The 142,706-nt window shown below is 40.6% G+C and overlaps 9 protein-coding genes across 15 annotated transcripts in view; 7 read left to right on the top strand and 2 right to left on the bottom strand.

Moving 5' to 3' along the window:
• The window catches only part of znf362a (zinc finger protein 362a), a 17,359-nt gene extending 3,229 nt beyond the window's left edge, over positions 1-14,130 (top strand). Inside the window, exons 1-9 of one of the 4 annotated variants that reach the window (XM_044024391.1) lie at positions 2,025-2,283; positions 6,747-6,810; positions 7,444-7,645; positions 8,729-8,854; positions 11,054-11,378; positions 11,467-11,691; positions 12,958-13,036; positions 13,165-13,323; positions 13,408-14,130. In XM_044024391.1, the coding sequence (XP_043880326.1) occupies positions 6,748-6,810; positions 7,444-7,645; positions 8,729-8,854; positions 11,054-11,378; positions 11,467-11,691; positions 12,958-13,036; positions 13,165-13,323; positions 13,408-13,527 (1,299 nt within the window). In that variant the 5' untranslated portion in view covers positions 2,025-2,283; position 6,747 and the 3' untranslated portion in view covers positions 13,528-14,130. Of the gene's footprint in view, positions 1-2,024; positions 2,284-6,746; positions 6,811-7,404; positions 7,646-8,728; positions 8,855-11,053; positions 11,379-11,466; positions 11,692-12,957; positions 13,037-13,164; positions 13,324-13,407 lie in introns of those variants that run through there. The other 3 variants (XM_044024390.1, XM_044024389.1, XM_044024392.1) reach the window with 3 other exon arrangements.
• A 5,664-nt stretch (positions 14,131-19,794) lies between these two features.
• LOC122768615 (alpha-1,3-galactosyltransferase 2-like) lies at positions 19,795-24,166 on the top strand. The gene is made up of 5 exons (XM_044024719.1): positions 19,795-20,186; positions 21,683-21,775; positions 21,892-21,987; positions 23,111-23,248; positions 23,332-24,166. Exons 2-5 carry the CDS (start codon positions 21,699-21,701, stop codon positions 24,014-24,016), a joined length of 996 nt encoding a protein of 331 aa, XP_043880654.1. The 5' UTR covers positions 19,795-20,186; positions 21,683-21,698; the 3' UTR covers positions 24,017-24,166.
• Positions 24,167-26,062: 1,896 nt separating this feature from the next.
• si:dkey-264d12.5 (serine/threonine-protein kinase MRCK beta) lies at positions 26,063-34,728 on the bottom strand. Of its 3 annotated transcripts, none has more exons than XM_044022922.1 (18): positions 34,367-34,728; positions 32,961-33,137; positions 32,705-32,825; positions 32,029-32,267; positions 31,676-31,762; positions 31,273-31,438; positions 30,978-31,028; positions 30,571-30,686; positions 29,505-29,630; positions 29,266-29,364; positions 29,091-29,131; positions 28,915-29,005; positions 28,737-28,840; positions 28,219-28,360; positions 26,830-26,951; positions 26,627-26,744; positions 26,412-26,470; positions 26,063-26,324 (listed from the first exon to the last, which is right to left on the bottom strand). In XM_044022922.1, the coding sequence occupies exons 1-18, from the start codon at positions 34,379-34,381 to the stop codon at positions 26,153-26,155; spliced, it is 2,046 nt and encodes a 681-aa protein (XP_043878857.1). In that variant the 5' UTR covers positions 34,382-34,728; the 3' UTR covers positions 26,063-26,152. The 3 variants fall into 3 exon arrangements, with proteins under 3 accessions (XP_043878857.1, XP_043878858.1, XP_043878860.1); XM_044022923.1 differs by having other exon boundaries at positions 28,737-28,810; XM_044022925.1 differs by having other exon boundaries at positions 26,200-26,293.
• Positions 34,729-35,682: 954 nt separating this feature from the next.
• On the top strand, positions 35,683-39,640 carry emp3a (epithelial membrane protein 3a). 2 transcript variants are annotated; one of them, XM_044025103.1, is made up of 5 exons: positions 35,683-35,789; positions 37,293-37,372; positions 37,717-37,819; positions 37,931-38,071; positions 39,092-39,640. In XM_044025103.1, exons 2-5 carry the CDS (start codon positions 37,295-37,297, stop codon positions 39,265-39,267), a joined length of 498 nt encoding a protein of 165 aa, XP_043881038.1. In that variant the 5' UTR covers positions 35,683-35,789; positions 37,293-37,294; the 3' UTR covers positions 39,268-39,640. The 2 variants fall into 2 exon arrangements, with proteins under 2 accessions (XP_043881038.1, XP_043881037.1); XM_044025102.1 differs by having other exon boundaries at positions 37,270-37,372.
• Positions 39,641-39,863: 223 nt separating this feature from the next.
• fam83e (family with sequence similarity 83 member E) lies at positions 39,864-45,906 on the top strand. The gene is made up of 10 exons (XM_044025101.1): positions 39,864-40,342; positions 40,414-41,198; positions 41,514-41,660; positions 42,986-43,110; positions 43,210-43,623; positions 43,993-44,049; positions 44,143-44,193; positions 44,280-44,502; positions 44,585-44,800; positions 44,957-45,906. Exons 2-10 carry the CDS (start codon positions 40,731-40,733, stop codon positions 45,140-45,142), a joined length of 1,887 nt encoding a protein of 628 aa, XP_043881036.1. The 5' UTR covers positions 39,864-40,342; positions 40,414-40,730; the 3' UTR covers positions 45,143-45,906.
• A 155-nt stretch (positions 45,907-46,061) lies between these two features.
• utp3 (UTP3 small subunit processome component) lies at positions 46,062-51,231 on the top strand. Its single transcript, XM_044023163.1, has 16 exons — positions 46,062-46,288; positions 47,032-47,119; positions 47,560-47,616; positions 47,700-47,756; positions 47,839-47,944; positions 48,021-48,089; positions 48,181-48,302; positions 48,393-48,551; positions 48,653-48,724; positions 48,832-48,872; positions 48,946-49,042; positions 49,253-49,381; positions 49,732-49,868; positions 49,949-50,018; positions 50,735-50,842; positions 50,958-51,231. Exons 1-16 carry the CDS (start codon positions 46,272-46,274, stop codon positions 51,045-51,047), a joined length of 1,419 nt encoding a protein of 472 aa, XP_043879098.1. The 5' UTR covers positions 46,062-46,271; the 3' UTR covers positions 51,048-51,231.
• An 87-nt stretch (positions 51,232-51,318) lies between these two features.
• Positions 51,319-53,155, bottom strand: ppcs (phosphopantothenoylcysteine synthetase). Its single transcript, XM_044024410.1, has 4 exons — positions 53,099-53,155; positions 52,122-52,659; positions 51,934-52,037; positions 51,319-51,767 (listed from the first exon to the last, which is right to left on the bottom strand). The coding sequence occupies exons 2-4, from the start codon at positions 52,654-52,656 to the stop codon at positions 51,441-51,443; spliced, it is 966 nt and encodes a 321-aa protein (XP_043880345.1). The 5' UTR covers positions 52,657-52,659; positions 53,099-53,155; the 3' UTR covers positions 51,319-51,440.
• Positions 53,156-55,625: 2,470 nt separating this feature from the next.
• foxj3 (forkhead box J3) lies at positions 55,626-133,345 on the top strand. The gene is made up of 12 exons (XM_044024492.1): positions 55,626-55,884; positions 90,191-90,703; positions 114,469-114,543; positions 117,461-117,544; positions 119,832-119,933; positions 123,378-123,506; positions 125,692-125,860; positions 128,515-128,997; positions 129,570-129,671; positions 130,277-130,468; positions 130,723-130,821; positions 132,016-133,345. The coding sequence occupies exons 2-12, from the start codon at positions 90,383-90,385 to the stop codon at positions 132,126-132,128; spliced, it is 1,869 nt and encodes a 622-aa protein (XP_043880427.1). The 5' UTR covers positions 55,626-55,884; positions 90,191-90,382; the 3' UTR covers positions 132,129-133,345.
• Positions 133,346-141,239: 7,894 nt separating this feature from the next.
• Positions 141,240-142,706, top strand: part of prdm2b (PR domain containing 2, with ZNF domain b) — an 18,906-nt gene continuing 17,439 nt past the window's right edge. The window contains exon 1 of the mRNA XM_044024175.1: positions 141,240-141,324. The gene's annotated coding sequence lies outside the window, so the exon portion shown is untranslated. The remainder of the gene's footprint in view (positions 141,325-142,706) is intronic.

The following is a 142,706-nucleotide window of genomic DNA, read 5'->3' as shown; positions in this document are numbered from 1 at the left end:
ATCTGTTTCAAAGTTCACAGTGTTTTGCATTCAGAGCTGGTCTTTTGCATTGCATGCCTTGTTTGTAACAAGTGGTTATTTGAGTGACTGTACGTTCTGGACATTGTCCTGTATACTAAAGTACTTAACACATTTATGATACATGATATGATATGAAAATCTCCTGTCACTATTACTCTGACCAAAAATTTGCCATTCATGACATTATTGTGGTTAGATGCACTGATACTGAGTACAGTGTCACTCCTGACCACACCAGAGATCGGTATGGGGTCATGGTGCTACCCTCCGGCACTATGACCCCTATATTTGTAAAAGTACTCCGATACTACTGCACCCGATAACTCACCTCTAAGTATAAGTAAGTGGATGAGTCGCGATGTCAGCAGTTTTAACACTTTTAAGATAAGCCATGATAAGTAGACCAGAGATTCTTTAATTAAATTAGATCATTATACATCTCGAGGGCCGGCGATGACTGGAAGAATGCAGGCTCCCCCTTGTGGTACCTCAGCTGGATAACAAGATGTGAAATATCCTGGATTCATGACTGTATAACCATAACAGAAATTCCCATGATCAACTATTTATTGCACTGCACAACATATACAACAATGTTGTATATTGTCCCATCCCTTGTGTCCACTGTGTTGACATTTTTTAAACACAATGCACTTCCGGTTGTCTGGTTTTACAGTGAGGGCTTGCAGTCGGGTTTAAAGGCCCAGTCCACCGTGTTTTCAGCTGTGGCAGCAGCAGTGCCATCTGCTGCTGAGCTCAGCACACAACACACGAGCGCCTACTGAGAGGATTATTACACCTCATATTTACTGTACACGCCTGTATGTATGTATGTAGACAGACAGACAGACAGTCAGACAGACAGACAGACAGACAGATAGATAGATAGATAATGTATGTAGATAGATAGATAGATAGATAGATAGATAGATAGATAGATAGATAGATAGATATTTTCTCGATTAAACAATTACTTGTTTAGTCCATAAGGCCAGTGAACTTCTAGGCCGGTCAGGACGGGGGTCAAAGTAAAAAAAAAAAATTCAACAGTTTGGACAAAATTAACTAAACTGAATTTAAAATTATATCCTGATAATCTATCATCATGATACTGTAAATTTAAAATATCCAGGATGATGTTGCTCACCCTTTCAAAGTAAAAGTGTTTGTTTTGATATATAGTTCACGCAAAAAAAACCCAGACAGAAATACAATAGAATTGTTGATAATAACATGTAGACAATTGTATTCAAAACACTAGACAAGGTTATATACAATTAAATGTTGAGTTTAACTCATTAAAAAATGTCATTAATGTAACCTCACACACTTTAAAGTAAATGCAGGGCCACAGAAAAGCTTGATAAACTACTAATTATCAAAATAGTGGACGATTAATCGGATAATCATTGCAGTTCTGGCCCCAATGAGCAGCTTGATCATTCCTCGTGATGTATTATGATTTTATTAAATGAAATGTGTGTCCTGTGTGCGATGTTTCTGACCGCCGTTGTGCAGAGAGACATTCTTTTCAGTCATTGCAATGGATCGGAATAATCGTGGCGGGAAATTGTTTACTGTACTAAAAACTTGACTTTGGCAAGAAACACACACACACCAATTAGTGAGAGTGAATTTAAACCTCTGCATTGAACCTATTCAGCAGTAGTGAACACACACACAACGTGGGCACAGGAGCCGTGGGTGTTTGGGTGCCTTGGGATTGACCCCGTGACCTTTCCGACCTATGATCCCAATTCCTATCCTCTTGGCCGTGGGTTGCAATTTTTGCAGTATTAAATGCTTATCGCAGAAAAACTGTTAGTGTCTTTTAAGACAAAAGAGCTGGGGTCAACTTATCACTGATGATCTGTTAATATGTCAGTGTGTAGTGAGCGATGACAGAACGTGAAAGAGCAGCTGTGAGACGCTGCACCCTGAAACACTCCATGTGTGTAACTTCCCTGCAACATTTACAGTCTCCTCTCAGTCGTGTTCGCTTCCGCTCTGCAGCGCACAGACGAACGCGGCGTTGGTTCAAATTAAAAGCCATGAAAAATGGGGTTTTAAGAGGGAAAAAAAAAATCGGCTCGGTCTCGGTGTTGTTGTGCTGAACAATTCCTCGCCTGCAGCACCCAGAAGTGAACAGCAGGCGACCCGGAAGGCTTGAAGTCCGACAGGGAGCAAGGCAGAAAGAGGAGACTAATCCTAAATAAAATATCCCCGCTGCTGCTTCTCTTTCTCTCTCTCCCACTGGCTCAGGTACGTGTTTTCCTCCACACGCCTCTTCTTTATCTGCTCTTTCCCTCGCGCTCGCTCGGCTGCTGTTCGGCTTCTGTCGCGTCCGCGGCGTTCGTGTTTAAGTCGTGCAAAAGTTGCAATTAAAAAAAGAAAAAAGAAAAAAAGAGCCCGGACCGTTTGTGGCGCAGAGATGATGAAGACACGTCCGTGTGTGTTTCTCGCTCGTGTCGATCGAATAAAAGCGTCCATTACGCGTCCGCGTTATTAACGCGGCGGCGGCGGCTGCAACAGCGATCGGCAAAGGCATGGTGATTGTTGTAGGAAGTGTCAGGCTTTTTTTTTTCTCTCCCCTCTCCTCCTCCTCTAGCCGGGCTATTCAAACCTGCAAATCAAAGTAAACAATCATCCGTGGGCTTAATGCAAACATGTCACATCTACGCGCTTCGCGAACGCGTCAACGGGTCCCGTCCTCTTTCCCCCCCCGACTTATCTGCTTCTAATATTCGGATCTGCAGAATATGGCGCCCCACTGCTTATAAAAATAAGACAGGGCTGCCATTTTTGTTTCCCTTTTGTCTGAAAATTTTTTAATAAACTGTCTGAGAATGTGGGAGAGGCGGCGGACGTGCAGGCGCGAGGCAGGCGCTGCATGCGCACGAGATCCATCTCATTTACAGCTGCTGTGAAACATCTGCTGCTTTTAAACAATGAGGGATAATTCAGGAACAACCGTGGAGTGGAAAGTTAATGCCAACTTTTGTTTTAAAGATGGAGTACAGGAGGCCTGTTTCACAATTACAACATTTTACACTGATGCCATTTGAATGCTGATATTGTAAATTAGTAGGGATGGGAATCTGATTCTGGTCCAAATCACTGGATCGGATATTGGACTGATAATAATGTAGAATCCAAAAATGGTCCATATATCGACTGTGAAAATGTAAATGACAATCAGCAAAAGCATTTTAGCCGAGTCATGTTTGGGCAGTTTGCTTCTCCTTTTTGGGAGAACCATATTTGTCACACAGTTGGAGAAATATGTTGTTAGCAGCTTCATATGTTCATAAATGGTCTAAAATGACTGATATCGGTATCGGTAGATACTCGAGTTTTTGATATCGGTATCGTACACAAACTGTGTGGTATCGTCTCATCCGCATGAAAAGTCGCTCCCGTCTGACTGCAAACATGTATTAATAATAATTGTTATTGATGAATGAACAGCACAGAATGAAATTAGTCATAGTAGTATAGTTTATTTATTTATTATATATTTTTAAAAAATACCCAATTTTCATCAGATTTCCTGAGACACGGTGCGGTTATTTTGCTTTTCCATTAGCGATGGTACCAGATTTTTTTTAGTACCCGCTCTGGCGAGGTTCTAGTTCGAGCTGAGCCGACACTATGCGTGACGTTGACGTCACAGGAAGAGACGTCCGACACAAGAATCGCGCCGAACTGTAGAGCAGTTCAAAAGACTTAACAATCCTGACGACGTGGGTTCATCTGCAACAGTTAGCAAAGGAAATTCAGTTCAGTGTCAGACGGAGTCTCTGCTCCGGTCGTGGAGGAGAACAAATATTTTTAATCAACTGACTCCAGTGATTCAGTTACATCGAAAACAACTGCTTTATAAGTCACTCGTTTGTGTGTGTCGCGTGTAAAATGAACTCATGGTTATAATCCAGAATTAATCCACTGGTAACACTCCAGAGCACATGTGTCAAACTGGTGGCCCTCCAATCGATTGCATGCGGCCCGCCCACCACTGTGCGAGGTGATAGAATAGAGACAGAATATAAGACTACATCTATTTGCCGGCAATATTTTTATAATAGTAATAAGACATTCAGTTGTAATCATTGCTTTATTAAATGTATAACACTCGACATGACATTACATACATTGAGGCTGTTTTAATCACAATTATCCTTGTCATTGTTTGCTAAATTTTCAATTTAATTCTCCGTTTTTGTGCGTCATAAATATGTTTTCAATGTGAATCATTTTATATCAAAACAAGCACTTTTACTTTGCAATTCTTATCTTATATTGCCCACAGGCTACTAAATAGTTGTTTTTTCCACTTTTTTTTCCTCTATGTCGGCCCCCGCTTGACCAAACTAGATGCTCATTGGCCCCCAGGTCATTTGAGTTTGACACCCCTGCTCCAGAGGATTCCATCAAGTTATCAAGTCTCTGGTTTTAAATGTGAAGTGATTTTTTTGTCCAATGAAGTTGTCAAACACAGTTTTTAAGCTTTAAGTGACAGATTACAAGTCATTTCCTTCAGTGTCGCTACTGTATAATCAGTGAAATTAAGCCCTTTTTTGGATTATTGATGAATGATTCATTATGTATTCCTTCAGGTACAAAAACCACCAGACATTCTGTGGCTCCTGCCCCTTTTATTTACCAGTAATTTACATATGCATGGATTCTACGAATCGACCAGTGCACTGTCATCAGCTTATACATTATGACAGTTCTTCTATTTATATAAACAGATAAGCAGGTGATAAACAAATATGGAAGTGTCTTTTTTTTTACTCTCTCTCTCTCTCAGTCCGCAGTAAATGATTACAACACAGAAGTTTAGCACACGTGCCGACAAAAATCAGATAAGACGTCGATAAATTAACATTCATGCGCACACACAATCATGGCATTGATGATAGTCATAAAACTGCAACATGAAAGGAAACAGACGCGAGGGTAGATTTGAAAATACTGAGTCACTGTGTGTGTGTGTGTGTGTGTGTGTGTGTGTGTATTGATCTGAGTCATTTTTCTGAACGCAGAAAATGTGATGAATATTTTTCTGGTTTCTTTGCTCCGTGTAACAAAGAAATCATTAAAACCAAATCCTTTTTTTGGCTTGTGAATATGAGAACATGATCTTTTCCACGTTTGAAAAGCATCGATCAACATTTTCTGACATTTTGTGGACCGGCCCTCGTGGAATGGCCCTCGAGGAGTGTTTCATTATGCTCTGGAAAAAGGTAGTGGGTGTGGCTTCCAGACAACCGATTTGATGAAATATTTAAGCTCATGTGAAAAACGAAAACCTCTGGTACAAGAGGTTTAAACGTTTTGTCAGTAAAGTGCGACATATCGGCATGTGACACCGCAATGTCCCAGCAGCAGTCGGACCCCTGACCTCGGCTCCCAGGAGGCACAAAACCTTCAGGAAGTGAAACCGATCCCCCCCCACTGGCATCATTAGAGAACTATTTTGTGGGGTTTACTGTACGCTCGTACCCCTGGACGTATCACTTTTGTTTTTCTTGGCGTGGAGATGTGGAGTGTGTTATGCCTCCGCTAAGCCAAACAGACCTCGGAATGGCGGAGTATGCCAAAGCATGCAATGTTCAAAAAGAGACTTCATACAGAGTCAAAGTGGGAAGCTATGGAAAGAAAGGCCTTCAGATCCCAACAGCAAGCGAGCAGTTCAGCCTTAAAAATGTAATGGCCTCTCTCTCTCTCTCTCTCTCTCTCTCTCTCTCTGCGGGCATAGTCTTCTGACTTGAAATGTGGTTTTTTTTCAACTCTATTTTAATATAGATTCTATGGGTGATGTATACACGGCAAAATATTTTAAAACCAGTTAAGTTACAGTGGAAAATAAGCCTTTATTAGAACGGCTAACGCGTGGGGAAATCTTAAAACTATGCGGCGTCAAGGTTTCATTTTCAAACGGCACGGCACGGCACGGTTTAGGTCGGCTTTCCGCTACAAAAAAAGTGCCTACTCAACGTGGGCGGAGTCATCACTGCACGGCTGCGTGAAACTGCGGTGACTTTGTTTTACATGCGACACACAAACGAGTGACTAGTGACTTGTAAAGCAAAGACTATTCTGTTTGATTGTATTCTGTTTGATTCTATTCTATTCTATTATATTCTATTCTGTTCTATTTATGACACATCCTGTATATTTGAGTTCTTTACAATTCCTGATCTTAGTTTTTGAGACTGACCAAGCCATTCAGGTCACACTGGACTCTGAAAGGAGACTGTAAAGTTGCTTCTGTTTGCCCATAAACTCTCTTCTTGCTCTCTAGCCCTCGTGTCAAGGAGGCGAGACGGACAGAGGATCATTTTTCAAGCCCTTTAAATAAGCTGTCAGACTCTCACTTAAACATCCTAAAATAAAAAAAGGAATCCATACTGACATCATTCACGGTGTCACCTCAGAAAACATCGTCTCCGTTATCTCTGACGTTTTGTTTTGTGAAAGTAGGACACAAGGTTTCCTTTTGCAGGACAAGAATTAATAAGGGACGGCGTAGAAAACACTCGATCACAAGACTGGGACAAGTTATCTCAAGTCATTGCAAAACAGTCAGCTGCTGCTTTGACACTATTTTTCAACCGATGCCAGGAAAATGAGTTTTCTCTTCTTTTTTTTGTTGTTGTTTTTTTTTACACACAAGATTATCTACAGTAACTACCATTACATTTTTGTCTGTATTCTAGGATGGCTGAACCTCGCTTTAATAATCCCTACTTTTGGCCTCCACCTCCTGCGATGACTGGTCAGGTGAGTGAATCAAAGTATCCACACTTTCTAAATACAAATAAATGTATTGTGTATATATATATATGTATATATGTATATGTATATGTATATATATATATATATATATATACATATATATATATATATATATATATATACATATACATATACATATATATATATACATATAATCATTGTAGGACTAGTTTTCCATTTTTTGCTCATCATCTCTCTGTGAGCTAAATTGAAATATTACATGTTATATTTCATCAGTACATCAAGATTATTGAAGTAGATTTTTTTGGTAGTCAGTCAGGTTTTGGTGATGATCTGGATCGCTGGTCACCTCTTCAGTGTATTTGAGTGGAAGTGAGGGGCCTTGACGGAGGTTTTTTAATCAAATATTCATCACATCTTAATACTTTTTCAAGCTTCAGGTACAAAAAAATCCCTTAAACAGATAGAAAGGGCCAGTAGCAGTGAACGATTGGGAACCGCTGGTGTGGAGTGTCATTTGTCGGCCATTAGAGGGAACCATGGTGTCACACTAACCTGACACTGACTGAACTGACCGTGGCTGTTCTCTTGTCACAAATGTTGTTTCCTGGCTGTCAGCTGGATAACCTAGTCTTGATCAATAAAATCAAGGAGCAGCTGATGGCGGAGAAGATCCGACCGCCGCATCTCTCCGCTGCCTCCGCCCCCTCCCAACAGCCCTTACTGGCTCCTCCCAGTCAGGTAGAGAGTGGCCAGCAGGGAATGACCAAAGCCCAGCAGATGCAGGTTCTGCACAGCCACAGCTCGTCTCAGCCTGATATCGCCCTGCACGCCCGGCCCACCTCCAGCTCAGTCACAGGTAAACTCACCATTTTCTATTCAACAGAGTCAACACGAGTCATGTTTGTTATTATTACTGCAGTATTAGGTTGTCAGTATCCATGATTTGCAGCTCCAAAGTTCACAGAAGTCACCTGCAACCGGGTCCTACTGGTCCCATTGGTCTTATTTCTTCTGTAAATAGGAACATAATTTAAAAAAAGTTGACATCACGTCCTAAATTGGACACTTTAAATTGACCATAGGTGTGAGAGCGAGAGTGGATGGTTGTTGAAATTGGTGCAGCTCCCCCTGTGAGCCTCATGTGGAGGAGAAAGTGGTAGAAGATGGATGGATGCATCATGTTCTGTTGAAGAAGACCTTAAACTTGCTATTGAGACCATAAACTCCTCAGGACAATGTTTACTGACATTAAAGTGTAAGGAAGTAGGTTCATTGTCCATTGATTTTCATTCAAACTGACAAACGAACAGCAGAGGCGCACCCTAGTGGCTATTCAGGATATTGTTGACCTCATCTGGCAAACCAGAAGACTGTAATACACCTAATACATAACTGAAATGCACTTCTAACTAACCTCTGTATCTAAGTACATGTCAACACACTTGTCGATGACGACTTCCTGTCTTGTTTACATATTTCCTCATGCACTATTCTGTTAAGACAGAAAGACATAGAATAAATCAATAAAACATAGCTAAACTATATAAATAAAGACAGAACGGGAATTTAATTCTTCACGTGTCTCACCTCTGTTGTTCCATTTTAGTGGTGGATCATATTTAAAAGCGAGTTTAGCAGCGTCTGTGCCGCAGTGTCAGATAGTCTGCTGATGTGACAGGAGACGTAATTTGCCGTGAAATGTTTTGTTTATGAATATTCAATAATTAATAACACTGAAAAAGCTCTTGTCTCTGATGCTTTGTTCGTGTCTGTGTGAGAAAAACAAAGGGAAATCTCAGCGATGCTCACGTTGTCTTACGCACTGGATATGATTTCTGAGTCTTTTTTGCATGAGATAGTGGTGTACTCTATTTATATACATGTTGAAGTATCTTAATATCGTCTTCTTTTTCTTTCCTTTGTGTTATATCTTTGTCAGGTCGCATTTTTGGGGACGTAAACTTGAATCTTGATGATAAGGCCGCTGTAAAGGCCAGAGGATTATGGGAAGACTGGCATCTGCGCCAACTCATTGATCATCCTTCGCGGACAAACCACGTCTCAGGTAACCATGGAGATCATGTCTTTTTTAACCGTTAGTGCTGCACCTCGGTAAATGAATGTGGGAATAATACACAACTCCTTATATGGACATCCTGGGGGGGTGTGTTTATAGGTCACATATTTAGGCTTTAAAAAAGAATGCATTTTTTCTGTCTTCTTATGTTATCTTGAGTCAAAGTTATGATTCATTTCATAAATAACATTTTTAGTAGTGACATAAAGTCTTTTTGTTCATAAAAACAAGCCAAGTGAACTTTGAACTATGACACATTATCAAATTTCACAAATTTAATTTGAAAAGTGCATTCTTATAGCCTCTGTATATACTTAATAATTACCATATCATTTCCGGTGGCTTCTTAATATTGTGTCAAACCGGTTGTTTATATTAACGCACCTACAATGTTTGCAAGGAGAACATGAGGTTTATGATTAAAAATATTTAATACAGTATTAAAGTTTGGTTTTGCATCCTGGTTCCTGAATGCTGCTTTGTTGAGGCTTTTTTTCACAAAATAGTAAATTACACTTTGACACGTTTAAAGTCGTCATCCTGCAGTCAAACGTGGAGCAGCTTTCATTTTTATTTTATGCAGCTTCATTCATTTGAACGCAACACACACTCTCACACACACACACGCACACACGCACACACACACACTCTCACACACACACACACACGTCAGAAGGAGCTCCATCTCCATCTGGTCATAACTTCCTGGAAGCCTTGAGACGACCAATCGCGGGCACAGTTACATCTCAGTCACGCAGCATGCTGCATGCTCATTGGCTCACTGACGCAGATAAGATTAACCCCTTAGGTGCTGAAATGTGATATTAAATGATAACACTTTGGATAGATGAGGATGTTTGATACCCAGGCGGTGCCACAAAACACAGCTGGAGTTTCATACCCAGTCTGATTTTTTTAATCAGGTTTATATTGTTCGTTTCAGTGTAAACTAATAGCTCAGATACATTTACTCGCCACTCTGCAGTGACAGTGTTTTACTGAAAGGTTTAGATCATTCAGGTCCAGGTAAACACTCAGCTACTCAAACTGCTGCAGATTGGAACTGATTGTCTTTGTTTTAAGGATTTCTTATAAATATTATAATAATAATAATAATTATTATTATTATTATTATTACTATTACTATTATTATTATTATTATTATTATTATTATCATTATTATTATTATAATAAAAAAATCCTTTAAAATATTCCTTGCTTTTGCAGTTTTTATGCCTTTGTGCCAGTGACAAAGTGACTAGACATGTTATGATTTAGGGTTGTCATATTAGCTACTATTAGCTATGATAAAAAAAAAATGCAGTCTACACTGACTGAATGAATTTAATTGTTTTATTTTCTTTGACTGTTCTATGCTTATTTAAAAGTGTAATACATGTACAGTATTATAGAAACAATTTATATCATTCTCAACCTTGTATCACATTCCAAACGGTTTTGATTTTGATGGTTTGTTGTGAGTTAATGCTTCATCTGAGTTTTTAATCCAAAACAATGCAATTTTGAAATGAAGATTGACTTGATTGATTGAAAAAATACACCACAAATAAAAAAATGTTCAGTCGTTGTCTTACACTACATGTATATTTAATAAGTGGACACATGTGGATGTAAAGGGCAACTCGCTGCAGTTTGCATTGTTTTGACAGTTGAAGTCTTTCATTAGATATTTACTTAATCTTGAGTAATGTACAACTTCCTCTAATAGTAATAATAATAATAATAATAATAATAAAATTAATGATAAACTTTATTTGTATAGCACCTTTCATACAACGATTGTTGCGCAACGTGCTTCACAATAAAAGGAAAAGAAAATTCAAAAGAAATGAGATGCAAATAAAACAGTATAAAAAAACACATGGTGGAATAAAATAGGAAAAGGCTTGAGTCAAGAGGTTAGAACCCTGTTTTAACTTTAAAATAAAACAGTGAAATACAACGCAGGGTAAAAAAGGTGCTAGCTGAAGGCTAGAGTTTTATCTTCTCGTGACCTTTTTTCAGCCTCTAAACAATCATCATATTTGAATTAAATATTAATGTATATCCTCTGTTATTGTATGACCTTTATTCATTATTTTTATTTACCTGCTGATTTTGAACATAAAACCTTAGTGGTCATTTATGTCACACAAGATTACTTCTCTCCTCTTTTGCTCCAAACAGGTGTGGCACTGGCATCCAGAACAGGCAACCTCAACACCTCAGAGATCATCACCCCCAGCACGCCCAACTCGAGCTGCCACAGTCGGCTGGGCGGAGCTCCGACCCCTCACCTCATCTCAGGGTTAGCCAGTGGCCACGGGATGGAGCTGGGGAAAAACTGCGAGGGGCTTGTGGGACTCCTCGGGCCCCCTCCGAAGGAGGAACGGGGCCGTAAGAAGATCAAAGCAGAGAACGGCTCGTCGCTGTTGGTGGTGCCATATCCAATCCTAGCCTCAGGCAATGACCAGTCCTGTGTTATCACTGCCAAAGAGGGAAAGACCTACAGGTGAATAAGGTTAACGTGGCGTCTGTCTGCGGTGTCACTTCTCTCCTTGCGTAACGGCGGCGTTAACTCTTCTTGTCTCTCGACGCAGGTGTAAAATGTGTCCCCTGACGTTCTTCTCCAAGTCGGACATGCAGATTCATTCGAAAACACACACAGAGGCCAAGGCTCACAAGTGCCCTCACTGCACCAAGTCGTTTGCAAATGCGTCCTACCTGGCCCAGCACCTGCGCATACACCTGGGCATCAAACCTTATCGCTGCTCCTACTGTGAGAAATGTTTTCGCCAGCTCTCCCACCTGCAGCAGCACACGAGGTGTGACCTTTGAACTCACTGCATCGTGTTTCTGACAGTGGAGTTTGTGGTTTTAGGGGCATTGTTATGTTTTTCATGAAGTTTATTCTGTTGGTAAAAATGAAGTGATATGAGGTTATGTTATATTCCATCCACGTGTAATATCCAAGCTTCAAATACACATGAAAATATTCTTGTAGGTGAGGATTTATAACTTTAACAGTTACATAACGGTAAAAAAAAACAACTTTCTAACACACATGGAATTACATGATCACTGCAAACTTACTAGTTTACAGTATATCCAACTATCCACTGTTAACATCAACACATTAAGAGCGTCCGGGTAACTGTTGTACACTGCAACATATAATCCTGCATTAATCATTTAAGCGAACTCCAAACTAAAGTAAGTCGATATTGGTTGCATGCACTATTTTTCCTGATAACCACCGATGAAGTCCAGATGATTGATGGCGCGGTGTAGTTACAGCGTAAAGAGTGAATGTTCTACTTAAGAGAATTCAGATGACAATCACGTTGTCGTGTCTTGTCTGATTCGTCCCCGAAATACTGACCACAAAACATGTTCAACTCGGGCTGAAAGATGTGCGTTGAAAAGTGTGTTTAGGAGTTAAAACAAGAATCCGAATATCAACTAATGCAACGATATGAACGTAAAGATATGTGAAATTTATTAGAGCTGCAACTAACGATTATTTTCATAATCGATTATTCTGTCGATTATTTTCTCAATTAATCGATTAATCGTTTGGTGTTCAGAATATCAGAAAACCTGATTGTACTCAATTCCATTGTAAGTCGCTTTGGATAAAAGCGTCTGCTAAATGACATGTAATGTTGATCGGTGTTCGTCAAACCTGGAAATGATGATGTTCTCAAATGTCTTGATTTGTCCACAGACCAAAATGATGGACTTTTAATGATTTCGTTGTTACCCAGAGCAAAGAAATTAAGAAAATATTCACATTTAAGAAGCTTAAACAATCGGAAAACTTGTTTTAATCATGTAAAAAGCTTCAAAATAGTTAATTTAGTAATCGATTCATAATGGATTCATCGTTTCAGCTGTAAAATGTATTACTGCATTTTTATGAAACGGCACAGAACATGTAACAGTCGGAGTTCTGAACAATAGAGCAGATGCATTTCAATCTCCTGTTATGTTTCGCCAACTGTACGTTTAGGGAAGACTTTGGTGCAGAAAATACATTTGACAGTTTTGTTTTAAATCTCCAGTGGGATATTGTTTGTCTCACATTTCAGAATCCACACGGGGGACCGACCGTACAAATGCGCCCATCCAGGATGTGAAAAAGCATTTAGTCAGCTCTCTAATCTGCAGGTAAAACATGAACTGTCTCCTCCTCCAACCATGTTTTACCACCATAGTCAGATTGTGAAGCGGTGTCTTTCATAAGCTGCAGAAAGCAGAACCTCACTTTGTTGTCTCTCTCTCTCGTTTTTCCCAAGTCTCACCAGAGGCAGCACAACAAAGACAAACAATTCAAATGCTCCAACTGTTACCGTGCCTATTCAGACTCTGCCTCACTGCAAATCCACCTGTCCGTTCACGCCATCAAAAACGCCAAGGCGTACTGTTGCAGCATGTGTGGCAGGGCATACACCTCAGTGAGTTGGACAATCTGAGCTCTGGATTCACTGCAGCAGTGTGGCCTCAAATAATACTTTCCCTCTGGTTTTCCTTCCCACCAGGAGACGTACCTTATCAAGCACCTGGCGAAGCACGCAGTGGTGGAACACGTGATGTCGCACCACTCGCCCCAGCACAGGACAGAGTCCCCGTCCCTCCCTATACGGATCTCCCTCATCTGATCTCCTCACTCGTCTCTCGTCAGAGACGCGATATCTCAGCATTCCTTCAGAAGGACTTCAACCCGTAAATAGGTTCCAAAAATGTGCCAGATCGTTGTGAAGAGGAGCGCGTCCTCCTTTCTTCTCTTGCTGACCAGATAGTATTAACGGAGACATCCAAAGATGATTTCTCAGCACTTTCAGGCCTAAAAATGACAGGCCAAAAAAAAAAAACGTCTTTTTCTATGTGACAAAAAAAAAAGAAAGAAAAGAAAAGGTTTTGCCCTAGGCAGCTACATGGAAAATCTTTTTTAACTTTGTGTGTGACATAAGTCTTTTTTATATGGTCCTTTATTTTCTTTACTCAAGCCTTTTTGAAAAACCAATAAGTATTCGCATCAGACAAAGTCTTCCTTTAGCCACGTGGCCAACTGAACATAAAGGTGAATGCTTAGATGATGTGTATTCTCGTACTGTATGCAGTATTATGTCAATGTTTGCAATATTTCACCGTTTACTGTATGTGGCCATAATGAACACATAGACCACCAGTTAACAATTTCACTCTAGTCATGCAACTTATATATATACATATACATATATATAAGTTGAATGACTATCTATATATATATATATACATATACATATGTATACATACATATATATACTTATATATATATATATTGCAGTGTTATGAAAATATAAAAAAAAGAATTGAAAACACGGCCGAGTTAACGATACTCAAAATCATAGGCACCGTTAAAAAAAATATCTTTGATTTAAAAAACCGCACTACAAATATGTGATTTTCAGATTTTGCTTTCACAAATTGACGGAGGTTAAAGAAAACCTTTTAGTCGAAAGTCTTTTATGCCCGGTACACCGCCACAGCATTTTTGTCACGTTCACAGATAAATAAATGGAAAAAGTGAAAAGTTACACGACCACATGTTAGAAAAATGATCCCTCTGTTTGGTTTTCAGTCAGGTGAAATGGAAGCTTCGCCTTCCGTTTGCATATTTTTTCTTTTTCTGTTGTTTTCCGGACGAACACTTTTGCCATTTTATATGCGTTTAAGCCTTAACTTTGTTCAAACTCTAGGATCCGCGTAGTCGTTTTGCCATCGTTATCATCGCATGATTGACACTGTAAATAATCTATATTAACTGTCAGCCCGTTTATAATAAATATTTCTGTAATTACAGATGTCGGTGTAAGATGTTTGTGTGATAAGTTCAAAGATGTCGTCCTTTTCACGCCTGAGGACTCAAAGTGAAGGCAACGGTCGTGAGAGAATGACATCTGCAAAAAGAAGCAGCTTATTGATAGTGATGACAGTCGTTGCACTGATACCTCATCACAGGGGGGTCACACTCAATTACAGAGGGGGGCCGAAATTAAAAACTGTCCAAGTCGAGGGCCAGATGAGGTCAAATAACAACAAAAAGTTCACAACAGATGATTTTCCATCGTCCATTTCCCTCCGTCTTGCCTGATTTCCTCTGCTGTATTTCAGTAGCAACAACACGTATCTTCGCTTCTTAATAATTGGCTGTACTTGATCATTTTTACTAGAATCTATAAAGCTAAAAGAGAGGAAACCAAATACATAGAGGGGCCGAGCCCCCTTGTGGTTACGGCTCTGTGTTTTCAAAGTCATCATTTAATATATAGTTGCATGGTGGGCTGGATGTGGCCCACGGGCCTTGAGTTTGACACCTGTGCCTTATCATGTTGCCAGAAGGGTTGGGTTTCTTTTTAACAAAAGTGTAAATGTCCACTGGTGTGTGTTTACAGGGAAATGCTATTCAAATCTGTGGACTCAGGCAACAGCTCATCCACTTATAGTCAGTTGCTGTCAATGTTTAACCCTTAGTGCTAAAGCAGGTGCACCCTTGGTAAATTGCCATGGGAATAATACACAACTCCTTATATGGACATCCGGTCACATTATAGGTCACATTCTTATGTGTTGTTGAGTCAAAATTATGATTCATTTTTAGCAGTGATATAAAGGAGCAATCATTGTGCAGAAGCCCAAACTAGAGAGTTTTTCTTCCCTTTTTGTTGATAAAAACGATAAAAAATGTCACCCTTTGATAGAGTAAACTCTGTACGGTAACAGTAACATTCCCCTGTGGTTTCATATCGCTATGTGATGCAGTGTCCATGGCCTCTTTTATCTGTAGTGGAATAATGTTTTCCATGCAAATCACATGTAAAGCCAATCACTGTCTGGTAACATGCACAAAGTATAACCCTGTTATGACCACGGTGACACATGAGTAGGGTTTGTGTGGCTGCAGAAGAGGAACACGAACAGCAAATGCAGAAACTACAAGTGTTCCACCTCTGCCAACTTCCCGACGTTCGTTACAGTCAAAACAAAAACAGAGGGGTTCTTTCAGTTCATCCTCGGTTGTTAGGAACAAGGCTTTGAAGGCCAAGTATTGTAATAATTAGTGGTTTAGAAACGACCAAAGCTGTAATTCTAGAGGGAAGGTCTGAGCCCTTTTCAGAGACGTGCCAAAACCTGTGGATGTTGACAAGTTGACAGAAGAAAGACATTCAGCCCATGAAAGACAGCTCAAATCATAAAAATGCTATTGTTCTTGCTGCGTCCGATCCCTCTGACAGTCATACGTCGTACCACTTGCCCACACTCAAAGGTCAGTAAAGCTACAGTGCGTAACTTTTACTCTTGCCTTTGCAGCAAGAAGACCGGGGTTCGCGACCCGGTCGGAACAAGGGCCTTTCTGCATGGAGTTTGCACGTTCTCCCCGTGTGTGTGTGGGTTTTCTCCGGGTTCAAAAACGTGCAATATGGGGATTAGGTAAATTGGACACTCTAAACTGACCATAGAGTGGCACCGCTCCCCGCGACCCCTCATTCCTGTGCATTACATGCATTCCTGTGATGCACACAGGAATTGAATTGAATTCAAAAGAACCGAAGAATTCTGCCGCTCAAAAACCCAGACGTTTGACGGGGATAAATGCCTCCCGCGCTGCATGTGCATACACACAAAAGCTCCCTGTCGAGTCTCATAGTTTCGTGGTCCACAGAGACCAAACAGAGGCCGAATAATGACATCAGCAACGATGTTGGACGTCTCTTATCAAATATGCATTCAATTTGTTATTTATCTAATAACTTTGAGTAAATATGTCTGCAGAGCAAATCAAACTGCTTATCAGACGCAGAATCATTATGTTAACAGATTCAGGTTGTTCGGTTTCACAGTTTGCTCGACGGGAAGCTTCAGTTCATTGTTTTGTGGATGCAACAGGTTGCACAAAAACCTCCTCTGTGTCCATGCAAAGCACCAAGCTACACATGACCTGCTTTGTAAAAATAGCAAAACATAGCTTCAGGGTTTGGTTACAAGAGACATAAGAAAAAATGTGTGAGTCAATGATTGACTGGTATTCACCAGTTGAATAAAAGCACACGATCAAAATAACACATTTCTTTATACATGCTGGGTGTGCGCATAAGCAAATATTTGCTACCAGGCTTATATGGAAGGCTGTTTGTAGAATCATCTCAGCACTCTAAATAAGCCTAGGAGGAGGAGAGCTCTGGGTCTCGACAGCCATGGCCTGCAGAAGAGTGCGGGCGCGAGCATGTACGGCATTCCTGTCTGAGTGTGACGACATTCTCACCTGGTTCAATTCTGGCCAGAGGAATGTTGCGATCTTGTGGAGCTCCTGCATTATACCGAACCCGTCGGGTCCCGTCGAGGAAGCCCGGAGAAGCAGGAGAAAACACACACACGGGGGAGTACGTGGCCCGTGTTCCGACCGGGTCGAGAACCCGGGGTCTTCTTGCTGCAGAGGCAAGAGTGCTAACTGCCGCTCATGTGATATTGCTTAAGTAAAAGTTACGCCCTGCAGCTTTATTGACTTTAGAGCGTTGGCAAGTGGTACAACTTATGACTGTCAGAGGGATCGGACCCAGCAAGAACAACAGCATTTTTATGAGTTGAGCTGTCTGTTGCTGGTCAAACATAAGCTTCATTATCACACAATTGTGTGTTGTTCCTGTTCCCAAAGTCCTCTATTTAGACAGTGTTTTTGTGTTGTGTGACTACAACAACAGCTTTGTTGTGTTGCATCAGGTATTGACCAACATGTGTTCCACAGGACACGGGAGCAGGTTCAGACCACACTGAAAACTGCATATTCTCACACAACAGCAACAGAAATCTCCATGGTCTCAATCTTAGACTGAAAATAAAGTTTAGTCTCTGTTTATTGTGAACTGAGGTGCGAGATCATCGACTCTGTCGTGAATCATTTAACCCGCTGACTTGGATCATGCAGGAAGAGACGCTGATCTGCGGCGTAAAGGTTAACTCTTCCAGCAACAACCTTACTGACAATGGGTGGTCTGACTTCACTAAATTCAATACAGTTGAAATCAAAACCACCCACGGTCAATGAGATCGTCGCTGGAAAGGTTTTGTTCTACACTTTACTTGCGTCTGTCAAACTTGCTTGCGTGCGTAAAATCGTCCGACTCGTTTTTAAATGGCTTTATTTGATATTGATGTTCAATATTTATTTATTTATTTCGTTTCATTTTCTGAACAGGCCAATAATGTGTGTACGTAGACAAAATAGCATCTAAATCTCAGGGGGTAAACGGAAAGACGCTGAGTTACACTTTTACGCCCCTCTCACCTTAAAAGTTCACAATTGAACACAAACTAATGTGTTAAATCCATGATTACATTGACTCTCCTTCATTTAAACAGTCAGGAGAGGAATTGAACTTGTGACCACGATGTCTTTTGCAAACAAGGTACCGGTCTTAACCACTGAGCCACTGCACCCCCTCGTTTATATTGTATTGTACCCAGGGGTGGACTGGGACAAAAACTTGGCCCTGGACATTTTGGTCCAGACTGGCCCAGTATAATCCGCGCGTAGATACTTTACCTTTATATTCTGGAGCCTTGAATAAATAAATGATAAATATACAGTGTGTAGCTTACTGTACTTGCTCTTTAGAAGGATACTGGATAAAAGGTTTAAGATTCCAGTGTTTATTTATCACTCATATTCACACAGCTGGACATGAGGAGTCGTGTGGAATAGGTTAAGTTTGAACAAAATTACATGCAAAAAATGAGTCTGCATGCAATCAGAACTTTGGCTAGCTGACTAAAGTATGGAAAACAATAGTATAATGATCTGAAAAGTGGACAAATACTTTTGAGCTGTACACAAACAGTACAGCTCAACATAATGTACCTATTCAAATATATCTGCATATTATGTGATGTTTTATTGTGACAGTAGTTCATTTTAACTATTGTTTATAATGTGAAACTGTTGAAAGGACAATAAACCATAAAAACTGACTGGAGTTGTTAGATCAATGTCCTTCATGAACAAAATCTACCAAATCCGTCCATTTAAGCAGTTTATAAATTTGTATTTTTGATATTTTTGTCTGTTGAATGAAATGAACTGAAGTAAATAGAGTTGTATCATAGCATGATAAAACATTTTATTTATTTATTTTAATGTATTTTTGTTCATTCATTTCATAAATGTGTCTTTCCTGAAACCACAATTGGCGTACGTAGAAAACACATTCTGCTTTGTTATCGGCTAAAACCACGCACGGCCCACGTCAATTTCACCTGTAGAAATCACAATCAGCGCGTAATTTGGCGCAGCTTTTGCAGGTTTCAGGTAACGCCCATGTTTGCCCATAAATAGTCAGGAAAAACGCCCCAGATTAAGATGAAGTCCCGCTCCTCTGCGCACTGAGGGTTTTGGATAAATAGTGAGCAACCACTGTGGGTGTTATCACTGTCACCTGCAAGGTCAGTGAATGGTTAGTCAACCTGTTTCTGTGCGCACTGGATCCGAGCGTGGCACAGACATCCAACACTACAGCGCGTGGAAGTTGGAACTACTGGCTCCTCCTCCTCTAGGGACAAATCAACTATTTTGCGTAAATGTCAAAAATAATCAAAAACAACAATCGATATTTAAACACTATTGCAACTTTCCTTCACAATTTAAGTCTTTTATAACGCAGCGATGAAATAAAACTCAAAACGCGAAAGTGTTATTAGAAGCACAGTATAATTATTTATTGATTCTCTTTTGAACCACGTGACTCTGGAGCTGCGTCTCATGCATGGACTTATTTAAAATGGTATCTTCCAATAACACACCGTTCATCTTGTGTATTTGTTGATTTGAGGGAGGCGTTTAAGGGCGTATCAGTACATTTGTTTATTCATTTAAACATGCAAACGCAGACTTATTGTGTGACAGTTTCTGGATGCTCATCCTTCCGCCATCAGTGTCTTCAGTTTACGCATGGCTCAGTGTTTCCGTGAAGAACTATAATACGTGTATATTCATTTATTTACCAAACCTTTGCGTGGAACGCTTGCGTACGTCTTCTTTCTTTTGTGCGTACGCAAGCTTGACTTGAGTGCAAGTGAGGCCTGCAGGAACTAAGCTGCAGGAGCTTCAGACATTCAACCACTCCCTCCGCTCCGCGTGTTTGAGTCGAAGACAGACCGAAGACGATTCGTTAACAACCGACTGTCCTCGGTGTGGCTCGACCTCTGTGCGTCTCCAGGAAGATTTTAATTCATCTGTGGGAAAACATTTGAGAGGAGCGACTTTTGTCTCCAGCAGATCACGCAGGTAAGTTCATCATCATCATCATCATCAGCTTCTTTTTCTGCGTTTAAAACAGAGCAGAGTTGAGTCCAGTTTTTAGGGGAATGATTCTGTCAATTTCTGCTTCTTCTGAGTGTGTTTTGAGTGCGATGCCACAGATGAATGGTTAAAAAAAAGTCGATTTTTAATTGATTTGATGGTTTTATTTGCAGTCAACACTGGTTACAGTGACATATGGAAACAAAATGGGAACTTTTGAGGTTTTAAACTTTAAAAACCTCTCTGTTATTTCTGAAAAAATAAGACTTGACACCTTTTCTAACACACAGAACCAAATTTAATCCGCCAACATGGGACAGGTTTGTGCAGCTGTTCCTGTGTGGACACAGACTTGAGCTTTTATTTGTACAAACTATTAACCATCACCGGAGAAAACCTAAATTGAACCTAAGTTAAAGTTCAATCCTGACCTCAAACAACGCCTCAGTAAGTAGGTTGTGACTTCCGGCAACTCAAGGTAGTGTGAGGACAACATAGACGACACTCTATACCATTGTAGCTTCAGTTTATAGTTTTAGAAAACTACTACATAATATGATAACATGTCAATACTCATAAATTATCATAAGTGGTTTAAAAATCCTGAAGTCCAAAATGTGCAACCAAAAACTAACGTTAGGGCAACACTAGAAAAACTTTCCATGGCAACCACTGGAGAACCTCCAGGGAACCAAAATTGCAAAATGATTCTCTTCAGTATAACAAAGGTTCAGTTGACAAATGTATTCCACAGCTGCTCTAAATGAACTGCATTTAATTGATTATCAGATTGTTCATGTTTCTGTAATGGTTAATACACCAATATGTGGAAAGTCTTTAACTGAAATGATATTTGTAATGCTTGAATTACAAATTTGTATTTGTGTTATCCATGAATTTTTCAAATTCACTGTTTTATCAAAAAAAAACAGAAAAAATATTATTATTATATTATTATTTCCTGATTAAGATGTCAAATCATAGTGATTTACTTGCATTACTGAACAGAAAAATTGGTTTTAGTGGTTGAATGTTGTGCTTTATTCATGTCTGACTCATCAGAGAAGAAGCCCAGTGAGCCGCCTCAAATTTGGGCATAAATAGTTGAATTCAGTTTTGTTATTTGCCAATTAAATAACAATAACATTCTCAGTTTTAAACACGTTTTTGAAAGATTTCTAAATAAAACATACATTTCTTATGGCAGGTGGTCTAATACATTTGTTAAACACTATATATCTTCATCATATTAATAGAACACTGTGCAAACGCACTGTAACACATAGTAGTATATATATTTTAATAATCTAAGTGGGGTTTTTTCAGTTGCCTTCACTTTACCTCACAAGAGGAATCAGTCGACTGACGTTGGATGCCTGTGTTTTTCGCTCGCTTTGAGAAGCGTTTTAGTCCCAAATAAGTTCCTTATTCATGATCTAATTATTATGATCTGACTTGTTCTTGCTTTTTTTTGTTTTCAGCAGATTTGTTCAGAGGATGAAGGTTGTTTGGAAGTGTGTGCGTTTCCTTCCAGTTGTGCTGTGTGTTCTTTACTTTGTTTCCCCGTCTTTGAGGTGAGCACCAGAACTTATCAGTCATTTCTCTCTTGTACAATAAAAAATAAAAAAGTACATCTATTGCATTCTGCAAAGATATAACATGGCTGTATGTTGTTGTTTTTTCACACCAGATACTTTGTGAAGTATATTCATATGGAGAGATGCTCTCTGAAGAGTGCAAAGGAGCTGATTCTGGACAACAGCGTTGATGCCAGTCTTGACCTTGTGTAAGAACATAAAGATGTTAAATTAAAGTATACCGGAAGAAATACACTATACTTATTTATTTATTTTTTGTTTGTTTTTTTTACTGATTTCCAGAGATAGATGTGTCATGTGATCATTAGACAGTGGATCTGATATACACGCCTCATTGCTGAAGCAACAGTTGGGATTGGGGGGAAAAAAAGGAAATGAATTTGACTAATCTAATTCACTTCCTTCTTTCAAAGAAAATTAAAGCCCCACAATGCTCTTCACTGTGTTTCTGTCAATTATAACAAAACAAGATCTACAAAAAAAAGAAAATTCATTTAAAGAAAACTGGTCAAATTTAATCCAACTCTGTAATAAAATGAAATAGTTTATTCTTCACTTGACCAAGTGGGGAAAAAAATGGGCGAAACGGCCCTTTAAGCTTTCACTCCAACCTTTTTTTCCCCCTTTCCCTTCTGATACTTCCAAAGTGAGGATTTTATGGCTGTAGAATTAAAAAGTTCAACGAGTTAGTGCTTCAGCCCCATTTTTTTTTTCCCGTTCCATAGCTGGCATTTATTCAATATTACTGTGTGTTTTCACTGCAATGACAGTTTAAAAGGAATAAAAGACAAATTTTTATATATATATATATATATATATATATATATATATATATATATATATATATATACATATATATATATAAAAAAAATAAAAATTTCACATTAATAATGCACATTTCCATTTTCAGCACACCCAAGTCGGTGTAGACTTTATTATGGGTTGCCCTTCACTGCTTTGACAGTGAATGACCACGTTTCAAATGTTATGTATTGTTAGCTCAGTGTTGCCCACTCACCTTCCCAACAGAATAAACCTGTATGTGTGTGTGTTATGTCTGAGGTGGTGTGTGTGAAATTTCAGATCGATACAAAAACCTGGTTATGAGTTTTACCTGCACAGCTCAGAGACGGGATTTTGTTGAGGCGCAGGTCGAGGGAAAAGTTTGCAGAAACAGCAGAAAAGTTCTTGAAAGGCAGTTCTACTGACTCTGAATAGGAATGAGATTTTGAGATGAAAATCATTCATATTTCATGCGAGTGATTCCCGTTCCCCATGTCTGATCTCATCTCGGGACAACCTCTGTTTCAGGAGCAGGAATGATGTGCAAACGTGCACATACTGGAGAGCTCCGATCATCTGGGAGGGAATGTTTGATCCTGAGATTTACGACGAGACGCACAAGAAGAAAGGCTCCTCTGTGGCTCTGGTGGTGTTTGCTGTAGGCAGGTTTGTTTGTTTGTGTCACTGCTGTGATTTATTTTTGTGAAATCCATCCTACAATCTGAAAAATGTCTCCTCTTCCATCACAGGTACCTGGAGGCTTACCTCGACACCTTCCTGAACTCGTCGGAGCGTTACTTCATGTTGGACTTGCCGGTGACGTACTACGTGTTCACAGACCGGCCGGCGAAGGTGCCACCACTGAAGCTTCCTCCTCACCGAAGCATGAAGGTGATGAGAGTGGAGAAGCATGCCAGGTGGCAGGATGTCTCCATGATGCGGATGAAGACCATTTCAGACGCCATCAAGACGGACATTAAGCATCGCTGCACGTATGTCTTCTGCTTCGATGTGGACCAGGAGTTTACTGGGAGGTTTGGTTCGGAGGCGCTGGGAGACTCCGTGGCTCTGCTCCATACTTACTACTTCGACCTGCCAAAGATGTTGTACACCTATGACCACAACCCAGAGTCCAAAGCTTACATGGAAACTGGGGATCTCTACTACCACGCTGCTGTCTTTGGAGGCACGTGGGAAAGTGTCAAAGCGCTGGTGGACGCCTGCCACCAGGGCATCATGGAGGACAAGCGCAACCGCGTGGAGGCTCTGTGGCACGACGAGAGTCACCTGAACAAGTACCTGTGGATCCACAAACCGAGCCGAGTGCTCTCCCCCGAGTACTGCTGGGACCCGCTGAGCGGCAAAAACGGCGTAGTTCGAGTCCAGCGACTGGTGTGGGCGCCCAAACAGTATAAGAAACTACGCGCACCTTAGACTGATTTGGTTGGCAGTGTTGCCTGACATCAAGAAGGTCACCGGTTCGAATCCCAGTTCTCCACACCAGGACATTGGGCACTCTAAATCAGTGGTGTCAAAGTGGCGGCCCCCAGGGGGACCACATGTGGCCCACCAAACAATATCAAGTTATTTCTGTATGTTTTTTTTTTTTTTGTAATTAATAGATTAAATGGATGAATTTTCTTTTTATTGTGAATATTGTTGCATATTAAAGCAAGCACTTTTATTTTGACGCACTTTAAAACAAACACAGTGGATAAAAGACAGAATAAGTAAAATACAGAAAAGCTCACACCAGGCAAAAGAGTTTATATATATAAAAAAGGAATCAATATGGAATATTGATATAATGATATATATTGTCATTGTCCACCACAACTGTTGCTTTTTTTTTTCTTTTTTTGTTTTACTTTTACTTGACTGACCAGACAAATGGCCCTCAGGTCATTTGAGTTTGAGACCCCTGCTCTAAATTGACTGCAGGTGTGAGAGTGATTGGTGCGTTTGCCCTGCGGTGTATCCCACCTTTCGCCCTATGTCAGCTGGAATTGACTCCAACCGCCGCCACGACTCTCGCGTGGAGGAGAAAGTTGTAGATGATGAGTGAGTAAATGCACTGTGTGGCTCATTTTTGTTTTCCTCTGTCATTTGATCGTCTTTCTCAGATGATTATTGTTTGGGTCAAATCTTATAACACACACACACACACACGTGCCGAAACCCTTGAAACGCAGTATATTTGATGACTAAATATATTAAAAGTGTGTTGTAACGTGGCAACTTGCAGAGTTTTGCTCTTCAAGGTGTGCTCGAGGAGAAATTATCTTAAGAATGTATGCTATAATTAAATACGTACACACACACACACTTCCCCTTACTGATAATTGAGATCAGGCGTCATTAAATGCACCTTTGCAGCTGTTAATTTCCTTGCCCGCCTTTCAAAGAATGCAAACGTGCTGGAGCATTTTCGAGATGCTTGTCAGTTTGTCTTTGTTGCGCGAGTGTGTTTGTGTGATACATTGAAATGAAAGAATTGTGTGTAAATAGGTCACTGATTTACCTGCACAAAGAATAAAAGGACTCTATAACAATTGCAGTGACCCCCTGAATGTGTGCTGTCGTCCCCTAATGGACCCCTGAGGTACTGAAGGTGATGCCTTTTTTTTTTTTTAAAAACGAGAGGAGCGATCATTGTGCACAAAATAGACCCGTTTTTTATTTAATTTTTGTTCCTAATAACGAGCCAAGCTAACTATTTCCAATTTTACTTTATTTTTTTAGTTCTTTTTGCTCAGTTGTGTTTATACAGTTAGTGAAAATGACAAAAAAAAAATCATCAGATTGCCTAAAGTTTGTACTGGGGAAAAAAAAGCATATTAGACACTCTATATTGCACATTTTTTTTACATAGAAATGGAAAAAAAAGCAGCCTAAATGCTCTGTATTCTAAGGGTTTAAACGACATGCTGTTAGTCTTTTATCTGATCTTTTCATAGGTGTCACTGGATTTGTCGATCGCCTCATTCGTTCCATTCCCGGTGGAACCAAAGTTTGGGAACAGCAACAACCACACTGGGAGAGAGCTACACCACTTTAAATGACTGGTCAGTATATACATGCATCAATATTGTAGTGAACTGTTTCTCAGATGCAGGACCAAACAAAGTGAAGCAGTATTCCGTTATTCTTCTCTTCCTGCACCTGTGGAACAAACTTCAGTATTTACTGTAGCCTTTTTCTGAAATTCTTAAATAATCATCTTATTCATCAGTTCATTCGTGTCTTTTAAATGCACTTTGCATAGATAAATCACACTTTAATCTTGTGATTTAAATGACTAGGCCCTTTGTAGTTGCCCCGTGTGTAACTAGTGCTATGCACATAAACTTAAACCCACAGGATTGTGCCAATCGTGGTAGCAATACAACTTAGTGTGCAAAAAGTTAAACTCATTTAACTATACTCTGTTAAAAGTCTGGGATTGTAGCCCTGAGAGAAAACTTAAAACAGACACTCAAAAATGGCTCATTCTGTTCTTTATTAATCTCATTTACTGATAAATAAAATAGCATATATACAATAATATCCATGTTTTTTGAAAGATAAAACTTAAGTGCTGAGTGCAGGTGGTGGTGGAGCAGATTGGTGTGTGCATCTCTGGGCAGAGGTCAGATACAGGTAACCCATCTCTGTAGATGGCATCGAAGGACGCGGTGATGATGAGGTCACGTCCGTGTGATCCAGCAAGATCTGGAATTTAGAAGGCGTCGGTGTCGTCACGCTACAGGGACACAGTCAGCGTTAACAGACCTTTATTATATATGTACTGTATGTGTGCATTTATGTTCTGTCATGCAATCACACCTACCTTGAAGTCTGCACAGAGAGAGGTGTAGCAATATCAGGGTTGTATTTTTTCTTCCGCTCCTAAAGATTTGTTAGACGATTACAAAATAAAAACTGTGAGTATCTCGCTATCAGAGACGCATCTCGAGTAAAAAATGACGATACAGAATGATTTCAACTGGGTTTGAACCCCCCCCCACCCCCCCCCAAGGTTTAGTTGTGCCCAAAATACTGCACCTCAGCAGCATGCTGTGGCTGCATGTTCTGCCTGCTTCGCTCCAGGACGGCAAGCTGGCTGCACAAGTGGATTATTTGGTTTCCCAGTTTCTTGTTTTCCACCTCCAGAAAGTCCACCCTTAACATCACAACAAACGCCTGTGATCGTTGTCACCAACAAGCTACATTCCTAAACGACTTTGCTTTAAAAGGAGTTTAAATACCTGCGTTTGGACGAAGCCGCAGTGAGGTCACCGTCCTTCTCGTTGAGCTCTCGTAACAAGCCCGTCCTCTCGCTGAGCAGCTTCTCATTTTCCACAGTTACGCTCGCCACGAGCTCCTTCACCTGGAAAGTTCAAATGAATATATTATTATTATATATAAACACGCATTAGGTAAGATTAGGGGACAAGAAGCGTGGTTTAACGTTCTAGTGAATATTAAGTAATGAAATGTAAATTCAACAGTGCATATTAGAGCATTCAGTGCTTCCCTTGCTGTCTTGCCTCTGGTGGAGACATGATTTCCACATGTATTGTCTATTTTGATCTCATTTGGAAGAGTTGTTCATTTCTTTCTTTCTTTCTTTAAGTGTTGATGGGTGTCTAATGGCGACCTGTCCAGGGTCTTCCCCACCTTTCGCCCTGTGTCAGCTGGGATCGGCTCCAGTGACCCACGACCCTTTTGGAGGATAAAACGGTAGATGACGGTTGGTTATCTAATGAACCCTTTGCACAGAAGCTTTTTTAACACAGCAGGAAAAGCACAGGTGTAAATAAGCAAATTAACCCTTTAACAACCGAGCGTATTGCAGTCGATCACGTTACTTAAAATATGGTTTATAGTGTTCAAATTTCAAATGTAACACGCAAAATCTGGTGTTCGTGTACAACCACGGTGTTTTTTCTCAATAAAACGTTTTGTTTTCCTTCATTTTAAATCGTTAATACTTGCAATACTATTTTAACATGCAGACAATTATAAATAACTGCCAGATATTGAAAGTTATTCTGGAAAAATGGGCAAAAGCACTTGGTTACAGGACATTTTCTGGACCTTTTACGGTTAAAATAAGCCAAAAAAGGCTTAAGTGTTAAACGGTTAATGATGTCTGAGTTCCATTTAGCTTACTCAGTTTCAGCAAGCATGCAGCTTTACTGCCACACTGTCCTGACCAGAGCCATCATTATTAAAATCATCAGTATCACCTGTGATTTTGCTACTAAAACATGTCAAAGTGGCTGCTATGGAAACGAAATGATTTATTTATGTGTGATCCATTTTTGAATTTTTGTAGTTTGGAACGGGAAAAGTTTGGATTCATCACAATAACTCAAGCCCGTTTTTAATGAATCATTAATAACCAAACTTTGCACAAGTGAATTGTTCAAATCAAATGTTATATAAGTTCACACAGTCAATGACAAGGTAACTATTTGCATTTCTTGATATTTGGATGAATGCCCTCCGGTGCCTTTGTTTTGCTTTCAAGGCAGAGAAGCTTGAAAGAAGCTGCAGATAAAATAAAGGAGAAGCCTTTGTTGCAGTTCTCCCTGAATCTGGGACATACATTGATGTGAATAACGCAGTTCCTAGCGCTGCAGATTTATCACCTTTGTTAACGAATGGGAACACAAGGACAATTCCCGCTCGAGACCTTTAATCCTCTCATCCCGCCACGTGGTTTCATCGTCGAGCTTCTGCTTGGCACAACACATTCTGGCTTTGTGTTTTTCCTTCATCGCGTGGTATTTACTGTAAACATGTGATTAAACACAAAACATAATGAATATAGAATCATATATATACTACATTCATATTTTGTCATTTTTGAATACATGTCTTATTCAGGGCCCACACGGTCGTAGTAGTGGTTGGTGTAGTTGCCTTTGCAGGAAGAAAACTCAGGTTTGAGACCTGGTCAGAACAAGGGTCTTTTTGCATGGAGTTTGCATGTTCTCCCCGTGTGTGTGTGTGTGTGTGGGGGGGGTTCTCCGGTTTCCTCCCACAGGACACTATAAATTGACCGTAGGTGTGCGAGTGCATGGTTGTTTGTCTCTGTGATGGACTGGCGATTCGTCCAGGGTATAACCGCGACCCTCGTGTGGCAGTAACATCACAGACATATCACCTGCGCTCTTTGTCGAGGCATTTGAGGGTTTCACAGATCTCCGCTTTGAGCGTCTCGCACTCTTCCCGGGTGGACTGGGAATCAGAAACGCCAACGTCAGCCGTCTGATGGTTTCACAATTCACAGTTATTAACACGAGCAACCATAACCCAACATAGCTCTGGTCATATGATATTACCTGATGTGGTTCGCTTTCCTCATTCAACTGTGTTTGTTGCTCACTGTCATCTAATATCAGTGTTGTCTCCTTCTTCTCCAGCTGCCGGACGCTAGTGTTTTCAAAACGATTTAACACACACACAATTACATCGACAAGGATGTTATATTTGGAAGATATGAGGTCAAATATCATACTTATGCAGGTAATTATCCAGATGCTGCTTCAAGTAACATATCTGAAAGCATACAAACACATTTTGATATTATGTAAGGAGAAAGACGCAAAAATGTGCCACTGCAGTCTATTTCTATTATAAACGTATTTAAAATAGTAATAGTAAATGGTATTTAAATATGCTGAATCACTCACTTCTGTGTCCTTGTCCAAAAGACACGTCTCCTGAGTGCTGAGCTTATTCTGTAAGTCTCTGCGTACCCGATAGCTCTGATTCAGTTCAGTTTCCCGAGACTAAAAAGTGCGACAAGAGCGACACTCAGGCACGTATTCACAAAAACTTTCATCTCCGTGTCTGACAATAACGTTCTACTATACGCAGTCTCATGTGAACGGAACACGGAGCCGGTGACGGGGGGGGAAATCTGTCTTACTTCAGCCAGCTCATTAGTCTGGTCAAGCTGGACCTGCACAGCGTGGAGCTGCCGCTCAGACTGCTGCTGCTGTTGTTCCTGTAGCTCTGTCTCTAACCGAACCACCTCCTTCTGCAAAGTTAAAACCTGAGGGGGGAAAAAAAACATACAAAACACAGTGGATATTGTGTACTGAACCGAAACTGCATCTGGATTCAGAGCATCCTTCGAGTGATGCAGTAGAGCTGTGCTGGGATTAGGTTTTAGTTTGTTTGTTTTTTAATTCAATTTAACCCTTAGAACACAGTGCATTTGGGCTGCTTTTTCCCACATTACTATATTTAAACATACAGTATATACAGACGGTAAGAATGTGCAATGTAAAGTGTCTTATATCAGCACAACCTAGGCAATCTGGTGAAAAACTATTATAACACGCCTGAGTACTCAAAGTGTTTAAAATCAGATTGAATTTGTAACTAAAAATGCAAATAAAAAACTTAATCATAACTTTGACTCAACAACACATAATAAGACATATTTTTAAAGCCTGAATATGTGACATATAAACACACACACCCAGGATGTCCATATAAGGAGTTGTGTATTATTCCCACCGCAATTTCCCATGGGTGCTCCTGAGCATTAAGGGTTAAGCAGCCAATCCTCGGGTTTAGTTGGCATCATTTTCTCAGTTTTCACCTGGCACTGTCACCATCATGTGGCACCGATGTTAGAAATACGCTCAAGTGCAATATCTGCACTCTATTGCTTTGTTTACTCAGCCTCTTATATAATTAGGTTGTGTTTCTTTAGGCACATTTGTCTGTCTGTGAGCAGCAAAACTCAAAAAGCATCATTATATTTGGCTGAATTGTTGGGTGGATGTAGGTTATGGTAGGTTAAAATCCTCCAGACTCAGGATTTGTTTAAAACAGTTGTTAATATGTTAACCTAGTGAGATTTGAGCTCTCCGAGTGCCTTCTCTACTTAATCATTTGTCATTCATTATCATCAAAAAGTGTCATTATTTGCTGCAAAGATAAATCTTGAATATAATGGCGTTGTTATGTTCGTTGTATCCTACCTTCTGCTGCAGACAGCTTTTCTCAGCATCCAGGGCACGGACTCTGACCCTCAAGGCTCTGATCTCCAGGTCCAGACGATCATTCAGCTCTTTTTCCTTTCGCACTTCGACCATTTCTTTTGGAAACCAGGTCAGATCATGTGATCGTCAGGCGACATGAATGAATTATAACACATCTCACTGTATCTGTAATCGGACGCTTTTTGCTTGCTGTCATCCTTGTGTTCACATTGGCGTTTAAAGAACAACAACTCTAAAAAATGATGCCAATGACAAAAATCAACAGCCCATTCTTGTGATTCACTGGGGTAATGAAGTAAACAGTATAGATTTATCTATGTTCAGTAAACTCAGTAACGTAGAGCAATTATTTGGGAAAACACATAAAAATGTTTTAAAAAAATCACCACACTTCTCCAGTTTTTCTACTTCCTGCTGCGCTGCCTGAAGCTCAGACTCTGAAAAACAAAAACAAAAAAAAAAGTTACTGTCAGAGTTTGGAAACTTCACATTTTCTCCCCGGGGTATTGTGTGGTGATAAAAAAAGAACTTGTGAAAATGCAGTAACATACAAATATTTATAGGAAAACTGGGTGTTTTCTTTTCTTAAGAACCAGTGGCAAACTTGATTTAATGGTAAGTTAAAGACTAAGATTATCACTATGAGAAATCTCTGTGAGAATGATGCAGGCAACTTTTCACCATAAGCCCTTTGGGTCAAGTGTGCAGACTCCAGCTCATCGGTCAAACGTCGGATCTCAGTATGGGCCATGGCCAGTCGGCGGGATCCCTCCTCCAGATCCCGCTCCAGACGAGAGCACTTCCTGTCCATACTGTTTGACTGCTCGGTCGAATGTCTGGCCTCGGCCTGAAGAGATGAATACTTCTGTTTGAAATAGCCATATTGCAAGAAGTCTCTTTATAAACGACTCTACTTTTTGATTGTTAGATTGTTCTCAGATTTGTGTATCTTCTATCACATTTCATAGACATTTATTTTATAAGAATGGAACAAAAAAAGGGCGGAGCAGTAAGTTAATGAGCTGCGGAGCACAGTGTTTGTCAATGTTTGTTTAAAAAGATGCAAAAACGGTGAGGTGCATACAGGAGTAAGACCATGTTTTCTGTGCGAAGCTTTGTGGAGTCCCAGGAGTCTCCTCCATGAGCTGTGGCCATGATGTGGTAGCGCCCCCTTGTGGGAAGAAGTACATGATCAGAGAATCACAGAATGGAGAAAACACTAAAAAAAACAAAAAGAAAGTTTACAAACTGCTGAAATACTGATGGAAAACTTTTTGTGGGAGCTTCTTTGTGTCACACTCTCGCTTTACTGCTGCCTCAGCTGTCATGGCATAAAACTAATCACTTCCTGTGTGCAGTGCAAGATTTAAACACATCTATTACTGAGAAACAGACTCTCTTTTGTTTGTTAATTGTCAAACTTCTTCCTCCTCTCACCTGTCGTGCGTTGCCGTGTGCTTGTATCTCCGACCCCCGCCGCCCGCCTGTGTTTCCGGCACCAGCCGAGTTGCCCTTGCCGCTGTTGTCGTTGTTGTTGTTGATGGGACCCCCGCTCGTCTCGAGTATGGAGGCCCTCTCCACCAGGAGGTATGCCACCTGCTCACTGGGGCTGCTGTGAATCAGCTCAGTGAGACCCTGCTGGTACAGCATTTTAGCCACCTCGCTTATCTGGGCGTCTGTCAGAGGAGGGAGAAGGATGTTTTTATTAGACTGCAGCTAAAAATGCAGCTTAGTGTTCTACAGTTTCCATCTTATGCAAATGAACCCCATCAATGGCTTTTATTATACAGTACTCTGATTTACACATCCCTTTGACTAAATCTAAAAAGAAGTCAATTTACTCAAAGGAATGATTAAAAATTAATAATGAAACATTTTTTATTAGTTACATGCACAGAGTAAAACATGCAATGAATTAAGGAGGATGCTCCACCTGCTCTGCTAAAAAATATTTACAATTTGAATAAAAGTGACATATGGATACTGTGGAACTTTTAAAGCAACAAGTTTCTGATTGTGAATTCATGTTTGTCATTTTGCGAGTCACGAGAGTAAAAACACTTATATCATACATGGGTTACAAATAGTATTTTGATTATTAAACATTCCCAACCTTGAAGGGAGATCAGCTGCTGAAGCTGGTCCTTGAGCCGATCGTTCTCCTCTTGTATCTCTTGAGCCAAAACGTCTTTGTGCCCCGTAAAGATGCGGATCTGCTCCAAGGACTTGTGTACCTCACAGACAGACGGGCAGACAGACAGACAGTCAGACAGACAGCACACAGGCATCAGATGTCTCCCTCACAGGCCCAGACTTGTACACATTGTCACTCGAGCAGACAAACGCGGGTGTCAGCAGTGAGAACTCACCTCTGTCATCTCTGCGAGGTGTTGCGAGCGCTGCATGTCCTGGTCTCTTGTCACGATGCTCAGACGGCTTCTTGTACGCTGAAGGACACGCCACACAAAACACAGCTGAGCCTCCTGAGAGGAGTCAGGAGCAAATCCCTGCTCAGTCAGCCATGAGGAAATGTGCTCCAGCTCTTCCTGTGGACGACAACGATGACATGTGAACTCACTGAGCAAACTTATTAGTACTGAACTGACTGTGTGTTACTTACTCTGCATTATTGGAGGGAAATATAGGTATTTTACTGATAAAGAAGAGTTGAATAGAGGAAATTAAAGTGATAGTTTGTGTTTTTTGAGGTTGGAATGATGTAGTACCCCTTAAACCTCACCTGCATTGACTGGTTTTGAACTTGACCCAAACTGCAAACACACCAAAAATCTAAATGTAATTAAATGTAATTAAATTAAATTAAATTAAATTAAATTAAATTAAATTAAAAAATAAATAAAATAAAATAAAATAAAATAAAATAAAATAAAATAACATTAAATTAAATTAAATTAAATTAAATTAAATTTAATTTAATTTAATTTAATTTAATTTAATTTAATTTAATTTAATTTAATTTCACTGTACACCCCAAAGTGCTTCACACCTTGACATTTGGCTTCCTCTGCAAGTTTGGAAATGTCACAGAAACCCAGAAACTATTAGTCATAGGACAACCAAAAATCTTCATAGAGACAGAGCCACAAATAGAGCAAGAAAAGATTATTGTGAGTGATGACAAGCATCCCCTCTCCTCCTCGTTCAAAATGTCATCTGGTAAACAACGTTGTCCACTTATATGTAACTCAAATCAGATCTAAAATCTGACAAATTAAGTGTCCATTGCTCAACAGTGTTCTTTCACATTCATCGCCTCAAAAAGAATCACATCTGTTACTGAGTGAAAAAGGCCTGAATTTAAATACATAAACAAATACATAAAGAAATAAAATGTATAGTTTACATATTTTATTTTGTCAGCACTTTCATTTGTAAAGGTTTGCCTTTATTTAAAAACAATTAACGTGCGATGTGTGTCCTCTTGATCTTTTTGCACGACACAAGAAAGAACCCCAACCTGGTTAAAAAGGTAACTAAGTAACTTTTACTCTGAGTACAATTTAAACAAGATACTTTTTTTACTTGAGTAAATTTTTAGACCAGTACTTTTACTTATACTTTAGTAAAAATAAATCACAATAGTGTTCCTTTTACTTAAGTAGAATATTTCAGTACTCTTTCAGTACCACCTCCCTCTCTCTCTCTCTCTGTGTATATGTATATGTATATATATATGTATATGTGTATATATATGTATATATATATATATACATACATACATATATATATATACATATATAAATGCGTCCTTTACCTCTGTCTTGTCCATTTGTCTACAAGAAGACTCCAACTTCCGGCTGCAAGTCACTTTTATTTCTTCTCAAAACCGAACCACGAAAAGTAAAAGTCAAACTGTCACTGTCGTGAAAAAAAAACAAAAACAAAAACGTAGCGTTGCCTTCCAGAACACACGAGCGACGTAAACAGAGCAGACCGTGAAATAAAACGCAAATAAAAACCCAGCAAATCCAGCAAATCTTCCTTCTATGTTACCATCACAGTCACAGAAGTGAGTTACATAGTGTGTAGTTCTGATGCTGGAGGAGTAAAGTCCTGGAAAAATACCGTTTTCTCTGCACTCTGACGCTTACAGTTGCTGCTGCTGCTGCTACTGCTGCTCACTGTGATTGCCCATTGTCCCTGAGTCCCTGAAGGCATCTTCACGGGGACACATTCAAATGGGTGAACAGTTAAAAGCCAGTGGTAAACAACAGTTTAAAAACGAGGACAACAAACTTACTCTTCATCTGAGTTAAAAAAAACAAACAAAAAAACACTAAAATGTAAAGATCTGCTTCATTATCTGCTCAAATTATTCACAAAATCAAACAGCTGATGATTTGATTCAATTAGATTAAACTTGATTGATCCAAACTTGAGAAATTCAAGTAAAACATGTGAATATAATATTAAAAAAACGTTAATAATATGAAAACTACAAAACACAAATATTATAAATACAGCACTTTCAAACCAGAGAGAGAGAGAGAGAGAACCACCTTTATTAATTCATAAATAATTCCCCACAATGGGAGATTTGACTTTTATATATTGTTTCTAGTTTCTAGTTCTGTAGAAACGTCCCACATTATTTGAAGTCGTCTCTGGTGATTTGATTGTTGTGTCTTGGGTGGTCATAGATTAGATTTCCTGCATGTTTTCAGACAAGAGTGGGCCGCAATCATCCCAAATTCCCTCCCATGTAATCACATCCCTGAAGGATTTGTGTGGTGCCCTTCATGCCGTCGGAGTCATTCAGTGAGTGAGTGCATGCGTGTGCAGCACTGGCACAAACAAAAACACTGGCAACCTGTGCATCTAACACCGAGTGTGTTCTTCTCTGAATCGTAGATTTAAGCACATTATTCCACCCTTAACTTGTTGTTCTATGCAGATCACACATGTGCAGTTAAATTGTTCTGTTTTTGCGTCGACCCGGAGGAGTTTCTGTTTTGTTTTGGGTTATTTTCTTTGCTGCTGAGTAGGTCCAGCATGCACACATTTGAGGGGGAGGGCAGGAAAAGTTGAGAGGAAATGGGTGTTGAGGACTCCTCCTATATCTGACTCCACATTCCTTCTCCCCTCTACCCTTCTCTCCAAGTTTTGGAGCTAAAACGTCTGTGGGGAGGAGGAAAGAGCTCAAAGGGAGGATAGGGTAAAGACTCAGACGCTGAAGGGTAAGAACTCTATCATCAAAAATAACTGTATAGATTAAACAGGTTTAAGTTGTTTTAATTGCTGTGTGGCACAGCTTATTATATACATGTCTCGCCTAATGAGATGCGGGTCACACCCAAGTGTGGTCAAGATTGAATGTCTCTGTCTGGGATGCCTTTCTGGTTCTTCCACCGCGATGAACTCGGTCTGTGCCAGACACCGCAAGCTGTCACATAAACCAGATGTAGAAGAGTAGATGTAATCAAACACATGCCTCCCTGGAACCATGTGCACAGTCTAATAGCAACAGTGATTATTTCCCCCCTGTATGGGCAGAGCTGGGTGGGAAAGACAAACATGTGCATGGCACAGAAAACTGGCTTCTTGGTGATGGAACGAGCTTTTTATATTCTTGCAGCAGCTACGACAAACTATTTTTACGGCAAAGCATCACATATCAATACACGATTGTGGGATTCTTTTTTTATTCATAGCCATACTATCTTAAAAAAAAAAAACCTGATAAAAATCCTGATATTCTAATTATAGGCCACTTCTTTATTTTGCTTATTTCAACAACTGTATCTGGGAGAAATGAAACCAAACAGAGCAATTCTTACTCAATATTGCAACTTCCTCTTGTCCTCCAAAACGTTTCTGATTAAATTGTCATACGTGATACTGTACTGAGCATTAAATATACAAAATGTGCCTCTTTTTCCTCCAGTATTGTCTTTTTTAATATGTATCAGATAAAGTTTCATGGTACATGCTTGTTCACAGTGTTGTAATGTAACAAAGCACAAACACTTGTACTTAAATACTTTGTTATTTGTAATTCTAGTTACTTTTACTCCACTACATTTCCCCTAACTATCCCCGTTACTTGTTACTACCAAATAAAATCAGAAAGTTGGTGAATGGTCTGTATTTAAAAAGCTCTTTTCACTCACACACTGTCATACAGCACATTTACTGTATGTGCAGAGCAATTTCTATCACTCATCTTTCATGCCCATTCACACGCTGCCATCACAGTAGTCACGAGCGACGTGGGGTTGGCATGTAGACTATAGCGGAGCCGGGAATCTAACCCACAACCTTCCAGCTGAAAGATGAATTGCTCTACCTCTGAGCTATACTGTTGCTCAATTCTGACTCCTCCTCCTTTTACTTCTAAAACATTCTAACTCTATTTTATTTCAGAAAATAACTTGATACTTAAGTTACATTAAATGCCACGTACTTTACAGCTTGTTCACGGAGGTCAGGGTCATGATCTGATGTGTTCTTCAGAGACTGGACAGCGTCTAACAAGCAGAGATAGTGAGTGTAGATGCTGAGACGCATGATGACAGTGTTTCCCCCCAGAGAGACTTCACTGTTTCAGGCCATTGCTTCACGTAGCAGTGCTCATTTGCCTTTGCTTCTGGATGAATACATGCTTACGATCTGTAATCATAATAATATCACAGGTTTGTTTGTTTTTTACACCATCAGACTCTCTCCATATGTACACACAGTCATGGGTTTCCTCCTCGTGCCCATCACCGTGCTGCACCTGGTCACATTGGCCATGCTCTTCATTTCCACCCTGGAGAAGGTGAGCTCCATTACACTCTTCGGACAGTAGATGTCACTGTAACTTTGTGCCCTCATATTTATTCCATATTTGTTTCATTAAATCTATTGTGACACTTTGGATCTCAACGTGCCGTCAAACACAAAACAGACACACACACACACACACACACGTTGTAACAGCAGATCTCAGTCGGCACGTCTGTCTGTCGGCTCATTGTCGCTGATGACACTAACTGTCTGGTATTGAGATCTGATTTTGAATGACAACACGTTTTGTGATATTTGACACCACAGTAGAGTAAACATGCTGCACATCAACATAACTCTTTCTTTCTTTCTTTCTTTCTTTCTTTCTTCCGACAGTCCTGGTGGATCTGGACAGATTCAGAGATCACAGACCTCTGGTACAACTGCTTCCACGACAACGCCTCAGACACCTGGCTGTGTGCTTCTACAAATGAAAGCGGTACATTTTCTGTCATTTACATTTGGAGGTCAACGTAAACCATCTGTGTGACTGAACAGTCCATCGCTGTGCGGAGATTTTGGATTCACTCGTTTGTTCTCGTTCTCTCAGACTGGCTGCAGTCCATGCAGGCCCTCATGGTCCTCTCCGTGGTCTTCTCCTCCATCTCCTTCTTGGTTTTCATGGGCCAGCTCTTCACCATGTCCAAAGGAGGACTCTTCTACTTCACAGGCCTCTGCCAGGCCTTTGCAGGTGTCTTGACAGCAAAGCTAACACCCATTATGCACAATCAAGTTTAAATGTTTAGGCTGGCATTGTCATTATTCATATTTCACCCTCAGGATATGACGGAGGTTCAGTGTGTAAGAATGAGTGTGAATTAGTGACATCTATTGGTGAGACTGCAGAATGGACTCCACTCACCCCTCCCTCTCTCAAACGTGCCAATGAACTACAATGGAAACACTTTTCCTCAATTATCTCCACTCTTCCATTTTCTCTTCCAGTTGTATCACAAATCCAGGTTCATCCAGGCTGCAGAAAACATGTCGGCTCAAGATAGTAGCCTCCATAAAGCAAGCCTATTATCTTAATTATTAATTATTATCTTAATCTCCCTAAATGTTATACACTGGACCTTTTAACTGAGAACACAGCGCATTTCCACTGCTTTTTTCCATTACTATAACTATATACTATCCATTACTTTAAACATACTGTATATACAGAGGGTATAAGAATGTGTTTTCAGCACAACCTAGGCAATCTGATGGAAAAAAGTTTTCATTTTCACCAACTATATAAACACATCTGAGCAAAGTACTCAAAATGTTTCAAATCAGATTGAATTTGTGAAATTTGGAAAAACACAGTTCAAAGTTCACTTGGCTCATTTTTATGAACAAAAAGAAAAGAAAAAAAACGCCTATTTTTATGACTGTTTTATGACAATTATTGCTACTACTAAAAATGCGACGTAAAATGAGTCATAACTTTGACTCAACAAAGTTCTTTTAAAGCATCTTTTAAAGCCTGAATATGTGACCTGTAAACACACACCCCCAGGATGTCCATATAAGGAGTTGTGTATTATTCCCACGGCAATTTACCAAGGAAGCACCTGCTGCACAGATCCGTGCCGTGTGAGCAAGAGTTAATAAACAAACACAGTAATAAAGTGAGCACTGAGTGTATATTCCATGTATAAATGTATAAATGCGGTGAAATACAAAGAAGTGGAACAAACTTCTCCTCTTTCCCCCCCCCCCGCAGGTTTCACAGACTTTGCTGCCTGCCTCATCTTCACCTTCCACAGGAAGGAGATCCTCGATGGCTCCAGAGATCTGAGCAGAGGGCGCTTCGGCTACTGCTTCATCCTGGCGTGGCTGTGTGTCCCGATGCTCCTGGTCAGTGCAGTCCTGTACGTCCATCTGCGGAAGAAGCAGTGAGCTACGAAACCATGCAGCGGGGTCACGGAGGGAAAAGGTTCTCGGCGCCCTTCACTCGCTTGGATCACTTCCCAGTTCACGTTGACCACACGAAGGTGCCCGAGAGGTGCCCGAGAATGAAAATACCTCTTTATAAAATACAATTGTGTTGTTGTGCTGCATAGTTTGTGACATTTGTGTCATCAAAGGGGGAATATCACTGTCATTAAAGAACAGCTCAGCTGAGTCATGGTGTAATAAACGATGCTTTTATTAATGTGTAACAATGAAGGTGTTAGATAATAGATAATTAACAACAAATGCATAACCCGTCGCGCTCATATGATTGTGTTGTTATATATATTTTTTACTTTTTATTAAAAAACTAAGTTCATGACTTGTGTCAGAGCTGGACTTGTGTGTGTTGCTCTGTTTCAAGTGGTTTATTTGTAACCAAGTAACAGTATGATAGTATGATGGGGCGTGTCCCCTTTATCATTTATTCTTTCATTGTTTTGTGGAATCTGCTGTTTGCTCTGCGGTGAGGAATGCTGATGCGGTATAATAAGAGAGGAATGTTTCATAACTTGCCTGCTGTTGCAGACACTTTCATGGTGTCAAGGTCCAGCGTGTTGGTGCTAAAACGAAAGAATGACCTGTTGTTGGAGTCAGACACGGCGTACGCGGTGTTTCACTCTGCTGCAAACCTACCTGTCTGGCCGGACCGGTCGAAAAAAGAGGTAAATAGTAGAATGTGTACAGAGTGTAGCATACATTTGAATATTTAGTGGAACCAGCACGGACCTCACAGCCCATCCAGGTCGTGTATGTTGCACAACTAGACTTTCAGAGTTGATTTCTTTTAATACTGCATCTCTAATGTGAGGGGAGGTACAAGTGTGATTGTGATCATGCATCTGAGCAGCTCACCAGTCTGTCAGCTGCACAGAATTTCTGGCATCTGAGAACAATGTCTGTAACAAGGAGTGGAAGGGTTAAGAGGAAGGAGATGACATACAGGGGAGGGACACACGACGAAGAGCCATAGCCTCTTGACAGCTCCTGATCCCGGGAGATAAGCTGCACTGCTCTTGAGGTGAGTTTTACAACTTATTTTTCTGTGTGTCTTTTTCCCTGAAACTGGCCGACACACTGATCGCTCTCCAGTGTCAACATCAGCTTATGGGCCGAGGCTGCTGCAGAACACGAAATGTACTCACGGCTGAACTTGTGAACCCTGTACGGGCTTTATCAGTAAGACTCGACGTGATACTGACGAGGCAGCGACATCAAGACACCTGAGGACTGGGCGGCTCTTGCCACTGTGCAGAATGGTGTGACTTCTTTGCCGGAAGGATGAATGAAGTGATGGGTCTATCTAGATTTATGGAGGACATGAGCTGGCCGGGAATGGCCTTATTGTCACACACCTGTCGCCAGTAGTGAAGACTTTGATATCAGCAATCCCACCCCGAAGTGCAGTAATGTCAAACTCTCAAGAGCAGAGCCTCGACGAGAGAGCTGTTTTCCTGGAGGTGACTGAGTCTTCTCCAGAGTTCCTCTACTGTGAGAAGGAGCGACAAGCACTGGAGAGACTTCTGAGTGCAGGACCGGAGGCGTTCTACAGCTCCATCGACACAGAGCTCTCCGGCTGCTTCTTGTCACCTGAAGAGGTCAGCCAGGTCAGCGGCTGGGCCCAGGACTTTCACACCAGCCAGCTGCAGGTGCAGTGGGACGACGATGGAGTGGAGGGCAGCACAAGGACGGAGGATTTATGTTCCACTTACTTCCCCTGTCCCTCAGACGCTCCAGCCCCAGACCTGGACCTGGGCTGGCCCGAAAGGGGGCCCTTGGTGACAGCAGGAAGCACGACAGTCTACACCAGTCCACCTGCTGAAGGAGAGCCTCACATCAGAGAGATAATCCGACGACACTTGCAGAAGGCCACCCAAGTATGCAAATATGATAAATTGTATGAATGCTGAATGAATGAATGAATGAATGAAGTTTTTTTCTGCTTCACTTAACTTACATTTTACACTAAAAAGTCTTGAATCCTGAATCCAACATAAAAATACACCTACAACTTGTACTTAAACTAAAAAATAGTCATATTTTTTACTCTTACTTTTTCCTCCGCCGCATCTCACATGATAATCATTATAGTAGCAACAAGAGAGGTAAAGAGGTGCTTTGGTTTGTGCGTGAGTCTCAACTCTTTGTAAGTTGTCATTTTCAGGGTAAGTGACATTCTGTGCGTTGTGCAGGTAATAGCCATTGTGACAGACAGATTGACAGATGGTGCAATAATTGGAGATTTACACAATGCTGCCTCTCGGGCTGTCCCCGTCTACATCATCCTCAACCAAAGATCCATCCAGGAGAATTTCACGCTCAACAGGCTCAGGCATCCGGTGAGTCACCGCCTACAAATCAGCACACACCTAGTAGCCACCTGTTTGTTTGACCTAGCAATAGAGATTTTATCAGCCACAACCAACATCTTGTCACCCATGGGTCTTTATGTGATGGGGTAAACTTACTAACCCGTGATGCCACCTGCAACTGTGCACGATTACTCACTTGAGTCTTGTGCATCTGGTATCTGAAAGTGTGTCTTTTACTTTGGCTCGTTAGGAATGTGACATGTTCTCTTAACAGCGCTCAGCTAAACTGGTTGTGCTGCATTCAGTGGTTTCACATAAGCTGTGAAAACTCGTCCTGGCGCTAAGAACAGGAAAAAACACAATCGTGGAAAGTATCAAATTTGCCGTTGTTGGACTCTCGAACTAAACATGAAATGAATGAATTCCTCTCATGATAATTCAAATTTATATTCCAGTGTAATGCGACAATTCAGAGTTATTCAGTGCTTCCATTTATACTGGTGTGGTATGTCTGTTATAATTAGTTCCAGACTGAAACATTATAATAACCGTCAACCACAGAACACTCTTACACAGTATCTTAAAGAACACAGGCTTATTTTATAGTCGGTCTCCTTTAACAGTTGTAATCGACACTTTCCTGTGTTTTTCCTTTTATCATTTGATCACAAGCGTAAAGATCAGAGAACTAACACAGATCTTTACTCCTCTCTCATACACTGTAGATTGTGTGGTGAGATCGTGTTTGATTTTCATAAAATTCGTAGTGAATTCCACAATGAAATCATGAGTATGTGGAGAGGGAAAACACAAGCGAGGAATCTATTGATCTCTGCTGCCTCAGGTCTTTCAAGTCAATACTGTTCCACCTAAGACAAACTCTGTGAATCATCACAATATGTTGAGACACAGTTCGTACTAAATGCTAAATATACTCAAAGCCACTTTATTAGGTACGCAGGACACCTAATAAAGTGGCTGGAGTTGCACCCAGTTTGTTTCTCTGAGGTTATTTGAGTTACAATTGCCTTTTTGTTATTTCAAACCAGTCTGTTTGTTCATTTCCAACCTCTGACCTCTGACCTCAGACCTCTGGCATCAGCAAAAAAAACAAACTGCTCACTGGATATTTTCTCTTTTTTCGATTTTTAGATGTTGCGTGTGAAAATGATAGTAAATCAGCAACAATCATGTCACTTAAATCACCCTCCTTCCCAAATCTGATGCTTCATTTGAACTTCAGCACATCGTCCTACATGCAGTTTTGATTGGCCGACGGTGTATTGTGGATTTCTTTTTTGTGACACAAGCTTCTGGGAAATATCACATCTAACATAGTCTGTGATCTGCAGAACATGCGAGTCCGCACTCTTGGAGGGAAGTCCTTCTGTTCGAAGACAGGCAGGATGGTGACCGGAGAAATGAAAGACAAGTTCCTTCTGGTGGATTTGGAGACGGTGATTCATGGCAGCTACAGGTATAGTTAAGAAGTGTGCTTTAAACCTTAATGGGTTACACACACACACACATGAAAGGGATGTAACAAGCTGTGTGTGTGTGTGTGTTTTCATTGCAGCCTCACGTGGACAGACGCTCACCTGCACCGGCAGCTGATCACTGTTCTGAGAGGCCCGGTTGCTGACTCATTTGATAGAGAGTTCAGGATCCTTTTTGCCGCTTCGCACCCAGTTGCAGACACCTTAAGGGTCGCAGGGAGCCGCGTCGATATGACTCAGAGTCTGAGAGACCTCTCAAATCTTCGGCACTATAAACAACTCTCCCTGGAGTCTGAGATCAACAACCCTCCATCTCCTCCTCCTGACTCCCTCCTGGACTGGGAAGCCATGGGTGTTGTGTACAGGGACAGTCCTTTTGAGCAACACGACGGTATCATGGACAGGGGAACACCGCCGAAGACCAACTTTGTGTTTGATAAAAATGAACCCGACATTTTTACCAACAACGTGCACCATTTTGCGGATAGAAAAAGGTATGGGAATCATCTTGACTTAAAGGTCCAGTCTGTAACATTTAGGTTTTACTGGCAGAAATGATTGTATACGTGTGTAATTGCTTTAAAGGTGTCGTGCATGACTTTTAAATATAAACACATCGCTGGACAATCTGGACAAGAACATGATTGTCCATTATTGAAAATGTAAATCAAGTGACGTCAAAAGACTGATATACAACACGAGATGTACTGAAGTAGAACGTGAAAGTGAGAGAACGCAAAAGAACACTCACATCAGACAAGGAGTTTCACCTTGAAATGTCCACACGTCTTGTTTTTAAACTTGTTTTTTGTGTACTCAAGATTGTTTAGTGGACATTATTCAACCCTCTTTGTATTCGACAGGTTACACGAAACCACCTTTCCAGTGACTAACCACATGCCCGATAAATCAATATTCAAGTGAGTCTTGTGCAACCTACCGACTTTATAGCTCTTCTTGTTTTTATGTTGTACTCAAACATGACTTTGGTTTTCTTTTGATTGTCTCCGTAGCAACACTCAGCCCTCGCCATCAACAGATCTAACTCCGGAGAGAATGAGACGGTAATGAGCAAAAGATAAAGACGCTGTGAAGACGTTGGTTAAGAAATGTCACATCCCAATGAAAATGTTGTTGTTTTCATCTGAAGGGTGGACCGCATATTGGATAAAAACATTTCCAGGCAACTGTCCGCAGAGATGAGAGGCAACATAGATGACAGCACAGCGACAAGATTTGGTGATCAAACAGCAGAACCGATTCACAACATACCCATGCTTTTTTCTACAAAGAGAAGAGAGCCCTCGTGGAGGGAGGGGGAGAGAATTCTGGAGGAAAGTACCTCCAAACTGGAGAACACACCATCTTCTAGAGTGAGTCACTGCCTTTCTGTTGACTAAACACTGATGCAAATGTATCCACTGAGGAAGCTGAGATGCCTTTCTCTGCTCACAGAAACCCATCATCCTGATGATGCCACAGCCGGAGAGTTCCAACTCTCTGAGTGACATTATGAAGAGGGTCCAGCCTCAGCTCAGCACGTCGCGAATGGTCAAGAGGGGATCGAACGCTGCCGCGTCAGAAATGAGCCAATCCATGATGGACCTGAGTGTACACAAAGCAGACGCAAATTATGAGAGAGGAGTCCCAGTGCCACGGTTCAAGAGCGGTGTAAGTGTGAACATTTGTCTTCATTCCCTGGAGGAGGAGAAATACTTATAAAGAAAAGAGTTGTGTTTTTCTTCACATAAAATGTAGTTACTTTTTACACTGCTAAATAACGTGTCACTAAATCAACATGATACAAGATGTCTGTTATGTCAACAGTTCTTTGACCCAGGTCACATGACACCTGCTATTGCTCTGATGAAGAAGAGGAACGACGAGCTGAAATCGGCATTGTACAGAACTCCGTTAGGCTTTCTGCCCAGAGAGAGGCCTCGCAACTCCAACTACGGCCTCAACATGGAGTGGAGGAGGTCGCTGGCAGAGAGGGAACTGGAACAAGAATGAGGAGCGAAGACAACAATAATACACGAGCAGTGTTACAGTGTTCGTAACAGTGTGCTCTGTGCTTCTTTTTTTTTTTACGACAGGCAGCAGTCAGTGGATAGTTATGACCCTTTTCAGTGTTAATAACCTAAAATAAGCCAAAAAAAGAAACATGTATTATTACAGTAATATTTTTTGATGTGACGTCCCACTGAATCTGATGATTACATGTATCTGACTTGTATACGGCGCGCCCGGTGCTGTACTTTAGTATATGTAATGTTTAAATAAATAAAGTCTTCTGTTCTTGATACTCACAATGAATTGTTTCTCTAACCATTGAAAAGAGCAATTTTCTTCAGTATATGGATATAGTTTTATGTTAGATTTGGATTCAACATGTATGCTTTTGTCTGCTTATTGTCGCTGTGAATTGCTTATTGTACATAAGACGGGATGATACGAGGTTGCTGATGAAGTGATTAAAAAAGAAAGTCATTTGTTGAGTAACTGATAAATTATAATGGTTTTGAAGAAAGATTTTGTCATAAAGTGTAGAGATTATCATAGAATATAGGTCTGAATTCTGTATGTTTTTGGAGGGAGAATTTTTTATCATTATTGAATTAACCAGTTGATTATTATACTATAATAGATTTGTTGTTTGCTCCATAAAATGTCTGAAGATGGTGTAAAATGTCCATGTCCATGTTTCCCAAATCTAAAAATGGCCTCAAATATTATTTGTTTTTATTTAAATAAGCAAATAAATACAATCAAATACACACAGACCAATTAATCAATCATTAAAAAAATAAGTTTGTGAATAATTTAGTAATCAGTAACTGATTAAAATCAACAAATAAAAATATTTTGTCCCGCAATTAGTCTCCAGTACCATAGGTGGCGCTGTGCGTCCTTTAACACTGACACGTGAAGAAGTAATCCCGGAAGCACATGGACGCCACCGGTGGAGAGTTGGACATGTAACTTCTCAGCACAACTAAATATTTTCACCTTTTTTTGTGCTGTATTCTGTAGAAATTAGAAGTGGCGTTGAAACGTGTGGTTTAGTTTTAATTTTTACGTCGTTTATACGCGTACGTTTGTTTTGTACGCGCGAAGCAGCCGCGTGTAATTTATTTCCATCATGGTTCGAGCTTTAAGGTGAGTTTGACTAAAGTTAGCCTCCTCGTTCGTATGTTTTAAATCGGATTTGAATGGTCGGATTAAACAAGTTTTAATCTGCAATTAACCGGTTTGTGATAATGACTGAAATCAGACTATTTTTCTTATTATGATTATGTTACAGTCCAAGTACATGCACGCCACGACTTGCACATATTAGGGATGGGATGATACCACTTTTTTGTGTCTGATACCGATATATTAGTCCCATCCAGTCATTTTAGACCATGTATGAACTATAAAGCTGTTAACAACACATTTGGGCATAGTAAAGCATGTGATATGTATGATTTGTTTATTGTACTGAATTTTATATTTGTATCTGTCCAATATCTGATCCAGTGGTTTTATGAAATGCTTAGTTCCAGTACCAAATACAACATAGAAATAAACCGTAACCACCACATTGTACATAATCTCTTGAGTTTAATTTCAGTAGATGAGTTCAGGACACAAGGGTGTAATGAGGATGCAATGAAATTCGACTTTGATTTTTTTTTTCTCTTTGTTTATACAATATTAGTTTTTGAAAATGAATTTTAAAAAGGTCATATAATTTAAAATGTAGATAGAAATAACCTGACAATAATATGAATGGGTAAATTGTGAGGGAGATGTGCAGTGATCAGCCATAATATTATAACAAGTAATTGTTGCTGGTCACTGTACATCCAATGCTGCAGAGCAGAGGTTAAAGCATATCTGCGATGTGTGTCCTTTAGGAGTAGAAAACCACAGAGGACACATAAGAGAGAGCAATATGATGAAGATGACCCTGAAGCCTACAAGAACATGCCTGTGCCCGATAAGGTAGGATCTCTCAGATTATAAATGTCTTAAAAATGTACAATTACATTGTTGTTGCTCTAGACCAGAACATTTACATGTTGACTCTCGATGAATAAAGGTCATGTTTTTATTGTAATAATTTCTTTATCCATCCACACTCTACTGCTTATAAAAACTATACTATACTATTACTATACTAATAATAATAATTTAACTAATCTAATCTCTTAACTTTTGAATATTTGTGGAGGAAAATAAATCATAAGTGTCTCTTACTTGGGAGTATGTGACAAATATTTGTTTTTTTAATCTGTGCTGACACCATGCTTTCTCTATGTGAAAACATTATTGTGGTTATGACTGCAGGTGGTTGTGTCACATCATTACTGAACGAGACTCTGTAAAACTAGTAATACAGACATGAACTTAGTTCTATGATCCGTCTTCTCTCGTACTTTCAGAAATCGACACAGTACACAAAGGACAAGGTTGATGAATTTCACGATGAGAAGATTGAAGTAAGTTTACCTACTTTTGTACTGAAGTGTGTGTTGCAGTTTTTATATTATTTTTTTCACATTTCTGTTTTGCTCTGTTGTAGAAACTTCTGGCCCGTGGTGTAAACATGGAGGCTGATTCTGACGAAATTGACGACGAGGTGCCTTTTTGTTTGGTTTGGATTTGTTGTCAGAAAACAGACTTGGTCTGGGAGCAATTTCAAACTCATTTGGATTTTGCAGGAGGAAGTGATGGCCCTGGATGATTCTGAGGAGGACGAGGAAGAAGAAGGGGATGAGGAAGAAGGGACAGACATGGAGAGTGATTTAGAGGGGAAAAAAGATGAGGGTAAACACAAAGTCTTCTGTTGGTTTTACGATCTGGTAAAGGTATTTCAGGGTTTAATTGTATTTTTTCCCCTCAGACCTTCCAAATGAAATGGCATGGGGCAAAAAGAAGAAAATGTTCTACGACTCAGACTATGCGAAATCAAGTATGCGTCTCTTATCTCCAGCAACATTGTTGAGGCCATTTTTTTAATGATCTAGTCATTTGCTAATGCAATTTCAATTATTTTATTACAGAAGGTAAAGCTCAAGATGTGTTGGAAACTGAGGAACAAGAGGAAGAAGAAGAAGCTAAAAACATCCAAAACCGTTTGGCTGCTAATCTAAGCGAGGAGGATTATGATTTAAGCTTTTTTCAGGTATTTCTTTTAGCAGTAAACTTCCCCTGCTTGTCTGCACTAAATATCAGGTGTGATGGTGATGTCTTTTTTTGTTGACTCTGCCTTCAGGAATTCACTGCTGTTGGGGAGGAGGATGAAAATAAGGCCACAGAACAAGAGGAGAGGATTGTGAAAGACCTGCAGCAGATGTCTCGGAAGGAAAAAATGAAACTTTTGAAGAAGGAATCACCAGAGCTGCTTGAACTGATTCAGGACTTCAAAGCAAAGGTAAATGCTCCCAAAGTGTGCCTAAAGATTAGTTGTTAAATCGACACAGACTGACATGTAAACCGGGGTCATTTATTTCTGCCTCTGCTTCATGTTTGCAGCTTTCTGAGCTGAAGGCTGAACTGCAGCCTCTCATGCAGATGGTGAAGGATGGAACAATCCCACCAGGAAAGGTAAATGGATCAAGCTTTTTTCCTATATGTGGCTTTTTATTACTATTATTACCATATCTGTATATTAAGTATGGTAATAAAACATTTGATCCTCTTCTTTTGTAAAGGGTGCCGACTACCTCAAAACAAAACAACAGCTGTATCTCAAGTAAGTTGCTTTTAAATCGTAAATTTTTCCTCATTGTTTAATGAATTATGACTCATGTTTGTTCTTTTGTCAGTTACTGCACAAACATAAGTTTCTACTTGGTGCTAAAAGCAAAGCGAATCCCTGCTCATAACCACCCTGTGATTGAGAGGCTGCTTACCTACAGAAATGTAAGTATCAGCAAATGCATGGCAATTATATATAACTGAGCCACTACAGCTGTTTCTTTCAACATTAACTCTAGAAAATATCTAGGATATTGGGTGTGGATATTTTCCAGTTTTCTGTTCACATGTCCATGAACACAGCTTTCTAGTGTCAGGAGACACATGAGACAGCATTGAGCGTTTTGTTATTGACTCTTGAATGTTTGCCCACAGCTCATCAACGATCTAGGAGCAGTGGACGCACGACTTGCGCCAGAGTTTCGAAAGCTACTGTCTGGTGAGGAGGAAGGCAAGCCGGCAGAGGGCAAGAAAGTCTCCAGAGTCTCCAGTAAGAAGGAAAAGGTAGGTTCCTTGTACTTGTGTTTTTATTACCATAAATGTATACATCATTCTTGTAAATGATACTACTTTTATATCTTTAAACTTCACACAGTATTTGCATTTATTGGACTTGCACCTTCTGTAACATCTCAGGAATAAGTGTTTTTATCACTGGGAACATGTGTTATTAAGTTTGTCTCGTTTTGTCTGGTAATGTTGGATCCCAAGGGAAATACTCTCTCTTATGGTCTGCACTATAGTACAGCAAAATAATATATCTGAATTGATGCTTTCACTTACTCAAATCTTACTTAAAATCTGTTGTTGTTGTTTAATATAAGCTATTTCTTCTGAATGCTTGCTGGATGCAGGATTCTGGAGAAACTATGCCTGAGGTTAAGACGGACTCCGACTCTGACCTGGATGAGGAATCAGCTTTGCGCTTCTACAGAGACGCAGAGGAGCGGTTAACACTGAAAAGAAAGAAGAAGAGCCCAGCAGATAATGAGTAAGTATGATTTGATATGCAAAGGCCTGTTTGGACCAAATCATCAGGGGCTGCTGAAAAAAATTGTCAATTTGTGACAGGGTGGAGGAAAATAACGACAACGACGTGGAGGAGCAGGATCCAGGTGCTAAGAGAGGAATCACTTACCAGGTACTGAGGTCAAACACAGTATTTACAGTTGTGACAGTTCTCTGAGAAACGTTAAAAACTGTTTATTAGAGGTTGGAGAACATCTTCAGATTTGGTCAATAAATATACCATTTCCAGCATGCCAGACCAACACCCTTTAAACTTCATTGTTTTGGTTGTTGGGCATTTTAATTTGTGACCTGCTGGTCTGGTGTTGAGCAACATCATGTCTAGCAATATAGTACTTAGATCGTGGATATTTAGTTGGTTTAACTCTCAGATATTTCTTGACATGAAATACTAGAACAAAAGCAGTTTTCTACCAATAACATTGATAAGCTTTCACCCCAGATTTGAGAGAAACCGGGTCCTGCTGTTGTATTGTAAGGGTAGATCACAATACTTGACATTTTGACCTGTTGAAAACATTTTTTGTCTTATTAACTTATATTAACTTCATAAATGTTTCACACATTGGGTGTGTTCTAATAAAGTAATTGGCAGATGACTAAGTTCATTATAACATTGCTTAAACAACAAATCTAATGGCTAATCTGAGACTTTTCCATAGGACTTCTTATGTGTGTGTGAGAACATGAAAGTCTTCTACCCTTTTGCATTTAGGATTTAGGAGGGGGGGGGTCAGTAGATTTCAATGACTAGTCCTGCACCTAATGCGTTCACTTCATGTTATTAAACAGCTACTCTAATTCTGTGTTTGCCCCAACTCAACACAGATGGCGAAGAACAAGGGGCTCACACCAAAGAGGAAGAAAATTGACCGTAATCCCAGAGTCAAGCACAGAGAGAAGTTCAGACGTGCCAAAATCCGCAGAAAGGGACAGGTTTGTATCCAGTTACAGTCCATTTTTATTAGACTTATCTATCAATCAACTAAGCATTATCCCTATGAATCTATACAGTATGTGAAATATGTCAAATTTGTTGTTTGTTTGCCAGGTCCGCGAGGTTCGTCGGGAGGAGACGCGATACAGCGGGGAGTTGTCTGGTATTCGCGCTGGTGTCAAGAAGAGCACCAAACTTAAGTAACCTGAACAAAATCCAAAATGTGTGTTTAACTGTAGCTATGGGATTAGAAAAATGTCAGCATGTACTTCAATGTTTATTTCAAGTTACCCTTCTACCCTCCACTTAACTAGCTATCAGTATCGTGGAAAATGAAAAATGAGCTGGATTACTATGGAGTGTGATTAAACATTTTATACAATTTCAATTTGTTTTCTTATTATCCCAGTCTACATAATGTTATAACTCTTTTATAACCATATTAGCACAGGTTAAAAAAAAAAAGGGAGCGTCATGTTTTGATTTGTTTTTTTTATTGTCATTTCTGTTGCACAAGAATACATACGTATACAGCAGGACAGGCATAAAGAAATGAAAGCAGGGAAGATGTCACTCCGATGTACTGACGATGACATGTCAACTCCCATCTGGGCTTATGAAGTTGTTGTGTGCTGATGTCAGGTTGCTCACTATCCTCTCCTCTATGTCAACCCCATTCTGCACATCTTCCTCTGTGAGGATAAGCTCAGCCTGAGACGAAGGGGTCACCACCACCACGTAACCCCGTCTAGAGTCCAGTATGTTGGCAACCACCACCTGGTGCCTGTATGTGTCCAGAGCCCGTCGAGCCTTTTCCAACAGGATGGCTGGATCAGTCTCCAGTTTAAAAGATATGACAAATGCCTGAGGCGCCCAGTCCTTCACCAGTGGGGACAGTATCTTGGGGACCATGTTCAAACTGAGCTGAGGGAGGGAAAAAATAATTTTATTAACAAGTACCATACAACTCGTAATTAGTATGCTAATAATTATTTTGTACGCATAATTTAACCAAACCCACTCCACCAGGCCACTTGTGAGGGCTTAAACAATTAACAGATCTTGCCTGTAGAATATCATTCTCACTTACTTGAAGAGGACCATTGGAAGACTGGATTTTGTGTTCAGGCATCTCAGATGCTGGAATATAGAAATCAGACACAGCGGCAGCCAAATAAAACATGGCCTTTGATCCTGCAGAATAAACAATGGCACATTAGGAATAATGTGAGAGAAACGAGTCATGACTTCAACATGCACATCCTAGTTAATCTGTACCGATTGTGCTGAGTGCCTGTGCCGCTGCTTTGAGAAGATGCAGATACTCGGACAAAGTGTTGAACTCTACAGGCAGGATAAGTTGGCTTTCTTTCACTTCCTGGTACCTCTTCAGCATTTTCACAACGTTTGGAAGCACCTTTTGGTCCACAACCACTTCACCAGAGTGGCCCGATGCTGCTTCCCCACTTCTAAACTGCAGGGCATCCAACATGTTAATGGTGGAGAAAGTATGCGCGTAAGGGTAGAGGGAGCGATGCCTGTGCAGGAAGATAACAGCGTAGCCGGCGTCTATGAAATACTCTGCTGAAGAGGCTCCACGTCTGCCACTGCTGAAGTTGTCTAGAAAGCGAACGGTGCGAGACTCCAGGGGAACTTTCGTGCCTCCTGATGTGATGAGAACCACCCTGCGACCCGCTGCTACATGGTGTGTGGCAAAAGCAGCCATCTTCTCTTTTTCCTCCTCAACATGAGAGGGAACAGCAAATTCTTTAGCCAACTTCCCATCAATCGAAGAAATTCTGGGTTCAGCCATTACCTGAAGAGAAGAGGGCAGAAGATTTGTCAACATAGTAGCTATGACACTTAGCTCTAAATGTCTTAACTGTGTTTGAAGTCAGGTAAAACCACTTATATAATCTTTTGTGGGTTTAGTTAGTGCAAAGTAAATATTTGGGGACGCATTAAGGAGACAGCACATGCTGAACAGACACAATTTATTTTAAAAAAATATATAGAGAGAGAGAGAGAGCAGTGTTTTACATAACTACATAACATCGAAATTCCGAAGTAAAATGTCTTATGTTTCTGTTATTCACGTATACATATCATGTATGCACACACAATAAGTGCAGAGCACAGATGTACCTAATGAAATTGCCGCTGTTTGAGAAACGCTGTGCCGCGGTGACAACAAGCAAAGCACGGCGCGTGTTTTGTAATGACACTGTGAGACAAAAGAACTTTAAATATCTTACGTTGCGCGATGTCGCTGTCAGATAGCTTCACAACTTTGGCACTTCCTGAAACCAGTGAGTTTCTTTTGTCTTTACAACGAGAGAAGAAAACCATCAGCGCCCCCAGTGGCCGTAATTGGCACTACCATTAAAATACATACAATACAAATTTCCCTGTGATTCTTCAGAAGAATTACTTCTCCTTCAGAAGTAATGGGATTTGAATCATCAGTCTTAGAACAGAACTTGATATAACAACAATAATAATATTTTTGTTGTATACTATGTATAAAATACAATCTGGTATTCTGCTTCTGAATTCACATTGCACCTTTTATAATCTGCACCAGCGGTGGAAAGAGAACAGAAATATTCTACTCGCGTAAAAGTACCACTATTTTGATAAAGTTTGACTTAAGTACAAGTGAAAGTACTAGTCTAATTGTCTAAAATGTACTCAATTTTAAGGAAGAAACTTTAATTTACAAATTAAAGTGCTAACTTAATGACTTAATTCTCAGTAACGGTACAGTACTTACGAAAAACATACTTAAGTGAAATGAAAATTACACATTTAAAAAAATACTTTCAAAAGAACAAAACACAAGAAACATACAATAACGCAATGGCTGATTATTAATTATTAATTGGCCAATTATTACAAATTATGCACTTTTTATGATGATGTTATTGTATATAATTGTGGACATAATATGAAGATTGGAGAGATGGACCATTATTGTTGTTACTGATGTTAAGCTATTGCATTGTTGTATTATTTGTTATCATTTAACTATATATTTTCATATATACTGTATCATCAGATGCACTGTTTCTATAAAAAAATCCATATTGCTTTTACTTATGTTAACTAATGTTTATACCAGTATGTTGGGCTGTGAGAAATGAGATTTCATTTCCATGTAGTTTCTATAGCCATCCATCCATTTTTAATAATTAAAAAAAAACAAAAAACAAACAGTCAGTCACTGCGACCAACCTGCAAGAGGCGCTGTTGCACCGCTGAATAGATAATCACATTACCTCTCTGTCATGATTATGAGGCATTCTCAGTTCATGGACGTTTTATTGACATGTAATGTAGCCTGTGTTAGGCTCAGTAAGACAACACTGCAATAAACATCTTTTCAATTAAGATACAAGATAAATAGATTTGACCCTTGATTTAATAAACCAGTGCAAACCTGAATCACTCTGTTATAAATAACTCTTTCTCTAACTCTTTTCTATTTTTATTTTCCTTCTATTATTGATATGTCACAGCAAATTCTCTAGTATTGTGTAAACTTTACTTGGCAATAAACCTGATTCTGATGCTGAAGTCCTGTGAGTCAGTGTAATAATTGTTTAAAATAGATGGACAATTGGAATTAATTAAAAAAAAATAAAAATCAGAGGTGGACGTTACAAAGACAGTATTGCTAGGTGCTCAGAACTATTAAAAGGGATGTGTGAGGTTTTTATATGGAACCTTTTAACATTACCTGCTGTGAGTGGAGAGAAATGACCTACATTGTTAAAACCATAAAGCACAGCCATTTTAAAACTTCAGCAATAACATCTTCCTGCACCTCTAAGAGTGTGTAACATTGTAAAGAAAAAAAAGAAAAAGAAAGAAATAGGTTAAACATCCTTGACGGTACATTTTAAATCATATTTGTTAGAACAATATGTAATATAAGAAACCATGAATTCAGTGCACTACTCACATAATAGACTGATGATAAATATTATGATATAGTACACACACACATACATACACATATAAACTATCAGAAAGTAAATATAAAACATAATTTAACTTAAGTGGTTTACACACTTTAACTTAAAGGGCTGTCTCATCCATTTTTTTTACCTGGTGAAATTAAGTATTGTTTTTTTCTATTATAAATTATAATTTTCTATTAAATAATTGTACTATTTTTTACTCATAAGACTTAACAGAAACACAGTAAACAGTGTGTGTGTGTGTGTGTGTGTTTACTGTTCTTTGAAGGAAGAAACTCTGACATCAATTTTTTGTCAATTTTATTGATTTTTTTTCCCCAATCCCAACTTCCTCTGTTGTTGTAGGAATGAGACATACGTCTCAGATTCACTGTCTCGTGATCAAATAACACATTTATCTCTGCAAATTAGTAAAAAAAAAACTGAAAAATATGGATGTGGGAAGGATGTGGGACAAAAAGGTAACTTTTCATCAGTGGTATTACACGTAGATTTAGTCCAGGTTTATTCTTCATCTTACAATCATGATGTGACGAGTTTGTAAATACTGCAAAGAACTAAATGTGTTGATGCAGTGACTGAAGAGTTCAGGTGTGGGTGCACTCACTGGTCTTCCATAGTCAGGCTCGTGCGTTTGAGCGCGCGCTAGTTTCTGTGGCGGCAGAGGTGGTGAGACAGAGGAGGGAGGGGGGAACCTACAGAGAGTCGTCGTCGTTGTCGTCGTATGGGAAAGTAGTTCCGGGCAGTTTTAACCAAACGCGGGGAGGGGGAGGAGTGGGGAAGACTCCCGGATGTTGGCACGGCCGCCGAGAGAAAGGCGAACGAAAGAAGGCGGAGAGGAGCAGAGTAGGGACGCCACAGCACCGCGGGTTCACCGGCGAAGCTACGGCCAGCGCGGCTTTTTGCACCACAGGACGATAGCGTCAAGAGCGAAAGACACTCCCGTGGGGCTCCTGCTGGCTGAAGAAGAGAAGGTGGAAGGAAGGGGAGGGGGCAGTTACTCTGAAACTACCGTGAGGATTTACAGGGAGCCACCGTCACAGCAGCTTTCACCCAGAGTAAGTGAGCTACACGGGCATGGAAGTTGAACTAAGGCCCACGAAATGGACGACTTTGACGGGGAAGTGAGCTGCAGTGAAGTTGTGGGGATTGCGCCCCGCGAAAAGGCCCTGACACAGAGTGACGGGGCGTGCGGGGACATATTTTTTGCTTCCCGGAGAAGCAGTCAGTGTTGCCCTGTGGTCAGTGTTAGTCCACCCCGGGCGTGTTGCTGTAACTCTCCAAGTTGACAGCTCCCGTGTTAGCCTGCTAGCTCCGCCGTGCAACCGGTGACAAGTGACAGGGCAACTTTGACAGCTAGCTAACCAGTTTTAGTAGCCAGCTAACTTTAGCAGAGCTCTGCTGGCGCTCTCTCCTGGGCCAGGACTGGGTCTATGTGTGTGTTTGTCCTCGCGTTAGAGGGATATAATGACATATCCCTGCCCTCCAGCAGCTATCGTTAGCTAGCTGTTTGGTATGGGGAGACGCTGTGTGTCCAGCCTCAAGTGTTTGTGTGTGTGTGTGTGTGTGAGAGAGAGGAGAGAGAGCCCAGTGTAATTTGGCTTTCCGGCGTGCTCTGATGGTATTTGACTCTCAGCTGTTGCAGCGTGTTTTCTTGTCTGTCAGTCGTCTGTTTCTCAGGCGGCTTTTAAATCCCTCCAGAAAAAAACAAAAAAAAAAAACCCCGATCCTCGTGTATGTATAAGCGGGAAAGCAGTATGTGACAGGGCGCATGTCTGTCATGTGGCTGGAAAATCAACAAGTGCAACGCATGCTTCAGGTCCATTTAATGCCACAGACCTTGATCTCGGGGCTGTCAACTGCCTCTGCTGGTTTATATCCGTACGGTTTGTTGTCCTTAGATGCCTCAGACAGTGAAGCAGTTAAAATGTCTATGCATGGCACCTCTGAAGACACGCTCCTCTCTATGCTTTGATGTTAAACCATTTGGTGTGTGATCGCATATTTAAGACACACTAATTGCCGATGTCAAATGCTGTGACATTTTTCGTGCAATTGCAAACAAAGCAGTGCCTTGCGATGGATGACTGAAGTCAATTTGCCTCGCTGTCAACTTGTGCATTTTTTTTATCAATGAAGACACGGGCATTTTTTAATTATATGTAACGAGGTGCCAAATAGTATTCATCGTATATGCCCAATCTGCAGAAAAAGACTATGACTAAAACAAAACACCAAATTCCCCACCCGACCAGACCTTATGCTCCAACCAACAAAATGCCCACAGCGTTAGTCAGCACCCACGATCAAAGGTCAGGTTTGCTTCTTAATCAGCCATCCTTTAAATAGCAGACCTTCAGTAAGCTTGTTGGACATGGTGCTTAAAGTATGATGAGTACAAGTTTAATATAGCATAATGTCTCAATCTCTGTATTTTCTCTTATTCTACAAATGATCCACTGTACATTGTTCCAAGAAAAGATGATGCATGGGTTTCATGTGCGGTTAAAGTTGAATTGCATTTTATTGTGGTTTCTCAGCTGCAGCTGCTTGGTCTTAGACAGGTTTCACCCCCCTTGCATTACAGATTTCTTTGAATGCCTTTTCTATTCACAAAATTGACATGCAACTGAAAGACACTTTTCTGTTGTTTGCTGACTGTTGAAGAATAGAATTGGAGTGGAGCGGATTCATGCATTGTACACTTCAAAAATATGAATCGCAGCACATGTAATTTCTTTTTTTTCCTAAAGGCCTCCTCAAAAATCAGTTTTTGCTCATCACTGAAGATGTTGCTCAGGCTCAGACTTAACTGCTCGTTTACACTGTCAAGTGTGTTTGTAATAGTTGACATTTTTAGTGAAATGATAATTTTTTTGTCTCAAATCACATATAAATGGCACATCTGTGTATACTCACAGTTACCGTTTAAAAGTGTCAATGGGATTGTGTGATACAGCACTGCACTAATGGAGCTTTCAGCCATCAGTGATCTTTGAACATGCATTGCCTAATAACAAGACACCCCTCTCTTTCATCCTTGATTTCGCTTTCTCTCTCTCCCCCTCCATCTTTCAGGACAAAGAATATGCTATGTAATAAATATTGACATCATTGGGTCATAGATAATGTTCATCTAGGGGGCTATCATTTAATAGATTGAATGAAATAATGACAGGATGTGGTGTTGATTTGGCTGGATGTCAGGGTCAGTCAGCATTAGTACAGTGAATTCAGAATGGGTATCTACTGTTTCAATACCAGCACCTCATTTGAAATTCTGAATGTAGCCCCGTGCCTAGCCCAGTCTCACTGAAAGGCTTTTTAATTTCTCCCCTTGAAGTGATTATTCAAATAACCTTCCTTGAGATGCAGTTATCAGGATCGTGGAGGTAGACGAGCCTCTGGCAGCACAAAATGCCCATCCCAGCCCCCCCCCCACAATAACCACTATGTGTAGTTGGACAGCAACCAACAGGTACCCTCTGTAGCAACCCTTATTATACCGCTACATCTTCCCCCTCAGGCTGAAAACCTATTGTATTAGCCGATTGGCAGGTGGCAATTTATTCATGAGGATGGCTGATATTTTTTGGCATGATGTAGTAGTGATGCTGTTGGTCAAAGGACCCTTTTTAGGTTTTTAAAATTAGTTTTTTTGGTCTGAATCCAAACTGGGCTTATTTCAGTCTTGTCTCTGCTCATGAATGTGAAGTTATTTTATTTGATAACTGTTGTTTTTTTTTCTCTTTGCTTCATCACCTATCATCTCGTCCTTCAGTGAGTTTTTCACCTTGGATGAGTAAAAAAACCAGGATCTTCCTTTTCTTTTTAACAGCTGTTTCCTCTGTGTGCAGTCTAGGCTGTCCTCTAATGCCAAATACATTCACAGATTTGTTAGATATTTCTAGACATTCTTATATCCAGTGTGAAGTTTTGCTCTCTCGGTTGTGCTGGTGAGGAGGACTGGCTCAGTCTTCATTAGCAACTCTGTGCATCACTAGAATGCTGATGAGCTATGAAGCCATTCATCTGCTGGAAATGCCTCCCTGATTCCAATTTGAATCTTGTTTGCAGTCACATTGTGTGAGCCCACTCTTCTCCATGTTAAAGAACTCTCTTTATGTGAGACATCAGAGGGGGATAATTGCTTTTAAGTGAACCTCATTTAGTGCTGGCCAGAGCAATTACTGTAACTGCAGTTGTAGCATTTTTGGGGCCTGGAGCAGCTGTCATTGAGTCTCTGTAGCTTAGATATCAAATGGTAAATAGAATGACATTGGCATGGCATCTTGGGAATGACAGATCCTTAGATGGATTTTAATTAGTTTTTGCAGGTTTTTGTGTGGCTCTTTTTTCATCGAAAGAACAAGATAATTAAAAATGACAATAAAGGCATTATTTTATTTTTATTGAAAATATGTTTTTCACAAGGTGCTGCAAGGTGAAAAAAAAGCCAGTACTGTCTCTGATGGCAAAACCCCTCTGGGCTTGAGGGAGATGTTTTATCATTAATGTTATTCAGGAGCCAAATTTTGAGTTTTGCTCAGCTGGGTGCTTTAATCTATTTTTGCTGTAAATTAATGAATTTTTAAAGAGCCCCTCGCTGTATATGGGGTGGATGAGGGAATGCAGCAGTGGTTCAGTTTTCAAACGAGCCTCTATTCCACCGCCACCCCCACCCCTTCACCACCAACCCTCCTCACGGGATGGAGAGAGCGAATTTACTGAAGCACTTCACTTTCATTTTTTATTCATCCAGCAATTCACTGCCTGGCTCTCCTCTTCCCACCTCCTCCCAGTCTATTGAGTTGAATCTGTCAGTGAACTTGTCTGTATATGCACCAATTCATGTCCTGGGTTTGTATGTGGACACAAATCTGTGAGGGAAGCATGTGATGGTTACTTCAAGTGGGTTTGTTGGCTAATATCGGTGGCACATTTGCTCAGGTGCTCAGGCCCTTCTCTTTGCAGGGGAACTACTGTAACTAACTACCCACAATCACGTCTACTGGGTAAGTTTACAAAGTGTGTGTGTGTGTGCGTGTGGGGTGGTAGGGGAAGTGGAGGTTGGCCACTCCTGCAGTTCATGGCAGTTTGTGTGAGTCATTCCAGCCTTGTGGTATCAGAAAGACCAATAAATTCTGTGGTAAGTCCATTATAAATGTTTGTTTCCTGTGCTTGCATTCAAGTCTAATAAGAACTACATGAAGAGAAGTGTTTGTTTTTTTTAAAGATTTTTTTTCACAATATGTGAAAAGAAATTGGCTCCGTTAAAGAGGAGTTAATGTGTTTAATAACATGTAAACAAAACATTTCAGAAAACACAGTGTTCACAGAAGCGGTCATTTGACATTTATGTATGCAAGTACTAATGAATAGCCAAGTCCTGAATGAAAAAGACTGACTTGACTCCTCTGTGCCTTGAAGGATTTAATAATTCATTATGTTGTATACTTTTTGTCTTTGAGTTTTGATAGGCCTTTAGTATCACTATATTTTGCCTGAGCTTTTTTGTCGTTTACTCAGGAGAAGCGATTGATATGCTTATTCTGTATGATTCACACTCTTAGGAGACATTAGCGCTGTGTGCAGGAAGATGAACTTGCTAAGCTGACACAGCTTAACTAATAAGAATGGGGCTTTCATCGTTGTATTTGGTTTCTGATTTAATCATGACAGTGTCTCCGGTAGCTGATATCAAATTCACTTTCAGGTTAAATGACAGTTAAGGCGGGTGTATTGCAGCAGAGGCAGGGACTTCTCTTTTAACCGGGAACATTTTAAATGTAAAAACAGTCCTCATCTGTATTCATGTGTAACCATGTAGGATCTACAATCTCCTCTCTAATCTTATTAATAACTTAATATTGCTAGATGTTATCGTCAGCACTTTCTGTGGGCCGCTTTCATGACATGGCAGCTTATAGATGACAACATGGCAAAGACAAGTGTAGCGTCTACCATAAATCAGACTTGATTGAATATGATAATATCAGTGGTCTGTGAGGAAGCGGTGCCTGTGGCTGCATGTGTACACTTAAACACTGCATGTGGTTAATTTTAAGTTTCTCATAGACAAACTTGAAGTCCCCCAGTGATCATGGTGTTTACATGCAGCATGTATTCACACTTGTTTTTTAATAAGATGCCCACATATGCAGCATCTAAGTCAAATGAAGTGGGGGAAACTACCTAGTGAGTGCGCAGCACAGAGGTGTTGGTGGACACATGAGCATCAGCAGTGATCATTTTACTCAAGTTGAACAAAGCAACACACAAAGCTTTGAATGTGGAATCAAAGCCTTTGTTTTTTTAAGCCAATAAGAGTCCCTTAATCACACCATGTGTTTAGTAAGCTTGAAACACATAGAGAAGTGGTATTTCAACTGCTGTTTGCCATCCACTGAGTCCTGTGTCTGATAAATTGAAAGCTTTCCGGCCCAATTTAGACCTGGTAATAACATCACAGTGATCCAATTGAACATAGTGCTAGGTGTGACTGTTACACCTGGCATGAAAATATGTCCTGGGTGCGTCTCCTGTGGCCAAATATGATTGGCTCTAGTGTCCCCGCCCTTTATTCAATACATGCTGAATTCATGACTGTTTGCAAGAACAAAAGTAATATTTTTAAGGAGTCTGACGGTGCAGATGTGTCCGCTCAGTCAGTACGTTTCTATACACTGTCAAGTGGAACTACTGCTGTAGCTTCAATATGCTATGAAATACTACTACTTCTACTGTCCTTGTCCCACTATAAAAGTACTAGTGGTTGTGCTGCAACAATTAAACAATTAATCAATAATAAAAAACTAAATTAATTAACCAACTATTTTGTGTGTTTTTATAATAATTAAAGCAAGTTCTCTTAATTTGTTTTAGCTTTTTAAACGTGAATATTATTTTCTTGTTTCTTTGCTCCATATAACGTAGAAATCATGCAACAGAATAATTGTGGTTTGTGATATTTTATGGACCAAACAACTAATCAACAGAGTAATCGATTATAGAAATAATCATTAGTTGGATGCATGTAATTTATAAGACTGTTTCAGACTACCACTATAATATTTTTTTCTTCTAAAGCCATGTAAAGCGATTCACTCTTTTAAGGATAAAAAAGTGAATTAACGCTCTACTGGTGCTGAAGAACTTGTAACCATTAAATATGAATTATATGGTTAATATTGTGGTAGTGGCTGCAAATGAATGAATGTCAGTCAGTCATCATCTAACCGCTTTATCCTCCACCAGAGGGTCGCGGGGGGTGCTGTGCCAATCTCAGCTACATCGGGCAATAGGCGGGGTACACCCTGGACAGTTCGCCAGTCCATCGCAGGGCCACACACAACTAGAGACAAACAACCATTCACTCTCACACTCACTCCTACGGTCAATTTAGCGTGTCCAATATACCTAATCCACACATTGCATGTTTTTGGACTGTGGGAGGAAGCCGGAGAACCCGGAGAGAACCCGCGCACACACGGGGAGAACATGCAAACTCCATGCAGAAAGGCCCTTGTTCCAACCGGGGCTCGAACCCGGGTCTTCTCGCTGCAAGGTGCGAGTGCTTATTAGTTTATTTTTTTTTTAAAAACAAAAAAAAAACTGGACAGATTATGTCAGCTGAGGAGGCAGAGTGTGTACTGATGATCGACTGTTTATACATCCTCAGGAATGTGTCCACATGCGTCCTTAAACCACCTCCGAATGTGGTTTCTGTGATCGTGATCTGCGGATGCATTGGGTGTGATTTAGACCAGTGCGTAGCATGATCTGGACGTGGTCCTATCACTCAGGACTCAGGATGTAACGATGCAAATGTGTGATGATTCAAATGGGTATTGTTCATCCAAGTAGAACGGTGTCTGTGAAGGTTGTGAAGAAGGTTTCGTTTCCTTGTCCCTTTATTTTACGATTCAGTTTCACTGTTAATCTTCAACACCTTTAATTAACTTCATTCCCATATCTGAACTTGCTGAGGACAGGGCGTGTTCTAGCGACATCTGACACCTTTCCAGGCTGGCTTTAGCTACTTTTAATGGAAGGTAATGTGGCAACACTGGTGTGAGATGGCTCCATGGTTTTCCTGAGGAAAAAGCAATGCAAATTTTTCATGCTCTCTCAGAAAGCCCAAGCCAAAGGTTTGTTTGATTGAATATATCTTCTGTTTCTATTTCCCCTTAATTTACTTGATTTGAGATTTGTTTTTAACTCAACCTAAAGGTTTATATTGACAGATATTTTCGATATAATTATGTATTATGTATAATTAAAGAACAGGATAGGCTTACTGTGTTAATAAAGTCAGGTAATTATATATCTATATTTATGCACCCTGATTAATAGGCCCTTGGATTAAATGGTGTCAACTTGGTGACTGGGAGGTTAGCTTGCAAAATGACTTAGGAAGGCATGAAAAGTTGAGTGTTTTATAGAATCGTCATTGCAGTATTGAACAATGTTACCACACAGCTTTTCGTCTAATGGGCACTGGTGTTTTAAGAGGTAAGTCCTTCTTTTGAAGGAACTTGCTTGTTCACTGCAGTGGTATCAGTATTTACTAAGGAGGACTGCAGTGCGAGTTACAGTTATGTCAGCTCTCGTGTGTTCATTAGCTGATTTCTGTTTACAGTGTAGCACCGGTGATGAATTTTTTAGTGTCTGAATGACAGTCTGGGAGGAAAGTCAGGGCGGCTCAGGTTTAATTAAGTTCACAGTTTTAAGCCTGCTTAACAAGGTTAAATACTTGAGCTCAGCAGATGTGATTTGTCTCCTTATCCCTCAAGTCCTGCCTGTGCCGACAGTAAAACAAGTTGGGGATGTAGTGTTTTAGGTTCCTAATAAATTCTTTCTTGTACTGTATAGACTCCACTGCAGTCGATAATGTGGAGTGACGATTATTTTGATTGAACAAAAAAATCAGTTCTGGTGACAAATAGCCTACTCCTACATGCACTGTGATTGACAGTTACACAGAGAAGACCTGTCTCATGCAGAGTTCTGCCTGCCTGCCAAAAATGGTAAAATCTCTCTGACTCTGATTATTTTCTTAGTGATGGAGCAGCACTATACTGAAGGGAATGGAATGGAAATAGATATTTTGGAATGAAATTTTTAATTTGAAGGTCAATTTTTAGGTGGACCACCATCGTGTAGGCAATTAGGAGGAAACACGAAATCACAAGAGCGGTGTGTTTCAGCAGTCGTGTGTAGGTTGCTCATACTTCTCATCTCCATTTGCTTTGACGATGTTAATGTGGACTAGTCCTCCTGAAATAGCTTCATGCAAAAGTTGGCGAGTGTGTGTGATGTGTGAGGCTCATGATCAGAAGTGGCGAGTGCCAAGTTTTGCAGATGTGGTGTTGGTGGGGAAGAAGCGGTAGTGGATCTGCAAGACCTGATGATTTGACAGTTTTTCTTCATACCCCCTTACCTATGACCCTCATTATCCACTGCATGCTCAGCAGAATTGCACAATTGCGTGTTGTCGTAATTCTTTTTTCGGTGTGAAACCTCATGAATTAGCCTTAATGTAGTACTTGGAATCTCCATCTGTGATTCAGAAAACCCCTAACAGAGGCCAAGGAATCACTCTGTGGAGTTGGAGGAAATGTTGATCTTTAAGAATAAGGAAGCCCACACAAGTGATGACTCGCTCTTGCCCTATCAATTCCACCCCATCCCTCTGTCTTGCTCTCACACAAAGTCTCTTTCTTGGTTATTGTTGTTTAATTTTGTATATGCACTTCTTTCTTCTTTATCTCTGTCTCCGCACTGTTCTCTCCTGTGCTCTTCACTTAGCAAACAGCACGTCTGTAGAGGATTCAGAAGAATGCATCTTGTTACTCAGATGAGTCATACTTCCTCTGGCCTGCATGCCTCTCCCTCAGGGTGGACGAATGAGAGGGTGGAGAGGTTAGCTGGGGGAGGGGCTCGATGACTGACGAGAGGTGGTCTGTGCCAGTTGACCAATTTCATTTAGAAAGTATAGGTGTGTTGGTCTTAGGACCTGAGACACGCACATGGTTGGTGCCTCGAAATGTGTTTTTTTCCCCTTGGAGGTTGTGCGACTGATGGATTTGACCAGACTGAGTCACCGCTTTCAAAGAGTAACTGTTTGGAAATCTCAGGCCCAGCTTCGACCCCTCAAGTCAACCGAGCTGCCAATGTGCTTTGGTCCTGGGAGTAAAGCCTGGGGCTGTGGCCTATGGCATCTCCAATTTGAGAGATCTGTTTTTGCCTTAGTAAAGGAAATTTACATGGTGGGATGAAAAGACTGTAGGGGAGTTTGCATCTAGTTACAAAGCTGCAACATTGCTCAGGAGACTACAATATGATTTTGTGTGCAGTGTAAATTTATGATGCAGTTAAGTGTCTAATACAAAACGTATCTGGTTTTCTTTAATCCCCTACAGTGATGCATGCAATTTTGCTTATTATTACTATGTACAACAACGTGCATAGAGTTGTAAGCGAGTTTATCTTTATGATACTGATGAAATAGTATTATTAAACCATTAGGCCCTTCATAGCTTTAGCTCTGTCTCTCCCATACCTGCTCATCTTGGTCTCCTGCCAAAATCTATGACTCATAGGAGACTGAGTGACCTACTTTTTAAGTCTTCTAGGAGTGCCAGAAGATCTTTTTTATTTGCACGACAGTACTCTGGGTAAATATAAGTCAATTAAAATACACTTAATGCACCCATTTTTGGATTTAAGCACTAAGGGCTGTGTCAGCACAGCAGCAACCTCAGAGGATTCCCTTCATTATCACAAGGAAAAAGATCTGTTGTAAACAGTTGAGCTTTGATATCTCATTAGAAGCAAGCTGAGTTCAAGGCCACACTGGCTCTTATCAAGCCAATTTAAAACATAACTCATTTAAGTACTCTCAAAATCCTGCAATGTGTGTGTGTTTTTTTATATTGCACATTTGTGGTTCACCCAGGTTGTCAGAGGTTTTTGTTGTACAGGTGAAACATTTATCTACATGAATCGGTGAAAGAAGCCCTAAGGCCTAGTTAGTTTGTTTTAGTAATGATAGAGTTTTGGCTGTACTTTTTAAGTTTGAACAGTATTATTTGTTGGGAGATGAAAGGTTTATCGGCATTCCCAAAAACCTGGTTTCTAGCTTGCTTACCTTTTGGAATAGAAAAAGAAACAAACGGAGGTAGAGGTTGGATGGTTTGGTTACGTTAACTGCTCTTTTTGGTTGTAAAACCTTAAATCGCTAATAGCTGCTGTTTTGATGTGTCGTTCCTCATTGATGTAGAAACAAACTGTGTCATCGCATGCAGTGTCTTAGCTGCTATTTTCCTTTCCACAAGGTTTGGCTGCTTTGATATGTCACTCTAGTTTTAGTTTGATACCTTGTTCTTGGCATGATTTGCCCCACTTGTCCCCACCTCCTGGAAACCCCCCAGCATGCCCGGCCCAGGGTGTGTGTTCAGTCATTTGTTCAGCTTCCTTTAAATGACCTAATATTCCCCGTACAAACTTTAGCTACATTTTGTAAGCTGCTCTGTAAGTCCAGTCAAGGAAAGTCAGAAATGATGCTCTGACTCAAAATTGGAGAAGGTTTTGGTAAGTGTTGGTTGCTGTCGTATGCTTTGCTTCCACAAGGTGAACCACCTTTACCACTGCTCTGGCATTTTGATTTCCCTTTTTGTATTCTCAAGCATTCTACTTTCAGTTAAAAATTGTCCTTGTGCCTTTGTAAAGCCCTAAGAATTAAAGTGTTCAGCCTTAGTTCATGGTCACATAATACTTATTCTCAGCAGTACTGCTACTACAGTATTTTTGTGTTATTGGTTCTGGCTTGAAATGCCATAGCACTAAACATTTGCTTTTGAAAAGACATGCTAACCAATTTTAAAGCTGTTTCAAGCTCACTTTTTATTGTCACATTTTAATTGCATTTCAAGTAGACATGACCAGGTGCTGCAGAATGGACACACAAAATGCCACTCGTTTTTTTCACTGTGTTGAAAATGAAAAAAATGTGGCTGTGGTGGAACATTTCATGTACAGTGTGCAACACAAATGTCTGGGTTTTTTTTAACAGAGGATGTCATGCTGTGCACTGCCACAGACTGTAATGGAAGGACAGGAGAATATGTCACTCATCAGTTGATTGTTTTTGGAAGGTAGACTCCATTAGCAGTGCTCAGAAAACACTAAATGTCGATTATTGGAGAGTATTTCCACTCCATATCAAGATGTTGCCCTTAGGTGTCTTGCTATTCTTATCCTGCTATCACAAGCTTTTTCGTACATCAATGGATCTAATTCATAATTATATCATGAATTAATAGGCTAGTATGTGGCTCGGTTTAAATTAGCTGTGTTGTTGTGTAAGGTAGGACTTGTTTAGCTTGACACAGGTCCCTGTGCCAAAAATGACACCATCACATCTCTTGTGATGAGATATAGTGACAAGAGACAGCAAGGTTCAAAGTATTAGTAAAATGTAAAATGTTTTGTTTTGAGCAAAGTTTGCAGTGAGCCCGTCAACAGTGACTTGACCTCATCATTCTTCAACATAAATGATGTGGTGGTGGATGCTAACTTTAAATATAGTAATAGTAATAAATATAAAGTTATCTTATCCAGAATGTGTCGTCTTCACAGAATAGGCATCTGAAAGTCTTGAAACGAAAATAATTTTGCAGTTCTCATTTTTGATTTCTCCTTATTTTATTTATCTGCTTACTAAGCGGTCAGTGAGTCAGGAACACGGGACTGAGTGCTAGTTTTCTTTGGCTTTATGACGCATTCAATGGATTTCAAGACTTTTCGTCGTGGCAGAAAGCATTTGTTGTTTTTATTTCAAAAGTATCTCAGGATGTTTTGACCTTTACTTCATAGTTTGCAGGTCACCCAGAGTTGGTGCTGCATTAGTAAAGTGAGGGAACAATACAGGTCTGGAGTTTGCATTTGTCTTTCTGCCGTTCTCTTGCACAATGACTCATGTTGCATGGCACATGATGCCCCACTTTCACTAAGTGAGTCATCCCGAACAAAATATCTCATGTGTAGACCTAAATGAAACATGGACTTTTCCCCTTTTTCTGTGGTTCAGGCAAAGTATGTGACATTTACTCATTGCTGACCAAGAGCTGTGCATGAAATGAGTGCTCATTGGAATGAGCAATATGTACATCTTCATAATTGTATCGAGTGATAATGCTCTAGCTACCTTTCCTCAAAAATATTATATTTTATTTTTTATTTTCAAAGAAATAGCCAGGTAGCTCCACCTGTAGAATGTTAAACATCTTGTCATACTCATACTGTCATTCACAGCAGACAATCAGTGTGTCTCAGTTAATGTATCATTTACATTAACACCTTCAGCAGCTTGGTTTTTTTTTTGTGGTGAAACGATCACAAAAAATGTTATGTGTCTCATCCACTGCTTCGGCGTTCAGAATATATGTCTCAACCACAGCTCTCTCTCATCCTCTCTCTCTTCCTTTAGGCATAGCTGTGTAAAGTAGCACTTGTTAAGTTTCAAACATCAAACTGACTCAGTTAGAGGTTTACATGTGTTTAGAGTTATACCAGAATATAAGACCACATTTTCAACTTCCAGCAAAACATAATACCTTTATGTTTGGCTGGAAGTTGAAAATGTGGTTAAATATGATATGTAGCAGAAAAGAACCAGCAAAGATTTGATAAATAAATAAATAAATAAAATAATGACTATAACCATTAATCAAGATGATATAAACAGATATTGGGGTATTCCGGATCTTATGGTGGGATAAATTTTATTAAAACTGAAGTAAACATTCTGTACAACACACACACAAACAAGACAATTGTTAATATTTTTTGAATGCTCACCTGTCTGACAACTGATCTAATTGTAAGGACTGGTTGAGAGACCTTGGCGTACACATAAAAAAAAGACGGTCATCTGTCTTAGATGTGTAATTCCTTGAGGGGTGATGGAGACAGATGGTGACAGTAGCAGTAACTCGTAATCTCACTCTTCTCAGGTGAGCAAGTTTGTTTGAAAATGTGCAGAGAGGGAAGCACTGTGCTGGAAGATGCACTTGTGTTTTTCAATTTATTTTCTGTATATAGATATATTTAAACTGAATACAGAGCAGCGTAAATTCTGTTAGTGGGGGGTGGAACTTTGTGCTACATTGTGTGCGTGTGTGTGTGGCTGCTTTAAGAACCCTGCATTTGTTTGCTGGCTGTGTCTGGGGCCCAAAGTTGAGCTCTTTCTGTCAGATGAGTGAAGCTCTGCAGAGGCAGCCACTGGGAGTTCTGTTTCATCTCCTCTCATACTGCTCTGGAGCAGACATGCAAATACGCTGTAATGAGCGCAGCCTGTGAGGTGGTGGTTGTGTGTGTATGTGTGTGTGTGGTTGAGGGGGGGTTGTGCAAGAATGTGAGGGGATGAACTCAAGAATTTAAAGTGTGAAAAGGAAGGTGGAGGAAAAAAGGTGAGGTGCTGACAGCTGCCAGTTTTTGGGGTTTTGGGACAGCGTTATGTCAAGAGCTTTGGAAATGACAGGAAGTCTTCCATCTCAAATCAAAAATTCATCAGTTCTTTTCCCAGCCCTGTTGAAACGCAGCGATAAAGATGCAAATGGTGCCATGTTAATTAGCTTCATCCTTAACACCAGCAAGATGTGATGTGAAAAAAAATGTTGCATAATCATCAATGTTAGCAGCTGTAATGAGGCTTTTGTATGTGTTCTAGCAGCCTAAAGTGGCTGTTGTTGATGTAATCCTGAGATTTGTGGCTGTCTTGAATTTTACAGTTTACTATAAAGATGCAATGTGTTGCAACAAAACATTGTGAGTGAGAGTACTTTGTGATAAGAGGGATCACTTCACTCGTTTCAAGACATCACACAATTGAAGGAAATTCAGGTTGATTCAGGTTTTTTCCTCCGTGGATTCTTTAATCATCCACAAACTGGGTACTACATATAATGATTTATGAAGGCAGTAAATAGTTTGCTGTGGGTGAGACAACAGATGTGAAGGAATATTTCACCTGTCATCCAAGCGTCAGTCTGTGAAGTGTGCCATAAACCCCATTAGTCTGTGCTGTGCTGTCCAATAGCTGTGAGGATGTGATTTTATTCACTCATAAAGAATTAAATACCCAGTCAATGTTGGGATGCTCTGGCCTCATCCAATAATGTAAAGCACTCAAGACTTTTGATGAGCACTGCAGATCGATCAGAGGTTAACAGCTCCTTCACACAAGCTGAGACCTATAATATGTCATGAGGTCTTTAACTCTCTATATCTATTCAGAGGCCATAATTCTGGGGATTTTCTGCTGATATGCTCCAGGATATAAAAGTGGGGGCCCTGTAGTTTAGTTTCTCCCATATTTCAACAATCATGATGCAAATTATAATAATAATGGATTAAAAAAAAACCTTTGTGTGAGACATCAACAGAGTTTTCATGTTGTGCTTTTTAATGCACTGCTGTGTGAAATGCGTCGAAGAGAGAGACTGAAGGAGATAAGAAAATCATAGCACTACTCGCACTGCTGTAACATTAAACTGGATTTTGATGATGTGATGATCACTGTCAATACTGTAGCTGCATACAAACCATCATGTGAGCCTCGATTAGTGTGACAATATTGTGAAACTGCGGTGGGTCCAAGAATGTCAGCTAAGGAGGTGGTCTCTAACCTGTCCTGATGACAGGTAGCAGTCTTGCAGCTTATAATGTGGCCACACATGTCCTCTCTGAACAGAACTGTACTTAGCATTAGGACTGCAACTAACGATTCTTTTCATAATCGATTTAATCTGTCTTAATCTGAATATTTTCTCGATTCGTCAAGTAAACCTTTGGCCCATAAAATATCAGTGTTTCTCAAACCTAGAAATATTTCTTGTTTTGTACAAAACAAGAAATTTGTTAGAAACCAGAAAAATATTCACATTTAAGAAGCTGAAAAATCGATTCCTTAAAAACTCTCAAACCGATTAATCAGTTGTCAAAATAGTTGACCAGGTCTGAATGAAATCAAAGGTGATTATTAAATCTTCAGTCTATGTCTAAGCTGGACAAAGTTTCCTGTGATAAAGTACCTTAATCCCTGAAAAGTTCTCTGCTGGTGAAAAGACTGACAACAAACATAACTGTTAGTTAAGAGTCCTAATGCAACACACGCCCTCACTTCTTCCCTATGAAATTAGAGTTCCCCCATGGAAAACACCACAGCTAGTTTCACAATCGTAGTACAGTATTTCGGTCTGTTCCTGCCTACTGTCTGACAACACTCTCATTGCATTGGGAGCCTGACAGTCTCTCTCAGACAGGCTCATCATCAGAGGGAGTGCTGGGTGGGGACGTCAGCAGAGTTGCAGGGTGTCTGAGGGAGGCAGCTGTGGCCTCAGTGCTGATCAGTTAACAGACTTTAATAAATGTAATGTTCAGTTATCATGCTATCTCACAGCCCGTTTCCTTATAGTTTCTTACGCTGCACTATACATGGCGTCATGTTATTAGATGCATAACAGTTAATTGATGATTATTATTTTAGTAAAAATCTGCTTTTGCAACTTCGTGTAAATGTGAATTTGATGCGTTTCCCTCTGTGTTGCACTCCTGTACATTGAATACCTTTTGGATTTGGACAGCTGGTCAAACAAATAAGCCAGAAGATGACTCTCTTAGCTGGAGCTTTAAAATATCGTTTTCCTTTTTTATGATGTGGGGGTTCTTTGTTATTTTGTAGCAATATGGCTGTCTCACTTGCCTTCTTTGTATTTGTAAATCATAATGAAAATAAGTTTTGAAAAATCCTACCAAAAACAAACCAGAAATAAATGATGCATATTTTAATCACTGTGGTGGACGTGTCCACCTAAGTTGTTTGTTGCTTTATTTGCTTGCGTCTAACTGCCACATGTGTGTTTAGGCTGAAATAATTCATAAATCATTATTAGCCCTAAAAGCTTTTCTTCAGAGGCACCAGAGGTGTGTCAATATTTTCCACTTACCATCGTCTAGCATTGTCTTGTCAGTGAAGAGGTGGAAACCAAAAACCTGTCTCCAACTGACAAGTTTGCTGTTTGTCCGTGTAACTTCCCCTGATTTTGTGATGATCCCGTGTGTTTTTGTGTAGCAGCTAGTAACCTCGCACTGATCACTCATTTTTTTTCCATTTTATTTTTTTTTGCCAGGAGGTATTTTGACTGCAGAGCTTAAATCAGCAATGGCTCCCGCTGCCTTCCCCACTTATCCACACCCAGATAAATAGCAACATAGTCTCCAGGAAACTGAATTAATTGAAATGATCTGGAACGGAGCAGGGTGAAGTGAACAGGTATAGACACCGACAGCGGTCTGTTCCACATGGACACAAATTCCTTCTCCATCACATAATGCTGTAGACGTGAGCCCTCCATGTCACGTTTTACTAATCAATGTTAAACCAAGAGCCTGAAATATTCTGGACAATTCCCAAGGAATGTATTATTCTGTATAATAGTAGATAATTCCTTGTGATGTAAGACAATAGCTGTTTGCTTTCATACTGTAACAGTATATAGACTGTTTGTCTAGTCAATGATCTCCATGCTACTTGTATTTGGACTATTTTTGAGTGTATGCAAGCTATTGATATTATTTATTTGACACACTGGTTAAGTCTGGAGGTCAAAAACATGACACAAGGAGTGCAGTCTGTGTGGCTACAAGTGTCTTAGCATGTGCTGTCTTGTTGTATAACTTCTATTGCAAGCTGCATCATCGCTCCGGGGGAAAAGGCAGGGATTTATGGCTGCCATTACGGCAGACTTGCATGATACTTACATGTTTTAAATGTTAAAACGCCTGTCTCGGTGGGAGTGGAAGAGTAGACGCGCTGTGTGTTCATCTACAGGTATAGTTTCACACCAGGAGCATTTTAAAGAGGCTGAACAGAGGCGCTGTAAACCAGCGAGCATTAAGAGTCATAGAGCAGCACTTCAACAGGATGCGGAGGCATCCAGCTTCATCACGCTGTAAACTCTTTAATGTGCTGTTAATTATTTCTGAGAGATTGAATATTGATTAAAAAGCAAAATGGTTTTAATTATAACTCCAGCTCCAGTGCCACCCTAAATGAAAATGATTTTAGGCTTTCCATAAGAGGAGCATCGAACCCATCTCCCAAACCTCAAGATATTTCAACTGTGTTTGAATGTACTTTCTGGGTTTGTGAGCGAATGCTCGGCCTCAGTGTAACTGGTGTTGCAGCTCCTTTTCTCAACTCCCGTTTCAGAGCTACAAATGCTGACCCATTGTCGACATTTGATTCTGGTAATTCATGCTTGAATAATTATACCGTGGTTCTTTTTAACACTTCTCTGCTCTTAGAAATCAGGCTCATATATATAGTTGTTTCTGAGTGGGAGGGACATGAGAACATTTACAAAAAAAAGAAAAAAAGAATATGCCGACATTGAATTTCATCTGCATTAAACATTATGGTGTATTTCATGATCATCGCATCAGAAAAAGATGCATGTCACTCTGGGTTCCTAACAGGGCACGACCAGTGGAGTGTTTTGTAATGTCAGTAATTGACTTTTTCAACCTCATTTTAGATACCTTGTAGGATTTCAACCTGTCTCCAAGATTATTTTGATGGTGCATCAACATGGTGAATTTCACCCCTGTCAACGCCTGACCAGGTGTGCATCACTTGCATTGGCAATTTGGCACTATGCAACTTCTGGTTTCGGGTCCGTGCCACAAAAAGAACTGCAACTACTTCCCGACGTTTGTCACCTCACACAAAGCTAGTGGTGCTCTCAGAACTTTGCACAGTTTCGTACTGTATATTTTACAAAGGCTGCCAATTAATTGGCTCAAGTCTTACTTCATTGCTGCCAAGAATGACTCACTAATCTTAGTGAGCATCATCACTTGTGTATGCAGGTGTGTGTTGTTACTGCAAAGTCTTTACTTAGCAACAGCGTAGTAGTTCTTTGTCGACAAACGCACATGTCACTGCGACTTACTGTATATTTTACAACAGTTGTAACAAACACTATCATTTTGGGGAGAACTCAAGTTCTCTTATCCCCACTGCTTGCCTTAGAAAGTGGCTCAATATTTAACATCGACATTGACCTGGATATAGTGAATGCAGATGAACATATGCCCTCAAGATCATCACCAAAAATGCTCGGCCAGCCAGTGCCTTAAGTGGTCTATTTGTGATTCAGCAGCAGGATCTTGTTGGCTGCCAGGCTGGCATGGAGTCAACCTCCCGGGGGGATGTGTGTTAATGTTGGCCAGGGTAATTGGGTTCGCATGGTTGGTGTCAGGGCCCCCCTTCCACCTCCAAGACAAAGGCCACCTCCCAGGCAAGCTGTTAGGGATAGCGAGACAAACCCCTCGCTATCACTGCTCTGATTCACTCTTTATTCACTTACTCTCAAATCTCCTTCTTTTTTTTTTCAAGATTGAACAAGGGGCTGAGAGCCTTGTGTTTGTGCCCCTCAAACATCCTGTCCCCCTTTTTCTTAGCCCTTTTATATAAAGTAAATAGTGTTGCTATAAGTCATTTTAAAATCCAACACCTCATAAATCATTTGTTCCTGTATGTTGCAAAAACAGTAACTATTTGGTTCACACTCCAACTTAAGTAGGTTTTAGCTGTTGGTTACGTTATTATTTGGACCGCCATGTGTGCTGAGCTAAACTAGTCTCTCTCGGGTGGGGGAGGTGTCTCGTAGAAACAGCTGTTCCTGGCTTGTTGTGTGCTTTCTCCCAAGAGTAAAGCCAAATGACACTACATGACTTTCAGAGTCAGAGGATTGCTGAGCATTCCACACTACCCTGCGTGTTGTCATGTGATCGGGAGCTTTTGCAGTCCCTGTGAGTTCACACTGGGTGAGTGAGTGTCTGGCGACGAGGGGGTCGCACACTACGCAATCTTTCCCCAGGAGGAACCGCCGAATGATACGTCTCTCGACGGAAACATGCGCGGTCATAGGAACACATGTGATAAGTGACATGGAATGATGTGACATCAGGCTTGATTTAGCTTGGTCACTGCGGCCGTACTTTTTGTGTTTTTTGTTATTTCACATACTGCCTTTCTTCTCCCCCCTTCTCTCTTCTGATTGGCTGGGGTGGCTGGAGTCATCACAGACTCTGATCCAATTTCCAGCATGTTTGAATTGAGATTGAGGATGTGATGTGTCGAGCAGGCTCCCGCGCGTCTCTGCGAGCCATTGCTTTGACTATTTTAGTCACTATATGACTATATTTTACACCTGGACTGCTGACTGGAGTGCACATGGTGATTAGAGGTGATAAGCTGCATTGTGCTTAATCTTTTGGCGTGTGGATTTAAGGCAAAATCTTTTATTGTGAACTCGGCTTAAGAAACTGGTTTGTTGTGTCTGTCTGCATAGAAGAAGCAAAGATGTCTGCTCATCTTTGCTTCTCCAGGGAACTTGCATAAGTCATGCGCAATCAGAGCAATGTGAATTATCCACCCATTATATGTAGAACATACTAATGTGAAATATAGAGACAAACTTTGAGCGATCTTTGACGTCTACATTTATTGGCACTACGTTTTCTTGCTAACACCAATCTAAATCTGCTCAGACCTCCCGTAACGTTATCATACATGGAACACAACACCTTTTGTAGTAAGATGCAACCTGCTTGGCATTTAGCAGCATGTGTTCCTTACACTAATTAAATGCTTAAATCCAGGGCTTTCCACGACTTAATAAGGTCACATGTCTGATGCGACAAACGTGCCTATAGCGCTAGTTATTGCTTTAGCGTGAGTTCAAGTTTTTTCCAAATGACTTACGTCTACATCCTTATGATGCATGCTACATGCTACATGCACATAATATAGTTTACACACCTTGGTTTTCTTGTGGTCAAACCCCAAAACGTTGTTGACAAAACTCACAACAACACCAAGTATTTCCACACAGGTGATTTTCAGAAGTGGAAGAGGGGTCGACATGTCGCACATATCAGCAGTTGTCGTGGTTAATAATACTTGGTAGGACCTTTGGGTTAGCGGGAGGAGTTAACATGCAGTCGTGCTACAATGGCTACAACCACAACACTGTTTTTTGCAAGACATCACACTGGGGGCTGTTAAATCCTCGATTCCACCTTTGCCTTCGAAGATTGTGACGTAATTTCAATAGATTTTCGATGTACAATTGAGACACCCCTACTATATATCCTGGAAGAGCTTGTCTGAGGTCATTGCTTCCAAACCAACCAGTTATTAAATACATGAGGTTTATGTATCTTTTTTTCCCCCTATAGCACTGTGAGTGGTTGTGTTCACATAAAAGATTGTTTGCATTAGATTTAAGGAGCTTTAAGTACATTGTTTTTCAGTCTAACTAAAATAAAGATCAGATAACAATTTCATTAAATCATTAATGCAGGAAAATAGGGTTCACTGACTTGCCATTGCCTCAGCTCTTGAACTGCCCACTGTCCACAACATAAAATCTAAGATAAGGTTGCATGCACACCACTCCCCTCTCATAAATCAATGTGGCGGTGCTAAAATAGCACTAGTCCTTTTGATCACGTTTTAGTTTCTTGCTGAATAAAAAAAAACATTATTTATCTAGTTTTAGGTTTTGTTCACAGGTACACGAGGCTAGATCATACATTATGCATTTTAGAACACACACCAATAGGTGTTTTATGGATATATAACAAAAACATTCATATTTTAACCCTTTTCTTCCACCGTTTAAACCTAAAACAATCATTTTAATATTGAAGATCTTTCTTGTTATACTTGTAGGACCTGTGGGGACACATTTTTTGGATAACTACCTGTCCACTACTGCTATGAGCTTTTGAGATAATTCGTTATGGGTTTCTCTATGGCTGATGCCAATTTTTAGAAATCAGGAATTTGCCAATAAATGATTCAGGTTCCATTTTTTCTCACATGGCCAATGTCTAGTGCAGCAAGACTCAGGGCAGATTATATCTTGAGATGAAAAACGTTAAACTCGGTGGATTTTCACTGACTGTCTGGTTTCTTGCCTTAATTAAAGAACTACTACTGTGTTGTTAAGTAAAGATTATGCAGTAACAACACGCTCATTCACTTGCACACACACACAAATGACGATGCTTGATAAGGTTAGTGATTCATTCTTAGCAGCACTGAAATAGACTTCAGCCAATTAATTGGCAGCCTTTGTAAAATATACAGTACCGTGCAAAAGTCTGAGAGCACCACCGGCTTTGTGTGGGGTGACGTATGCCGTGAAGTAGAACCCAGAACAGGAGTTGCATAGTTTCCAATATAGATGATGCAGATCTGCTCAGGCTTTGACAGGGGTGACATTCACCCTGTTTATTTTCTGACATTAACTGTGTCGCTTCAGAAACTGCATTCATGTTCCCTGTACTTTCTGCATGTGTTACAATAGTCATTTAGAATGAATTATACAGTGTATGGTTAACAAATCTGTACACCACTGAAAAAAACTGACCTCAGTGGTGGCCATGAGTTGTGGCACATAACATGACACATTTTTCATGACCTTTAACTTGTCTGCTGGTGCAAGTGAATTTCTTCTTCACTTGTCCTGTGAAATAAATCCATTTAATGTCAAACCCTGTTTGGTTTGGCAGTTTGCATTCAGGGGTCACAAACCCTATTGCTTGCTTTGTGGCCTCTCCAGGCAGCCTGATTGTATTGATCTATAGCCAACTCCCAAATCTTCCACTACCCGATCTGTATGTCTACAACAGCTGGACACTTTTTCTCTCCTCAGACATCCTCCCCTTTTGTTTTGAACTGACTAATAAAACAAAGGTGTCTCTGTTGCCTTTTTAAGGTTCAGTGGGTCTAAAGGAACTCGGGGGTTTGCTTTGCTGACAACTCTCTCTCCCTTCAGTGTTTAACTGCCCCACAGCCACAGTTGCACTCTCGATTGATTGGCAGAATAATTATGGACTTGATTTGCTCAACCACAGGCAAAGTGGGATTTGGAGAGTAGAGGAGCAGAAGGGAGCATGTATACAATCTTTCTTTTTTGAAGAGTGCAGCAGAGGTCTACGTGCCTGCATATTTAAAACCAACCTTAAGACATAACACCCCGCTAATAACAATGGCATATAGATCACACTGGAATACGCACATTTTGCACATTCTATGCACATTCTGTTACTCGTATGGTGGCCCCAGTTGGTGCCCTGCTCTGCTGTGGGCTGCGTTAAGCTGAACAATGTGCTCAGTCGTGTGAGTGGTGAAGTGATAATTGACACATCCTAAAAATGCAAGTAAGGACGGGGTTATTAATGCTTTCTTCCAGGGGGTGGTTTCAGCGGAACCATTAAGCCCTTAATTGAGAAGGAAGACTGACATTAAAGCTGTTGCCTTGGCATTGCCGTTACCTACTTGCTGTTTAATGAAGATGAGGCTTTGGGATGTTTGCTGCGAGATTACAGAACTCATGTGCAATCACAATACCCAGGCGCTCGGCTATTTTAGTTTGAGAGATCTTAAAAATAACCCCTTAAGTCCTCTGCCTCCAGGGCTGGAAAATGTGAGGTGTCGTCAGTCTTTAACTGAAGGGCAGGTGAGCAGAGTTCCCGCCTCTCCCTGTTTATCCCTCTTGCAATTGCTAAGAAAACAAGGGCTTCTCCCACGCTGGCTATGAAGCTGTTGATATGGAAGGTATGACCTGGGTTTCGGTCGAGAGTAAAGATGCCAAACGCTTGTTACCAGGTTACATCACTGTTGTTGTTGTGAGTGCATGTGCCAGATCTGTGCATAACAGAGGGAGCAAGCTTAGTGATTCTTCCCCTCCCTTTTGCCAAGTACCATCGTACTACAGTACAGGAAGATTCAAAATAAGATCCGTCTCTGTCTGTCCTTCCCTCTCTTTCCCTCCCTCTCTCTGCCTCTCACCACGCACCAAAGTCTGTGCAGTATTTAAAGACTAATTGTGGTAAATGTATATATTGTGATCTCTTTGAACTCCAGTAGCATTGTTTTTTTAATGCAGCAGTAAAAATGCATTTTACAGTGCAGACGTAGCATGTACGGGCCGTATGGACATCACAGGTCTTGGCGCACGTGTCTGTGTTGCTGAGCAGACACATGCTGTCAACAGTGTTAACCGTGACAGATGCACAACTGCAGTAAAAGGGGATTAATTGCGGAAATTGTAGATAAGTGCAGGAGAGCACTGGCCTGGTACCTATCAACAGACTCGCGTCTGCAAATGGGAATGAGAATGTGAGCGGAATATCCCACTCTTAAGTTGGGGAGAAAATTATGAGAGAAATGCACTGGAATTTGATCTAAGAAGGCAACTAGGTGTATTATTAAAAACTGGAATAGATAGTTCTCATGGACTTTATTACTTCATTTTTATCCTGATATGACTTTGCAAATTTCCGGTCCCTATTGCCTGTAGATGCATGAGTTTGCCTTGATTAATTGTCGACGCTACACTCCAGTTGTTCTCACCCAAGTGTGAGACAGTGTGTTGTCGTCCTTGTCACTTAAATGGGGAAAATACATTGCTCTAACAGGTGAAGCACATGTAATGTGGTGTTCACGAAGCCAAATTAAATCAGTTCCTTACTGACCGGTGATACTGCCGTTGCTGTCGGGAGGTTAAAGGTAGTGGGAGTCTCTAGGTACATCATGATTTGACCACAGTTCAGAGGCTAGGGCTGCACAAACTATGGAAAATTGAACTAATTTTTCAGATTTGTATTTGTTTATTCCAACAATCCTGATAGTAAGGAAGATAATGTGGACATTTCAATGAAATCATGCTGTTGGTTCTGCTTTCTTTTTTTCCTCAGTGTCTGCATAGGCTGCTCACTGACTTGGTCTATGTTAGAAGTGAATCCAAAAATGGAGAGGCAGCAGTAACACTCTTGACTTGGATATTTGTTTATATATTACAAGTCATATCATCATCGCAATATTCAGCATCGTTATTGCATATTTTCCTAATATCGTGCATGCCTATTTTGAGGGATAGAATTTTCATTTCATAATAAAATGCCTTGCAATGCAAGTTTGTTGCATTATAGTGTATTCATTTTTTGAAAAACAGCATATTGAAAGATCCAGATGTAACTGATTCCGTTGTATTTTAGTAATACGAATGGAAGAAATGCGTCAACTGGAACACCGTATTTCTAAAGAAAAGGGGAAAGAAACAAAAGTGTGCCCCTGACAGCAGTGTTCCCCACAGTGAGAGCAGCGGTGCACACACACACACACACATGCACGCAGTTTGAACCCAGCAACAGAGCCTTAGTGACAGGTACACACGGGCCCTGCACCATGAGGGGTCTCAAAAGTCTTTCCCTTTTGGAAGAGCATTCATAAATGTAAACAATATTTACCATTCTGCTCGTTCTGTCTTGTATTTTCGGGTACTCCCATTCATTTGTATTTAACCCAAGACTATTTCATGGCAGCAACGGTTGAGAGTTTTTTTTTTGTCTAATTTATGATTATTGATTTTTTTGGCACTGAAACCTAATCATTCAAGAGAGAATTACAATGCCTTTAAAAAAACTCTGAACTCTTGAGCAGTGGAAATTATCACTCGGTTGACTAAAAGGAAGCACTGTGTGTATTGATAAGCCTTTTTGTTGTGTTCAGTGATTAGCAATCATAGCCTCACTGACAAATGCTCCTTTGTTGGGCTGAGCCAGACGTGTGTAAATTGCCCGTCATGGCCAGGGTCGTATAGATCCCTGTCTTACATGCCACGTTGACTCATTCACTCCAATAACTAACATGGATTTCTTAGTCCACATTTCCCTTTGACGCTGAAGGCTTTACTTCTCATTTGGTCCATGCTTTCACTCTTGTGTTTTCCGCTCTGATCGACACTCCAAAGGTGAATGAATGTACATTAGTTTAGTCAAAGTATAAATTGAATTTAGTTTATCTGCTTATCTACATTTTTAAGCAGAGTGTTCCGTGTGAGCTGTCTGTTTCACTTGAACTTTTCTAGTATTTCCTGTGGAGTGTCTTGCCTTATTTTTAGACACTGCTCCCTACTGGGAATGCACTGCAACCCAATTTCTGTTCATATGTTTTTGTATTAAAACAGTCGGTGCTGTTGACTTGATTGACTTTTCTTTTCTTTTTCTCAAACGGTAAAGCCAGCTTCATTCATCTTTTTGGTTTGCCGACTTCCCTCATGTCTGCCTCCTTCACTTCTGCTTAAATCAGTACTTCCCTTTATTTTGCACAAAGTCTTGTCTGTGAGTTTCATTCATTGGAGTTACAAATGATGATTGAAATGCGCTTATCATAGGATATTGTGCAATATGATTTTCTCACATTTTGAAACCACCCGTTGGGAATTGTTGCTCAGCTGTTATAATATAATTAATGATTTGTTGTTTTGTCTGTAAAAGAATTATTAATACACTGCCAAATAACATCCAATATTTTTGGTGCATTTGTTGCATTTCTAGTTGTTTTTTAGGTATTGATGGTTATGGTTTAATTTGATTTATGAATGACTTAAAGCTGGTGTTCTGGCGATTTTTGCAGTGGTTGCACCGGTGCACATTGTTGGCATTGTAGTTTGCAGCGCTAGTTAAGTCAGTTAAGCAAGTTGGGTCCATCCCACGCTACCCCAGTTACATGACAAAAATAAACACACACATTAAAAGCAGCATATCAGCGCAATTACCTACAAAAACAGAGTGCACGGGTTAAATTAAATATACAACAAATGCTGGAGTGCATTAATGCGCGGTTTTAGGTGGTTTTATGTAAATCATGGTTGTTTTCTAGTGGGTATACGGTTTATATCTGAGTATCATGTAAACTGCATGACTGCCAGAAGCGCATTTCTTAGCAACTCATGTGTCTTGTTCACCACTGTTCACCACACTCATGGCTGTTGCACACAGGGAGCAGTGAACAGAAATATCTGGATTAGAGCCAATCGGACGTGAAGACCAGCCCCCTTCTCTGTCTTTGATTGGTTTTGTCCATGACGTCATACCTGTGTGTGTGTGTGTATGTGTGTGTATGTGTGTGTATGTGTGTGTATGTGTGTGTGAGAGTTCAGGCAAGTGATCGTAAAACACAAGGGTTCGCAGATAGACGTAAGGGGAAGATAAAAGTCCAAGGCGTAGACATGAAATATTCGGTGCACTAGTGTGACTCAAAGAACCCTACTTAATCATGAATGGACAACAATAGTCACATGACATGCATATGGAAGACTTATGAATATGAATTGCAAAATGTAAAGCTTATCCTATCTTAAAATACCATACATATCATGGCAGGGGGATGGAATACCATGCCATTGAACCATTGAAATGTTCACATTACTTCCCGTGTGGAAACATTTGCAATATAATTTCAGAATCCTTACACTCCTTCTAAAATATAACGTGAACCTACTATAAAGTCTTCTTGGATGGAAACTTACAATTATATTAATCTAAGCTAAAAGACTGCAAAGGAAAGCACTGATGTGTAATGAAATATATGTTACTTATCCTGCGTATACTGTAAAATCCACTGTTATTTTGTTTATCACCCAGTGAATGTAAAATGTCGCTCTTGCACAAAAATCAGTATTTTCAGATTTGGTTACATTCTGCAACCGGATCCTCAAGTCTACAAGAAATGAAAAGGCTTCAGAGCACTGTCTATGCACTTTCCCAAAGTTTCATTGGTTACTACCACACAATGGGTTATCCACTGTAAATCAATATATCCAGTTAAATAAATAAATTGTGGGAACAGTGTGCTACCCATCGGGTTCTTTTTTGCGTTAGCAAGTTGAAAAACCGGTAATTTCCATTCTTAACTGTGGGGGAAAGTAAGTGATATGATATATTTAACAATAGTGTAGCTTTTACAGGGAAGTGGATATGGGAATAATTGTAACGCTATTGTTCCCACCCAGGGCTGGGTGATGTGGAAAAAAACATTTTCTGTCTTTTCACGATATGCTTTTTTTTTTTTTATATCATTCGATACCGATATATATCAAAGTATAAATCACATTGATATTTCTTCTTCTTACTCTGAAGTGAATTGTAATGATAGGAAAAGGTTATTTTGGCTTAAATATGATTTTATTTATATATTTGTGCAAGTTGAACACAACAACTGTAACGCATTCTGCAAACGAATCTAGATAAATTAAACCTGTATATGTGAACTAAAAGCTTCAAGTTTTACAGGAGAACAAAGTAAATTATTTTTCTTACACTGGGTGCATCAACCTAACATAAAGTGGCTGCAGGTATTCCAGCCACATGAATGGTTCAAAACATGGATGAAAGAGTTTCTACTCAGTTTGTATCTTGATTTTATATAGAGGAAAAATCTAATTGTCGCCCAGCCCTATTCCCAGCTAAAAAAAGGAAACAGACTCATCAAGTAAATCACTGAACACTGTAAATGCTACATTAACTTGTATATTTACAGTTTGTCATCAAGTTATTGTATAAGGTTCTTGAATGTATTTTTAGATTTAGATTAGATTCAAGGTGTTACAAGGTGCTGATTCTATTAAAATGTTTATTTTTATTTTTATTAAAATTTCATTTAAAACAGGCTGCATCTGAAATCGTTAAGTTCTTTTCCCAAACCCCCCTGTCTTCTCTGATTTTGAGTTGGGATTTAGAAACTCATGGTAAAGAATATTGTCCAAAATCATCTCATGGCAAATTGGATTATGGCTAATCTAAATGGCTACAATCTAAAATTGGGTGGAAATCTTTAAAAGAGATTATAGGTCAAACATTACACATTTTTTTACACCGTTTATTCTTCTATTGTTTATCACATATACACACAAAGGATGTAATTGTGTTTCTTTCTCTTGCTGTGGCACATGGGCACCAAATTGAGGGGCAAATTGTCAAGATTATTGAGGTAGTATCTCAGGATAATGTCAGTGTGGCTGTCTGCCAGGTCTTCTGGGTGTGTGAGAGGCACAGTCTACTTTGCAAAACGTCTTCCTTTTTTATTAAGGCACACGTATTATCAAAAACCACACATAGTTCACAGAAACTGAATCATTATTTTTTTTCAACAAGGCTTTTATTGTGAAATATTTGCAGGACCTGCTGATGCACAGATTCACACCGGAGAATCCTGGCAGACCCTTTTGTTTGACATGGCAGCACATCCACAGCAGACATGCTCCCTTGTGTGAACAACAGAGGTTCCCAAGACACATGAGGCTTAGTGGAGGAGAGGTCATGCACTGCACGTGCATCCATTATGGCTCAGGCATTATTTAATAGAGATATTATAGAATGATCTCAGAGGGTCATTTACACAACACATGCTAAGAATATCCCAGTGGTGAATCAGTTCTGTGGGAAAAAATGGTTCAAATTCCTCCTGAAAACTGTGCAGGTGTGCTCTGTAGATACCCAAGTGTTACTTGTGTCAAAGGAGGTTAAGTCAGTTATTAAGTCCAAGGGTTCGCATCATTTTTCCATCAGCACTCTGAATGCGCGATGGGTGTGTTCAGTGAACACACAAAAGATTATAATTGTGTCGTATTAGCTAAAGCACATTGTGGTTCTCGAAGATCAGCAACTGTTTTATAAACAATTAATGCAGAGAAACGGGTGATTCCACAGAGTTAAGACCTATGGAGAGCAACATAAGAGGAATTTTGTGCTTATGTGCTTGTCATTATATTGAATAGTTAGTCAGTTAAGTGCCAATCATAGTAGCAGTATCGTGCCTGTACTGTAATTGCTTGCCAAGTACATACATTAGTTTTGAAAAAGTGGATAATGGGAACAGCGCTGAACGTATGACGCAGTTGCTGTCTTGCACATCAGTATGTACTTGCCTAACACGATGATGTTGACGTAATCTGCTGTTACTCAGCTTGTTGCCTCATAGAGGATTGTTGAATAAAAGAGGGCTTGGCACATGTTTAATAAGTATGCTGTCAGTTTGATTGAGCCACTTCAGACTTAGCAGCTGAGACACAGAATACAATTAGTGAGTTGCTGTCAGTGCTCTTTCGGCAGCAGGAACGCTGATAAGTCCTGTCAAGAACTAGGTGAATTAAGATGCTTCAAAAATGCTTTAAATTTCTCATTCAGAACTAAATCTGCCATTAATCCCTTGAGGATAAATACATTTTGAGTGTTGAATAGAGAATACATTTGTCCATCCACTTCTTCCTCTCAGCCAGTGAATGTAGTCTCAGTGATGAGGGCTGTTACGTCCCCTTTTTTTTTTTTAAGTGGTGACTGTGATTTTTTTTAGAGCCAGAACAAAGTGGCTCTGTGTGTGTGACTTTGGGCTCTTAATCAGGACACCCAAACTCTTGCGCTGGATTCATGCGTAAGTGTTAAGTCGACGCTTGATGGATTGTACGTGCTCTCGGTAGCTATCAGAAGCTAGTAATGCGCTGTCTGTCAAGGCTAACTGTGTCGCAATGTTGCTAAATGTGATTGCGATGTGACATAGCATAATGGGGGGAACAACCTTGTCAGTTTGAGCCGTGTAATGTTTGAGCTAAACACATTAGTGTGATTTGATTGGCTACTTTCTTTGTCAGTATATTTGCATAACATGTTTCAATTGGCTGACGCTTGAACATATCCAAACTTCTGCTGCAAAGCGAAGCATTGGACCCACACCAGAGTTTGACAGCAGTTGGTGCCGCTCCATTCAAAGTGTTTCAAGTTGACACCTCTATTGCATTTGTGTGAGTCCAGCATTTAGACTGTAGATACAGGAAATGTTTGTATCTGCTCTACCAGACCTGATCGCAGCATGCTTGTGCCCCCAACAGTCTCCCCTGCTGCTTCATTTCCCTTGGCTTTTCTTCTCATCTTTCCCGCCTCCTCAGTACTCCTCTGCCTACCCCCAGACCCGGTGGTGAACATACTTTGACAGTCCTCCTTGATGCGGCAGCAGGCTGGGGCTTGTCCCTGCTCTGACTGTCCCACAGCCTGGCAGGCTAATGAAGGCAGTAGGAGTGCTGACGTACTTCCCTGCTGTGTTGTTCTTCATCACGCCCGCCACAGCCCAAGGTTCTCTAATCAAGACACTGACTTAGTGCCACAGATTATGTAGCAGCTGGATCATTAGCATGGAAGGTCAAATGGCATGTGTCTCCGTGTAACAGGCGGAGGGCCTTTCATCAACCCATGCCTCTTGTCAGCTCACCCGCAGCGGCCACCATGAGGCTCTGCCTGCTTCCTCCTCCCTGCCTCCCCCACTATTACTGGGCATTTGGTGTCAGTCAAAACATTCACCTTCAGACCCCCAAGAGTTAACTAATACACATAAAGCACTGAGTTGCCAGTTTATTAGGAACACTTTGCTTAATATAGTTCTGTGTAGTACAGCAGACTACAAGGAATGGCCATGCATTAATAATGCACATTTTAAATCAATAACAAAGCGATATTGAACTGAAGCTCGACTTCAAGTCAAATCTCAATATCTGGCAGAACAATCGCCATACCATAGTTTCCCCAAATCGTTCAGCTCTATTTCATTTCATTAGCATACTTGTAAGAGATCACACTTCTCAAACATCTCATACGGCTACTATCTGTTGCTATGAACAATCTTTACAAAATATCTTGTGTTTAGGGCATTTGACTGGTTAATATAGATATTCAAGTGTGTAATGATATGTTGATGTTTTTTATTATTATTTATTTAATTCTCAATTAAATATTTATAGACGAGAATTACTCCCATTAGCTGCTGGTGAGTCACCGTCATTTTAGTCACAGGGTGGAGATGCCCTTTGTTGGACTTGTTTGTGCTTTAAGGGATGAGAACCGTCCTCCACCACTTCTGACTCACCTGTTGACAGTCAGTCAGGAAGGCTGCTCATCTGTCAGTTTGCTCATAACTGTAGATGTTTGGAGAGTTACTTTAAATCCTTTGGTGTTTTCATCAAGGCCTCCAGCTATGTGAATACACACAACAGTGCAACTGTTAATATTGAAAGAATAAATACAACCTCTGATAGGCAAATAACCAGTTCTTTTCAAAATAGACTCATTAAAGAAACTTGTTAAACATCTTATGACTGTCAAAATGCTTGAAATGTACTCGATTTTAGTCCATTTCAATTGACTAAGATTTGCAGTGGGTATAACGTTTTGAAAAACATTCATTAAAAACTTTGCAAAGCTTATTTGTATGCCCATCTTCATGTGTAGTATGTTTTGTATCACCATTTTGAATGATGTATAAGTATACTGCTTTCATTTTTAGCTCTGTCTGCAACACTAGTAGAGCTTCAGGCGTCACATGGCTCGGTTTCTATGAACTAGCTTATGGCAAATCATGGACTCAGACAAGATTCAACCATGAAATCCGTTGCTTGTCGTTTCCCAACACTGCACATTTCATAGCAGTGATTCACCTTTGTCATCTCGCTGGTTCCATCTTCACTTTGATGATGAAAACAGCGGTCGAAGAGAGGAGTTGTCTGATATATTGCCGTGTTGTCTCGTACCATGGTTGTCAAGCTGTGGTACATGTGCCACCAATGGTACGAGAGCTTCCTCTGGTGGTACCAGGGTATGTGATTCGAGTGGAGCTGAGGAATTTTGACCAGAGGGTGTAGAAATGTTTTGGTTAATTAAATAATAATAATTGGAGTCACCTTATCTCCTGCTCTATCTTAATTTCGCTATACCAGTGAAGTGTATGTGAGGAAGAGGATGATGATGATGATGAGAAAGCATATTATATTATTGGGTATAAATCTGCCTCTATTTACACCACTGTATTTTAACGTGTTACTTTGAGAACTCAATATATTCTCAGGTGGTATATAAAGTTTGAGAACCACTGGTCTAGTGTCTATAGACGTCTAATCAAGAGAACAGCGTCGTTCCCTGCCAAAGGGGGCGTTACCTTGGTTGTGTGATGTCAGCTACAGGAGCTCTATTGGCTATGTGGTTATCATACAGTGCTGTGCAAAAGTCTTATACAACATTATTAAGTTATTTCAAATTCACTTTATTGAAACACATCTGTAAAATATGGGAGACATGCATGCAGTTTTAAAATAAATACTTTTTCTGGGGAAACAAAAGTTTCTACAGGTTAATGTGTTAAGGATGTATTGTGACCTTGAAAAATAACACAAGTCTGGCTCTTTTAAAACTATAATTAATGTTAATGGTACAACCTGTATTTCTCTTACTGCTTCACGTTGACAAATTTCTGTTATGTCAGGTTTATTCAAGACACGCTTGAGCATTACATACACATGTTATATGAGTTTCACTCCAGACCAGACATTCAGTCACATCATTCCAATCCAAATGCCAATGATCACAGAATTTGACAGACACTAAAACAACAAAGCAGTTGCTTTCAAAACACGACACATCAAGTCAAATACATGTAAATGCGTTCGTATTTCCAGCAGAAGAAACTTTGCTGCATATTATACAACCCAATGCTGATTAAAGAGGAATATTCTGGACCACTTCTTCACCCCATTAATGATCTCTGAATTTGGTTTTTCCTTCCCCCCGAATTCTGTCTCCAAGCATGTGTGAAAATGCCTTCATCATTTGCCTCTGCATGTCCGCTGTGATAGTGGATAAGGAATTGACTGCTGGGCATTGCCAACCCCTACTGTGAGACATCTTTTAAAAGGACAACCGAAAACAGTTTTTGACCAACTGAGACCAGTTCAGTTTGCCCAGTTGAGGAATTTCTTACTTTTTTCATTTCTTCTCATAAATACAGCAGAGGCCAAAATATTGTATTAACTATTTCCTGGCACTATTTTGTAAAACTTATTTTTAAGTCTCTGCTTACTCATTTTAAAAATATTCTGCCTGAACTATGTTTAAATGGCTTCTTTTTTTTTTTCTTTTTTTTTACCATTTGATCAAAATATAATGAAATATAAATGTATAATTTGAAATGTAATCAAATGTATTATTAGCATGGAGAGAACACCACAGAATGAAAGTAATGATATTTTGATAAATATCATTTAATGATTCATGATTGATTCATTTAAAAATGTAATTTCATTCATTGTCTACTTTATCCACTTTACCCTCCACATGAGGGTCATGGGTCGTTGGAGCCAGTCCCAGCTGACAAATGGCGAAAGGCGGGGTACACCCTGGACAGGTCGCCAGTCCATCACAGGGCCAATGTACAGAGACAAACAACCATTTACTCTCATATTCACACCGACGGGCAATTTAGAGAGTGTCAAATTAACCTCTGTATGTTTTTGTACTGTGGGAGGAAATTGGAGTACCCGGAGAAAACCCACGCGCACACGGGGAGAACATGCAAACTCCACACTGAAAGGCCCTCATTCAGCACAGGTCACGGAACTGGCGCCTTTTTTGCTGTAAGGCACATTTAAAAAAACGACCTTGGAAAAAATTGTGCGAGTAATATTAATCAATACAATTTCTGAAAAGAACACACAGCTGCTTTTTTAAAAAAGATTAGGGTTTGTCCTCCTGGCTGCTGTCAAGAATTTGTGTATTTTCAGCCCTCTAAAGCTCTCTCACACACACACACACACACACACACTCACACTTGTGCGAGCATGCTTTGTCAAGAGAAAATTCCCACAACTTGATGAGGATTCCTCAGACCTCCGCCTGTTCTGTTTTTTTTTTCTTCCCTTCAGCTAGACTGCAGTGTCATCTTGCTCGGGATATTTTTTCTCCACATGCCCCAGTTCACCTACATTTGTAACTTTAGGCCTCTCTACGCAGCCCCTCTATTTTAAGATCGTGAGGGGAGTGTGCCGTGAGGGACAGAAAGACAGGCTGTTGCTGGCAGCACTCTGCACAGCACGGCCAACACGAACACGGCCTAGGATAATTTGCGAGACGATACTGACTGGCTTGTTGATGGCAGAGGCTCTGTTAGGGGGAAGAAGGGGAGGAGGCAGGCAAGCTGGCAACAGGGAAGAAAGGAGAGGGGGGTTTACTATCCTCAAGAGAGTCGGAATTCCTCCTGAGCCATTCCCCCATTTGGCTGGCAGTTGTGAAAACAATTGCCTGGCATTTACTCTCTTTGTGTGCAGATGGAGTCCCAGCTATGAGTCAGCTTTAAGACCAGCAAGTGATGGAGAAAGTGGTGGGCTTGTGATCTTCTGCACAGCGAATACAACCAGACTTTGCAGAGACACAGACCGGTGTTATTGATGTTGGGAAAAATAGTTTTCACCAGCTTCCTCACCTTAACTTACTTTTGTTACTTTTGCAGTATTGGTATTGCTTATGTATATTACCTTTTTTTTTTTTTTACCCAATGTGAAGCTGCTCCTTGTAACCAAGGGTATTTGGCTAATGAATGCATTTCTTTGTTCTGTTTCTCCACAGTTGACCTTCAGAAGATGCTCTGCTAATGTCCTGAGCTGAGGGACCCCTGACTTCACCCTCTAGCTGTTACTTGCCTCAGTTTGTTGCTTAAACCGTGATCAACTCACCATCAGTCAGCGAACGCCGACAGCGACCACCACCACCACCTCCACCTTTTCCCCACCCCCCCCTCTTGCCCAGCCTGCCGCCACCATGACGTCGGAACTGGAGAGTAGCCTGACCTCCATGGATTGGCTTCCTCAGCTGACCATGCAGGCGGCCATCCGCAAGGCGGATGCTCAAAATGCCCATGGACCAGGCATGGGCAAAAAGAGTACCCTACTGGATCCTAACACCACGTTGGACCAGGAGGAAGTGCAGCAGCACAAAGACGGCAAGCCGCCCTACAGCTACGCCAGTCTCATTACGTTTGCTATCAACAGCTCGCCAAAGAAGAAGATGACTCTGAGTGAAATCTACCAGTGGATCTGTGATAACTTTCCCTACTATCGGGAGGCGGGCAGTGGCTGGAAGGTAAGAAAGAGTTGCATCCACCCTTCATCTGTTGCATAGGCACACTTACAGTAGGTAATTCTTAACATAGCATTATGATGGAATGTGGACAAAGCAACACTTTTTTGATTTCAAAGCTTTAAACACGGTTTGATTGAACTGTTGAGAGGTTTTTCAGAGGAGTTGAAATTCATTTTCTTTGACTTAAATCATTGTTTCGTGGGTGCTCTGTATCTTAAGTCCATCTCCAAAGTGAGACCCCTATGGTAATCACCACTGTCACTTCTGAGAAAGCTTAGAGAGAAACTATGAGTACGCTGGTGAAAAATGGTTCAGCCCTGAGAGAACCATATAAAGTTTAAAACCCTGGATTAATATTCAGAGAAGTGGCCCCTATCTGTGCGAACACAGACTAAATAGCCCATTCATGGGTGGTATTATTCATTGCAGATGCCTTGATAGGAGAAGGCCATTATGCAGAAAGAGAGAGCCAGTGCTGTGTCATCATCTCAAGGAGCCCATGATATACCGAGATGAAGCTATGCTGATTGCCTTTTAAAGGGCCCAGATGGAAATTGATATTAGAATGAGTTTTTCAATCAGTCGACGTTTATTGGAAATAGAATCTTAGGCACTGCTTTATTGCAGTCAGACAAGATGTATGAAGCCCATTTCCTGGGGCGACAAGATCTGGCATGTGTACAGGCTGTGTGTGTGTACTTGTACTTGTATTTATTACTTCTTAAGGACCTTTTCTAGCTGTCAGGACCAGTTGCCCTCATAGGGACTAAACCCTGGTCCTTGTGAGGCAGAATCAGATTTCTGAGAAACTGGCTAAATTTAGGCTTAGATTTAAATTGTGGTTAGAGTTAGGCATTAATTAGTTATGGTTATATATAGGTCGTCCAAATGAAATGAATTCAGTGCAGTGTCCTAAGAATAATAGCTTTTTGCAACATGTGTTTGTGTGTGTGTGTGTGAGAAAACATGTTTTACTATAAATGGCATGATTTTTCCTCGAGATGTATTTTGTGAAGAAATGTATTTCGATTTGTTTTTTTTTATTTTGCCACCTTTGTTTCCTCTTTTACCATCGTCACTTCTTATTTAGTTTCAGCATAATGTGTTGTTAGTCTGCATGTATTATTACTGCACTGAGTTTACACTGACCTCCACATTCTGCATGCCCTTCTCACACTATATTTTTTAGATAAAACAACAAAGTGATTGATAGAGCAAATTAATCTAAGCAGCTGGTCTGAGCAATCAGTTTTGTAGTTACCAAAATGATTTTATTCACTTGTATTAGGGTACGCATGGAAGCTCGTCATAATAATAATGCAGGGTCATTGGAATAGAAAGGTGTGTTTTCATAAATGCACTGATGCAAACAAGTTTTTGAATTGTTTTAATTTATAACCACAGTACCCGACCAACTTTTTATAATACTTATAATACTCTTAAATAATTATTACTGTACGTGTGTTAGATCATGAATTCGATGATGAATTCGAAACATTTCCCCGGTAAAGAAAGAGTGACTGTACTTGTGGAAAATGTGCGACTAGGTAAAGCAAAAGGCACATTTTAATGCAGTGTTGAAAGTCCACAATAATCACAATTTCTGTGTCCCTGTATTTGTAATGGTTGCATCATATGTGATATTAAAGTAGTATGGTTGCGAAAATGTGCTTCAAAAGGTTTTACTTCAAAAGGTCATGCTGATAAGATTAAATTATTTTTATTTCACAAGAATAATCTACTCTACGAGCAGCGTTGTGATGCTTAAATGTGAAAGGTTTCCTTTTCATTATCATGAGATGTTAATACTTGACGTAACTGAAATGGTGGGTATACGAGCGACTTGGAGAATTAGTCATCTTTAGTGGAGATTGGCGCCCTTCAAGTACTTTCTAGTTTAGTAAAAGCTTGCGTAGATGAAAAGATCCTGGCCTAAATGTGGGCAGCATCTGTAGAAATACCCATCACATTTAAAAGTGAGAAAAACCACATCACTCTAACCAGGATGCAGTGCAGCACAGGAAACGCAGAAAAACCAGAATGAAGATATGCTCACAGTCTAGAGCCTGCGTCACTATTTTCTCAGTTCTTGTTAAAAGGGTGTTTTCCCTGTCATAATTTTTTTTTCTGAGAATCTAAACTGCTGAAATAAAATAGTGTATAGTGCGTGAGCGCGTTTATAGGTATGTATGTACAGTAATGTGCAAAAGTGGCATTTTGATAGGAATGATGTGACTGAAAGTTGGTCGTCTTTATAAGCAAGCTGTCAATGACTACGTTTACACGCACAGCTCAGTCGAGCTGCGGCCGTAGCTCGACTGAGGTCAGGCAATCAGATAACTCGCTGAGTACGAGTATACATGTGGAGGAGAAATTTGATTTATTGACTCATATTGACTCATATTTATTGACATTGTTGGGGCTGTATCTCTCTCTATAAGCTAGTGCTATGTAGGGCTGTCGACTACATAGCACTAGCTATGTCGACCAGTTGACTCAAATTCTGATTGGTCGACTTTTTGCCGTGTTAATTTCATACAGTCTATGGTTAATTTTATTTCATCAACAGGAACGTACCAAGTGCTAATGGGAGTGTTTTCAGAGCACCCCTGTTTTACAGGTAACAGCGTGTCTTCAGAGAACACCCCCCTTTTTTCAGTATTTTGGATTAGCCCAACCCACAAGAGACAGATAGATTAAAGAACGTCCGGTGGTTTTATTTAATTTTGAGTGTTTCATTTTAGGCTACAGTCAGTCCTCTAACATCCATGACAAAGATATTGGCAGTGTGGCAGCATTTTACAAAAATAGATGGCGGGAAAAAATCGAATGCAAAGTTTGCAAGCAACAGTTTGCAAATTGCAGCTCGACTACAAACATGGTATATCATATAAAAACGGTAAGCTAACTTGTCTGCGTTATGTTGCTCTGTCCGTTTTTAGTATATGAACATATCAGAATTGTCATATTTCAATGTTTTAGTATAATAATCGTTGATTTCGCTTTATAACTCGCCCGCAACAATGGCAGCATGGAGCTCCTATGTTCAGTGACGCTCTGTGCGAGGACATGCACAGCCAAATAATTGAAATATTCTTCAACAGTTCTTGCGCTGGTATCACTAGTTGACATAGTATAGATTAGGTCACACTGGACACTTTAAACTATAATAGCTGTGTTTTGTGAAACATTTGTTATTTTAAAACTTTATACATGTTCCAATAAAGCGATTAAGAAATAATTATACTGTATGATTATTATGACATTGATAAAACAACAAATCTTGGGTGGCTTAAGACTTGCGCAGTACTGTATATATTATGGCTGTCAAGTGATTACATGATCTGTGATTAATGAATGTAAATTAATCTAATGCATTGATTTTTGCTGTATTTAAAAATAGTTTCAAATCCAATTGACTTTGAAAGATCAATCAATGAATAATCGACATAAATCTCTGGGTTTAATATCTCTTTTACTTCAGAGCAGATACAAATGAGAAATGCTTAAAAACTCTGCAAGGCATGGTGTGTAACATTTAGCAACATTTATTAGTGAGGTTGCATGTTGCAGATAAACATCCCTCACCTCACCCTTCCAAATCTGTTGGAGAACCTAGACGCCGTATATTCAGTTTATTCGTGGGGGATTTGTAATAACACGGTTGTCCAAAATGGTAGCTTCGGTAAAGTAAACCTGGCTCCTGCTAGATACAGGAAATCTGGGGTCATCAAAAGCATTTCATACAACCAGGTGATTGTACACGCATAAAAACATACACATAAAAAACGCAGTAAAATGATTTTATCTTCAGTTGCTGCCAAACACTGGACCTTAAACAAATATGCTGAACTCTGCAAGTTATTCAAAACTGCTTTGCAATTAAGAAGTAGATGGTGATGAGACGGATGCTCTCAGTCTGACATGATGTATGGCTACAAATAAGTGCTGTGTTCGGTTAAAGACGGCACATGTAGTGTCGGCGCTGATGTATGTGAGACTCTGTTCGCTGTTCGCTATCTCTGAGCTCAAGCAGCAGCAGCAGCAGCAGCAGCAGCAGAAGAGTTCACTGCTGGAGGTGAAGGAGGAATAGAACTAGCAACAGCAGCAGCAGAGCAGGAGCTCTGTAACCTCCAGAGAGGACGGGTAGATCCATTCATGTTAGAGGGATATGGGACAAGTTAGTACAGAGGAAGGGGGACAATTTTATTATTTTTAATTTAATGTGGCGTTCCACAGACTGTCATGCATCATTGTTAACCCTCATGCACAGGCAAAAATGGATGACAGTGGTCTGTTTCAGTGGACTTCTATGCACGGGGCACAGCATGTGGGTTCTCATCCGCTCAGGGTGAATAACATCTCTAAAGATTCGTATTGACTCTCATAATAAGGCTGCTGGAAGATTAATAAAAAGAAGACTGTGATGATAATAATAAAGAGAGGCTACAGAAAGACTACAGTGTTCATTTTATTGTATATAGCTATAAACTATAAAGATGTTAACCTAACCTCAACAATGATTTCATTGTTCTATAGAGTAAAGAAATTAAGAAAATCTTGTTTTAATAATGAAAAAAGCTTCAAACCGATTAATCGATTATCAAAATAGTTGATTAATAATCGATTATTCGTGTTATTGTTTCAGCTGTAATTTATTTCCTTTAAAACACTCGTAAAAACACCTGATTGTGATGCTGTAAACTGTCTAACATGCAATATATGTAGTAGTAATGTTCATCCTCCACCGTGACTTGAACTGTTGTACAGATCCACATATCATGTGACTGAGTATGCATATACGTAATTAGAAGCATTGAGGTCGGGTGAAGTCTTATTGCTTCTATGTTCCCCATGGAGATCACAGGATTTTGGGACTATGTCCACATTTTGGGACTATGTCCACACGTGCGTCTATTATGCATGATAATGCGAGCTGCGTGGGCAAGGATAAGAGTGGGCCAATCCGAGCATCAGCAACTCATTTAATCCAAGAAAATCCATTAGCCTGCACTTTAAAGAATGTCGAAAAATGCTGTCCATAAAAATAAAATTCACGGTCGAAAAAATGTGAATGCCACCTTCAAGAGTGCAGAAGTGATTGGCGTCTATGAACAAGCAATTAGATGGTGCTTTTCTTAACACCGTCTCCAGCTCTTTTAGATGCTTTTAATTCATATTGTGCAGCTTTATGTTCTCAGTGTACACTGTAGCTCTCCTCTCTGTCTGTGTCTTGCATAAAAAGCATGTTTCCGTCAATATCTGCCAGATTACTTAAGGATATTTTTTTATGTACTTGTATTTCAAAATGTATATTTCCAAGAAATGCCGAGGCCTTTCAGTTCTGTGCTCGGGCTCTAATGCAGTAAAACTGTGTCTATTTGTTTTTGTCCATATTTTCTTTGTCACATCTCATACCTGTTTCTCCAACTGTAAAGCTTTTACACTCAGCATAAGCTGACCCGTATGACTCCCCAGAGATTAAAAGGTAAACGGGAACAGGAAAACATGTCTTTCTAACTGTCTGGAGCACTTTGCAATGGTGCGACTTGAAAAGCTATTTAGACTTTGGGTCAGAATCAGCATTTTGGGAAAACCATTGGAACATAAATAATGGAATTTGATTTGAATGTATAAATTCAAGTCAATTAGTAATTAAATAAATGGAAATTGCAGCTAAATAAAATTCTATAGTCACCCCTTCTCAAGTCTGCTCTCCACTTATGCAGGCGTGCGTGTCATAAATCACAAATCAGCGCTCACTGACTTTTGCCGTTAGTAAAAAGTCGATGCATAGATGACTTGCAGGCGTTAAGCTTCAGCACACTTCAGTGAGGCAGCTGCAGAGGGGGGATTCCCCTTTGTTACCCTTTTACCTATGTGCATCATGATGGCCAGTTACTGTAAGTCTTTGTCAATTAGAACACAATATATAGTAAATGCCTGTGAAGTGATTACAACATCAGTTTTCTACATTTGAATATTTATTTTATTTATATATCCAAATGCAGACTTTCATCTCTTAGGTGTTGCTGCAGTTATTCCTTCATCGTGTGCAAGCTAATTCAAACAAACAGCCTCCTTAATGCAAGTGAGCGTACGTTTTAATGCACTCCGACTGTGCGCCGTTCCCTCCGCTTCGGCTCTAATCGGCCTGTCGGAAAATGTGAGACTTTGCTCTGATAAGCTCAGCAAAAGACAGGGCGACACTTTGTGTGATTTTCTTTTCTGGTGTATTTTCTGTTTAAAGAAAATAGCGAGGAACAGTATTGAATAAAGAGACTCCAGGTACACAAACATTGACCTCCACGCTGATCTCAAACCTTCTTCCAGCTCCTCATAGGCTCACTTCAGGCAAAGTGTGTGAATTCCCTGCTGCATTTCTTCCACAAGAAGAATGCCAAAGAAAATCTGGAGCAATTCTCAGTTTTTTTAAAAAATGCTTGAAATGTTTGCTCTTGAACTTTTGAAAAGATTGTTGCTACTGGCATGATTTATTTTTCTCATCCACACCTGAGTACAGGAAAAGAAAATTAGCTGAGAGAAACTGTAAGGTGCTGTTTATTACCCAACAAACATCTCCCACTGCATTTTCACTGAGGTCCGTAGCTCTTACATGATCTTGTTAACAGGAAAATGTAGCTTTGGTCTGTAAATAGTCCAATGTGCAGAGATGGGGCACAGAGCTGCCTCCTGCAGGGGCCCTGGACTTTGCTTTGATCTCATTATAAAATGCAAATACACAGTACCCTATACAGATCAAAGGTTCAACTTCCCATTGGATCTGAGGCTTAATAATAGCAGCCTGGAGCAGTTTTCTCTTTTTTAAGAAGCAATTTGGGTAGCTACTGGTCCTCTAGGACATTATTTACTCTGGAGATAATGTTTTTGCTTCTCACTAGTGACTAGTCACAGCTCAGAAAAACCCTGCTCATGTTGCTTATTTAAATAAGATTGGCCAGGTATGAGCATTTGCACTTACACTTCCTGCCCTATCTCCTCACTCAAGCTTAGGGTTGCAGGGCCTGAAATGTGAAAGTGTAAAATTGCTTTGGTGCGAGATACCGTCATCTACGTTTTCAACCGGGGCCATCATTACACCGTAAAGACGGCGTTTAAAGTTCAAGCACTCTGCTGAATTCTTTAGCAGAAACAGTTTATCGAGAGTTTCACTTTCACCTCATTTCATAAGTGTCTCTTTTTTCCTGTCCAGAGTCATATGCATCAGGTAGTATTTTTTTCATCACTTTTGTCTCATCGCGGGTTCCTTGTTAATTGTAGAGACAGTGAAAGAGGCTGTGCACGCTTGGTGCCGACTCTGTCAGGTGGTGGGAGGGGCTGTGATTCACTCGGCAGCCAGTTTGATCCTGCTGTGAGGCGGGTTCCCGTGTCAGGAAGCTCCAGCCTGGCCACCCGCCCACCAGCCTCACCTTACGCCCGCCTACCGGCGCCCCACCGCTCACGCTCTGGCCCTTAGAGTGGGCGGGAAGAGCAGGCTGGCAGGCCTTGGCACGGATACATTTTGGCAGGAGCTGCTGTCCCCACACTGAGTGAAGTGCTGACTGCAGAGCAGAACATAAAAAGCCGGAGGCTTGTATCACTTCCCCTTGTGGCCTGCAGGCTTGTGTAGAGATGTTGGCTTCAATTTTACTTGAAGCTGTAGCTGTCTTTTTGGCAGCCGGGCAATAACCTCTTCAGTCATCCCCTATATATGTGTCCTCTGTTATCATTTTAAACAATCATTAACCCTTAACAGCTCCCCCATTACTTTTTTTCAGTGTGATGCAGCAGCCCGTTGTAAAAGCTGTTGACCATGGTGATCAATTCAGTGAACTTCCTCCTTTGTGATAATGAGATCTGTTTAAGTCAATTCTTGACTATACCTTTTGTGTCCATGTTAACACTCTGTAATGACTGGATGAAGGTTTAGGATCCACGTTACTTTGTCTTTTCCAGAGCTGTGCATTTATGTGGCGACTGTACTGAGATCATCACCTCCAGCTGGTCATGCCTTTGCTTTGTCACAGATCTGTAGTCTGTAACACTTTTTTGGGGGTAGCTACAAACGTGCGAGGACTTGGAGGTGCAATTCAGAACAACTCATAGCTGGAAAAATCATTAACCGCTTCTGAGAATCTTCAGAGGGAAGATGAATGGCCACAGGGAGCTGCTTAGAAACTCTTTAGTCATTGTTTCGTGGCAAGGGACAGATTTTTAGACAGAAACGGCGCTTTTGCTTTGCTTTTAATTTAAATCTCCATTTGAATAGCCTTTTGCCCTCCATCATTTTTCTGCATGGCTGGCTGTCATCTCTGAGGGACTTTGTACAGTAACATTGCCGAGAATATGTGTGAAAGTTGCCGCACCACATCATGAATTCTTTGAAGACGAATCAGGAATCTGCCGAATGTGAGTTTTCTTTTTTTCCCTCTTTTGAGGGGGAATAAAATAAATAACAGGTATGTTGTTTGGAGAAGAGACAAATCTTGAGTTTTAGATTCAATTTTGATTTGCAGTTCTGCCTTTTCAACTTTGATTTTAATAAATGTTAATAAATCTTTCAGTCACCGTGAAAACGTATGAGGAAGATGAAAATAATAGACTGGAATAACAGGGTGGCATCATTCCATTCAGTTTAATTGTTTTCCTAAACTCCGACATCTCCCGTCATGTTTGAGCATGCATTTAAAAAAAGAAAAAGAAATGGCCTCAGAGTAAACTACCTCTTCTATCAAGTCACCTATCCGTCTGCCTTAACACGCACTATCACTGTACACAGTCAGAGCATCTGAATGTATTAGTTTAGTAATTGGTTTGAGTCAAATCGTCCCTGTCATAACACTGCTAATAAGACAGCAACGTCAGGCTGAATAAATGGAGGAATAACATAATGGCCATTCTGCTCTTGAACGTCAGTCTACTGCTGTTTACACTGGGATCGCAGATGGTGCCTTTTAACATAGCCTCTTGTATGTGCACTGATTTTTGCCCTGACAAGGAGGAGGATGAGGAGGAGGAGGAGGAGAAAGGAGCGGGCTGTACTGATGAATTCTGCATGCTATAAATAGATCACACTCCTTGGAATCCACCTTTAACACTGAAGTTTGCCCTGTTAAATTCATCTAAGCTGCGTCAGAGTGGCGAGTGCAGCCGCTGGTTTTCGTCTGTATATAAAATAGTTTTTAAATGGTTTTGTTTCATTTTGACAAATGTATTTTAGTGTCAGTATGAGTTCTTTTTTGTTAAAATTAATCTTGGTCTCTTTTTTTTTAATTATTTTTATGTAATTAGTAATATTCATAATTAAGGTAGTAGCCTGTTCTCCCCGAAGAGTGGTTGCCTCCTGTGAAGCTTGCAGCTAATTTATCTGCCTACACTGTAGCATATACACAGTGTTTTTCTTTCTGGATATGAAGGAGGCAACAGCACTAATTAGCAGAGGCTGGAGATGGATCTTAAAAAATAAAAATTCTACAGCAACCTGAGATTACTGATATGGTTAAGGTCTGTAGCTCGACTGATTTAAGCTCTTCACGGAATATTTACTCAGTCTGGGAGCAGAGCCATGCTGCCTTGCATCCAGACTGTAGGGCATTTACATCTAATAAGTCGTAGACTGGCCCTGATGATTGGCATGTTGATAAAATCTTTGTGGCAAGTAATTATCGTGGGGATATGTCTGGCCAATGTTGTTCCATTTTTTTCCCCTTTGTTTTAATCCACCCCCTCTCTTCTATGGCAACAATTTAACCCCCATCACCACCGTTGTCAGTCTCTCGCAGCTAATGGCTTCACTCGGCTCCTCCCAATCCATGGAATTAAAATTTCAGTTTTTTCTGTTTGGCGTTAAATGCGGCGTACTGATGAAGATGTCTCTGTCACGTGGATGTATAGGAAAGAAATGTGTAGTTCTCTGCCTTATCAGTGTCGCGGGGTGGCTGTCTCTTCTCCCAGAGAGATATTTGATCATCCTGCTGGTGCGTCCTCAGTGGGGTCAGCAGTCTGTGAAAAGGGGACAGTGACACAGCTGTGGCAGTCGAGTGGAACTAGTGATGGATGACATGCCAGATTGGGCCCCGCTGTCTTTCCTGGGCGCCTGTATTGACAGACGCTGCTCTCACATTCAGCATCAGCAGGGCTAATCGTGGGTTATTCTGGCCACAGATGTGACGCGTGCATTTCGCTTCTGTAATTGGTCATTTGTCAGTGTGACATATTCTCAAAAAGTAGGTTTCTGTTCGCCCACAATATTGAATGAAACTTGCTGTAATTGATGAAAATTACCAATAACTCAAATTTGAATCTCAGAGAAGCAGTTGCTGTTTTGCAGATTCAGTGTAAGGAAGATCCACTTGGATCAAAGTGTTGCAGGGCCTGCATTGATGAAAAAAAGTTAAGGTAATGCTACTTGAGATTTTTTTTTATCATATTTTATCCACACTTGTAAAATGGTCCCAGAGAGGTAAAATCTTAAAACATCACCTTTGTTTGTATACAACTAATAAGCTTACAACTAATAAGCTACTTTGGGAAAACGATGATGTCACAGCCCCACCTCTCTCTCTCTTGTACTTGCATTCGCTATCTCTGTCATTGGCGTTTTCCTCTTGTGTTTGGGGCATGTGTGGTCTATTTGCTTTATGATAATTGTATTTTCTTTCCTTAATCTTAACTGTTATTTTGTTTTCTGACTTGCATTTTTACTTTTTTTTAAACCCTTTATCACTGCATTATCATCGGTATTTTACAGCCACAGTTTGCTGCTGCCGTCCGTGAAAAACATTCACTGGTCAATTCATTTTTGGATTTACTCTCTTTATATACCCTAGGTGTGCCACTATTGCATATATACAGTATGCTTATACTGACCAAGTGCAATGAAACTAAATGTAATCATTTCAAAATCACATTCATTTTCGTGATCTGTTTCTGCCACTCAAAAAAAAAGAAGAAAAAAAACTGGTCTCTTTTATTAATGTTTGGTCCTTAGATCTTCATCAGGCAAAATGAATTAGGACTGGAGCAGCAAACGGAGGTTAAAACTGTCATTTAGCCAAGGCTCTGTTTACAAACTGTAATTCAAAGGATAAATATGAAGACAAGTGGAAATGGTGTTCATGGTTTTTTTTGTTTGTTTTTTTTTTCCCGTGTGTGTGAACTGAGTGATTTTATCCAAAGCCTTACTCTAAGCCCTTCAGTCTGTGCTTCACCACCCACAAGGCCACAGCCTCTCCCCACCAGTTAATTGCATCTGAATTAGCCCATTAATGTGGCCGTGTAGAGAGATGAGGGGGTGCACTGAGGTGTCTGGCCTCTTTTGACCACTGCAATGTATTATTAATGGGTCAGTAAGTCTGGCAGCTCTGCATTAACTTGGCTAATGGACTGTAGGGTGGGTCTGTGATTCCCTTTCAGAAGCAAATCAAATCTAATACGTATTACAGAGAAACTGCTATTCTTAGGCCCTTTTTTTATAGTTTGCGAGTAAGGGCAGAGTGATTACTTAAAGCTTTGCTTCTTACCATTGCTGACAGGTTGCCAAGGGAGTCCAAGGCTGCATCCACACTACAACAATTGTGCAATTTTGTTTTGAAAGACACTGTGTCTGCTACAGTAACGCCTGCCGTCCAGATCAACCCCAGGTTTTTTTTTTTGCAGCACCTGAAGAAGAAACGGAGAAGTTAGGTTCTGGTTTTAGTTTGAGAACACTACTGTCTCTACACTGACTCTACGTTCAGCTGTGCCAGTGTTAGAATTTTAGTACAATTTTCTGAAAATAAGTTAACAAATACCGAGAGGATCATTTGCTTCCTGTTTACACTGGCACACGCCTGTCCGGTGTGGGTTAGTGACCATGGGAATTATGTTCTCTAGTAGCATAGATGGAGCCCAGTGTTCATCATCAATGTCATCCGAGCTCAAGATAACTCTGAGTCATTTCCCTGTGTATCTCTGTGTTTATCCCATGGACATGTGCAGTTCTGTACTTTGCTAATGAAAAGCCGAGCATCCGATCAGATTAATACGGATGATGTTAAATGGTTTGTTTTATTTCTGCTTGAACAGCACCCTGCAGGCCAAGTGTTTTCAGTTAGCCTGGGGATTGTTACGTACATGTACGACTGCAGTAGAACCCCACATTTTTTGACAGATGCACAAGTCTGTTGTTCCTAAGAATGTCTAACGGTGCCAATGTAACTCCACGCTGTTGTTTAGTGATCAGTTTTAATAATGGACAGACAACGTTGTCACAGCAACATTCAAATGTTGTGTACGTTTCCCATATTGCACAAATGACATGGTTTCTAGTCTAATAGACCGCTGACCACTGCCATTCAACCATCAGGGGCAATTTGAGGTTCAGTGTCTTACCCTAAGATACCAAAGCATGCACAGACCTGAGGAGAACTCATGATTAGTCAACCAGCCCTTTTACCTCCTGATCATTGACGATTGCTCCTTTTCTGCCTCAGTCCAGTGTGCATTTAGCTGGTGGTTGTGTGTTATTTGCTCGGTATCCCATTTACATTTACACTGTAGAAAAAAACACTATTGTAGCATTTCAGTTGTACATTATTATCACGCTGTCTTGTTCTAGTTGTTCATTTCCCTGTTTCAAGGACCAGCAATTGACACGGCTCCTGATCCACAGCTGTTGTTGGCGATAGTCACTATTTGTTTCTCAACAAAATATGAAAATGTAAGGATGGAGAAGCATTTCATTCTTATTTATTTGGATTCCTGATGTTAGCGTGCATACATCGACATGTTTACATAGACATGCAGGAAGAATAAAAGGCCCCCTTTCATTTGAATGTATTTTCAGAAGCACTTGTACTTTGCATTTCCTCTTCCAAACATCTTGGTAAAATTTGACCCTTGAAAGTTAAGTGTGCATAGAAGAGAATACACACTGAAGTAGCACTTTAAAGGCTCTCAGTGTTGTTACTTAATTTGTCTAACTCTTAAGTGGACAGTTGGCAGTACCCTGTCACTATTAGTAGCTACAGTCCGTTCTTCATTGTTAGTGGGCACTGTAGTCAGCAGGCTGCTGTGAGCCATTGTCAAAGGATAGCATCTGAGGCTCCTCTTTCGGCTGATAATTAAGTGGCGTACTGACAAACAGCTTTCATCAGATCCCTCATGTGGAACTGAGAGCATGCGAAGGCTTTCGGGGCGGATAAACCAGAGGACGTCTCTTTGCCTCCAATCTTTCACGGCCGTGTGCTGCCTCTGCATTGGAGGAAGGGATAGAAAATGCACCCTGTGTGGCACAGAAGAGAAGTGGGATCCCGCAATTCCCATAGAACCACACTCACTGTCAGAAAACACATGTCTCCGTGTGATTTTGTCTCTGCTGCAGTGAACTGGTTTCCCTCTTTGTCTTGTAAGTGAGTGACCAAACATGTAGCATGCCATGTGGGAAGTATTTTTTCCCCCCATCTGAGGAGCTGTCAGTGATTTGTGCCTCCTCAGTGCTGACTCAAATTGTGATGACTTTGGGTGCTGAGTGCATGAGAGGAGGTAGACTGACAGGATTTGTGACTGTTTGCTTTGTTATGACAGTGACATAAAATATCTCATAATTACAACTTCCCTCTACGGCTTTATTCCCATAAAATCAAGGGCGGGATCAATGTCAACAGCGTGCTACGTAGGAAACATGTAACATGGAAGAAACATGGCAAACGTACATTTCAAATCATTGTCACGATGCTCAGCTGAAGATGATTTATTAATGTTAGCAAATGTTAACCCAGCAGCTGAAGGGGATTCTAAGTTGTTGTTATATGTGATAACTTTTGCTGACTGGCTGGAAAAGTACAAGCAGACCTTTTTGACCCCCTTTCTAGGCAACTCAGTAGTGTAAACACTGGACCGACTGCTACTTTTCCTAAGGCATATTTTAAATACTTCTTTTTTGTTTGACAAGACATTGAAGTTGACATGTTTAACCCTTTTTCATTGTAGCCGTCTCTTTTGTGCTAAACTAACGGGTTTAGTGTTGAATTTTGTTGTCTGTTACTCAATCACTGCCAATTTCAAAAAAGGTTCACGTCAATCTTTTTTTTCCCTCCTCCTTTCCCTATTGCCAGTGACAACCGTGTTAAAAGTCACTTCAGATGCTCTGAAATAATCCACTTAATGAAATCATGCTTTCTTACTTCTGCATGCCGAACAGTGCAACGGTGCAGCGGTGCAGCAACACCAGAGGTTGTGCAAAATGCTTTTGAGTGCGTGTGTGTGTGTGTGGTTTGGCTTTGAGCGGGGCAAGACAGAACGCTCGAGGCACAAATATCAGCGAAAGAGACGGAGAGAGACAAAGACGGATAGCTCTCTGAAGGACTGTGATCAAAAAAGGCCTCATATGAGTGACTCATGGCTTTTGTTGCAGTGTGACCTGCCATTCAGTGTTGGATTAAGTGAAAATGTTTCCCCCCACAGCTTTTCAGATCTGCTCTGACCGCCTTCCAATTTATGAGGGGAATGCTCGTATTTCAAATGCAGCACTCAAGCCAGGGCTGTAACCTCAAGAGCAAGTACAAAATAATGCAAAAGCTTCTTTCTTTTTTTTTCTTCCCCGCTTGAATTTTTGCAGGTCCATTCCAAGGTTGGCCTTACAGCAACAAAGCAGGTAGTGAAGGGAATGTGGGTGCATGTGCCTGTGTAAGATTGAGTTCAGAACACTTACATTGGCGCTTTTGGTCTCTCACCCCACTGCTTCTATTGAAAAGGGAACATCCTTGGTGCAGCATTCATAAACTTCTTATATTCCACTGGAGAACTAAGGGGGTTTTGTATTGGCTCAGTCAATTGTCTGAGCTCTATAGGAGGCTCTATCCTTGGATTACCCTTGGAAAAATTGCTAGGCAGATAAAGTTGGTTTGCTTTCCTTACCTGGTGCTGTGGAGGATTTACGATGTATTTGCAGACATCTTTGGTTAATGCTTATTTGGCAGTTGTTGAGGCGGTGCTTTAAGTTATGAAATATACTCATACGGATGCCGCTGTAGACAGCGTTTTGTTGTGGGAATATTTGCTTCATCTTACCAGGGCTGTGCCATATCATATGATGTGTATGATATTATAAGGCACATACTGTATATTACGAAGCACGATGCTTTTAATTCACAATAGAAAATAAGAAAATACCATGTTGAGATATAAACAATGTAGTTGCATTGCGATGCTCTGTTTACCCTACTTAAAGTCATACACTCCTCTGTAATCTATGAAAAGGTGTCAAGTAAAGGGCTTTATTCTTTAACAGTACTGTTACGAGGATATTCCTCACATTTAAATTCAAGTTTGAGTTAAAGTAGTCCTCCTGGCTATAGCACAAATATATGTAAGGTTTGGTTTAAAATTAAACAAAAATGTAAACCTACAGTGACTCCATACATCCTGAAGTGCTATGTTATGTTATGTGATGCTAAACAGTGGCCTAAGTAATCTTTATTACACGCTGTATACGCATGAACTGTTGTCCACATGACTTTTGATTAAATCTGTTTTATTTTTTCTATTTGTTGTATTTACAGATTGATTTTAAATGTGTGTTTTTTTGGGGAACAAATTGTAGGTGAGCTTAGAATATAAATTAATATAATATAAGCTCACCTACTCCATAAGCACCTATACCACGTTGCTTTCTTCCACTCAGTCTTTCCTCTTTGCATTTCCTGCAGTGGAGATGTGCGAGACTTCTAGAAACGATACGTCTGTGGAGGCTGAAGCAAAATATCAAACATAGCCGTCATCTCATTTGGCTCTTCTGTAGTTGGAGGAGTTTTTTTTTTGTGAAATCTCTGTTCATTTAAACAAAAGTCCGGTAAATATCTCACTGCTGCAAATGCTCTGTGAGAAGGTTTTAGTTTCATCTCTGTTCTCACTTCTTCTCTTGATAACTTGTTGTTTTTTGACTCCAAACGTGTAATCGCTTATCAAGCTAATTTCTTTCTTGCATGTATTGCCCACATTATATTAGCCTGCCAGTGAAAAATGGGTTTAATTTAACCAAATGCTCATGGTTGGGTGGGGGAATACAATTTCCCCATAGTGTCATCTCCTTCTGTAGAAGTAGCTGTTGAGTTTTAATTACTATAATACCTCAATGTGCTACACTTGATGACCTGCGTCGAGATGGCAAAAGGTTAACGATCATCTTGATTCCTCCCCATTTTCTTTGGTCCTTGCATTATAGATATAGACGTACAGCTCTCCGAGCATGCAGTAACAGGTTATTATATTAATGACACATTTCACCTTGGCATGTATTTTTCTGCGGCAGTCAAGCAAACCTCATGTTTTATTAAAACTACATAGAAGTGGGTAAAGATCAGAGACTGAGGGATTTAAAACCTAGCATGCCAACACATTACTACTGGATGCCAAGGGAGGCAGATCAAATGCTTTGAAGATCACTGGGAAAAAAAAATCAAGTTGAAAATCGTTATAGTTGACTACACTGGTATTTGAGTGTGGGCTTTGGGTCTGCCTGTAGTTTTTCTAGCTAAGAGAGGGAGCTTTGCAGCGTGCATCACATCTGATGGCACGTTTCACAAGTCTGACATTAGGGGAAATGTCACTGTCATCAAAAATGCTCATGCAGTGCTAAATAGAATAAACATGCCTTTACTTGCTGCTTAATATCATTTTTTTGTCACTGGTATCCAAGGAAATATACTAGATAGTTACCTTTGAGCAAGGTGGTTTCATGTGTGTAGAAAAACAGGTGTTTTTTAAGTGTTTTAAAATGCAGCTGTTGCCGTTTCCGTCCAATGAGTCAGAGGAGCCTCGTTCCAATTCATTGCTTTCATTCACGTCACTTCCGCCAACATGTGACCCTACAAAAAAAAACAAAAAATCAATATGGCCACCCACATTGGAAACAGTAATTTCACATCCCTTTTGAAATAGTGAATATTTAAATCATTGACAGCCGCATTGACAGCCTCTGTGATCCTTTTACTGCTCCTGCTGTTGTATTTCAAGCACTGGAAACAACAAAAGCGTCTTCCTCAGCTCGACTTCGGTGATGTCTACATATATCGTATCTACGTGTATCACAGGATGCCAGCGTACCGTCTGAAAACCTAGAATGTTACTATGGGGTGCCTGTCCTGCATAATGAAGACAGACTTGAGTGCAAATCTGGAATCTGTAAAAGACAGCACACGCACTAAAGTTGTCTTAAGATTTGACACAACTCATTTAAGAATGTCAAGTTGGAAGTGCTGCGACTGCCTGAGGGAAACAGCGAACAAAAGAAGGCAAACAGAAACAAAACCAGAAAGAAACCTGAAATGTTTTATTCAACACAGGCCATTCTGTGTTTCACACTTTAGTATTTACAGTTCTGTTCACAGTATACATATATATACAGTATACATGTCGTACATGACCATGTTTACTGCCATCTGGGTAATACCTTATATTCGTTGTGCTATTATTATTTGATTAATTAATCACAATTGTTTTACTCTACTTAAAGGGTTCGTGTCACTGTGTAGAACTGATAAGTGCTGTTGGAATACACCCTTTTCATCATCTTTTTCTAGAGTCTGTTCAGCGTATGTTTCAGATTTCTTACGGTCTTCCCCCATGTGTTTATTACATTCCCTCATTGTAAATCCGGTTTGGCACCTATAAGTGAACAATATGACTATTAGGACAACATTTCTAAGATCCGTTATATCATTTCTATCGAGTGGTAGTCACTCTCTATTTTATATTATTGAATTAGTTCACACATGGACAAATAAACTGAAAAGCATCAATGTAAATATGGTAGAATTAGCACAATATCTAAACTACCGTAGACACGTGTGCTTTGATGGTTGCTGTACTTTTGTTCCTTCCCCACGGACAGAGGCTTGTCTAATATCACAAATCCACAATCTTCTTCTCTCTGAGTTTTCTTTTACTGATGGGATTCTGTAAAAGCACAACCTAGTCTTATCTGCTCGTCAATCGGTGCACCAGATGGAGCAACAACTGTACGGCATTTTGTGAAACAACACAGGAGTTTCGATGCTGGAAGTCAGTGTAACTTCACTGCGACGGCTGCATGAGGAAGTTTTCCCAAAGGAGCTTGTCGTCACGTGAAAAGTATGAATGGAATTAGGGCCCCAGCGCTTCTCGCAGCTAACAGGATTAGATAATTTGATGAGTGCACCTGGACCAACTTTACCTTTCTCTACCTGTGCGTTTGTGTGCCAGAACATTTTATTTAAGTGGTGCCTTGCTAAACGAATACCACGGCATCCCACATGCCTTCCCACACCCACTACAAATAGACAGCGAAGGTGCTACATTCCGAGGCCTTGGTGCACATCCCTGAGGCTGAGGAGTATGTTCTGTGTTGGTGGGTATGTCACAGGGTCCATTTGAAATAACAAAGGCCTAAAAAAAAACTGTAACGTGTGTGTGAGTGAGAAAGAAAGAGACTGATCTACTGATTCACTTCCCATTTCCTTCATTGTGTGTTTGCTCGCTGGACTCGGTTCTTACTGCCAACAATGTGCTTGACTTCATTGCTCTGTACATCCATCTCTTGGTCAGGCTTGGCAAAAAAAATGCATATTGTCAATGAAATTGTCAGTGGGAGTTGCTGAGAATGTTCACACAGAACAGTTTTCTAGTCAAAATCGATGAAAAGTTTACCATTGACCTCCAACAAAAATATTTGAACAAGAATATAGTTGGCAGTATAATAATGACAATTAAAAGTAATTTTCAGGCAGTAAGGTAAGGCTTTTAAATGTGTGTTTTTTGGTCTTAAATTCAAGTATATAGCTTAGTAATATATGAAGCTGAAACCTGGCAGTGTTTGGTTTTTCTTGGAAAACATTTCTGAAACCATATTCACCAATTAATGTCTGGCACTTATATATAATATACTGAAAATTCAATTGTATCCTGTAGCTGAAGTTTTAGTCATTTTGATTTCAGTTCAGACTTTTGTTTATTCATTAGGGTCTGCAGACCCGGGGCTACAATTTACGTCATGATATTTCACTTTAAAGAGCCATACCTCTTAATGTTCGTCCCTGTCATGACTGGTATGTGTGCATACATGTGTCTGTCCCAGCATGCCAAGTTCCCTCCCTTAGGTGGGTGCCTCCTCCTTCCCAGCTATGAAGAGCAGGACTCTGACAAGGCCTGTCCCTTTAACTCACCGTGAACGTTTGACACGCCGAGCACAGAGGTCAGCCTGACCTACTTTCCCCCGGCGGCCCTTCTGCTTAGCCGCAGCTTTCCTCAGCGGGGGGGCAGCAAAGGTGGAGCTGCTAACGCCTCCACTGCTGTCCTGGTGTGTGAAATCACCACCATCTTTTTTGAGACGTGTGTGTGTGTGTGTGTGTGTGTGTCTTGAAGGTGTGTAGGAGGCATCCCACACAGAGCCACTCGCACAGGCCTGCGCTCACTTTGGAAATGTAGTGCTCTGTGGGGGTTGCAGGTAGATGCTGGGCAGCACTTGGATAGGACCCCCCATGCAGCGTGCTTTGTCTTACTCACTTTGTGTACACTGTTCACATCCTCTGACCTGCTCCTGTAATCTTTTTTATATATTCCATACTCTTACACTAACTTTAGTTCACGCAGTATGGTATATATGCACTCTGGCCACTTCATTATCTAATCAGCCAATCACGTGGCAGCAACTAAGGGCATCTAGGCATGTAGACGGGGTCAATATGACCTGCTGAAGTGCAAATGAAGCATCAGAATGTGGTGGAAAGGTGATTAAGTTACTTTGAATGTGGCATGGTTGTGCCAGATGGCACATCTTCACTCACAAGCAATGGTCCAAAAAACTGAAAATAATCCAGTGAGGATGTTGGTAAAAATGTCTTATGGAAGCTCACAGTCAGTGGAGAATAGCCAGACTGGTTTGAAATGATAGAGAGACAAAAGTATTGACAACCAAGGTATGCAGCACCTTGAAGCAGATGGGCCTTAACAGCAGAAAACCACATCAGGTGCAACTCCTGTATGTTTTTAGGTGTCCTTTGTACCTAATAAAGTGGCATGTTAATGTAATGGCTGTTCAGTGTTTACACAGCAGTAATTGGCCCTAACTTATTTTTTTCATCTCTTGTCTCCCTCTTTGGCTGTTGTAAGCAGTTAACATCCCTTTTTGTTACGGTTCATCCCTTTGCCTGCAGCTGACCCACTGCCTGTGGTGTCACACTCACGAGTGTGTCTAAAGCAGTCGAGTTTGTCTTACACAGGATGGGACATCACAGGAACAGGGCCTGTCAAAAGGGCGGAGAGCGCAGGCAGCCAGAGTTCATTAAAAAGTAATCTGCTAATGTAGGGGCAGACATCAGCTGCTTTGCTGTATCAATGATTTAGGCCCAGCAGAAGGTCCTTAAAGGAGAGAGCCACCTCTCTATGTACGTTCAGCTTCTTCTGTCCGCCTGGCATCAAGTGGCACACACACACTCAGACATGCATGGAGGCTGTGAAAGAGAAAAAAAATGTTTTAAGTACTTAAGTGTTTATGCCATTGTACAGATTGCATCACACACTCCCACTCAGACACTCCCCTGCTGGACATGTTTCAGAGTTTTAAAGTGGTATATGCCGGCTCAAAAGAGAGCCTTGTATGCGTTTGTCGCCATCCACTATGTATGCTCTGAACTCTGAATTCACATTGTTTTATTCATCTGCACTAATGTTAAAGTGTGACATGGCAAGAGACCGAGCACAGCTGAAAGGTCGAGGCTTGTACGACAATGCTGTCTCTACAGTGGGCTCAGGCATTGAGATCGCCCCACTCTCAAGCAGGGCAATCAAATAAAAGTTTACAGATAATCTCAAGCAGGGCAATCAAATAAAAGTTTACAGATAATATCAACACGCAATAACTCTGATCATGGATGTTTCCTTGTATTTATTCAAGTAAATATTGCCAATATTATCCACCTTCTTTTAACTTCTCAGGTGAAACTATTTTCTTAGTTATGTGTATTATTTCATGTTAAATTGAATGTATGCTCATCATAATCTTTTGGTTGAATACTCAGGCTCTATGACATCAAGCTTAATCATCCATCCGTCTTCTACTACTTTATTCTCCACATGAGGGTCGTGGGGTCGCTGGGCCAATCTCAGCTGACATAAGGCGTTAGGCGTGGTACGCCATGGACAGTTCACCAGTCCATAGCAGGGCCACATAGAGACAAACAATCATTCACTCTCACACTCACACCTACGGTCACTTTAGAGCAGGGGTGTCAGACTCAAATGACCCGGGCGCCAATGAGCGTCTAGTCTGGTCAAGAGGGGGTTGGACTAACTATTCAGTAGCAAGAACTTAAAATTAAAACACTGTATCCCATCATGATATCGCAATTAAGATATGATATCTGACAAAAATAAGTCTATGATATCAAAAATGACGATAAATAATAATGTTGACAACTGTAATTAAAACGCCAAACAAGCTTATATATTCAATTTAATTTAACTTTGAGTATAATACATATAATGCTGTGATCATTACGACTGAAGTCTTATTATTAGTGTTATAAAAACATTTTTAGTATTATATTCTGTCTTTATTCTATATCTCCTCACTGGCAGCTGTGCCCTGGCCACACACGCAGTGTTTAAAAGAAGACGAGGTCGTGGGCCTGGGCATGTTTTTTTATTATAACTTGATATCAAGTGGTGGGCCGCATGTGGCCCGCAGGCCACTAGTTTGACACCTATGCTTTAGGGTGTCCAATTAACCTATTCCCCATGTTGCATTTTTTTTGAAGCTTGAGAAGAACATGCAGAAAGGCCATTGTTCCAACCGGGCAAAGGCAAGAGTTCGAACCACTACACCAACCGTGTGGCGCTCAAGCTTAATCAGTTAATCAAAAAAACCATCATAAAAGACTGTGTTTTGTGTGTGTGAACCTTATGCTCTTATATGATGTATGATATGATATATGATGTGATGAAGTAGAACAACATGACTTCGTAATTTTTAAGACCACGTGTCTGTTATTACCCTCGATCAGTTTCATTCAATGATGTTTTGTCTTTCGAACGGAGTCAATTTCTTGCGTTGGGATATGCCGGTGTCAAACGCTGAGACGTTTATTCTTGAAAGAATATTCAGCTGGAATGTAGGTCAATTATACTGAATTACTTTCATAGCAAAATATCCTGCAGTATGATGTGGTTCTCTGCTATTCTCCATTCTCATGCTTGATATGCGGCAAATACATTTTTCACATCCTCCTATGCAGTTTTTTATTTTAGCTGCAGGAGTGTTTCTATTGTGTCGTGTAAGGAAACTCTTTAGCCACATTTCTTCTGAAACACAGACTGGAGCCTATTGATCATAAAGTGGTACTTTAGTGTTGTGGGTTATGAATAATGTTTGTCAAGCTCGTGCGTTTGACATTTTGTCTAACTTGTAAATATTTACAATAAATGTATTCACCCCCCTGAATGGAAACAGGGTTGAAATGTCAAGAAGTTCTCTTTTTTAAAACAACTCAAACTGTGTGCAGTTCTACAGTGCAATTGCCGAGGAATACTGCATAGTTTTTTATAAAATGACAGTGCTGGAATCAAATGTTAAGTTTGTGTGTGAAAAACTGGCTTCTATGGGTTCGGTTTGTTCATAGTTCATAGGATCATAGTTGCATAATTTCTTTTGGCCTCGACTTCAAACCTTTTATAACCTTTTTAACGCCTAGAGGGAGACACTGAAAAGATAAAAATTTTTGGTTTGTAAGTTTTACTTGAGAAAAATATTCCCTTTTGGCACAAGCACAGGATTATTTTGACTATGACACCGTGTTTGCCCTCTGCATTTTTTGTCGAAGAAGAGTGGAAGAATTCCTCTGGATTGCACTGGCATTTCGGAGTTCTTTAATTGATTGACAGCATGACAATGAGGCTGTCATTATCATCCCTCCTGTGGTACAATTACATATAGTGTTGAACAAGCAGTCTCTCTCTCTGCCTCCCCCTCCTCCTCTCTCCCTCTCTCTACTTATCTCTTGCATCCGTTAAACTCATCAGAGATTCCTGCAGCTTTTTTTTGCGTGTGGCCATCTGTCAATACCACTCCATGGAGTGGAGTGGAGAAATGTGTGCATACATTGACTGTGTTGGGCCCTCGGCTGGCCTTTCTGCAGCTGGTTCTGAGGGCTTTGCAGTGGCTGGTTATCCCGTTGCTCTCCAGCCCACCTCTACTCCCCAACCAGGCAGCTGGATGAGCCTCCCTCTTCAAAACTGTGGAATAGCTTGTAACACTGTAATGAGTTAACTTTCAAAATGATCTACATAATTTATTTCCTGCCCCCACAGGAGGCAACTGAAGCATTAATTAATATCAGGCCTCGGTATCAGCAACCATCCCAGTGTGGGATTCCTTCTGGCTCCTATTTTTGGGACCCATGGAATTTGATATGTTGTGCTACCACAATGTAGTTTGTTTGACATTAATGAAAACGCTTGCATCCTGGTGGCTTTGTACATGGACTGAGATTATGTATATTTGTTTTTGAGTGAAATCTGAACTGGGCGCGACTGCAGGCCAGGTCTCATGCCACATGAGATCTCGGTCACAGGACCTGTGACTAAACTTAAATGACATATGCTGTCAAGTTATGTGCTCTCATAGCTTCTAGATGTGATATTCACACTTGCTCTACAGACATGTTTTTGTAAGTGTTTCTTTTTCTTTTTTCTTTTTTTTTTAAACATGTTCACTTACTCTGCTTCTCTCTGTCTCTCTGCTTCTCCCACAGAACTCAATACGGCACAATCTGTCATTGAACAAGTGTTTTCTCAAAGTGCCTCGCTCTAAAGATGACCCAGGAAAGGTGAGTTGAGTTTAATGATTCTCACAGCACAATGTGTGTAACTATGAACGCAGTACACAACAGAAAAAAAAAAAGACAAGATTTGACTAAGAACTGCTACCACACTGTATTGGAGCATTTTTTTGCGCATCATGCTATCTGTGGCAGAAAAATGTTAACCTTTGAATGGCTGCCAGGACTCTGACGGACTGGAAATGCAAGCATGCTTGTAATCTGTTATGAACTTCCCGCCTCCACAGAATTGCATTTGAAATGTAAGGATCAGCACAGACAGCAGATGTGGGTGAGGAGAGACAAAAATTAAGACTGGTGGAGATAGGGCTCCAACAGGGTAGAAGTCAGGCCATTTCCATATTCTGCTGTCCCTGAAGTATATTCTGGAGATGCTGAACCACTGAAGAGAAACTGACCTCATTTGCTCTCTGCTCATCTCTTCATCTCTCATTTTTCCTTGTCTGTGAAAGAATGTATAGTCAACTTGTTAATTTGACATTTGAATCTCAGCAGGATCATCTATAGTTGTTCTTTCTTCCCGATTAACTTCGAGTAGTGTCCCCTGATCCACTGGATAGTTCACGAAGAGGGTTCTGTGGTGCCGATAGTATGTAGTATGATGTCGTGCTTCGGTCTAACCATGTGTAGCCTAACCCAGATTTCATCCGAGCACTGTCAGAGCATACGCTACATATGCTGAGGGAACTGCACAAATAATTACACACACATGCACATACACACCAACATATGCAGCAAGAGCTACGCCTAGCTGTGTAGAGGATGGGGACTGAATGCTAATTTCATGTTTTGCTGTAATCCTCTGATATTGACACTCCTGGGAGCTGCTCCACTAAATACAAAATAATCTATTGCTGTATGGATCCCATTCCAAATGCATGGCCAACATGCTCGCATCCTTAATGTTTAATTTGGAATTTTTCCTCCCCCCCCCACCCCCCAAAGACAACTTCAAAGAAGCACTAGCCGCTCTTGATATGTTGCATCAATATTGTAATGTGGCAGGAATATGAGAACTGCTGGTTGGACGAGATAGGAGAGACACGTTACTCTCTGTCAGTCTCTCATTCGGAGATTGTGTAAGAGATGACACACACGCACACACGCGCACACCTACACACACCTCAGAGGTAAATATGCAACCTGCAAAGGCTACCGCTAATAATCTATTTTAATGAAACACAATTATTGGTCTAAAGTTGCCAGGATACTTTTTTTGTGTTTGTCTTCACTATGTTTACACACGAAACAGGAACACCGTAATTCATGTTGATGTATGAAAATGAGCTGCAGCATTAAGGGGAAGAGGACAGGTCGAGTGTATTTTGTTATCAGGACCTGGATTTGAAAAAAAAAAAATTCTTTACACTGGCCTTTGTCTTATAACTGCTGTGAATATTGTTCTTTGCTCTGTTGTTGCCCCAGACTTTGGCAGACACACTCGGCTACAGTGTATCGCAGTATATTTGTGAATAATTTAATGACTCCTTATATGTTTTTTTTTTTTCTTTTTTTCCCCCAACCAACTCTCTGGGGGTGGGTGAAGGAAAATGCAGAAACTCCTCTCCCGAGAGGTTTAACTTAAAGTGTTCTTCCCCCCACTAATTATAAAAAAAACACACCATGCAGCCTGGCTTTGTTTGTGACTTGTAATTTTGAAACATCTGCATCTGCACCTTTGCTTTTAATTCATGAATCTTAACAAAGAGATTGATCACATGCATAGAAATGTGTCTCACCTTTGCATATCATTGTTGAGTTGATGCCCTTTGTGAAGAACATGGGAGGTGTAATTAGTTTTCGGCTGTAGCCCACATCAACATGAGTTGTTTCTTTATCTGTGGTTGATTGTGCTGTGAATTATTCTTCCCTCGGAGGACATTTTTAATTGACCCCAAAGCTATGCACATATTAAAACTTATAATTTTAACCCCCTGACAAATATAGGCCAACTTTGGCTTTTCATTACAACAACTGCAGCAGTTGTGTGTGTGAGCTGTGATAATAACGAATTTGCTGGTTTTAACAAGACCAGGTCATTGTGTATGCAGCACTTATACTGTAGATATTCAAGGTATAGCTTTGTTCTGTGGCCTCTGTTGTTGGTCGGAGAATTTCTTATAGAAATATCAATTATTCTCTCAGCTATGGAAGTAATTTTAAAGGTCCTGATCTCACTTTGCTCTTGACAATTGAGATTTTATCAAGGTCATCTAAAATATTAAAAATAAATTCAGAACTTGCTGGCCTTGGGGTCAAAATCTCATTTTTAACATCTCTAAGCTGTGTTCCTGTCGGCTTCGAGAAGGAACACAATTGGAAAAAAAATTAAATGGGGCCGAATGCAAAGATAAATAATGCAACTTGGTTGTGGAATTGCTAGCCGCACCCTCAGAGCCAGCCCCGACTGTTCTTTCCTTGATTATCCTTGCTCAGACCCCAGGAGAAAGCAACGCGGCAGGGCTAGCGCTGCCTTGATTCCTGGGCTGAGATTGTGCTCATCCTTGACAACAGCTCTCTGACTTCGCACACCCAAGGCTGAGGAAGTGCAGCTTCAGGAAAGGCTTAACATTTCACCAAAACCAGCAGCTGCACTCACCAGCCTCTCATTGAGGATCTACCACAGAGGTGGAAAAGCCAAACCTTTTCCACAAACAAAGCAAACCCACACACACGCTCACAGCTATCAGCTCAAATAGAGGTTCAAATAAAGGTACTGTCTGTCAAACTTTAGCAGGGTATTTAATAATGTTGTGCAAAAGTTGCAGTTACAGTGCCAAATAAATATCTGATGCTTGTGTCTTGTAATACCAGGGAGGAAATGTCCCAGTGCAGCCGATGGATGTGATGTGAAAAAGCAATATGTTGGATTTTATCAGCTCACAGGTCTTTGCTCTGTCTGCAGGGCTCTTACTGGGCCATTGACAACAACCCAAAGGAGGATGCCTTGCCTACACGGCCAAAGAAGAGGCCGCGTTCCGGAGAGCGAGTGAGTCTGAGCAGAAAAAAACCTCCATATTCCTAAGAAAAACATAAGATGTTCCTCTGCTACGACATCTGCCTCCATCTCTACTTTGTTCAGGGTTTTTTTTTTCTGTGGCTGTTTTTCCTCTACTTCTGCATCAGTTTTGTTTCCCTGTTGCCCTCCTTTCTCTCCCACTTTCTCCCACTCTTCCTCTAACACATGCAGTCACACTCATGCAAACGCACACAGAGACTCGGTAGGAGTTCATATCCAGACTTTATATAACCGCCTCTCCACGCTGCTGCGCTAGCCTGTCATGAACTGGGCTCCTTATTAATAAACTATACCCCAGGCAGCCATTACATACATTACTTCCTGCACTGACTTTTTAAAAAATTTTTTATCAACCATCAATTAATGCAGAGCCGTGTGCAGCAGCTACTCTTAGTAGTAGATTTTGTCTTTAAATATGGATGAGTTTTGTCCAGCGTGATGCGCAGCTGTACAGGTTATAGTGAACTGCTCAAATTGGCTTTTCCATCTTTGCATTTCCTCCTTCTACATAATGTGACTGACCAGACATGAGGAAGGAAGGGATTCTTTTAAGCTGGCAAGACAGACTCTTGTGTATATGCCAGCAGACAAACACACTGTATTCACCGTATATGACCAAAATACTGTCACATTCATTGAGCACAATGATGCTTACATACAGCAATCTGCCCCCAAATTAAAAACTGGTTACTGTTTTAATGTTGTCGCTCACCGGTGAATATCTGTGGCGCGTGTTTTGAAGAATTTCACACTGAAGTATCAGTAATCTCCATATCTTTATGGCATTAATACTTAATATATTTGCCACAACAGTGACACCAGAGCGGTACAGAAAAATAATTTCTTTTCACATGAAGCTCCTGTGACACTGTTGTGTTCATATGAGCATTACACAAAAGAACATTATATCAAAGAGTGATGAGTGTTTTCTGTAAATGGTCTGTACATCTTTTCTAGTTTACACACCCATTCACTCTTTCCTATAGTGCATCTTGGTGCAGTGCATTTTCCGTCACACATCTTCCATACCCATCCACACGCTGCTGGCATAGCCGTCTTGCTCAAGGACACATCAGCATGTAGACTAGCACAGCCAGGAAATCAAACCCACAACCTTCCTGTTGAAAGACGACTTGCTCTGCTACTGAGCTGCCGTCCCATCGGACACAGATGCACCATGCTTATGCTTCCCCCCTCGAGGCACTGTCTGCCTGTGAGGCATTCGATTAAGGGTCTTAGACACTGAATTTTTGAAATTTCATTTATGTTTATCATGAAAAATATAATTAAAAATGGGAGTGTTGGCAAAATAAGCAGTTTTGGGAGACGCACGTGGTCCTGGGCCCCTAGACTCTGCCCATGCCTGAGGAGGTTCGGCCTCTGTCTGTGGTTCCATCATTTCATGCCCACCTTGCATCCCCTCTGCTTAGTCTTCTGTGCTTTGAGCACATGGCTGTCCCTGGGATTGGTGGCCTCGGGTCTTTCCTGCCCTGTGGGGCTGCAGGATGCTCTGTGCATCTGGGTCCTGATAGGCCTACTGCTGGGAGTTGACCAAACATTGACACAATCCTCTCACTCTAATTCCCAACCGGATCTAGTGACAACCCCTTGCGCACACTAACACACACACACAGTCTGCACCACAATAAATTAATTGAAACTGGTGCAGGTATTCTAGGAACGGTTACCTTTTTCATGTGGTTGCTAATGATTTTATTGTCGTTATTAGAATTGGTGTTGTATCATTGTTGTTGTCATTGCAATATGTCCTCCTGTCCAACTTGTTTCTCTCTCCCTCTCATGTCTTCCTCTCCCCGCCCCGACTCAGACAGTCAGAATTAAAAACAAACAAAAATAAATAAATAATAAATAAACCACAGGTATAGTATGACAGTCTTCTCCTGTGTAGAACAAATCTGTCTGACACCACAAGGCATCCATTCACTCACACTGCATGCCCATAATGTTGGACAGGACAGGAGTAAAAAAATCACTTGTCTGAGGTGAGGATGGGGATGGAGTCTGTCTCCATCTTCCCAGAAAGCACAGTTTAATTGTGACCTAAATATAGGTGTTGCTCTGTCATGCGACAGTAGCTCTGGTTTAGTATCTTTGTGTCTTTAATAGTATGTACAGTGTCTGGTCAAATGCATAATACTTAACCACACAAATTGCAGAGTTGTCTTTTGTGTTAGATAATTGGATCATGCTTTTATTAATCTTTTTTTGTCTGCCTCTACACCCCCAACCCCCACAGGCTTCTACGCCGTACAGCCTGGAGTCTGAGTCTTTGGGGATGGAGTGTATGATCTCTGGAAGTGCCTCTCCAACGCTGGCAATCAACACTGTGACTAACAAGGTACTCGAGCCAGCCATCCAGCCTCCAGCTTCAATACACACCTGGCTACACTGCTGCACCCTGACCCCACCCACTTCTCCAACCACCTACAGCACTATTCCCCACAGAGAGAGGAGCACTCTAGTGGAGGGGAGATACATGCACACACGCTCCTATTCGTAAAGCTTCCCTGCAATGCATCCCACACCAAAATACACAACTATCTTCACTGCAACACCTTTTTTACTCCACAACAACAGGCAGCAGGCTCTGGTTATCTTCAGCATGGAAACACGATGCTCACACTGATACTTGGGGCTTTGCAACCTGATACGACCCATACAGTCCCGTGTACTGTTGTAATAGGATACTCCACATGCTTCGTAACATTTCTGTATTCGCACCTGTAGTGTAGGTTGTCACCCAGAGTCGTGTTTCTTATCGGTGACCACAGTGCGCTTCCACACCACAAGTGACCACCCATGCTGCTGCCTCCATCTCTTCTGAGTATGTTTTATTCCAAATTGCGTAAAAGCTTGGAAACACTTGCACAACACACGGCAAAGCTACAGGGATCACTAGCTGTTAGCTCTGAGTGTGCCTCTTACTCTGAAATTTAAATAAGCATTTTAACCTTAAGCTCTCATCCTCTGGGCCCGGTGGGGGCATCTCTCAGAAGTACTTTTAAAAAGCCTACAAGAGTCGCTTCAATGCTGCAAGCCTTACGAAAATGGCTTAATGTGAACAGGGGTGTTCATAGGAAAGAGAGAGTTGGTTCGTGTGTGTTCGTTCATGCGAGACAGACAAGGCCTTGGCAGTCTGAGCATATGTCGCGGTGTGTCGTAACATGTGTGTACATGTATGTAGAGAATGCTCAAGAGCCTTGCGGCTTGTTTTGATGTGTGTCACCTTCAGTTAGCTAGGGGCGGTTTCTAACATGAACGTGCAGTTATTCATGTTCCTGTAGCAGACGGATTCACGGGCCCAAGAATGAAGAAAGATGACCCTTTTCCTCTCTAACTGCTTCAGACAAGCACTTCCCACTGCACCAGTCTCCACTGTCAGACCATATAAGACACAAATGAAAAGAGCTAATATAAATACCTTCAGTCAAATAAGCCACATGTAGACTTCTGTGCAGATAAAGGTTCATTTTAGGTCCTCTTTATTGTTCACCTTACCAAGTGAACAATACAGATTATGTGGAATACCAACAGATCTCCTCAGAGAGGGCTTGTTTCTCACTGTCTTACACTGTAAACACACAGCAGGCCACGCCTCTTTCGGTGCAGTGTGCCAAGCCACAGGAATTCCCTCTCTGTGTTTTTCTCTCTCCCTTTCTATTCCAGTCTCTCTCCCTCATTCCCGCCTTCTCATATAGACCAATGGGAGAAGCTGATAGGTTGACCACTGAGCAGCAAGAGTCTCTTTTTTCTTTCTCTCTTCTGACGGACATTCCTCACAAGATTGTCCTACCACCTCTCTTTCCCGTGCCGTTCTCACGTACACTCAGACCTCCCCGCCCCCCCGCCCCCACACACATACACTCTGTTTTCTGTGACAACTCTAAACTCTGGTGTGAATGTGATGAACCGCTGGCACTCAAGTGTGATGATGAAGGGAAAGAGGGGTTTGTTGGAAGTGTGTTTGATGATGAATAGGCTGGGCTTATTTTCTCCACTTTCACTCTCTCTCTCTCTCTCTCTCTCTCCCTCTCTCTCTCTCAGTTCATCCCTTGATTCTCTTTTCTAATGTCTTTCTCAGTCTGTTTAGTCCTGCATGCAGACATGGAGACACCTGGGCAAATCTTGCTTTGATTTCATAATCCATGTCTCATGCTCCAGATTAGGCGCCCATGTAAAAGACACCTCTGGCTTTTTACCTAATTCACTGCTAAGAATAGAAATGTGACTCGCTCTCGTGCTAGCTATAACACTGTACACATTATTTACAGTGAAGCCACTCCACTGCCTGCCTGTATGAACATGCTCACCTATGGTAAAGTTGTGCATGTGTGTACATTTGAATGATTGCTGATGAGATGGGATGGATTTTTTCCTCTGCGACTCTGCTTGCTTGAGTTGGTGTCTCCACTCAGGGGACTGTAGCGGTGAGGTTCATCACACCTAATGGGTGATAGAGTAAAAATAGAATGCGGTGAGGGACTTAAGGCTAAAAGGCGGTTTTATGACTTCATTTATATTTCTGTGCCGCGCTGTTTTTGATTAGCATTGTAAGGCTGATTTTTGCAGACGTGCTTAAGCCTTCAGTCTTACCTGCTCATTGAGTTCCCCTTCACACTAATGAACACTGGAGCCAAGCTTACACAAAGTGGAGGAAGGCTAGAGTTGCCTAATGAGCGTCTCTTAAACCCCCCCCCATCCTATCATATCCTCCTTTCCTTCAGCCTCACTCCCCTTCCTTGAACAGCATTGGTCGGAGTCAGCATTTGCACTCTCTGTATTTCTATCGCATTCTGCCAGTGCCAAGCTCATATTAAAAGCTTAATATGATCTGACACTCTCACTCTGCATGTGTGCTTCCTGGATTTGAACCAGCACGTTAGTCGGCTGGCCAGTCAGCCAAAGGATAGCTGTCTGGGTTTCCTTCCTTGCCTCCTTGTGGCCCCTGGTAGCTCAGTGTGGCTCAACAGGAAGACAAGAGGCTTCAGTCCTCTGCTGCTGCTGAGAGGCTGGGTGCTAGGTAGTGCTGGGGCAATCTGCCTGCCTGAAGCCTGCTCCCACTGCTGTCTCATTGTGCTCAGCACAGAGCCCACTCTGTTGTGAGACGGTGATGAGCAGAAGCCACCGTGCTGCACTCAGTCATGGACACACACACACACACACACACACACGAGTCTTAAAATGCCAGGCCCTTTCCCGCTGCAACACCGTCAGTGCATTACAACCATTCTTTTCTCACAATACTGAACTCATACTCAAGGGCTATTCTCTGTGGGTGTCATTAAATTCATGACTGTCATTCTTAGTGTTTTCTTAATTGTTGGAAGGCACACTTTATTTGAGAAGGGAGGGAGGGCTGAAAACCTTGTTAGATGATAATTAAGATTGTCATCGTGAAGTGCTTGAGCTAGTTTCACTGCTATATTGAAAGGTCAGCGTCCCGGCTGCACTGAAATCCTTTGTTAGCTGTCCCAATCTGATTTGCGCTTGGTGAGCAGATGTGGCTGACATCGCCAGTAGTGTGACCTTTAGTGATAGGAATGTCTCAGCGATCTCCAGACCCCTTTACATGTTGAGCTTGAACTCCTTTGTGATTGTGGTGGGCATCCAACAGCAACTGTTATTGTTTATTCTAGTGATACATTTCCTAACTAAATTACATTTCATGCCAATACACGCACTACACATACCAAGAATACATATTCACCTGTAGCAGTAATGTGTGTGTGTGTGTGTGTTTGTGTGTGTCTCATGTACCATATATGTACTGTATGTGTTTCAGGTGGCGTTGTACAACACAGACCAGGAAGGGAGCGATAGCCCAAGAAGCAGCCTTAACAACAGCCTGTCTGATCAGAGTCTGGCCTCTGTCAATCTCAACAGTGTGGGCAGTGTGCACAGCTATACACCGGTAAGACCAGAAACTATTCTACACATGGACAATTCCTCTCACATTATGAAATTCATTTACCGGTCTATATATTTAGAGGTCTGTCCAAAACTGCTTTGAGGATAGTTGTGAGGCCCAATCGAAAAAGACATGAGGACAATTAAACATACCGCACATTTAACGATAGCAGCAAAATGAACCATAAATTAAAAAGGAAATTATTAAGCCTCCATCAGGCAGTGTTTTTCAGTTAGTAGAAACAGGAGGAAAGTGACATGGTCCATTTTTAATGCCTGATCCAAAGAGATCCACCAAGATTACAAGGAAGGTTTAACTGCAGAGGCTCGACAGCCATGGATTTCGATCGCCTTCTGAGATCAAGTCATCTGTAACCGTTTTTTTAGGTGTTCAGCTTTGTACATTTAGCCATTTGAATTTTTTACGAGTCAAGTTATTTCACTTGAACAGACAGATTTGAAATATTTTATATGCATTGTGCTCATAGCAATGGAAGTACCTTTAAATTATCCACCCAAGAGAAAGAAAGTATGATGGAAACGGCATCGGGCCCAGGACAGAACCTCAGGAAACACCATTAAATTGCGATTTAGTTAATAAGTCATAATTATGAACTATAACTAAGAAAAAAAATGTCAGACAGGTATTAGTACAACCAATTGTAATTATGCAAAATGCCAGCAGAGCATTGTGGTTGCCAAATATGTTGTGCCAGTGCCATTCCCCAAAGGAAGAATAGAGTAGGCAGGTAATATTTCACGTTTATGTTGATATTTTAGCTCCTGACTTTGTGTTGGTTATATTTATCTCAGGATGTTTATACAAATGTAGTGTAGCTGATGTTTCTTTGTGCTAAGGCTAAACAATAAATTCTCACTTTGTCCATATTTTCCAAGCTGTGGGGGAGCCACAGTCACTAATTGAATGAAAATGAAATACTGCCAGACTTAGAAAATGTACTGTATCGCATATTTCATCCGATCGGAATCCCCCAGGAGGCTTGCTTCATAGGAACCAGTGGTAGACAGCAATAGACCAAGGTTCAGGGTGGACAAGCACTTGAGTACAACATCAGGAAAGGAGTTAAGGGAAACAGAGGAAAATCTGCACGTTCCTGGAAGCCAGACAAAGACAAGCGCTTCTTCTGATGTCCTCCCACAAGAGATGCTCCCTTTTTGGTGTGGTCCTCCTGCATCCTAGAGTGCTCCCTGCTCCAGGCTCTGGGCATCGATCGACTCAGCCTGATAGATGTGCTCTCTCCCTCTCTCTCCCTCTCTCGCACAGCCACAGCAGCAGCTCACAGTAAACACTCGGGCTTTATTATTACCTCCTCACTCTTACCCAAGCCAGACTGTGAGCTATGCTCTTCAGCGCCTTGCCCAAATCTGAGAAGAGGAAGATGTTATGATCAAAAAAATGAGGCCCGACCTCACTTGCTATGCTTATCCACAGTGGACACAGGTCGGGTTGCTTTGTGAAATAGCATTGCTTTGCATCAGCGCCCTTGCTGTGATGAATCTTCCAGACAAACTTGAAGTGAATACTGCTTGCTGTCTCACACCCAGTGGAAGTGCATAACATTGACTGCCTACATAAATACATGGATAAAATTGCTCCTCATTTGTACGAGCTATTGCTATTGATTTTATTTTTTAAATACATTTTGCTTAGCCACCTGAATATTTGCCATGTGTCCGTTCAAGCTCTATTAATGTTGTGTGTGCCACGGAGGTAAGCGCTGACCTAGATTGTTCAGTTTGTGTAATTGTTCCTCGCTCTTTTAGCAACTGACGCTTCTTCAATTTAGACAGGGGGGGAAACACAGACGTTGTTATAGTGACTCCTGAGAAGATTCGAAGCGTCCTCATATATTTGACCTGCATGTTCGCGGTGCATGTTCACATAAACCACTGCTTGAATTAAATATTCTTGAGGTTTTCTGTTTTCTTTTTCTGCTCTTCCAAGACCAGATAAGCCCAGAGAGTTACTTTGAAAAGTATGTATATTATTGATGTGTGAGGTTAGAACTTCATAGTGTGTGCCTCATAGCAGAGTAGTCCCTGTAGCCTGTGCCGCAGATGTAGCCAGTGAAATCCTCTCCAAATGAAACATTTACCGTCTTTTTCTTGCCCTCCGTATCACCAGCTTTCATTAATCAAGGGCTTTCTTCATCACTTCATCTCTGCAGGTGACCACTCACCCAGAACCTGTGTCCCAGTCTATGAGCCTCCAACAGCCCCCACAGTACAACATGCCAGACAGGGACAAGCAGCTCCTGTTCTCTGAATTTGAAGATCTTAGTGCCTCTTTCCGCAGCCTTTACAAGTCTGTTTTTGAGCAGTCCTTCAGCCAACAAGGTGAGTGGCCTCACAGGAGCATCAAGTGGAAATCTAACCGAGAGCCTAAGCTTCACTTATCAAGAACAGAATGATTCTCAGAACGATTTTCCTTCTGTGGGTTTGTTTCTTAACGTCTGGGTCTATAGAGAGTCTTTAGCCTCTAATTGGGTTTATTGTGAAGTGACCAGATATTCAACGCACTGATGAGACTATGGAACTAATCTATACTGAATATTTTCATGTTCTTTTGCCAAAGTGGTGTGAAAAATGTTTTTTATTTTGTATTTAACGTAGAGTCTGAGGCACTGTAAGTGCTTGAAGTGAATTATTTTACACCTTGCGTCAAAATCCATGTGCATCTAAATTAGAGATGGTAACCTTTTTCCTGTCAAGCACCACTTCTTTATAACTTCTTCTTCATGGTTTGACTGTTTTTAATATTATTTGAATATTTTGTGTTGATGTGACTGGATCTCACTGCACTGCTGCAATGTAGTCAAGTGTACACATCCTTTCCGTTTCATGATGTTTGAAGCCTAAGATGTTGAATGCCAACTTTCAGAAACTCTTTGATTTCCTCGCAAGTTAAATGAGGAAATCACAGGATGTGAGTTGAGGCAGTTTCTTTAATGTGGCCTAGGACACGTTCACATACTCTCTGGATAACCTGAGACACATAAGTGCCATGTCTACGCAGGGTCGAGTTCATATCTTAAATATTTTAGTAATGCTGCATCAGGTTTGTTGTGAATGCAGTATTTAATATGCCATTCTTCTTGTTTTCTATTTCTCAAAAAAAAAAAACACATGTAACTTTTCGCTATGTTGTCACGAGCGGCTGCGTTTCGTCAGAGAAGTCTAAACTTACAAGGAGCCAAAGTCCTTAGTTAATCTGCTGGATTTGAGATTCATTTGTCATAATGATAGGGATTCTGTATGTTATACTTCATAATGGCGCAGCTTTCGGAAAGCCTGTGAATCCCCGTGGAACTGAATGCATTTTTTTCCCCTTGTAATCTGATTGCCTTGTAAAAAAAAGAGCACTTGACACGTGGGTATGAGCAAAGTAGACTGAGCTTGCTGTGTATAACCTACTTTCACAAATCAAATGCATTTCATGCTAATGTTTTCAAAGAGTTTCTTTCCTCTAATCTATCATCTATGTTTCATTAGTTGAAAGTTGTTACCTTTTTTTTTTATGTGCATAAAAGTGAAATCTCTTAGTCGGACCAGCTCGAGCAATTAAAAAGCGTAAATAATCGAGCTGGAGGATTTCACACTCTGCCGCTGTAGACAGTGAGCTAATTCACTGGCTTTGATAATAGGTAATGAGCTCGCATTATTATTCTGGTGTTGCGTTAATTGCTTTCTGTATTTCCCTGGTTGGACAATGGGCTTTCTGTGCCGATAAGAGATGCACCTTTGTCACCCCTGCAGTGAGAGTTACGTGCCGATTGTGGAGGTGCGGGGCTGGAGTCAGCTCTAAAAGCACTCCAGTGAAATAGGTTTACTGTGCCAAAGCTGTGAAGGACAGAGCCTCTTAAGACCACTCCCCACCACTCAGATAATTGCAGTTGGGTGTGCAGATGTCCACGCTGTAGCCATGTCTGTTAAAGAGTTGTGCAGCGCCACTAAGAATTTGTCAAAGAGAATACAGAGCTTCATAGTCTGAGTGGAGACGGCAGCTCAGGCTCCTTAACCTCAGAGACACAACTGGTGCCGAGTCATTCCCTGACAGAACCAAAGTGGCAGCTGGTCTTTCTCAAGTGTAGAACTACTCAAACACCGGAGGCCCACATTTCATCATTTCAGCGTTGTGTTTTTACATTAGAAGACTCTTTTGTGTTTGCATTGAAGTGCATTACACTGAGACACCGAAATCTGAAACCAACTAAGAAATATTTCGTTTCTAATTAATTTGCCGTCGATCAAAGAGAAATCTGCAATTTGTCTTTTTCATTGAATCAATAGTTTATACAATGTGTTGAATGAACAATTAAAGGAAACAGAAAAGCAGCACACTCTCATGTATAGTCATTTTTTTCTTTATAAACATTAAGTCAAAGAATAGGAAATGAAGGCAACTATTTGGATAATTAATAATCTCCATTGTATTTGCTTCCCTCTGTTTTATGTCACTGACAATATTGTGTTTGGGTTTGGGTTGTTGGTTTAGACTAAACAAGGTATTCAAGGTCACCAAAATGATAATAATTCACATACAAAGTCTGCTAAAATACTTAAAAGAAATAAAACAAATGCTTGTCAGGTTGTGCTTCTGTTGCGTCCATTTCCAATCAGCCAAAACCTGAGAACCGCTATGACGACTGACTAAAAACTGACTGAATGTGGATTTATCAGCACCACATTTGATGGATATGTCAGTTTGCATCCTCTCCTTCCCCAACTGGTCCAGGAACTTGATCTGGATGATGGGATGTTCAAAGCTACGATCCAGTTTGACCTACTTCTTTGGTCGAGTATCGATAGACGCACTCACAGGGCTCGCTGTGTCTGAGAAATTTTAGATATTTCGATTTTACTATGATGCGGCATGTCACAACAGATGCACATCACTATGTGTGTATCTGATGTATGAGTATAAAGCCTCTGCGTTTTCTTTTTTGACCATTTCTTTCAGGTAATTTCTGTTTGTGTGTATTATTCCCCAGGTCTCATGGGCATACCGTCAGATTCCTCTCAGCAGACTCACACCTCCTGCTCCTATCAACACTCCCCTAGTGGCACTATTAGTACACAGAACAGTCTGTCAAACAACCAGTCTAACAATCACCCCAACAGCCACTCTGCCAACAGTGGCCAGGTGCCCCTGTCTCATCCCACCCAAGCCCACCCTGGCCACGGCTCACCCCACGCACCGCACCTCCCGCATCACGGCGGCCCCCACAACCAACACAGCCAACACGCTCAGCACAGCCACAGTCAGCACCAACAGCACTCCCAGCACCCCCAGCACGCTGCACACTCCCAGCACCCATCGCCGCACCCGTCCCACGGCCAGCACCCACAGCAGCACACGCCACATCCCTCCCAACACACGCAGCACAGCCAGCATCCTCCTCAGCATGGACAGCAGCACCAGAGCCTCTCCCACCAGCCACATCCCACCCAACAACAGATGGCCTGCAACCCAGGTAAGACCCTCGGGTTTGGCGGCGTCTCCTCTTGAACCCGTCGGTTTAATTTCCTCTTCTTTTTCATCACACGCACACACACACACAGTACAGCAAATTGAACAGCTTAATATGGTTTATTATCAGTCCATAATTTTTAACCATAAAACACAGTTGAATTGCCTTAGGCATAAATCAGTAACTCATCATATGATTTATTATATATATTTTTTGGTTTCAAGAACAAAGCAATGTTGTACCAGTGGCTGAATAGGCCTTTACAGAGTTGACTGGCTCCTCCTAGTGGACACATTGCAGTACTGATCTGTATAAAAACCTTATTCTATTTGATGTTGAGTTCATTTTTAATTTGCAGCTGTGACGCTTCATTTTTGGTGCATTCTCTAACACACAGGAAGTAACGATTACAGGAGCAATTATTGGGTAGTTTTCCATAAATAATGTGATTATGACAACATTTGTATTTGCCCCTCCCCCAGGAATAAACTTAATTGTGGAACCAGAAGCATGTGTATACATTGCATCACCTATGTTGTAACGTTACAGACAGGTATGCTGTGTGTGTTCTACAGGTTTACTGTCTGACTGGTACCCAAATCTGGATGCACTGAAAGAAAGCTGCCGTATTGCTAGCAGCTATAACTGGGCTGATGTTGATCTTTCACCTTTTCAAGGTGCAGTTTTAAATTGATCTTTTGATGCATTTGCAGACCATTTCCGTTTGTGTGTATGTTGTATGAGAATGTGATATTTAAGCTAATCCTTTCTGTGTTATACGGGGTTTTTTTTCCCCCTCCTACATATTCACGTAATCAGAAGAAACAAACATTTAAAGCCAGTAGTTGTTCGTACCCTGCTGCCCTCGCTTTTTGATTGAGTGCTGAAGTGTTGACATCGTGGATTTGATTATGAGTTTAATTAAACTGAGCTCCTCAATTAAATAACACTGCCTTCAAGTTTAATCACCAAAACACAGAGCTCAGCAGGTCAGTTTATCCAATTACAGTCCAGGATTGCAAGGTAGGATGATTTTTAAATATCACCCACTGAAGGTTACTGACATAATGAATATATATTGCAGCTTAGTTTTTACTTCATGTTAGTAAATTAATTTCCCATTTACTAACTTCATATTCTCTGGACTGTCAGGGGCTGCAGTTCCACGCGTTTAATTGACACTAAAGCATTTTTAAGGGAGACAGATGTTGTCACCAGGTCTCGTAATAATAACTCAGATTGTTGTGTTTTTAAAAGGTGCATTGCATTTTATGTTCCTAAGGTCTAAGAGAGAGTATGAGACAAGCGGAGTTGAACAACTGGTCCCTGGAGCCCACACAGATCGCGGACCTTTGCTCGTCCATCAATCAGTTTTTTGCCCGCACTGGTGTAATCCAGCCACAGGGGGCAGTGCAGCCTTCTGTTTGCCACGGCTCCATGCACCCCAACAAACCCAGCCAGCACCTCAACACAGGTTTGTCAGCCAGCCGTCACTCCCGTGACCTCAGCTCAGATGTTAGTTTGTCAGTAGATATTAGATTCAGCTGGAGTTATAGCCATACACGCTGCTGGGTTGAAAGTATATTTTAAGAGCATTCAGAGATCATTTACTTTTTATTTATCTCATTTCTTCTCAGATACATAATCTAAATTTCATCAAAGCACGTCGTGTTTTATGTTTAGGTTTTGAAGTGTGTGTGTTTATTTTTCTCTGATCGTTTTCTCCAGGAAATCTCTACATGGACTCCAGACAGAGCATGTCCATGATGGGTCCTCCAGGATATCCCCACATGCCCCCCATGAACAGCACAGGACCCACTATGACAGGTGACGTCAAGTTAGATACTGTATGTCAAGGGAAAACATAATTACTTTAAAGTTCAGTTTTATTGCAGTGTGGTTGTAAACGTGGCTGCCTGCAAAGAAGAAGGTCTAAGGCATCTGAAGCATATGACATTAGATTGTCTTTGCTGACTGGAAACTGAAGCTTGTGTGGCTTTATGAACTGCTCACTCCCCACACCAAAGTCCATACAGAAAACCAGCTATTTTACATCACAGGACACACAGGAATTCTATTGTTTCCTCCATCTATAAATTCACTTGTGTTATTTTGTGATTTCGTGATCCTTTGTTTGGTTTAACCTCCATCCATCCATTTTCTGTCACTTTTTCCTCCACATGAGGGTCACGGGGTGGGGGAGCTGTGCCAATCTCAGCTGACAGAAGCCAATTTAGAGTGTATAATTTACCTGATCCCCATATTGCGTGATTTTAGGCGGTGGGAGGAAACCGTAGAACCCGGAGAAAACCCACGCACACACGAGGACAAAGGCACTATGACAACTGTGTTGCCCTTGGATTAATCTAAATTACATAAATTCAGGCAGCAGCTCACCAGCAGTCAGATTAAGTGACAAAACAAATTGTTAAAATATTGAAAGCATTTAGCTTTGTATTACTAGAATAGGGGTAGTGTTTTTTTTCTTTTCTTTGTTACATGCCCCCCAGTGACACTTGGTCCGAGGCTTGAAACTGCAACGCTAATTCTGCACTTTTTAGACCCACCCGTAGGGGGGACGGGACGGAACCTCATTCCCAGAATGTAAACAGGATCCACCATCTTTACTAACAGTTACACTAGGAAAGAAAGAAGATATTTCTCGACTCAGGGGAACTTAAGTTCGGTGAAGCACAATTAAAAAAAATAAATAAATACTACCCCTATTCTAGTTATACAATCGGTTTAAGCCTTTTGTTAAGTGGATAAAATGTGTTTATCCCCGTGTACCCACTAGCAGTCGAGTTTTCAGTGAAGCTGCTCATCCATGTCCCAGGTTTGGTGACAATGTGTCAATATATCGTACAACCACACTTGAGTTCTCGTTTTAAATCCATAAAGTCTCCATTCTTGTTACCTCAAACTGCATAAACCAAACAAAACAAAACATTTCTGACGATGAAAGCAGCAGATGGGTCTGACTTGTCGTCTCCTCTGTATGTGTTTTTTTTTTATCTTCAGGACACCATGCACAAATGAACCAGCAGCACATGATACCAACTAGAAACTTCCAGATGCATCGCATGCAAGCTGACGAGATCCAGGATGACTTTGATTGGGACTCCATTGTCTAGCCCCCTTGACCTCCTTTTTTGTAAACAAAAATGGAGCAAGGAGAAGGGAGGTGGGAGCCAGAGGAAGCCACGCTGAGCTGAAAAAGGCCACAGCGGGAGGAAGAGGAGGACACGGAGGACACTGTGGGTGGGATGCAGGAGAACATTTGACAAAGCTTCGGAGAAAGACAGACTTCAGAGTCCTGACATTTTTTGCAAAAAAACAAAACAGAAACATAAAAATATAAAATGTTAACTTTGAAGACAATCATATTTAGTCGGACATTTTAAAGTTATTGCTTACATACTCGTCTAGAGACGAGTAGAGAAACCTTCACGTCTAAACCACATGCTCCTCAGCTCCTCGGCCAGCCCTCTCCCCGTCTTTAGCCAGCAGCCTTCCAAAGTCTGAACCCCTCCCCCCACCCCCTGCTCTGTATCTGTTATGTAATTGGAGCGACGTGTTCAGCTTGCAATTCTTCTGTGTTGACCTTGGCCTCAGCCGTCTCTCGGATGAGTTTATCTCTCTCTCTCTTTTTTTTTTTTTTTTAAATAATGGTTTTATTATTTTATTTTTTAAGAAATACAGGCTGTCCCTGAGTCGTGTAATGCAACGGTGCTCGTCGGCGGTGAAAGTTAAGTTTACGATCACTGAGGTTTATATGTTTAAATCCAAATGAGACACAGACTGAGGGGAAAAAGAGAGGAAGAGGATGAGTTGTCATCTGTTCTCATAGCCGACCGTCGTGATCAGGCTCACTGCAGCAGACTCGTTACGATGGTTTAAGACCTTTTCGAGATCAGTGGGAGTAAGTGATACCAGGGAAGTCAGACATTTGTCAGTTTGAAAACTTCACTCAACCCAAAGCAACCTAACGTTTAGGTTCTCCGTGTGTGTGTGTGTGTGTGCGCGCGCTCATCATGTCAGGTGAATATTTGTTGTTGTTACCTTTAAGTTTCACTGGCGAGGTTTTACACACAAGTTACCAGTTGGTCATTAAATAAGCAACTATCTAAAAGTGAAACTGTGTTCCCTAAAAGACTAAATATGCTAGAAACTGTCATTGATAGATAAATATCGGCAGACATGTTGATCTCTTAATAATCTCAAATATCAATATTGGTCTCTAAAATCTTAATATCTCTCTATTTGGGCTCTAGTTTGTAAGTTGTTTTTTTATTCAAATAAAACTGTTCAAGTCAGTGAGGTCTGGCTTTATTAAAGGAATAACACAGCATTTATTTTTATTTTTATTTGCTTTCTTGCCAAGAGTTGGATGAAACAGTATTGTGCTGTAAATATAAAGCGACTGCCGGTTTTACTCTGGATTATATGACAGAGTATTCCTCGGCCGGGTGTAGTGACCCTTCTGGAGATTATACGTTCATTTTTGAGCTTCAGAACTGAGCGCCGTGGTCTAAAGACGCTGCTGCTCCTCACATACTCTCTACGACACTCGTACTCATCTTGTCATCTTCAGTTTTTCCCCATGAAAGTGGAATTAGCATGTTTCTCAAAGTGTGGGACTATTCTCTATTCAATACTGAAACGATCATACTATATATATATCATTTATAACGAGAGTCAAATTAAAGGTAAACTTAGTTTGTGTATATAATTCTTCTGAGCCTCACTGACTTGAAACAGTTAAGGGATTAATAACAGCTAAACCAATCAAAGGTTCATACTCGACGACGTAAAAGCTTATTTTTTGATCTCTGGTTTGTTAAAAACCCGTTGTGTTCACATGCCGTACGTCAAAATTAGATTTTTGATGCTACCTTCAGTGTTAATTGTCACTTCTGACATTTAAATTATGGATTTAATTACACAATGTTTTCTTGTAGTAGTCGCAGAGCGTACAATTCAGCTACTATACAATCATAAGAGAATGAGAAATGTGATTCATACAGTGTGTGCGAGCATGTGTGTGTGTGTGTGTGTGTGTGTTTTGGTTTTATTACAAATTTAGGGGTGTGATGCAATCATCTCTACTATCTATGAGCACAAAAGCAGATGCACACGGTGATTTTAAAGACTAGAGATTTTTGGTGGTTTTTTTTTTGGTGAGAAGCCGTTTTTTTTGCTTTCGAGCACAGAGCAGGGAGATGAGCGGTTCTGGAAACGTGTCCTCTGTGTCCTCTAACAAGTGACTCCTCATTCAGCCCGGCGCTGAAGACACTATGTTAAAAACAAAACAAAAGCCCTTTGTACACTTTCACTTTTTCGTTGATCTTTTTTAACCGTTTTTTTTTTTTTGTTGTTGTTGTTTTATTTTTTTAAAAGATGCAAAGCACCTCCCAGATCTAGTAAGCTCTTCATGTGTTCATACGTTCATTCAGTTAGATGCAGGGGTCTCAAGCGCAAACGGCTTGGCGGGCCAAACCAACTTGTTTTGTAGGGGGTGACATGTGCTTAAAATCATCATGTCAACATGATTTAGGGTGATATTTTACAGCATTTCAAAGTGAAAGTGTGTGTTTTGATGTGAAATGACAAAAACGTCACAATAACAAACACGTTTATGATGCAAAATGAACCTATAGATAACAGACACATTTAAAAAAAAACTCATTTGGAACACTAATAATGTTTTATTATTATAAAAAATATATATATATGCCAACATGTGCTGTGTTTACAAGTAAGAGGTCATAAGTGTCTGAGGGCCGTGAGTTTGAGACCCCTGTGTTTGACCCCTAGTGGCAATTATGAAGCATTGTCTACATTTGATGATGAAAAGGATATGATTTCTCCTCTTTTTTCTTTTTTTTTTAAAATACTGCTCCACTGTGTTTGGTGCTTTGCATCCATGACGCTGTGTGTAAGAGACGATTGACACCACTTCACATCTGTATGGTTTGGTTAGCTTAGCTTAGCACAGAGGAGACTGGAAATGGGGGAATTTATGCTAAACGAGAATATTAATCTCTTGGCTGTTGCTTCAGATTAACAGAAGTGTTGTCAATGGTCTTTTTTTGCGAGAAAGCAACTGAGATTATTAGCTAATAATGGCTACCAGGGACTCGAGTAGTGACTGTTGTTTTTGTTTTAATATTTGGATGACAATCATTGAATTATTATTTTTTTAATTATTATTATTTTTTATGTCTATCATTGTGAGAAAATGGCACTTTTTTTTTTAAAGTCTCACGTGATCGTGTCCTTTTATCGGCTCTGACGGAACCATAGTTTGGAACACATTCACTATAAGCCGGTCATTTGAAACTAGAACCAGCCCAGTTTTTATACTGCTCAGATGAAGTTTTTCTTCTTTCAACTGATACTGCCGTTCATTTTTAGACGCTGACGCTCTCTGTTTTTTTTTTTGTCCTTCACGTGTGTCCACTCGTGCTCCTTCACCTACGCGTCTCTTTGCCTTTGTCTTTGTCTCATGGAACTCTGTCCTCTGTATGTGCTGAACTGCCTCGTCGCCTGTGGATCTCAAAAAAAAAACAACCAAAACAAACTAATGATCTGTTCAACTGTCTAATTTCTTAGCTGGTGTTTGTCCCCCCGACATGATACATAAGTCAGCTGAGTGAACAGAATCATGACGCCGTCAGGTGAGCGCGGGGCCTTTGACTGCAGCTGAAGAAAGCAGTGTGTGTGTGTGTGTGTGTGTGTGTGTGTCCATGTGTCCATGAGGACTCCTGTGAGTCCTGGTTGGATGTGAAGGTGAATCGTCGTCGTCACTCTTCCAGGTGAAGACTGTGAACGCACGAAAGCTAACGAGTGAGCACATCACGCCTCGGTTTAAAAAAAAAAAAAAACGTGAAGACAATGACTGGATCACAATCACAATTTACTTCTATTACATCTGAATGAGTGTGTATGTGTTTGCTTGTGGGAGTTTAAGCCCCGCCCCCCGCTTCCCGCCCCCCTTTAAAAAGACAATTCAACTTTTTTCTTTCTTTTTTTTGTGGCGCTGGACATGTACTTGCCAGAGAGATTATCATCATTATTATTATTATTGTTATTGGGGGGAAAAGATGAAAAAGGATTTTAAAAAAAATAAAATAAAAACAATGAAAAGGCCTTGTTACAATATGGGAGAGAACTGCCAACAAGTACTGCTGATTGGGGCTTTTTTTATTCAGTGCTGGTGTGTCGTTGTGCTTGTATATATATATGTCTTTTCAATCATCCCTTTCTTCCTCTTGGGGGTGGGGGTATCAAGACAGAGGGGGGGGCGGGTCTTATTCACAGGAGAGGAGGGAAAAAGAATAGAGTATTTTGTTATCGTCCAATCAAGAGGGTGACAGTATGTATATATCTATATTGTATATATATGTGATGAAAATGCGTTGGCTTTCTGTGTGACACTACCTTTTACCTGTACTATGGTTCTACATTCAGTGTTTCAGTGTTGATAATATATATTTGGTTTGTGTTTTTATTTCTCTTCTTCTTCTTCTGTTTTTTTTGTTGGTTTTTTTTTCCTCGATTTTGTCTTCGTCATTTCTCGTACTTTTCTTTTTCTTTTCCTCCCGTTTGTCCTTTTTTTTTTTTTCCGTTTATTGCACGGTTTATTACTTTTGTTGTCCAGTGAGGTGACACAGCTACTCTTTGTATTCGTTTTAGTGCTGTAAAATAACTCAAGTGTTATTAGAAAATGTTCGATACCACCGCCCGCCCAACCCCGCCCCCACTCCCGCCCCCCTCTTCCCTTCCCCAATATGCATGAATGGCACTTAAAAGAAATAAAATATGGTAACTTCACTGTGGAATAATGTGCTGGCTGAGCGTTCTTTTCTCTTACAAGTGACTGGTGTCACTGAAGATGGATCAGAACTTTGATGAAGTGTGGGCTGAGCTTTTTGAAAACACATTCTATCCTCCGTGCTATGTCAACACCCACGTGTTTCACACTGTATATGTAACACAAGCTTTTCCATCCAGGCTTCACAGTTGGAAAGTTTTATGATTTAAAGAGTTTGAGGAATGTGTTGGGATTTGAAATCAAACGTAATAACAGTGGAAAGTTTTAATCCAGAACCACGGAACGCGCGTGACTACGGTTTAAGAGGAATGTGTGTGTTGTGATATGAATTCAACGTCGTCCCCACTCGAGTCGCTTATTCTCTGTGGGGTCACAGTCGCAGTGTTGTATCCATACGGGACACAAACATCAGGTTGCTGCTGCAGAGTTGGTCCTCATTAAAGATCTGGTCTCTGTTGGTATGGATGATGATTATGACCGAGGAATCGCGTGTCCAGACTGTCCTGTGAACAGTTCAGAAGATGGAGAGTGTCCAGTGCCTGATGTGCATGTTCTTGATCCAACAGCATTCATTTTCATTATTGCTTTGGCAGCTTCAGAAGATAAAGACGGCTCGAGAAGAGACGTCCTTGATGATTTTGCAGAAGCATAATCGGAGGCTTCTCAGGAGCGTCTTCTGGTCTCCTTTCCCACACCAGGACCACATATGATGAACTGACTGAGCAGCAAGACATCCATGTAGTTGTATTTGTGCTGTAGGTTCCATAATTTTCCACCTCGGTGGACACAAAAGATGTCTTCTATTCCGTCTCTTGTCCTCCTGGGACTGAGATAGTAGCGGTGAGACGTCTGCTGAAAGATGCTTATAGTACTTATGTGAGCCTTGAAGAACCTGAGACCAAAGAACATCCAGAGGAACCTGCATCGTCAGCACCACTAGAAGTTCCTCTTTAAAACAGCAGTTGTCATTTTATGTGGACTCTTTCCAAGGGGAACCAGAGCAGAAGGAGGACGTTACAGAAAAGTCCAATGTTTTTTCAAAAGTCTCTAAAAGGACCAAAGTGGCGCTTGGCACTAATGAAGAAAAGTAAGAACCTGTCACAGCTCAGGCACCGTGACGTCGAGACAAAATCATATCAAGAGCATTTTATATCTGCGGTCACTCAATAAAGGTAGAAGAATGAGATTATTATATAATTAATTATATTATAATTATAATTTAATGTTTGTTTACATTTCTCACCTGAAAAGTCCAACTTTTCTTTTAACCCTTCCAGGAACATAATTATCATTAATTCTAATATAATATAATATTTGGTAAAAAAGCTTCACTGAAGTTGTCGGTGTTGTTCACAGTGGTGCGGTAACACACGCTCATGGCTACACAACATCTCACAATGATTACTAGTGTTGACTTTAATGACAGTTTTAGTTTCACAGCTCTGTTTACCTGGAGCCGCAGTCTTCACACTGGTGTCTTTTATCACTGCTGGATTTGTTTGGATTACTGAAAGCTGTGGTGAACACGTGGGATTAGAATCTATCTTGTTTGACTCCACGGGCTAATTATTATCAAATAGTCTTTAGAACTTTATTTCTATCTTCTCTATTATTAGAGTATTAGGGACACATGTACAAAATGAAAGAAAGAAAGGTCAGAAATCTCAGAGTTTGGACTTTTTTCTCAGAATTAGATGTTTTCTTTAAGCTCCAAATTATAACTTTAATGTCAGAATAGTGAATTTTTTCTGAAAATTCAGACTTTTTTCTCCAAATGCATGCCGTTGTATGTAATTTTCTTTCTTTCATTTTTTTTTCATTTTTTTAACACAAGTCCCTAATTCTCTTCCGTATGAAACACAGATAAAAGTCCACTTAAGTAAAGTGTATTCCACTTAAGGCTGGACGGACACAAAAAGCACTTAATATTTGTGTGTCAATCACTGTCCAACCTTTATGATTATTTATGTACAGCGTGTACATTTTCATTTGCCCCCATGCTCGTGTGTGCTCAGTCCACCACACACACACACACACACACACACACACACACACACACACACACACACACACACACACACACACCTCCTACATGTTGTTTGAGAACAGCGGTGATCACTGTTCCTGTTCTGTCGCGGCGTGAGATGGAGAGTTCTCCTGTCAATCACACTGTAGCACACTGCAGCACCAGCACACACACACACACACACACACACACACACACACACACACGGATCTTTCTAATGATTGTCCTCTTTTCATAGAAATCACAGTGTGCATTATTTAGTATGATCAACAGGTTAACATTTATTATTTAGTGTTATTCATCATTAAATCAGCCAGGACTGATGTTTTTGCAGAAAAGAGTAAATATTGACTGTGGTACGAGTGATTCCAGCACAGAAATGCTTTATTCGCTTCCACAGAACAGCGGGATTTTTCCTAGATATAATGTCCTGTCCTGTATGCGTCGTATAAAAGGAGGTAGAGCCCACACACTCTTACTTGGTATGTATTATATCCACATATTTATAATGCTATAGATCTGAGGGGGGAAACACTGTCTGCTGACTTTTGTACACTCTTTTATATCAATATCAGTGTTGCACCTTGGGCACATTTAATCACATTTTATATATATATATATATAACGTGTATTTTTTTATACACATATATATATAGATAATGTAAATATAATGTGTAAATGTAGTTTTGTCCTTTTGTTTTCCTTTAGTTACGTCTAATCCAGAGTGGCGCTCAAATCTTAGAAAAGATGATCAGAGTACTGATATGTTCTACTTGAGTAAAAGTGCCATTATTTTTGATAAGATTCTATTGAAGTACAAGTAAAAGTACTGGTCTAAAAATGTACTCAGCGTAAAAAGGACAAGGTTGGGGTTCTTTCTTGTGTCGTGTAAAAAGGACAAGGGGACACAAACCTCACGTGAATTGTTTTTAATTAAAGGCGAACCATGTACACACATAATGTGTCCGTCAAAATGGGTCAAAGGTCACAACTTTCTCACTCACTCGGGGACCTTAATTAACACCAATTCCCCTGTCCTCGTCATTCATTCACCTGTCCTCATCATTCATTCACCTGTCCTTTATCTTTAACCCGACCTCAAGCACAAAACTCTGCACAGAAGATTCAGTGATTACAGAAACACAGATTTTTACTGACATTGCACCACAATGCTGCACATCTTCATAAATAATGGGCTTAAATTAAACATATACACTAACCCGAAGTCATTCACAATAATCTTAATCATAATAAGTTGTTGCCGTCGCCTTCTCATTAACTTTAACTTGTTGTCAGCTCATCTTCTTTCATGTCTGTGTAAAAAAAAATATGAAGATGAGTCTGTGTGCACTGAGCAGAGATTCACTTCTGGAAGATCACCTGTTTTGTGGGAGCACAGCGGCCTCTAGTGGCCACACCCGAACATAACGACAACAGTCGTGATCGCCTGGAGATCACGACAGTTGTGTGTGTGTGTGTGTGTGTGTGTGTGTGTGTTTCTTTCACATTCATTTACAGTGATGTATGCAAACTAAAAAAAAACAAGAAAAATATACCATATGTGATAAAATATTATTAAAGACACCATATTATTTTAATATCTTACACTATGGCAATGAAGGGCCTTGGTAATAATTAAGAAAATCTTTTACATGATGCCATGTTTTGATATTTATTATTATTATTTGTTTTTTTACTTCACTTTTCATTTGTAAAAGACACCATTACAATCCTCTGGTCTGCTGAAAATGAAAGTGTGAGCACGTTTTTTTTTTCCTGTGTCTTGTTTAGACTGAAAACCTTGATCCTTGCCATGTTCTTTATAATAAATATTAAACATAATCTAATGTGATTAACTGGATCCAGGATTATGTTGGACACAGATGGGGTCTTGGTGAAAGATGTGCTCAGTATTTTTGGGATTACTGGTTCTTCTGGAAAACAGGATTTCAGTTTCCTCTCATTTCTTCTCCCTTGGAGCCTCCTCCTCCTCCTCCTCATCATCATCATCAGATTGAAGAGGATAGTGTCTTCTTAAGTTGGTTCCTCGCTGGTCCATTTCCACTAGAACTTACTTTTCTTCATTATTAGTACACGGAAACACACAAGTCAAATAAACCCAATGTACCTCAAACGATGCATGGGTACAAACTCCAAATGCAGTTTGAATCCAATCCTTATTAATAGTTTAATTCTGATTTTCTCTGGCAGTGTGAACAAGGCCTCAGAGTAAGTTGGCCTGGTTGGTCAGATGAGACAAACAGGACCTGCATCATCATCATCATCATCCTCACCGGCCTCGTCGCCTACAAAAGCCTCCTCTCTCGCGCACACTGACTCTAATCCATCCCTCGCGCAGTGTGAGGAGGGTGCACGCCTCTCCCTCGCGCCTCCAGCACCCGAGTTACCGAGCAGGCAGGCTTGCGCCTCAAGCCTCCATCCGCCATTTTCAGCAGATTTCCCGCAGGTAGAGCACAAAAAGCACAAGTTCCCCCCTGATCGAGCAGAGGTAAGTGCGCCTTTTGACGCAGAATGAACCCAAACACAAGGCGACACGTGCTCCAATGATGGAGAAACAACAACAAGAAAAAGCGGCTGCGACGGAGGAAAAACAAGAGAGGACGCTTCGTGTTCCCTAACAATAAACCGCATCCTCTGTGCGGCTTATATTTGAACACTTTTGCGCCAGTTTTCTGTGTCTTTGTCAACTTGTCTTAGACGAACAAGCGTCCAAAAGTCTTTAAAACACGAGCTCATGTTGAAAAGTAAACAAAAAAAACAAAACCCTGCTGTAAAAAGTTAAAGTGAATTCACGACTCGTCTTATGCTGCACGTGCCTTTGTCATGAAACACAAGTACAGTTGTGTTTTCTTTTAAATGATACATTCAGGTTGTCATTTAAGACTTTTCTTTGCCTTTTAACTGACACAGGACACGTATTGAATGATAACACAAACAAACAAAGACAGTGGTTCAGACCGTGCAGTTACATTCTCACTCTTTACACCAGGGGTCGGGAACCTTTTTGACTCAGAGAGCCATGAAAGCAAAATATTTGCAAATTTATTTCAGTGAGAGCCATATAATATATTTTAAGACTGAATTTAACTAAATGTGAGTATAATAAGCCTCTGAATTTATTCTTTTAAATAATGTTGTTATAATACTCACCATTAATGCGACTTCTGGCTCTTGTGGACCCTTTTATTGGCAGAACAGCAAGACTTTCTTCGCGCAGTGTGTCACCAGCAGCATATCTTGCAATCCCACTGAACTGCGACAAATGACTTACGTCTGTTGACTCATCCAAAGCCAGGGAATAGAACGGTGCTGCATTTATGTCATTCACTTGCGTTTCCTCCACTTCCAAAATCGATGGATGGATTAAAACAAGTGATAATATTTTATGTTTTATCTGAAAAGCCGAAATCTGCGAGCCAGATGCAATCATCAAAAGAGTCACACCTGGCTCGAGAGCCATAGGTTCCCTACCCCTGCTTTACACGAAAACATTAATAATTAATCGTCAAAATGAGTGTAACTTAAATGTAAACACATGGAAACACATGCTGCTACTTCATTCACGGCTGATTAAGCTCAACGTGACTCCTACTGTGGTTAACCCTGACCACAGGAAGTGGTTTGTTTTATGTTGGAGGCAACAGACAACATTGTGCTAGTAAAGCGAGTGTTTCTAGTGTCTCTGCATACACACGAATGCTCCCTCAGATGAAGGACACGGTTCCTGTTCATCACAAAAACAGGTGGAATAATAATAACGGGGGAAAAATGAAGTTCCTGATGCACAGTGAAGGCCTGTGATGGGCGTCACGGTCATCCTGTCTTTGG

This window comes from Solea senegalensis, linkage group LG4, assembly GCF_019176455.1.
Source record: "Solea senegalensis isolate Sse05_10M linkage group LG4, IFAPA_SoseM_1, whole genome shotgun sequence".
NCBI classification, from domain to species: Eukaryota; Metazoa; Chordata; class Actinopteri; order Pleuronectiformes; family Soleidae; genus Solea; species Solea senegalensis.
The sequence above is the reverse complement of the archived record's forward strand: the minus strand, read 5'-3'. Positions and strand labels throughout refer to the sequence as shown.

What these genes read in the sequence shown, in the direction of transcription:
- emp3a (XM_044025103.1), top strand. Translation starts at nt 37,295, where the DNA reads ATGGGTTTCCTCCTCGTGCCCATCACCGTGCTGCACCTGGTCACATTG. An exon ending in TCATTTCCACCCTGGAGAAG is followed by an intron (nt 37,373 to 37,716) that starts GTGAGCTCCATT and finishes TTCTTCCGACAG; the next exon opens with TCCTGGTGGATCTGGACAGA. An exon ending in TGCTTCTACAAATGAAAGCG is followed by an intron (nt 37,820 to 37,930) that starts GTACATTTTCTG and finishes TCGTTCTCTCAG; the next exon opens with ACTGGCTGCAGTCCATGCAG.
- utp3 (XM_044023163.1), top strand. An exon ending in AAACAACAGCTGTATCTCAA is followed by an intron (nt 48,873 to 48,945) that starts GTAAGTTGCTTT and finishes TTCTTTTGTCAG; the next exon opens with TTACTGCACAAACATAAGTT. An exon ending in GGCTGCTTACCTACAGAAAT is followed by an intron (nt 49,043 to 49,252) that starts GTAAGTATCAGC and finishes GTTTGCCCACAG; the next exon opens with CTCATCAACGATCTAGGAGC.
- ppcs (XM_044024410.1), bottom strand. Translation starts at nt 52,656, where the DNA reads ATGGCTGAACCCAGAATTTCTTCGATTGATGGGAAGTTGGCTAAAGAA. An exon ending in ACAGGCACTCAGCACAATCG is followed by an intron (nt 52,038 to 52,121) that starts GTACAGATTAAC and finishes TTTATTCTGCAG; the next exon opens with GATCAAAGGCCATGTTTTAT. An exon ending in CTTCCAATGGTCCTCTTCAA is followed by an intron (nt 51,768 to 51,933) that starts GTAAGTGAGAAT and finishes TCCCTCCCTCAG; the next exon opens with CTCAGTTTGAACATGGTCCC.
- si:dkey-264d12.5 (XM_044022922.1), bottom strand. An exon ending in GAAAACATGGTCTTACTCCT is followed by an intron (nt 31,439 to 31,675) that starts GTATGCACCTCA and finishes TCATCTCTTCAG; the next exon opens with GCCGAGGCCAGACATTCGAC. An exon ending in CTTGACCCAAAGGGCTTATG is followed by an intron (nt 31,029 to 31,272) that starts GTGAAAAGTTGC and finishes TTTGTTTTTCAG; the next exon opens with AGTCTGAGCTTCAGGCAGCG.
- foxj3 (XM_044024492.1), top strand. Translation starts at nt 90,383, where the DNA reads ATGACGTCGGAACTGGAGAGTAGCCTGACCTCCATGGATTGGCTTCCT. An exon ending in AGGCGGGCAGTGGCTGGAAG is followed by an intron (nt 90,704 to 114,468) that starts GTAAGAAAGAGT and finishes CTTCTCCCACAG; the next exon opens with AACTCAATACGGCACAATCT. An exon ending in CACAGGACCCACTATGACAG is followed by an intron (nt 130,822 to 132,015) that starts GTGACGTCAAGT and finishes TTTTATCTTCAG; the next exon opens with GACACCATGCACAAATGAAC.
- fam83e (XM_044025101.1), top strand. Translation starts at nt 40,731, where the DNA reads ATGTCAAACTCTCAAGAGCAGAGCCTCGACGAGAGAGCTGTTTTCCTG. An exon ending in TCAACAGGCTCAGGCATCCG is followed by an intron (nt 41,661 to 42,985) that starts GTGAGTCACCGC and finishes TGTGATCTGCAG; the next exon opens with AACATGCGAGTCCGCACTCT. An exon ending in AGAACACACCATCTTCTAGA is followed by an intron (nt 44,503 to 44,584) that starts GTGAGTCACTGC and finishes CTCTGCTCACAG; the next exon opens with AAACCCATCATCCTGATGAT.
- LOC122768615 (XM_044024719.1), top strand. Translation starts at nt 21,699, where the DNA reads ATGAAGGTTGTTTGGAAGTGTGTGCGTTTCCTTCCAGTTGTGCTGTGT. An exon ending in TTTGTTTCCCCGTCTTTGAG is followed by an intron (nt 21,776 to 21,891) that starts GTGAGCACCAGA and finishes TTTTCACACCAG; the next exon opens with ATACTTTGTGAAGTATATTC. An exon ending in GATGCCAGTCTTGACCTTGT is followed by an intron (nt 21,988 to 23,110) that starts GTAAGAACATAA and finishes CCTCTGTTTCAG; the next exon opens with GAGCAGGAATGATGTGCAAA.